We start from the raw sequence: 105,297 nt of genomic DNA, 5'->3' as shown, positions 1-105,297 counted from the left end.
ACATTCATAATTAAAGGAGATGCTAAATTTCTGTTAAAGGTTAGTGAAAATACAGATGTAATTTTGGCTGGGCATGCTGACTCATGCATGTAATCTCAGCACTTTGGGAGGCTGAGGTGGGAGGATCGCTTGAGGCCAGGAGTTTGAGACCAGCCTGGGCAACATGGCAAGATCCTGTCTCTACAAAAAATTTAAAAAATTTGCTAGGTATGGTGGCACACTCCGGTAGTTACAGCTGTGAAGGAGGCTGAGGCGGGTGGACTGCTTGAGCCCAGGAGTTCAAGGATGCAGTGAACTATGATTGTGTCACTGCACTCCAGCCTGGGCAACAGAGGGACACCTGCCTCAAAAATAAATAAATAAGTAATTTTTTTCCCTTCCAAGTTCACAAATTCCCTGAATTCTATGATCTGTAGGCCCAGGTTTAGAAGCTCTGCTTCTCTAAGCCTCAGATTTATCATCAGTCCTTAGTGTTTGACACATTCCTAACTTATTCACTCACACAGGCAACTGTTTCACACTATGTTCACACCTCAACCCCAATCACTCCTCCCTCATCCTTTCTCTCAGTTGCTTCCTACTTCACTGAGAAAAATAGAAGCAACCAGAAAAAAATTTTCAGACTCCCACCACATCTGCCTAACCTCTACACTTGCACCCACCTTCTCTGCTTGTGGCCCGTTACCATAAACGAACTGCCCACACTCCTACCTAAAGCCAATCCTGAATAGATCTCATGACCTCAAACCTATTCAAGGGCACTACTGCAGTAAATCTCCTACACCATCAAAATTTTGGAGATGTTCTAAAAATTATTTCCGTCAACATAGAACATGCTATTTCTTCCATCTTAAAACTTTTTCTTGAATCTATTTCCCCTACCATGACTCCTATCTCTCTGTCCCCATATTGAGCAAAACTCAGGTTTCTTTTTTTTTTTAGATAGAGTATTTCTCCAGCCTAAGTTGGAGTGGAGTGGCGTGATCTCAGCTCACTGCAACATTCGCCTCTGGGGCTCAAGCGATTCTCCTGCCTCAGCCTCCCAAGTAGCTGGGACCACAGGTGTGTGCCACCATACCTGGTTATTTTTTTTGTAGTTTGAGTAGAGACGGGGTTTCACTATGTTGCCCTGGGAGGTCTCGAAGTCCTGAGCTCAGGTGATCCATCTGCCTCAGCCTCCTAAACTGCTGGGATTACAGGCATGAGCCACTGCGCTCAGCCTCTTTTTTTTTTTTTTTGAGATGGAGTCTTGCTCTGTCTCACTCAGGCTGGAGTGCAGAGACATGATCTTGGCTCACTGCAGCTTCTGCCTTCCTGGGTTCAAGTGATTCTCCTGTCTCAGCCTCCCAAGTAGCTGGGACTACAAGCGTGTGCCACCACACCCGGTTAATTTTGTATTTTTAGTACAGACGGGGTTTCACCATGTTGGCCAGGCTGGTCTCAAACTCCTGACCTCAGGTGATCCACCCGCCTCAGCCTCCCAAAGTGCCGGGATTACAGGCACAAGCTAGTGTGCCCGGCCTTTTTTTTCTCTCTTTTTGAGACAGGGTCTCTCTCTGTCGCTCAGGCTGAAGTGCGGTGACAAAAACATGGCCTGAAGGTGGATTCAAGCGATCCTCCTGCTTCAGCCTCCTGAGTAGCTGGGACTACAGGCATGCACTGCTATGCCCAGCTAAGAGACCAGCTTTATCCATTACCACAACTGTTTATCAAATTAGGATATTGTCACAGAGAAACAGAGATAGCACAGATTTTAAAGATCAACTTTATTGAAGTACAATTTACATACAAATTTTATGTGTATTGGCCGGTACGGTGACTCACGCCTCTAATCCCAGCACTTTGGGAGGGCGAGGCGGGCGGATCACGAGGTCAGGAAATCAAGACCATCCTGGCTAACACGGTGAAACCCCGTTTCTACTAAAAATGCAAAAAATTAGCTGGGCGTGGGGCGTGGTGGCGGGTGCCTGTGGTCCCAGCTACTCGGGAGGCTGAGGCAGGAGAATGGCGTGAACCTGGGAGGCGAAACTTGCAGTGAGCCGAGATCGCGCCACTGCCCTCCAGCCTGGGCGACAGAGCGAGACTCCGTCTCAAAAAAAAAAAAAAAAAAAAAAAAAATTATGTGTATTTTTTTGATGAGTTTTTACAAATGTATAGGTAATTTTATTTGTGGTGGAGGACATTAAGGTTCCCTGGGATTGTGCAGGTCCAGGGATTTAACAGAGGGATCCTGGTTAGGAAACAGGACAACATTAAGGCTCTTGGGAAATATAATCAAACAGGAACAAGTGGAAACACCAAGGGCTGGCCAGAGGTTGGTCCTGGGGTCTCACTGCACCAGGATCTGGCCCTCTGGAATGCCTGGCGACTTCATGGCAGCTCCTGGCCCTCCTCAGGGAGCGGTCTCACCACTCTGACGTGTGTTTAGGCCACGAGATGAGACCTAGGACTGGGTTCTGGCTCTCTGCCCTGCAACTTTCCTGCCACTACCTGCGCCCGTATCCCTGCCCACCAATGGGGGGCGCTCCAGTCGGTGACAGCCAACTTTCGCTGCTGCCACCACAACCGCAGTGCCCAATTACCTCTCCAGTCTGTTAGAAACCGGTTTCAGATCCGCGGTGGAACGGCGGGCGGGAAAAAGCCCAAGCGCTGTCTCGGGTGCCCCTTCGGGTCAGCCATCCTCTGGTCTCCGAGGCTCGGGGCTAACTGGGCGCGAACCGCTGAGCCCGCCTACCAATCAGGCCCTTTCTCCCGCCCCTCTGCGGCTGAAACCCTCAAAGGGTTGCAGTTTCAGCTTTCACTTAGAGACAGCAACTCCAAATTCAGGGTCGCTGGGGAAACTGAGGTAGGACTGGGGACTCTGGGTGAGAGGTCAGACAGTGGTCGCGGACTCTTTCTCCCGAGAAATGGGGATAGCTCTTCCGATAGCCCAAAGCGACTCACGCAGATCCTAGAAGAGAGCGCCGAGGTCCGGGGGGTTGGCCCGGGAAAGCGAAGCGCCGCCCACGCGGCTGGGAAACCTCAGGGTGGTGCTGGCCGGAGGTGGGGCCAGGGGCGGGTTCCGGGCGGAGGGTGGGGCAGACGTGGGTTACCGGGTGTGCCAGCCAAACCTTGCACAGAGGAGGTGGCGGTGGTGGCCCTCGCCTGTGGCCCCCGTGCTGCTTGCACTCGAACTCTTCGCCATGGAGGAGCTCCAGGAGCCTCTGAGTGGACAGCGCCGGCTCTGTTTCACGCCAGCTCCCCGGACCAGCCTCTTACTGCTCAGGCTCAACGACGCTGCGCTGCGGGCGCTGCAAGAGTGTCAGCGGCAACAGGTACGGCCGGCCCCCTTCTTCTCTAGTCCCTGCCCCTGGGAACCTTGGGCCTCAGCCGGCGACCCTGGAGAAGGTGCAAGGGAGAGGGAGCGGCATCCGCAAGCTCTGGCCTCCCCACCTCTCCAAGTGAAGCCGGCTAGGCAGGTGATCCCGGGCTCCGGACCCCGGATTCTGGGGATACCGCTTCACCTGCGCTCAATGGTCACATCTTCGCTCTCCCCGCAGGTACGGCCGGTGATTGCTTTCCAAGGCCACCGAGGGGTAAGTGCGAGCTCAGGGTGTGTGAGCGAGGTGAGGGCGAGGGAGCATAAACGTGGGCTGGAGGTGGAAGGTGCGGTCGGGGCCGGAGGCTGCGAGTGGTCACGGTCTGAGGTATTTCCGAGAACTGAACTCCAAATGGGGCGAGGAGGCTGCTGGGGTTGTCCCAGGGGGCTGTGGTTGAGGGGACTGTGCTGTTTCAGCCTCCTGGGGAACTCAGGCCCAGCTGCACCTGGTGTGCTAACAAGCCCTGTGGGACCCGTCTTAGTCTTACTTAGGCTGGCTCCCGGAGGAGTGGCGGCGGCAGGAGGGGGAGGGGCTGACCTCATGGGGCTTACCGTCTCCTTCCACCTCCAGTATCTGAGGCTCCCAGGCCCTGGCTGGTCCTGCCTCTTCTCCTTCATAGTGTCCCAGTGTTGCCAGGAGGGCGCTGGTGGTAGCTTAGACCTTGTGTGCCAACGCTTCGTCAGGTGAGGGGGAACAGGTAGCAGGCAAGAAAGGGTTTGTGGAAAGTGGGGGAGGGAAATGTGGAGAGGTGCTTAAGAGCTCACCCCCCTATTTTTTTCCACCACGCCTTTCCAGGTCTGGGTCTAACCACCTCCACTGCCTGGGCTCACTCAGGGAGCGCCTCATTATTTGGGCAGCCATGGATTCTATCCCAGCCCCATTATCAGTTCAGGGACACAACCTGCCTGCAGATGCCAGACATCCTGAGAGTTGGCAGAACACAGGAAACTATTCTGAAGGAGATGTAGTATCACAGCCACAGATAGCACTAGAGGAGGTGAGGCCAGAAACTGCAGGGAGTTGTGATAAGGTGGGGCAAAGGCTGAAGTCCAAGGTATCCCAGTACTCCAGGGAACCAAGTGCTCCTGCCACTTTCCCCACCAGGTGTCAGTGTCAGATCCACTGGCAAGCAACCAAGGACAGTCACTCCCAGGATCCTCAAGGGAGCACATGGCACAGTGGGAAGTGAGGTACTTGGGACGGGGTGGGACTAACATGGGAAGCTTTGGCATTGTCTTCCTTTCTAATCTCCACTCTTAAATGTTGTAATAAAAGATCCAGTTCCACCTCCTACCCTGGTCTTCATCTGTCCCATTCCCTGAAAATATCCTAGAAACCAGACCCATCTTCCAAACAGAGAACCTGTTCAGGCGCTGCCTTCCTCTGCCAGCCGGAAACGTCTGGACAAGGTAAGTTATAATGGCAAGGGCTTTTCTTTTCTTTTTTTTTTTTTTTTTCTGTAACATTGATATAATGAAACAGTGGCAAAGACTATTTTGAAGAGCACTTTTAGTCAAGCAAAAACTTAGAAATTGGAAGCTCATTATATAGGAGGAATTTTTTTAGAGACAAAGTCTCTCTGTTCCCCGGGCTGGAGACTCCTGGGTTCAAGCCATCCTTTTTTTTTTTTTTTTTTTTAAATTTAGTCTCACTCTTGTCACCCAGGCTAGGGTGTCGTGGTATGATCACAGCTCACCACAGCCTTGAACTCCTGGGCTCAGGTGATTCTCCCTCCTCAGGTGGTGTGTGCCACCACACCAGGCTCATTTTCTGATTTTTTTGCAGAGATAGGGTCTCACTATGTTACCCAGACTAGTCTTGAAATCTTGTGTTCAAGCGATTCCCCCACCTCAGCCTCTGAAATGGTTGGGATTACAGGTATGAGTCACTGTGCCCAGCCTAGGAGGAATTCTTGAGAAAATAACATATTTAGGAAGCTCTTGGCTATTTATGTCACACAGATATTTTCCTCAACAGAAACGTTCAGTGCCTGTGGCCACTGTAGAACTAGAAGAAAAGAGGTTCAGAACTCTGCCTTTAGCGCCAAGCCCCCTACAAGGCCTGACCAATCAGGATTTACAAGAGGGAGAAGATTGGGAGCAAGAAGATAAGGATGAAGACATGGACCCCAGATTAGAATGCAGTTCCTCAGTTCAAGAAGGTGAGTTAATGAAAGGAGGGTAAAAATGCCAGTGGAAAAGACTTACAATCACTTGTGTTTTCTTGATTCCTTCCTAGATTCTGAATCCCCAAGCCCTGAAGATGTACCAGACTACCTCCTGTGAGTTCCCTTGCTTTTTCCAATTTCATGAAGCCTTGTGCATATATTAAGATATACTTCCTGGAAGCTGAGGGCTTTTCAGGGGCAATGAAATTAAAGGTGACAGCTCTCTGCTCCTGGCAGGCAATACAGGGCCATCCGCAGTGCAGAACAGCAACATGCCTATCAGCAGGACTTTGAGACAGATTATGCTGAATACCGCATCCTGCATGCCCGTGTTGGGACTGCAAGCCAAAGGTTCATAGAGCTGGGAGCAGAGATTAAAAGAGTTCAGCGAGGAACTCCGGAATACAAGGTAAGGACAGGACCCAGCCTGGCTTTCCAACTCTACTGGCCATTAACCCCCTGCTAACCACCCATATGCCTGTGTTCATAAAGTGACTAAGCAGTGACAAGGAAACCTGTTTGAAAGGAAAAATTAGTCTGTATCATTGTATCATTCAGTAGAATGAGAAGGGAAGTTACTTCTCTTTTTTGAGACAGTCTAGCTCTGTCTCTCAGGCACAGTCTTGGCTCACTGCAACCTCCACCTCTTAGGCTAAAGCAATTCTCATGCCTCGGCTTTCCGAATAGCTGGGATTATAGGTATGTGCCACCATGCCCAGCTAATTTTTGTATTTTTAGTAGAGACAGGGTTTCACCATGTTGGCCAGGCTGGTCTTGAACTCCTGACCTCAAGTGATCCACCCACCTCAGCCTCCCAAAGTGCTGGGATTACAGGTGTGAGCTACTGCACCTGGCCCCTCTCTTTTTTCTGAGATGGGAGTCACTTCGCCCAGGCTGGAGTGCAGTGGCGCGATCTCGGCACACCGCAAGCTACGCCTTCTGGGTTCACGCCATTCTCCTGCCTCAGCCTCCCAAGTAGCTGGGACTACAGGCGCCTGCCACCACGCCTGGCTAATTTTTTTGTATTTTTTAGTAGAGATGGGTTTCACTGTCTTAGCCAGGATGGTCTCTATCTCCTGACCTCATGATCTGCCCACCTTGGCCACCCAAAGTGCTAGGATTACAGGCGTGAGCCACCGTGCCTGGCCACCCCTCTCTTTATTTCTTAATGTTGAACTCAGTGCTAGTATTTTCTGTTTCAGGTGCTGGAAGACAAGATAGTCCAGGAATATAAAAAGTTCAGGAAGGTAAGACAAAGTCGGGGAATGGAAGCAAGCAAGGTAGAAATGAGAATTTTTACTTTTTGACATGGATGCTTTTTCTCTGCAGCGGTACCCAGGTTACAGAGAAGAAAAGCGTCGCTGTGAGTACCTTCACCAGAAATTGTCCCACATTAAAGGTCTCATCCTGGAGTTTGAGGAAAAGAACAGGGGCAGCTGAAGTTATCAAGGGAATTCTTGAGCCTCTGCTTAGTGAAACACGAAGGAACAAAGCAGCTGTAAACTAAATAGAATGCAACTATCTGCTTTTCTTATGCTGACCACTGGAGTCCGCGGTGGCAAGTAGAGAGTTGCTCTAGCTTCCTGAGGTTTGGTTTTCATTGTTAATTTTTGGGGTGTGGGCACTGTGCAAAGACTCCATAGCTATGCCTAGGAGTTTAGGAAAAGTGACAGAGGCTTGGCTTTTTTACCTTTAGTTCAGCCAAGTCATTTTCAAGTCCTGAGAAATGACATTATCTTCAGGATAAGATGATGAAGACATTAGACAAACCAAACTAAGTGAATTTAGTCTACTAGCCTCCCTAAGGAAACAGTAATAATAACTTTTGGTAAGAGCTAAAATAACTTGTAGCATACCTAGATATAATGGGAAAGGGCCTGGGTGTTACCCATGTACTGAAAATGAACTTTTTTACCAACATGGCTAAAAAATTAAAACTGACTGCTTCTGTATCCTTTGTACAAGTTTATATGTTTTCCTTAAATCTTCCAAGGCAGGTGGTTCTTAACCCTGCCTTCATATCTGAGCCACTTTTGGGGCTCTCTAAACAATTAGATCCCTGGACCCCAGCCCAGATGTTATGAGTTAGAATCTCCAAGATTATGGTTTAGACATCTTTTACTTTTTCCAAGCTCTGTGTGTGACCAAGATACATACTTTGCTGTAAGGCTCTACCAAATTCATCTTAAAATTGACAGCTACATACTGTAATTATATAGTAGGAAGAAAATCCTTTTCTGAACATAGGAATTCCTAGGATCACCTAAAGTAGCGCTCCTACCTCGAATTATCCAGTGACTGAAAACTATAACTGGGCAGGATTTGAATTTACCTACAAAAGGAGATAAATGGTTTAGTTGGACAAAAGATCACTCTTCAGTCCTTTCTGTTCCTCACTGTTACAAAAGAAAGTGGATGCTTTACTCATAACTAGGAATGATACTGCTTTTCCCAGTTCTACTGAAGGGGGAGGTTAAAGGGCCACACCCTAGGCTTTGGGAGATAGAACTGCACCCAGCAGCGTCAGCAATTCCTGAAACAACTTGGATGAAACCTCGTGATGCCACACCCTTGAAAGGGCATTTCTGGGCAGAGAACAGTCCTTGGGAGGTATAAATATGCAGTCAGCTTAGCTGCGTGGCAAGGATAAACAGGAACCCATCCTTAGGGCATGGACAGCCTAACAAGAAAGGCCCTTCACCTGTTGTCATCACCAGGGTAGGCCTGGGCAATAAACATGTAAGGAGAGAAAGAGATAATAAATTTTGAAAGAATTTTGAGGTGATTATGGACCCAGTCAGTCAGTCTACAGCTGCAGTGATCAGTATGGTAGCAACTGTATTGCTATTTAAATTAATGAAGACTAAAAATGTAGTTTCTAGCCATATTTCAGATGCTCCATAGCTACCTGTACTGAACAGTGTAAATTACAGAGCATTTCCATCACTGAGGAAAGCTCTATTGAACAGTGACAGTGTGCAGAGAACACCTGGTTCTCAATCTTGTGGAAAGTAAGACAGTTTAAAGGGGTCTCATTTATTGTCACTGTTCCAAATGTACAAAAAAAATTAGAAAATACCCCCAACTCAACCCCACCCCCAAAACATTCCCCCCAACACAAATAATTTTTCCCAAAACCACAAACATAAACTGGTCCTGGTATTTCCATAAACAGTGCAGCTAAGAAACAGTTTAGAGAAAATTTAACAGGATTCAGATTATATCCATTCTGTCCTCTCAGCCCTGAGAGGTAATAATTCCCATATGGGTCCCAGTCCTCCCTAATGGTTTTCCCATCTCTGGTGGAAGAGTCCTTTTACAAAGTGGCGTTTGGCTACTGCTTTAGAGATCCTCCTGTGCCTTCTTCTTCTTCTTGGGTTTTTCTTCTTGAATTACAGGGGGGTTTGTAGCTTCCCGTTGTAGATAGCTAATAAAATCACTTAATTCACGGCCACCCTGAAAACAGAAAGATTACCTTAAAAATATAACTTTTTAAATAACCCTGATCTGCTCCAAACAGGAAGACTTTTGAGTTTGTAAAAGCACATTAGCAGCCACATATACTGACCATGAGAGTTTAAACAGTTTTTAGTTAAATAAACCCAATTAGCCTGGCGTGGTGGCTCACGCCTGTAATCCCAGTACTTTGGGAGGCCAAGGTGGGCAGATCACCTGAGGTCAGGAGTTCAAGACCAGCCTGACCAACATGGAGAAACCCCATCTCTACTTAAAATACAAATTAGCGGGGGGAGGGATTGCATTGGGAGTTATACCTGATGTAAATGACGAGTTGATGGGTGCAGCACACCAACATGGCACAAGTATACATATGTAACAAACCTGCACATTATGCACATGTACCCTAGAACTTACAGTATAATAAAAAAAAAAAAAAAATACAAATTAGCCAGGGTGGTGGCACATGCCTGTATCCCAGCTACTTGGGAGGCTGAGGCAGGAGAATCGCTTGAACCTGGGAGGTGGAGGTTGCGGTGAGCCGAGATCACGCCATTACACTCCAGCCTGGGCAACAAGAGCGAAACTCCGTCTCAAAAATAAATAAAATTAAATAAGTAAATAAACCAACCCAATTAAAGAACTATGTTTAAGAGTGTGTGTTTATGTCTGTGTATGTATTTGTGGGGATATGGGACAATTCACTTACTTCATATTTCTTTGGATTTAGCTTCTTGTTGGCTGGAGAGAAGTATATGGTAGGAAAACTGGGGAAAGAAACATTTATTAATTTGAAGCAGTTATGTGGGCTCATGTGCAGAACTCTTAAGCCAAGAAGGAATCAGTGGTTCTTCCTTCAACTGGAATATGAAGACTATGTCTAGTAATGATTTCCTGGTGGTTACAAGCTTTATTCCAATCAATTGCCTAGACACTTTTGTTAATTTTTAATCCACTTACCCTCTGACTTCATATGGAGAAGGCACATCATTGGCTGTGGCATCCATCTTGGCTATGACGATATTTGGGTCTTTGCTGAGCTGTTAATAAAACAGGTTAAATGTTTACATTTCAAATTTTCAGTGACAGAGGGACACTTAAGTCATTTCAAGACTTAAAACAATCTCATTCTTCAAATACTAAAAATACAAAAATTAGCTGGGTGTGGTGGTGCGCACCTGTAATTCCAGCAGATAAACTGCTGTTCAGGTGGGAAGAGTGCTTTGCAGATGGTAGTACCTCACTTTCCACAAGCTTCCCTTTTTTCTCTTGTATTAAGACTACATATTGCCACCTTCAAATTTACCTGGTCTAAATAAGACATTACAGGGGATAAGTCAAATGTTTTAAGATGAAGAACCATATGGATTCATGTAAGCCATTACCAAAATTCAGAAGTTCTTAGATATTTTGAACTATTATCTAGATTGAGCCTGAGGAATGGAATGTTAAAAGTGGGTATCTCAGGCACTGCACAGGCTGGAGCACTAGGGGGCAGTCAAGAGAAAGTGAGTAAACGGCAAGTAATTGGGAAAAAAATCTACAAGTACTTAGGAACCAAGCAAATGAGCCAATGCTGAATACATATATAAACTTTGCTCCTGCTCAAATGTTATCCTCAGAATAGGGTTCACACTTACCTTCTCTCCAAGTTCTTTATACTTGGGCTCCAGATTCTTACAGTGACCACACCAAGGAGCATAAAATTCAATCAGTACATCTTTATTTTCATTATTCACTATTTCATCAAAATTCTCTGCTACCACTACCTGGAAAACACAGAAGAATCTCTAGTTGGTAAGGTAACATAAAAAAATAAATTCACAAGCTGTATTTGTTCCTAGACCCAATCCCTCTCTAATTTGATGTGTTACCACAGAAAAAAAGTCATAGAAACCCAAATCACATTTACAGATTAAAGATGTTGTCATTCACTAGATACCAACTCGTTCCTTTGTCTGTCACCTGTCAAACTATGTTCAGGAAGTTACTGAACTTATATAGATATAGAAGTGCTACCCAACTGTTCCTTAAAATAATTTCAAGCCAGGCTTGGTGGCACATGCCTGCAGTCCAAGCTACTCAGAAGGCTGAGGCAACTGAGTAAGACCACATCTCTATAAAAAAATTCAAAGTAACACACTGTTCTTAGGGGTTGCTCTATCCTCAAGAGTAACTTAGCCCAATATAAATTTCATCAGAAAATTCTATGCAGGCTTTATACTCTTGCCCCTACCAAGCATTATGAGCCCTGCTAATGCTTTTTTTTTTTTTTTTTGAGATGGAGTTTCACTCTTGTCACCCAGGCTGGAGTGCAGTGGCATAATCTCGACTCACTGCAACCTCTGCTTCCCGGGTTCAAGCGATTCTCCTGCCTCAGCCTCCCGAGTAGCTGGGAACACAGGTGCCCACCACCACACTTGGCTGATTTTTTTGTATTTTTAGTAGAGATGGGGTTTCACCATGTTGGGCAGGCTGACCTCGAACTCTCAGCCTCATGATCTGCCTGCCTCGGCCTCCCAAAGTGCTGGGATTACAAGCATGAGCCACCACTTGGCCTGCCAATGCTTATTTTATGACTCAGGGAGTAAGGACAAAAAAAAAAAAAAGAGATGGCCAACGAAGTCTTCATTTAGACCCCACAGTTTTGGAACAAAGAAACGAGGAGAGGCAATTGCTCATAGCTTGATGAGGCTGTCAGTACCTCACCTTTACAGGCCCATCATTGCTCTCTGGGATAGGTTCAGACTTCAGGTATCTCTTCAGATTGCCATCAAAGTAATCCTGCAGGAACCTCTCCAGAGCCTTCCCATCACGCCTACAATTGGAAAACAAGGGTAAGGCTTGTTAATCTGTTCCCACCACTGAGAAAATTATAGCAATTGCTTTGAACAGTTACTATGTATTTTAGCTTTTCAAGGCTAAAAAAAAGGGGAACTCTTATCTCTCAATATGCAGAACTACAGACTGAAGAAACAAACCATTCTTTTTATTTCTAGTGTGTTCTTTGTGGATTTCAAAGTTCAGAGAAAGAATCATTGGTCTGCTAGAGATTCATTTTTGTAAAAGAACCAGGTCTTATTGCTCTGGAGGATAGTGTGTGCTTACAGTATTTCATTTTATTGATTGTCTCACAAGGAATATTTTCTCTTGTCTCAATCTCCCAAAATCTCAGAAAGTGAGGGTAAAAATTGTCTCTGGGGTCTTAAGATCTTCCTGATTCTGAGTTTACTTTAGACTCATGTGGTATTTCAAAAAGAAAATACATTCTGTAGGGATGAGGGGGGAATGGTTTGGTTTGAAATTACATTAGTATCAACGAAGCTGTTCAATCTTTTTTTGGATTTTTCAATTTTTTAGAGACGGGGTCTGGCTATGTTGCCCAGGCTGGCCTCAAACTCATGGGCTCAAGTGATCTTCCTGCTTCAGCCTCCCAAAGTGCTGGGATTATAGGTGTGAGCAACCACATCTGGCCCAAAGGAGGTTGTCCAATCTTATCTTTTTTTATTTTTTTGAGACACAGTCTTGCTCTGTCACCCAGGCTGGAAAACAGTGGCGTGATCTCAGCTCACTGCAACCTCTGCCTCCCGGGTTCAAGTGATTCTGGTGCCTCAGCCTCCCTAGTAGCTGGAATTACAGGTGCACACCATCATACCCAGCTAATTTTTGTATTTTTAATAGAGACAGGGTTTCACCATGTGGGCCAGGCTGGTCTCGAACTCCTGACTTCAAGTGATCCACATACCTTGGCCTCCCAAAGTGCTGGGATTACAGGTGTGAGTCACTGTGCTCAGCCTTTATCTGCAATTAATAATGACCAAGTGGAATTATGTAAGAATTCCAACCTGCCATCCTTTCATTAGTTTTCAGAATTCATTAAGGATCATAATCCTTAAAGTATCTATATGTATTTATTTATTTTTATTTATTTTTTTTGAGACAGAGTTTCACTCTTGTTGCCCAGGCTGGAGTGCAATGGCACGATCTTGGCTCACTGAAACCTCCGCCTCCCAGGTTCAAGCGATCCTCCTGCCTCAGCCTCCCAAGTAGCTGGGATTACAGGCATGTACCACTGTGTCTGGCTAATTTTTGTATTTTTAGTAGAGACGGGGTTTCTCTATGTTGGTCAGGCTGGTCTCGAACTCCCGACCTTAGGTGATCTGCCGCCTTGGCCTCCCAAAGTGCTGGGATTACAGGTGTGAGCCACTGTGCCTGGCCTAAAGTATCTATATTTAAATTGAGAAAAACGACAGTCATAGGTCTTGATTAAAAGACCTATCTTCACATTCCAGGGTTACTGTTCTTTAGAAATCCTTTGTAGTATAAAAGGCTTTAATAAATGCCTTGGAGAATCAAAGCCCAACTAGCAACTCACGAGAACTCCTCCTGCATGACAAACTTCTCTCCTTTAGCAGTTCTGATAGCAACAACAGGAATCTCTCCAGCAGTGCTCTCCAAGCCAAAATCAGAAAGTTCATGGCTAAAGGTTTTGCGGCTAGCTACAGCAAAGTTGAGTTTGTGCCCAGCATCCAGAAATTTCTTTGCCACCATCATTACCCTGTGGGAAACAAGAGACATTTGTGCCAAGACTATACAGGGTGGTCAAGCACTTTTGAAACTAAGCAGCAAGTGACTGGAGAGCAAAGACCAAGTTCTATAGTTCTAGCCTTCTGGAATCAGTCTGAACAGTCTGAGCTTCTGGGCCCTGACAGGGTTATGATATACTTCAATGCCTTACTGAACTTCACTGGCAAATTGGTGATGCCCAATCAACTGGTACATTCCTGCTAAATCTTGCTGTAATATACAACTGAAATCTGTTTTAGGCATAATGACTGATCTGAAAAGAAAATTTGTAAAGGTAAAATGCACTGAGACTCTAAATGTGCAAGTAAGCACAATGTTTAAGTGCATTTTATATCAAATTTCCACCTTCTACTTAGAGTCACTGTGTCACAAAGCAAAGAAACACCTATGAAATACATGCCCAACAGATTTTGAAAACAGTTTATGTTATTTGTCCTATGGCTTCAAAGGTAGTTTTTGGAAGCCAAATGTTCCCATTCTTTCCTGCTCTTATACCACACATGGTGACAGGACAGTAATTTTAATTTTTTTTTTACAGCTTCTTAAGGAAACAACAAGATAGTTAGAAGGGACTGTTTATACATTGGGTAAATTTGTCCATGTGGGAAAAACATAATTCTTATTACCTGTTTCTCCAGTAGTTGGAACCTTTAGCATTCTTTTCATAGTCCACATCATAGTAAGCAATAAGTAAGTCCTTGCCCTGTATCAAATCTTTATTGTCTTCTGTCATGTGAGGGCAGATACCGAAACTGAAATGAAATAATCCATTATCAACTGGCTTGGCAAGTTTTTAGCTATATCATAAAGTTGCCACAAAGTAACTGATAGCATTTATGAAGGAAAGAGATTTTCAACATTTAGGACAAGTACTGAGCAATATATACCTTACAGGATGACAACAGGAGTTCTAACACCCATACATTACTGCTTTAATGTAAACTCAAACTATTATTATTACAATCCCCCCGAATAGACCGTTTAAGCCAAAATATAGCTCTGCTTAATAACTGAGGTAAACAAACTAAAATCAAGCAAATAAATCCCAGACAAGATACAAAGAAGTACTCACATGTTTTCCTGGATGAACTTTTTAATTTTGCCACTGGTCATTTTTTGCTCTGTGTATGCCACAGTTTTGTCCTCAAACTTGTTAGTCAGATGTGAAGGACGAAATAAGATGATACCCCTTAAAAAAAAAAAAGTCTCAGTAGGCAGATAGCAGAAGAACTGTCTCCCATCATTTTTTTTTTTTTTTTTTGAGATAGGGTTTCACTCTGTTGCTCAGACTGGAGTGCAGTGGTATGATCATAGCTCACTGTAGCCTTGAACTCCCAGGCTCAAGTGATTCTCCCACCTCAGCTGCCCAAATAGCTGAGAACACAGGTGTGCACCACCATGCATAACTAATTTTTTATTTTTTAAAATTTTTATAGAGATGGGGGTCTCACCATGTTACCAAGGCTGGTCTTGAACTCCTAGGCTCAAGTGATCCTCCCATCTCGGCCTCCAAAAATGCTGGGAGTACAGGTGGAGCCCCCATGTTTCATGTAATGCTCAGACTATCTACTTTTGCTGCCACTTTTAACCAGCAACATCTAAGCACACAAGGACTCTTTCTAGTACCACAGATTCAGCAACATGACATTCTCATTAACACTAAGATGCTAACCACCTTAATCTTAAGTGCAATAATTGGGTATAGGGTTTAATACATTTTGGGTAGGAAAATTAAGAGAACATGATTCTAATCATAGTTCCCCAACTAATTCCAAACACACTGGACCAGGTCTCAATTTAATCCTTCTGGTTTTCAGCTTTTTCATTATCTCAAAAGGGGGTTAAAGTAGATTTTCAAACCTTTAGAAACAATAGCAGGCTGGGTGTGGTGGCTCACGCCTGTAATCCCAACACTTTGGGAGCCTGAGGCAGACAGATCACCAAAGGTCAGGAATTTGAGACCAGCCTGGCCAATATGATGAAACCCTGTCTCTACTAAAAACACAAAAATTAGCCAGGTGTGGTGGTGCACACCTGTAATCCCAGCTACTCAGGAGGCTGAGGCAGGAGAATCACTTGAACCCAGGAGGCAGAGGTTGTAGTGAGCCGAGATCATACCACTGCACTCCAGCCTGGGCAACAAGGGTGAGGCTCCGTCTGAAAAAAATAAAAACAAAAAACTCAAACTTACTCTAAATCTTCTCCTTTTCACACATGGTTAGTGACTATTGTTTACATTTTTTATACTCACTCCTTCCTATCCATTGCCACTAATGCTGTTGACTGAGTTTAGACTCTCACATGTCATCCTCAGTTTAGATCCTCCTTATAATCCTTAGAATTCTCCTTAGAATCCTTTGAATGCCTTTCACCACTCCCCCTTCAAACCATTATCATGTGGTTGCCAGTGACTTCTTCACAAATTTAACCCATTTATGTGGGAGGTTGTAAATTGTTTTTGTAAAAGATCAGACCTTGGCAATGACCTTGAGCAGGAGGCTACCACTCCCACAAGCTTAGTGTTCCAATAATAGAACACTAGGCATTACTCCCCAGCCCAGAGTCTTTCAATGGCTCTCAAATGTCTAAAAGATAAAATCTAAGCTCTTTTGTATGGCACTTAAAATTTATAATTTGGTCTCTGCTTAATACTCCAATCTTATCTTTCATTATCTCAATCACAAACAATACTCCAGCAGTACTACGGGCCCCAACATGCCTAGGCTATCTTACATTTCAAGGCCTTCACTCCTAGTGTTCTATCTGGAATAATTTTTATTTCAAAGGCCATAACCTTCCAGAAAAAACTTCATCCTTCAAAAGTCACCCCCCTATGAATTTTTCTGATATTACCCACCTACCCCAAAAGAAGAAAAACAATCACTCCCTCTTTTGTACTTCCAACCACTCTGTATATAGTTCTATATATACTTATACTTTTATTTTTACATATGTTCATGTATACAATCTCCCTTTACTAGATAGAGGGTTGTTCCTTGAAGGCAGCAATAGTTTCTGGCATGTAGCATAATGCCTCGAAAGTACTCAATAAACCCTTGGGAAAAATTAGGCATAAAAATGACCAATTCAGATGGGTGCGGTGGCTCATGCCTGCAATCTCAGCACTTTGGGAGGCAGAGGAATTTGAGACCAGCCTGGGCAATATGATGAAACCCTGTCTCTACTAAAAATACAAAAATTAGCCAGGTATGGTGGCACATGCCTGTAGTCCCAGCTACTCAGGAGGTTGAGGTGCGAGAATCGTTTGAACCTGGGAGGCGGAGGTTGCAGTGAGCAGAGATCACACCACTGCACTCCAGCCTGGGTGACAGAGTGAAACCCTGTCCCAATCAATCAATCAATCACACCAGTTCACACAATAATACTTCGTCCAGAGATTCAACTCAATCACTTACTCTCCATTATCATCATACTCGTTCACCAGAGACTTAACATTCGTATGTGCAAATCGGTAGTTATCCCTCAAGTTGCTGGCTGCTTTTAGGAACTCAGAGTGAGCTTCACTGAATAAATCATCGAAAAAACCTATACAGAAAATATTAAACACAAGGAAGAAGCAATAAGTGCTAACAGATAGATATTCCAAACCGTAAACGTCTATTTTTCAAGGGTTTCATTCTATTTTGAGGACTGGGTCTGCTCTGTCATGACTACCTCAGACAGGCACAATATTTAGGATGAGAATTTTCCCTCTACCCTTTATGGACACATTTCTTGAGAGAGCCAAGGGAGAAAATTTGTCAGTGTTCAAGTCTTCATTCTACTTCCCCATAATTGAACAAATTCGGCCAAACTGCTTAACTTAAGAGTTTCAGGTATCAGAAGGATACTGTAACTACTGACTGTAAACCACTTCACCCAATTTTTTTCTTTCTCTATATTTGTCTTTAGAACTACTCATTTAGAAAAGTGACTAAAACATAAATGTTTAATGAATACATGCTAACTCCTTGTAAAATAAAAAGAATCAGTAAAATTTAGATGATAAAAAGTGGCTTTTGGCCAAATTTAAACAGTAAACCATATTCTGCTGCCAGAAAGTCAGCATTTTTTGTTTGTTTTTTGTTTTGCGACAGAGTTTTGCTCTTGTTGCCCAGGCTGGAGTGCAATGGCGCGATCTTGGCTCACCCCAACCTCTGCCTCCTGGGTTCAAGCGATTCTCCTGCCTTAGCCTCCCGAGTAGCTGGGATTACAGGCATGTGCCACCATGCCCAACTAAGGTTTCTCCATGTTGGTCAGGCTGGTTTAGAACTCCTGACCTCAGGTGATTTGCCCGCTTCAGCCTCCCAAAGTGCTGGGATTACAGGCGTGAGCTTCCGCGCCCAGCAAAAGTCAGTTTTATTAATTAGGAGACCAAGAGAAGCACAAACATAGCTTTTACGTTTGTATTTATTTTTTAGTCAAATATATCATATATCACATTTAAAAAACGAAACAATGAACATCTAAGATGCAGAAAGTGTTTAACTTGCTCATGTCATTTAAAAATGAGATATTGCAACACATGAGAAAGCAATGAATGCTGCAAAAACAAGACAAATCCTAGCAATCTGATTTTAACTTTTAAGTTCCCTAATTATTGTGAAAATAGCAGAGTTTTACTATTTACTTGTATCTTCCGACCTTAAAACCTTATTTTCAGTCATATATGTACATAACTGTAGTAGATTACAGTAATTGCTAACCCAATTCTGTCAGTTGCCTTTTCAACTGCCCCAAGGTTTCCTTAACTGCTTTAATTCTGTGGCTTTCCCAGACATGGAGGGTTTTGGAAACCAAGTTGATGATTCTGTGGCATGGTTTAGTATTTGCTACTTACCTACTACAGATGCATCTTTATCACTAATGAATTTCTTAAATTCTTCCTCAGTCCTGAGAGGCACTGAAGCTGGTCCTGCCTGCTTCTTCAGGTGGCTGACAATTCCATCTTAGAAGTCAAAATAAAAGTTGTAACAACACAACTTATTTATAATTTTTGAGAAGGCAATTATTCATGATTCAAAATTCAGAAGGCACAAAAGGGTATATGACGAAATTTTCTTGCCACCCTTGTCCCTAGTCACCCAGTTTCCTCCTTATAAGATTTCAGTTACTTTTTTTTTTTTTTTGAGACGGAGTCTTACTCTGTCGCCCAGGCTGGAATGCAGTGGTGCAATCTCAGCTCACTGCAAGCTCTGCCTCCCATGTTCATGCCATTCTCCTGCCTCAGCCTCCCGAGTAGCTGGGACTACAGGCACCCATCACCACGTCCAGCTAATTTTTTTTTTTTTTTGAGACGGAGTCTTGCTCTGTCGCCCAGGCTGGAGGGCAGTGGCCGGATCTCAGCTCACTGCAAGCTCCGCCTCCCGGGTTCACGCCATTCTCCTGTCTCAGCCTCCCGAGTAGCTGGGACTACAGGCGCCCGCCACCTCGCCCGGCTAGTTTTATGTATTTTTTAGTAGAGACAGGGTTTCACCGTGTTAGCTAGGATGGTCTTGATCTCCCGACCTCGTGATCCGCCTGTCTCGGCCTCCCAAAGTGCTGGGATTACAGGCTTGAGCCACCGCGCCCGGCCTTTTTTTTTTTTTTTTTTGAGACGGAGTCTTGCTCTGTCGCCCAGGCTGGGGTGTGGTGGCCGGATCTCAGCTCACTGCAAGCTCCACCTCCTGGGTTTACGCCATTCTCCTGCCTCAGCCTCCCGAGTAGCTGGGACTACAGGCGCCCGCCACCTTGCCTGGCTAGTTTTTTTGTATTTTTTAGTAGAGACGGGGTTTCACCGTGTTAACCAGGATGGTCTCGATCTCCTGACCTCGCGATCTGCCCATCTCGGCCTCCCAAAGTGCTGGGATTACAGGCTTGAGCCACCGCGCCCGGCCTTTTTTGTATTTTTTTTAGAGAGACAGGGTTTCACCGTGTTAGCCAGGATGTTCTCAATCTCCTGACCTCATGATCCACCTGCCTTGGCCTCCCAAAGTGCTGGGTGGGATTACAGGCGTGAGCCACTGCGCCCAGCCAAGATTTCAGTTTCTTGTATATCCTTCCAGACATTTTATGCATAAACAGGCAATTATATATAAAGAGCTACTTCAACCTTTTATTACAGTGGCATAGCATTTTTATTATTGTTTTAAAAAGTTTTTTTTTTTTTTTTTTAACAGAAACATTGTTTACAATGCATAGTGTTTCACTATAAAAGTGTCACGGTTTAACCAGACACAACTGCAAAATTGATGGACATTTGTTTCCAATTTTTTTTTTTTTTCTGAGACAGGATCTCCTTTTGTCACTCAGGCTGGAGTCCAGTGGCATGATCATTGCTCACTGCAGCCTCGACCTCCCAGGAAGGTCAATCAGATCTCTCTCCTCAGTCTCCTGAGTAGCTGGGCCTACAGGCATGCACTATCACACCTGGCTAGCTTTTTGTATTTTTATAGAGACGGGGTCTCACTATGTTGCCCAGGACGGCCTCCAACTACTAGGCTCAAGTGATCCACCTGCCTCAGCTTCCCAAAGTGCTAGGATTCAGGCATAAGCCTTGTTAAACCATTTTTTTTGTTGTTTGATTGTTTGAGACGCAGTTTCACCCTTGTCACCCAGGCTGCAATGCAATGGCGCGACTGCAACATTGGCTCACTGCAACATCCGCCTCCTGGGTTCAAGCGATTCTCCTGCCTCAGCCTCCCGAGTAGCTGGAATTACAGGCGCCTGCCACCACGCCCAGCTGATTTTTTGTATTTTTAGTAGAGACGGGGTTTCACTATGTTGGCTGGCCAGGCTGGTCTTGAACTCCTGACCTCGTGATCTGCCCACCTTGACCTCCCAAAGTCCTGGGATTACACACATGAGCCACCATGCCCGGCCCTAGTTAACCATTTTTTTTTTTTTTTTTTTTTTTTTGAGACGGAGTCTTGCTCTGTCGCCCAGGCTGGAGTGCAGTGGCCCGATCTCAGCTCACTGCAAGCTCCGCCTCCCCGGTTCACGCCATTCTCCTGCCTCAGCCTCCCGAGTAGCTGGGACTACAGGCGCCCGCCACCGCGCCCGGCTAGTTTTTTGTATTTTTTAGTAGAGACGGGGTTTCACCATGTTAGCCAGGATGGTCTCGATCTCCTGACCTCGTGATCCGCCCGTCTCGGCCTCCCAAAGTGCTAGGATTACAGGCTTGAGCCACCGCGCCTGGCCTAGTTAACCATTTTTAAACATACAATTCTGTATACTATTTGTGCTACCTCATGTAAGTGGAATCACATAGCAGCATGTAGTCAGAATTTTCTTCTTTAAGGCTGAATAATCTTCCACTGGATGAATATACCATATTTTGTTTACTATTCATTCACTGATAGACACCTGGGTTTCTTCTAACTTTTGGCTACTATGAATAATGCTGCTGTGGATATAGGTGTACAACTATCTTCTTTTGGGTATACAATAAGTCCTCACTTAACATTATTCTTATGTTCTCAGAAACTGCAACTTCAAGAGAAAGAATGCACAGCAAGTCCTAGAATAACACTGTTTCCTATAACACTGATGAGGAAAAAAAACACCAAGTTTTGTTATAGATTGTTTCACTTAAAAGTTACAGCTTCCAAGAATCTATTGATAACATTAAGTGAGGACTTAATGTATACTCAGAAGTGGGTATACAGAAGCTGGATCATATATATGGTAATTTTATTTTTATTTTTATTTTTTTTGAGACAGGGTCTCACTCTGTCACCCAGGCTGGAGTGCAGTGGTGTGTGATCTCAGCTCACTGCAACCTCCACCTCCCAGGTTCAAGCAGAATTCTCCTGCCTTAGCCTCTCAAGTAGCTAGGACTACACGTGTGCACCACCACACCCAGCTAATTTTTGTATTTTTTGGTGGAGACGGGGTTTCACCATGTTGGCCAGGCTGGTCTTGAACTCCTGACCTCAAGTGATCTACCTACCTTGGCTTCCCAAAGAGCTGGGATTACAGTCATGAGCTACCGCACCTGGCCTTCCATTTTTATTTTTATTTATTTTTATTTTTTTATTTTTGGAGACAGAGTCTTGCTTTGTTCCCCAGGCTGGAGTGCAGTGGCCTGATCTCGACTCACTACAATCTCCGCCTCCCGGGTTCAAGCGATCCTTCTGCCTCAGCCTCCCAAGTAGCTGGAATTACAAGTGTGCGCCATCACACCCAGCTAATTTTTGTATTTTTAGTAGAGTAAGGGTTTCATCATGTTGTCCCGGCTGGTCTCAAACTCCTGACCTCAAATGATCCGCCTGCCTTGGCCTCCCAAAGTCCTGGGATCATAGGCATGAGCCACCATGCCCGGCGCTATTTTTAATTTTTAAAGGAACTACCATACTGTGTTTTCCATAGCGGTTGTCCCAGTTTACATTCCTAATAGTGCACAAAGTTTCCAATTTCTCTACATCCACACCAACACTGGCTATTTTGTTGTTTTTTAGGTGTGTGAGTGAGATGGAGTTTTGCTCTTGTTGCCCAGGCTGGAGTGCAATGGCACAATCTCGGCTCACCACAACCTCCGCCTCTCAGGTTCAAACGATTCTCCTGCCTCAGCCTCCCGAGTAGCTGGGATTACAGGCATGCGCCACCACGCCTGGCTAATTTTGTATTTTTAGTAGAGATAGGGTTTCCCCATGTTGGTTGACTGGTCTCGAACTCACGACCTCAGGTGATCCGCCAGCCTTGGCCTCCCAAAGTGCTGGGATTACAGGTGTGAGCCACCGCGCCCAGCCTATTTTATTATTTTTTTTAATAGTAGCCATCCTAATGGGTATGAGATGGTTATCCATATATATATATGGAGACACATACGCCTTTTTTTTTTTTTTGATGGAGATGGGAGTCTCACTCTGTTGCCCAGGCTGGAGGGCTGTGGCACGATCTCGGCCCACTGCAACCTCCGCCTCCCGGGTTCAAGCGATTCTCCTGCCTCAGCCTCCCGAGTAGCTGGGATTACAGGCGTGTGCCACCATGCCCAGCGCCAATTTTTGTATTTTTAGTAGAAATGGAGTTTCACCATGCTGGCCAGGCCGGTCTCAAATTCCTGACCTTGTGATCTGCCCACCTCAGCCTCCCAAAGTGCTGGGATTACAGGTGTGGGCTGGGCACAGTGGCCTGGCCCACACTTTTTATTAGAGATGGGGACTGACTTATATTGCCCAGGCTGTGCTCAAGAGAGCCTCTCACTTCAGCCTCCTGAATAGCTAAGACTATAGGTACATACGTGCCACTGCACCCAGCTCATCTATATTTTTAAAACTTGTTTGTTGCCTTCTTCCCCTCATCCCCCAGAATGTAAGCTTCACAAGAGTAGGGACCTTGTCTGTTTTATCAATAAATACCAACTACCTAGTATATTTAGAATATCTGGCATATTCTAAATATGCCATTACAAATACTCAATAAATATTTGTAAAATGAAAAAATGTCGAGCTGACCTTATAAATCAAGTTTGTGTATTTTCTATATTACTTATATAATCTGTTCATTTAGAGAGGTCTTTTGTTACCACCAAACTAACTGACCTTTTAGATGAGGAATTTTTAAGACTGAAAGTACACTGTGTAGAAAAACACATTTTTATGTTTCCACTACAAAGAATAAAGTACTTAACATTAGTTTCCAGAATGTAATTCAGGATCCTTACCAGCAGTCCTAGGTCCATCATAAGCACCTGCTTCTTCACCATCTCTAAATATCTTCAGGGTTGGATATCCACTGACTCCGTATTTATTACAGGTGTTAGTGTTGGCAGTGCAATCAACCTAAAGATCAAAATACACAAACTATTTTCTTAGCCAAGTATCTGCTGCAGGTTCCTCCTATATTCTCAAAATAATAGGATTAGTCAAATCCTAAGGGGATCAAGGAATTCTTGACATACATGCCATAGAACATTAGATTTTAAAGGCAGACTGGAGCTTGCCTAACTACATCAGAACTGCCTAAGGAATTCTTTAAAACTGAGATTCCTGGGCCTCACATAATATGCAAAAGTTACTGTTTAAATTCTGCTCTTGGAGTCTCTATTAGCTAAAGCAGTGGTCTTCATCTTTTTTCTGCCTCAGAACACATGAGGGATAAATCACTTAAATTATTAACAGTGGCTTACTTTGATTACGACTATCATCAAGGGGATATATAGATAGAGGTACATATCCTTTAGGTGGAATATAATTTGATTTTGCAAATCACCTAGAGCTAGTATCAAAGGTACCAATACTTGTACATGTTCCCTGAGCTAGTTGGAATCTGGGCTATACCATAACATAACAGATCTAGTGAGACCTATCAGGAAGAAGGAAAATAATTTCCTGGAATGAGTCACTTACTCCAACCCAGGTACGAGTACTTTGCATATATTATCTCATTTAATCTCCACAAGATTCTGAAGTATGATCCTTATGCTCTAAGATGGGTAAACTGAGATCCAGAAAATTAACGTGTCTATAGTCACACAGGTAGGAATTGTGATTGCATCTTTCTTTTTTTTTTTTTTTGAGACAGTTTCACTCATTGCCCAGGCTGGAGTGCAACAGCGCGAATTCGGCTCACTGCAACCTCCACCCCAAGGGTTAAAGCCATTCTCCTGCCTCAGCCTCCCGAGTAGCTGGGATTACAGGCACCCGCCACCACGCCTGGCTAATTTTTGTAAATTTAGTCGAGATGGGGTTTCACAATGTTGGCCAGGCTGGTCTTGAACTCCAGACCTCAGGAGATCCACCCACCTTGGCCTCCCAAAGTGCTGGGATTACAGGCATGAGCCACAACAGTGCCCGGCTGTGATTAATATTTCTTTTCCTATGGCAAGCAGCTTGATAGGATTAAAAGTAGTTTCCAAAAATAGCCTTATATATGAACTATTTGAGGCTGGCAGAGGTATGAACTTTTAGACTAGAACAACTATGGGTTTACTACAGAATGGCAACATTCTGGAAGCATTACTTTAATTGTAAAAACAAATACAAGTTTACAGTTGACCATTTGGTTACATTTTCATCAATATCTTCATATCATTTTCATATTCCCATCATTGTGATTATCATATGGCAGTTTAGGGACTCATTTACTCATAGATTATTTTTTTTTTTTTTTTTTTGAGATGGAGTCTTGCTCTTTTGCCCAGGCTGGAGTGCAGTGGCATGATCTCAGCTCACTGCAACCCCCGCCCTCCTGGGTTCAAGTGATTGTCCTGTCTCAGCTTTCCAAGTAGCTGGGATTACAGGCACCTGCCACCACACATGGCTAATTTTTGTATTTTTTTAGTAGAGACAGGGTTTCACCATGTTGGCCAGGCTGGTCTTGAACTCCTGACCTCAAGTGATCCGCCCTCCTTAGCCTCCCAAAGTGCTGGGATTACAGGCTTGAGCGACCGTGCCCAGCCTCAATGATTATTTTAGCCTTTACAGCTGTACTTCTGCCTTCCATATTTGACCTTTAATTCTTATTTACCATATACTTTACTACTGTTTTTGTTTTTTTTTTTTGAGACAGGGTTTTGCTCTATTGCCTAGGCTAGAGTGCAATGGCTCAATCACAGCTCACTGCAGCCTCAACCTCTCTGCCTTAAGCAATTCTTCCACCTCAGCCTCTGATTAGCTGGTACTATGGGAGCCTGCCTGTATCTTTAGTAGAGATGGAATTCTGCCATGTTGCCCAGGTTGGTCTCAAACTCCCAGGCTCAAGTGATCTGCTTGCCTTGGCCTCCCAAAGTACTGGGATTGTTTTTTTAAGAGACAGGGTCTTACTCTGTCACCTAGGCTGGAGTCCAGTAGTATGGTCATAGTTCACTGCAGCCTCAAGCAATCCTCCTGCTTCAGCCTTCTGAGAAGGTGGGACTACAGGTGAGCTACCACACCCAGCTTTTTAAATTTTTTGTAGAGATGAGGTCTTGCTTTGTTGCCCAAGCAACAAACTCCTGGCTTCAAGTGATCATCCCAAAGTGCTGGAATTACAGCTGTGAGCCACCACACCTGGTCTATTTTATTTTACTTCTTATGCCAGTAATTTCCTTAGTCTCACTACTTTTAATTTTTTTTTTTTTTTTTTTTTGAGACGGAGTCTTGCTCTTTCACCAGGCTGGAGTACAATGGCCCAATCTCAGCTCACTGTAACCTTCATCTCCTGGGTTTAAGCAATTCTCCTGCCTCAGCCTCCTGAGTAGCTCGGACTACAGGCATGTGCCATCACGCCCAGCTAATTTTTGTATTTTTAGTGGAGACAGGGTTTCACCATGTTGGCCAAGATGGTCTCGATCTCTTGACTTCGTGATCCACCCACCTCAGCCTCCCAAAGTGCTGGGATTGCAGGCATAAGCCATTGTGCCCAGCCACTACTTTTAATCCTTTGAAACTAAGTCAGCTGAGTATTTGCCCAGAAACTAGTATTCACTCTTCTTAGCAGAACAAGAGTATAGAAAATGAATGTTAATCTTACAAACTATTTATTACTGTTTTTTTTTCCAAGTAACAAAGCTGAGACAACAAACTACTTTTTAAAATACTTCACATTCGTTAGTGAAGAACCCACCTGTACTTACCTTTGCTAATGGGACTATTCCTTTTAATCTGGTAGCTGCAGCTTCATATTCAGGAGCAAGTCTCTTGCAGTGTCCACACCTATATACATATTAAAAAAGCCAAATTCTCAGTTTAATCCTGCGAATTTGTTAATGTTGTCTCACCAGGAAGAATCTCAAACTATAATATTACCTTTGAGCTAGTAGACACTTCCAAAAGCAAAATCATCACATGAACAACATTCATTATTGTTACAGTAAACCAGAACTCTCAGAAGGTAAAGGTCCTACCTCTAGATTGAGGTTGACTCTATAGTACTGGCTCAACCCAGGGCAGCTTTATTTTCTCAATACAAAGTATAAGTAAGTCATGAAAGCTGTAGTCAAAAGTGTACGCCACGTTATTAAAGAGGGTTAAATGGGTTAATGCCCTTTTGACCAATTAATGAGGCTGAATGAAGGACAAGACAGAAATAATCCCATTTGTGATAGAACTTCCCAGAGGAAAATACAATTCCCTGGAAAACCAGCATTGTGGTTGTTAAAAATTGTGACTTAGGCTCACACGTGTAATCCCAGCACTTTGGGAGGCCAAGGCGAGCAGATCACTTGAGGTCAGGAGTTCAAGACCGGCCTGGCCAACATGGTGAAATCCCATCTCTACTAACAATACAAAAATTAGCCAGGCGTGGTGGTGGGCACCTGTAATCCCAGCTAATCGTGAGGCTGAGGCAGTAGAATCGCTTGAACCTGGGAGGTGGAGGTTGCAGGGAGCTGACATTGCGTCACTGCACTCCATCCTGGGCGACAGAGCAAGACTCTGTCTCAGAGGCGACAAAATTGTGACTGAAACCCTGTAATGTCTCAAGTATGATGTCTTTTAGATGGCAGGCCTGATTTTTACAGCTACACAGCTCACCTGGCCATGAGAACTGATAACAAAACATGTAAACTAGAACACCTTTCCCAGAGGGCCATCAGAAGCACCTGCTCCTCTGCCCAGAAAGTCCTAATCAGTGTATATACAGCCAGCACCAGCTGTACATCACATCTTCAAAAGCCAATGGGTTGCAGAGGGATCACGTTGAGAAGGTGAGTTCTATAACCTCCCCACAGACAGCAAAAATAGAAAGATAATATAATAGAGAAGAAACTTCAGCAGATATATTTCAGTAGTCAATTATGTAATTTTATTAAGTGATGGATGACTTGGAGATATTGTACATCCAAAACTTGTTTAAAATAAAGGACTATAAGAGCTTATTCTCCAAGGTCTTCAAGAGGCCTATTAAAGTATAAAAGAACCAAATGACAAATATCAAATTCAGGATAAAGGAGTGTATAAGATGGTTAAGGGGCGCATAGGGAACTTCAAAGTACTGGCAATGTTTTTCAGACAGAGTGCAAACAAATGGTATTCCTTATGCTGTATTTCACAGATTTATTTTTTTTTCTGAACTTAAGATATGTTTTGCAGTCATGTTATAGTTTCAATGGTAGTATTTCTTTCTCAGTGAGACACAAGATAGTTCCTCTCACAATCAGTGATATAAGATCTTATGTGTGTGAAATAGGGTATTACTCATTATATCCTCTGTATTCCTTTAATATTGCATAGTAAATGTATTTTAAAGGGAGTAACAACTGGATCTGGGTCTTGAAGGATTTAGCGCTTCAGAGAGGAGAGGGCAGGGTATTTAAGATGAGGGAGACAGCAGAGCAAACGTAAAAGAATACCAGTAAGCATGATGCATTCAGAGAACTGTAAAGGGCTCTTTTGAGATAATAAATGTGCGTGCACGTGTACTAACACTACATCAATTAGCAATGTCAAAGACTGACAGAAAGGGAGAAAACAGAGACAAGAATAAAGCCATCTAGAAGATAATATATTTCATATGGCAGACAATAAAAGCTTGTACCAGAGTGGCAGCAATGAGAATAAAGAGACAGAAGAGAGATTTCTGTTGAATATATAGTAGTTGTCAAGGCTGAGGCAACAGATTTATGCGTTAATCGTTTCAACTATCTTCAAACACTTCAAGATAAAAAAATCACATACAATAGTCACAAGGTCAAGCTAGTGGGTGTCAACTCTAGATGCTTATCAAAAATACCCATGGAGCATTAAAACAAAAAAAATAAGCATGGTTTACAGATTGAGAATCTCCAGAAATCTGGGGAGCAACCAGGTGTGTGTGTAAGCTGCAAGGCTGGGACTAAAATCCACTGCCTTAAACTCTGGCAATATCCATAAGCTCATCAAATCCAGAAAAAGAGTTTCAACGAGACGGGAGGAAACTCCCCTCTTCAAATCCACCAGGAATGGAACTCAGGTGGTATTTAAGGGAAATCCAAGTCAGTTAACATAGATCCTTCAAGATTAACCACTACTTCTTTCACCCACCCCTAGAAAATATTAAAACATAATTAATTCTATCTATCCTCAGGGATGGCACCTGGCAGTTGATAATGAATTCCAACATATATTCACCCAATAATCATCACTTCATCATGTGTGCCATGTGTCAAGTGCTTTTTGATAAGTGCCTTATCAAGTGTCTTTGATAAGAAAATTGATCCCAGCCATCCCATTACTGGGTATATACCCAAAGGATTATAAATTATGCTGCTATAAGGACACATGCACACGTATGTTTATTGCAGCACTATTCACAATAGCAAAGACTTGGAATCAACCCAAATGTCCATCAGTGACAGATTGGATTAAGAAAATGTGGCACATATACACCATGGAATACTATGCAGCCATAAAAAAGGATGAGTTTGTGTCCTTTGTAGGGACATGGATGCAGCTGGAAACCATCATTCTTAGCAAACTATCACAAGAACAGAAAACCAAACACCGCATGTTCTCACTCGTAGGTGGGAACTGAACAATGAGATCACTTGGACTTGGGAAGGGGAACATCACACACCGGGGCCTATCATGGGGAGGGGGGAGGGGGGAGGGATTGCATTGGGAGTTATACCTGATGTAAATGACGAGTTGATGGGTGCAGCACACCAACATGGCACAAGTATACATATGTAGCAAACCTGCACGTTGTGCACATGTACCCTACAACTTGAAGTTTAATATTAATAAATTAAAAAAAAATAAAAAAAGAAAAAAAAAGAAAAAAAAAAATGGCTTTCCAAACCAAAAAAAAAAAAAAAAGAAAATTGATATAGTCCTTTCCTTATAGGAACACTAGTCTGGCAGGGGTGACAGAGTATTATTAGATGCCAAAGAGAGGCAGGATCAATCAGTTAGTTGTCCAGGGAAGGGAAAAAAAAAATTTGAGCTAAATGCTGATGTTGAAAAGATCAACTGGGGGTGGGGATTACAAGTAAAGAAATTAGCACATATATATACACTTTTTTGAGACGGAGTCTTGCTCTGTCACCCAGGCTGGAGTCCAGTGGCATAGCTCGGCTCACTGCAACCTGCACCTCCCGGGTTCAAGCAATTCTCCTGCCTCAGCCTCCTGAGTAGCTGGGATTACAGGCTCCTGCCACCATGCCTGGCTAATTTTTGTATTTTTAGTAGAGACAAGGTTTCACCATATTGGCCAGGCTGGCCTCAAACTCCTGAACCTCATGATCTGCCTGCCTCGGCCTCCCAAAGTGCTGGGATTACAGGCGTGAGCCTCCGCACCTGGGCATTATTTATTACTACTGCCCTAGAGGGTAGCATACACATCTATAGCATAAATAGATGTTGAGGACTTAATATTAAATATTAACACTGATCAATAAATTTTCAGATATTTTCAAACATTTAAATAATGTTATTTCCCCACAGAAATTGAGATATTCTTATCCTTAGAAATATATAGAAGATTAACTCCATAACGGAAATATTAGTCTACAAAATCAACTGCAAAGAAAGCTTTCACTACGCCAGGCACAGTGGCTCACGCCTGAAATCCCAGCACTTTGGGAGGCCGACGCAGGTGAATCAGGTGAATCAGGTGAAGTCAGGAGTTCAAGACCAGCCTGGCTAACATGGTGAAACCCCATCTCTACTAAAAAAAAACAAACAAAACACACGCACACACAAAAAACAAAAATTAGCCAGATGTGGTGGTGCATGCCTGTAATCCCAGCTACTAGGGAGGCGGAGGCAGGAGAATCACTTGAACCTTGGAGGCAGAGGTTGCAGAGCCAAGATCGCGCCACTGCACTCTAGCCTGGGCAACAGAGACTCTGTCTCAAAAAAAAAAAAAAAAAAAAAAAGCAAGCAAGCAAGCTTTCACCTTTCACTTTCACTTGAAACATGAAAGTGGAAAAAGAACTTGCTTTAATAGGTCTATTTTGTGATGAGAATAAGATTTTTTTTAAAAAGTCCATTTTACTTTCTTTTTTGAGACAGGGTCTCACACTGTCTTTGAGGCTGGAGAGCAGGGGTGCAATCTCAGCTCCCTGCAACCTCCACCTCCCAGGCTCAAGTGATCCTTTCCTCCCACCTCAGCCTCCTGAGTAGCTGGGACTACAGGTGTGTGCTACCACGCCCGGTTAATTTTTGTCCTTTTTTGGTAGAGATGGGGTCTGGCCATGCTGCCCAGGCTGGTCTCTAATCTCACCAGTGCCTCCTAAATTCAAGCGATTTTCCCGACTCAGCCTCCAAAGTAGCTGGGATTACAGATGTGTGCCACCACGCCCAGCTAATTTTTGTATTTTTAGTAGAGATGGGGTTTCACTATGTTGGCCAGGCTGGTCTTGAACTCCTGATCTCAAGTGATCTGCCTGCCTTGGCCTCCCAAACTGCTGGGATTACAGGTCTGCACAACAGGACCAGACCCCATTTTACTCTTACTAAGGATTCTTTAACTATTTCTTGTAAGATAGTACTCCTGAACTGTACAAAGGAATATAGCAGTCAGAAAACATTTCCAGCTGAAATGTTAATAAATAAAAATACCAAGGCCAGGCTAGGTGGCGCAGGCCTGTAATCCCAGCACTTTGGGAGGCCGAGGAGGGTGGATCACCTGAAGTCAGAAGTTCACCACCAGCCTAACATGGTGAAATCCCATCTCTACTAAAATGCAAAAATTAGCCGGGCTTGGTGGTGCATGCCTGTAATCCCAGCTACTCAGGAGGCTGAGGCAGAAGAATCGCTTGAACACGGGAGGTGGAGGTTGCAGTGAGCCCAGATCATGCCACTGCACTCCAGCCTGGGAAACAGAGCGAGACTCTGTCTCAAAACAAACAAACAAACAAACAAAAACTCTGCACGCAGTGGCTCACGCCTGTAATCCCAGCACCTTGGGAGGTCGAGGTGGGCAGATGACCTGAGGTAAGGAGTTTGAGACCAGCCTGGCCAACATGGTGAAATCGCATCTCTACTAAAAATACAAAAAAATTAGCTGGGCATTGTGGCAGGCACCTGTAATCCCAGCTACTCAGGAGGTTGAGGCAGGAGAATCACTTGAACCCAAGAGGCGGAGGTTGCAGTGAGTCGAGATCGTGCCATTGCACTCTAGCCTGGGCAACAAAGCAAGACTCTATCTCAAAAAAAAAAAAACTGTAATGGTACGTGAAGAAATAAAGACCTCAAGAGGAGACTTCTTTAACTCCGAATTGCTCATTCAGAAAACTCATCTTCCTTGCTGACATCGCGGAGGATGACTTTTTCTTTTAAACCAATTAAAAGCAGACACCACAGCAGAGATCCACCCAATTCTTGGGATAGTCAGTGCCTGATGGGATATGTAGTTCTTAGGGTAGCACGTGCAACAACTTCAAGCAGGAAAGACCCCTTTCAATTCAAACAAAAAATTCTGTGTTTTTTTTTTTGTTTGTTTTTTTGATTTTTTTGAGATGGAGTTTCACTCTTGTTGCCCAGGCTGGAGTGCAATGGCACAATCGTGGCTCACTGCAGCCTCTGCCTCTTGGGTTCAAGCTATTCTCCTCCTCAGTCTCCTGAGTAGCTGGGATTACAGGCATGTGCCACTATGCCCGGCTAATTTTGTATTTCTAGTAGAGACGGGGTTTCTCCACAAAGGTCAGGCTGGTGTCGAACTCCCAACCTCAGGTGATCCGCCCACCTTGGCCTCCCAAAGTGCTGGGATTACAGGCAGGAGCCACTGCGCCCAGACCCAAAATTCCTTTTTTAAATTAATATTCTAGTGGCCCACTATTCTCCAAAAATTCCTACTTTAAATTGTTGCATGACCCCTGTAGTAAAAAGCATCACTCAGATCTGACAAACTCAGTGACACCCCCAGTTTTTACAAATTTAGTGACACCCCCTCAAAGCTAACAGCATGATTATATAATTGGGAAGAGTTGTTCCTAAGAGAGAACATGAGTTCCAGAGATGTATAAGAACTCTCTATATGTGTAATCCGTACTGTCAGCCCCAGAAATGCCCTGGACACAAAATCTGTCCAAGCTGAAAACAAAATTTGCCAACTCTAGCACATCACTTTGATTCAGGTGGTCTTCACTACAGGACTTTTTTTCGTGCAACCGTTAGCTAGCTGATTGAAGCTAAGAAGTAAAGACCTGAGTCTGAAGCAAATAAAAGTTATATACAACTTTTACCGACATTTTTGAACACAGATAGTTTTAAACCAAGGGTCACTGTGCCAGGAGGGGAAAAATTAAGTACTGTAATTATATATATTGAATTATATATAGAAAGCTATCCCAAGGATAAAGGAATCACTGTTTACTCTGGTAATGATCTGGAGGTTTTAAACACACACACACACACACACACACACACCAAAAAAAAAAAACCACTCAAGTTGACTGGGCCAGAAATCTTACTTGCTCTTCCTTCTCCCCAACAGATTTTTATTTCGAATTAGTTCTATCTAAGGAGTTTACACCCTTGTTCATTTAAGTCACCCTAAAGTGGAGTATTTAATCAATATTGGTTACTTTCTCATTGGAGTTCTGACATTTTAAAGAAATTCTAATTAAAACGGACAATATGAACAGATTCTGATGGAATTATTCTTGTTCACCTACTCTTTTCTTTTGGACAGAGGTGTCTGCCGGGACTGAGATGTAAGTGATCAGCTGAAGGGAGAAATTGTACACCATGTGACGGACAAATTACCTGACTCAAGAAAGTAGTTATGACCATTCTGCAGCCACTCAGTGACCTTGGCTAGAAACCAATGGCTGTGCAGTGTGGGGTAAGAGGAAAGTAAATACCCTAGGGATCCAGGACTTGTGCATTTGGTGAAACGTCCGCTTCCACTACAAGGCTTTGGGATGTCTAGTCTGTAGACTGGAGAAACGTTAATACTGACTCACGCAGAAACGATATAGCTACACACTGAACTGGGGGAAGGGGTGGCTAAACCCTCTGCAAATAGGAAGTGCCGCAAGAGCACTAGGATGAGGCCCTGCGTGAGCGCAGCCTTCGGGTTTTCCTTCTACCGATCAGCACCGACTCCCCCGCTCTCCGCGAGGCGCCTCCAGCCCCCGGTAATGAGAAATGTGCCCGCCGCAGCAGGGGCCCACAGGAACGAAGGGCGCCGGCGCTGCGTAGGCCCAACAGTTCCCCCGCGCCCTTGCCCCCGGCCCAGCCCGGCCCTTCTTCCCCCGTCCCGGCAGAATGGACTCACCAGGGGGCGAAGAACTCCACAAGCATGAGGCCCGCAGAGCCCGTGTCGGAGACGCGACTCTCGAAGTTGTCGTCCGTGAGTTCTAGCACATCGGAGGCAGCGGCGAGGCGGGCCGCGGCGAGAAGCAGCGCCACGCCCGGGAATAGCGCAAGGCGGCGAAGGCGCATGGCGGCGAGGTGGGGTGGAGGCGGCCGGAAGGGTCGCGGCTCGACTAGGACTGCGGAGGTCGTGCGCGCGACCACACACCGGCTGCCTGCGCTCGCGCGTCTGGCCCAGGCGGACCTGCAGCCGGAGGTCCCAACCCCCAAGCCCGGCTCGGGCCGCTGTGTGGCAGCCACCGATTGGCTGCGCGGCGCCTGCGTCGGGCGGGCGGGACCAGCTGGTAACCGCCGAGTGGCCGGAGTACGGGGCGGGGCCGAGGCGGCCAGTGGCTGGGAGAGCGTGGCTGGGCCCGGTCTTAGGCAGGGGGCAGGGGCTAGGGCCGGGTCCCGGGGTGAGCCGAAACCTGGGGGTCGGGCGGGGCGGGGAATGGGGCGCAGTGAGGCTGGGAGCCGGTCCTGAGCTCGTCCTGCGTAGGGGTAGCCGGGCCCAGGGGGCGCCTGAGCTGGAGGCGGAAGCGTGAAGTCGGGACTGAGTGGGCGAAGAGAAACTGGGCTGAGGTGAGGCCCAGAAGCGATAATGGAGGAGAGAAGGAGCTAGCCCCCGAAGGAGTGTTGGGATGGACACACCTGGGACGGGACCCATTTTCAAAATGTCAGGCTGTTGCATTTTGTCCAATTTCTTTTCACTTGGTTTCTCTTTCGTGGGCAGGCCAAGTCCTCCCCGAACTCCACCTCGTTGCCCGATTCTCTCAGGCCCAGGTGGGGCCCAGATTCTTTGTCCAGCCCCGGGCCCCTGCCCTTGTGGCTGCTCCTTTGTTTTTTTTTTTTTTGTTTTGTTTTGTTTTTTGTTTTTTTTTTTTGAGATGGAGTCTAGCTCTGTACCCCAGGCTGAAGTGCAGTGGCGCGATCTCGGCTCACTGCAAGCTCCGCCTCCCGGGTTCACGCCATTCTCCTGCCTCAGCCTCCTGTAGTTCAGAGTAACTGGGACTATAGGCGGCTGCCACCACGCCAGGTTATTTTTTTTGTATTTTTAGTAGAGACGGGGTTTCACCGTGTTAACCAGGATGGTCTTGATCTCCTGACCTCGTGATCTGCCCGCCTTGTCCTCTCAAAGTGCTGGGATTACAGGCGTTAGCCACCGCGCCCGGACTTTTTTTTTTTTTTTCCTTAAATAAGCTTTTAATTAGAAATGCCGTCACAAAGTGAAGATGCCAGACCACTTGATCGACAGCGCAATGTCTTTACGCCTCTTAGCCCCTTTTATTTCCAAAAAAAACCCTGAGTACAATGTTTTCTCTTCCCAACTGCTCCTAGTGCCTAAATGTGGGTACATTAAGGAATCTTAAGGGCAAAGAGGGTGGGGTGGAGGGGACAGAAAACCTGTGATCCTTGGTACAACTCCAACAATGAATTGACACTTAATGCTTACATTTTCTTAGCAGACATGGCCACTTACCACCAAGAAGGGCAGATGCAGCTGCCCCGAGCTGATGCCATTCGTTCACGTCTCATCGATACTTTCTCTCTCATCGAGCATTTGCAAGGCTTGAACCAAGCTGTGCCGCGGCACACTATCAGGGAGTTACTCGGTCAGCAGCCTATTTCTTCACTAATTTAAATTTAAGACTCCTATGCACATCCTCTACATTTAAGAGTGGAAAATTCTGGGAGGTCGGTTTAGTTGCTGGTTTACCAAACTTGATAAATCAAGGGCTTATAAATAAAACTGAGGAGATAGAATCCATGTCTTTCACTTTTAGGCCTAGGATAGCCACTAGCCATGGGTGATTCGGAAAAGTTTCTGTCAAAGACACTTAAGACTTTGTGAACCTATTGCTTTTGTGGGCATGGACAGTGTTGATCATAAGAAGTACATTTTCTCTCACTCCAAACAGAATTCTTAGTTGCTGTGAGAAGAGAAGGACCAGCAGTAAGGCATTAGGGAGACCCATTATCTGACCAATATCCCTGCCCCCCAACCCTACCTGCTCTATTTTCTTTGTCTTTATCCACTATCCCTTTTTAATTTTTGTTGTAGATCCTTCCTGCCAAAAGAAACTTACGTTGGGAGATCAACACCAGCTAGTGCACTTCTCTATAAAGCCTCAATATATAGGACGGATTTCACATGCCCAGAGGCTGTTGAGCAGGCTTCATGTGCGCCGCAGTCAGAGGCCACCTCTTTCTTTGTGGGTCGGATGGGTCCTTGAGTGTATCCTTTCACATCACTCATTTTTGTCCTGGCTGTTGATGATCTGCCTAATGACTTATTTTTTGCTCCCCAAACTCCATTTTCTCATTCTCACCGCTTATGTTATTACCCTTATTATTTAAGCTGCATAAATCAGAAAGAACTCCACTCTATACATTTCCTTAAGAGACAACAGGTCCTCTCTTCAAAAATTTCATCATCTTCCTGATCTTTTTGAATACTATCGTATTGATGGTTGAAATAGGTGAGAACTGACATTGTATGAAAGAGGAAGTGAGGCCAGGCACGACAGCTCACACGTGTAATCCTAGCTAGCACTTTGGGAGGCGGAGGCGGGCAGATTGCTGGAGCTCAGGAGTTCAAGACCAGCCTGGGCAACATGGTGAAACCCTGTCTCTACTAAAAAATTACAAAAAATTAGCCGGGTGTGGTGGCACAGCCTGCAGTCCCACCTACTCAAGACTTGTCTGAGTCAGGAGAATCCCTTCAACCCAGGAGGCGGAGGTTTCAGTGAGCAGAGATAATGCCACTGCATTCCAGCCTGGGCGACAGAGTACAACTCTGTCTCAAGAAAAAAAAAAAAAAAAAGGAAAAGGAAGTGGGTAGGAATAATTTTTTTTTCTAAATTGATCATTTTACATTTTTGAATGTCATTTGAATTGTGACATTTATATTAAGGACAATTATATTAAAAGCCTCCTAGAGTAGGATTTATACAACTGCTAAAATCTAGAAATATTGGCTGGGCACAGTAGCTCACACCTGTAATCTCAGCACTTTGTGAGGCCGAGGTGGTTGGATAACTTGAGGTCAGGAATTCAAGACCAGCCTGGTCAACATGACGAAACCCCATCTCTACTAAAAATACAAAAAATTAGCTGGGTGTGGTGGCGGGCAACTGTAATCCCAGCTACTCAGGAGGCTGAGGCAGGAGAACGCTTGATCCTGGGAGGCGGAGGTTGCAGTGAGCTGAAATCACACCACTGCACCCCATCTCAAAAAAAAAAAAAAAAGAAATATTAATATTTGGAGGGCTCTCAAAAGTATACTAGATATGGAGCATCTAGACACATAAAACTAGGTGTAATATGTAGCAATGTAACAAATCCACAAGGAACTGAACTTAGGAAGACCACTTTTATTTCTGTTGTGAGTTTAGCCTGACATTTGTTTGAATTAATGTTTTCTGTTAAAGATACTGGTGCCTATCGGTGAATGATCTAACATTTACATTTCTTTTTTTTTTTTTTTTTTGAGACGGAGTCTTGCTCTGTTGCCCAGGCTGGAGTGCAGTGGTGCGATCTCAGCTCACTGCAAGGTCTGCCTCCTGGGTTCATGCCATTCTTCTGCCTCAGCCTCCCTAGTAGCTGGGACTACAGGCACCCACCACCACACCCAGCTAATTTTTTGTATTTTTTAGTACAGACAGGGTTTCTTTTTTTTTTTTCTTTCTTTCTTTTTTTTTTTTGAGACGGAGTCTGGCTCTGTCTCCCAGGCTGGGGTGCAGCGGCCAGATCTCAACTCACTGCAAGCTCCGCCTCCTGGGTTTACGCCATTCTCCTGCCTCAGCCTCCCAAGTAGCTGGAACTACAGGGCCCGCCACCTCGCCCAGCTAGTTTTTTTTGTATTTTTAGTAGAGACGGGGTTTCACCGTGTTAGCTAGGATGGTCTCGATCTCCTGACCTCGTGATCCGCCATCTCGGCCTCCCAAAGTGCTGGGATTACAGGCTTGAGCCACCGCACCCAGCCAGAGATGGGGTTTCACTGTGTTAGTTAGGATGGTCTCAATCTCCTGACCTCGTCATCCGTCCGCCTCGGCCTCCCAGAGTGCTGGGATTATAGACGTGAGCCACCGCACCCGGCCTAACATTTACATTTTTACAAGTATATTTAGAAGATTATTTAAGTACAAATAAGAAAGCTCACAAAGTATGAAAAGATAGGTACAACTAAGATATTAGCTGAGCCAAAAAAAATTACTTAAAATGATTCTTAAACCAATAATAAATTATATGAAAATTATTCAAAACATAAGGATGTCTGCAAAATCAGTGAGCTCATTTGTTGATAATCTCAAACTGCTCAGAAATGATGAAAGGACAGTAGAACTACTCATTTGTATCATTTTCACTCTTGTGGGGAATTCTCCCACTTTATTTTTTAGAGGCAGAGTCTCATTTTGTTGCTTAGGTTGGAGCGCAGTGGTGTGATCATGGCTCGTTGCAGCCTTGCCCCTCAGGGCTCAATTGATCCTTCCACCTCAGCCTTCTGAGTAGCTTGGAGTACAAGTGCGTGCCACTACACCAGGCTAATTATGTTGATTTTTTTTTTTTTTTTTTTGGTAGAGACAGGATCTCACTATGCTGCATAGGCTGGTCATGAACTCCTGGGCTCAAAAGATCCTCATGCCTCAGCCTCCCAAAGTGCTGGGATTACAGGCATGAGTCACCACGTCCAACCTAGGGGGAATATTTAAGAGAAGGGCATAGTTATGAAGCTCTTGGCTGTTTATGTCACACAGATATTTTCCTCAACAGAAATGTCCAGTGCCTGTAGCCAGTTCAGAACTCTGCCTCTAGGTCCAAGTCCCCTACAAGTTTATCTCTGGGGCCCAGGCATGGTGGTTCATGCCTGTAATCCCAGCACTTTGGGAGGCTGAGGCAGGAGGATCGCTTGAGCTCAGGAGTTTGAGACCAGCCTGGCTAATGTGGAGAAACCTCATCTCTACAAAAAATACAAAAATTAGCTAGGCATGGTGACACATGCCTGTAGTCCCAGCTACTCAGCAGGCTGAGGTGGGAGGATCGCTTGAGCCTGGGAGGCGGAGATTGCAGTGAGCCATCGTGCAGCTGAACTCCAGCCTAGGTGACAAAGTGACACCCTGTCTCAAAAAAATAAGATAGTCCTTTAGTGTAGTGAGGTCCAAGATATTTAAATATACAACGATAATTGATGTCACTGACCCAGTACAGTATACTATATACTTTGAGGTGTTTTATTTCCTCCTCGTAATGTTGAAGATTCTGAACTAAGTCACTTATAATTGCCTTTTATTGTATGATTGCTGCCATGTGTTTGCCTTGTATGGCTAGCATTATAGTCCTAAGCCTTGGAATGAAGTAAATAATAGTAAATATACAGGATTCCCTAGATCAGTGGTCCCCAGCCTTTTTGGCATCAGGGACTGGTTTCTTGGAAGACAGTTTTTCCATGGATGGGGTAGGAGGGATGATTTCAGGATGAAGCTGTTCCCCCTCAGATCATCAGGCATTAGATTCTTCTAAGGGTCACGCACATGCAGTTTACAATAGGGCTTGCACTCCTGTGAGAATTAAATGCTGCAGCTGATCTGACAGGAGATGGAGCTCAGGAGATGGAGCCCAGGCGGTAATGCTCACTCACTCACCACTCGCTTCCTGCTGCATGGCCGAGCTCCTGACAGACCATGGACTGGTACCAGTCAGTAGCCTGGGGCTTGGGACCCCTGCCCTAGATCTAATAGACAAATCAAAATAGAATAGCACTAACCATTCTATTTGGTAAAACAGTTAACTGAGTATGCAACATGATCACTGTGCCAGAGGATAAGTAGATTGCCAGACTGGAAATTACCTGTCAAGCTCATGGAAATTTTATCTTATTAAGCTTATTCTTGTGGTAGAGAGGGAGGAGGGATTTTGCAAAGGGAAATGATTTGTGATTAACAGATTTCTTTGAACAGACTAATTCATATGATAAACATTAAGACTTTTTTAGGCTTAGAATTTTTTTTTCCAGATCGTAAAGTGATCTAAACTGTTAGGGCTTTAAAAAATCTACTTCCACAGCTGGATATTGGTAATTCTGTTTTGTACTTTAAGCATCAATTGGCGTATTTTTAAAATCTCATATTTTGTTTCTAAATAATGAGAAAGAAAAAAAGATTTGACTCATTTGCAAGCCTTTGTCAGAAAATAACACATCGCAAGTGTAGACAATCCTTACTTAAAATTAAAAACTGAGCGTATTGGGAGGCTGAGGTGGAAGGATCACTTGAGCCCAGGAGATTGAGGCTGCAGTGAGCTATGATCTCACCAGTGTACTACAGCCAGGTTGACAGAGCAAGACCCTGTCTCAAAAATAAAATAAAACCTAAGTATAATATCATTACAATTTTTTCCCAAAGGTGGGCATATTCCTGAAGGTGACCATTTTTTCATTGACTTTTAAAGTCCTAGAGATGGCTTGATGTGCTATATAAAGTTTTTGGTCAAATGAATGGAATATATAGAATCTGATGAAGATCATCTTGAGATTACACTTGCAGAATTATCATTCTTTTTTTGTATTTCTGTTTGGTTTTTTTGAGACGGAGTCTTGCTCTCTCTCCCAGGCTGGAGTACAGTGGTGCAATCTCCGCTCATTGCAAGCTGCACCACCCCCGGGTTCACGCCATTCTCCTGCCTCAGCCTCCTGAGTAGCTGGGACTACAGGTGCCTGCCACCATGCCTTGCTAAGTTTTTATATTTTTAGTAGAGACGGGGTTTCACCATGTTAGCCAGGATGGTCTCGATCTCCTGACTTCGTGATCTGCTTGCCTCGGCCTCCCAAAGTGCTGGGATCATAGGCATGAGCCACCGCGCCGGGCCAGAATTATCATTTTTAATGCTCTCCGTGAAATTGTATTTCTGGCTGGGCGTGTGGCTCATGCCTGTAATCCCAACAATTTGGGAGGCCTAGTCCTGCGGATCACTTGAGGTCGGGAGTTCAAGACCAACCTGGCCAACATGGTGAAACCCCATCTCTACTAAAAATACAAGAATCAGTGGGTATCATGATGTGTACCTACGGTCCCAGTTTCTCAGGAGGCTGAGGCAGGAGAATCGCTTGAATCCAGGAGGCGGAGTCTGTAGTGAGCCGAGATAACAGCTGGGCAACAGAGTGAGTGAGAATCCATTTCAAAAGAAAAAAAGAAATTTTGTTTCAACATCAGTGTTCCTTGCTTCATGATAGATATAACTGGCCAAAACATTACTAAAAATATTAAAACTGTGTAAATGTCAAAATCTACATATCAGTTTGTTGTTATAGTGTACTTTTCTCACCTATAATATTGGACTCCTTGAAACCAATGTGAATTTACCTGCTATTCTGTGAGGTGACCTACTGTTGTTTTTCTAGAATAGGGAGTAGAAATAGATGACTGTTCATGGTGAACTTTACCCTGTAAAGCAGAATTATATATTTAGCTGACTTGCTTGATCCAATGGCTACTGTCTATCACCCTGAGAAGAATATTCAAGCATAGATGTTCACTGCTGCTTCACTACACTGGCTAAGATTCCTGGGTAGACTTCACTGGGCTCCTGGTCTCTATTTCCATTAAGACTCCTTTGCCTTGCTATAGCAGCCTGAAAAATTCCAAGAATTTTAGAAAGTTGTTTTTCATCTTCAGAGAGGACACATTACTTGATGTAGAGTGGAGGCAGTCACTTTTGCATATTCTGTGCTGCTGAGGCAATTTCTGCTATTCATTCCTCTGACCTTCCTTGGGTTCGTTTAGTTTCTATGAAAGTATTCCTTTTTCCAGAGGGTAAAAGTGCTACTGCCTCTGTAATTTGGACTTCCCTACTTAAACTATTTTAAGGTACTTAAAACTATCTTCTGCTTCACAAGAGCCTTATTTTACTTCATTTCTTTCTTTGGGTTCCTGTTTTACAAGGGCAAAAACTGAATAAAAATGATAGCATTCTATTTTCCAGCCACAAATGTGGTGCTCAGCTCTTTCTAATTATATAATCCCATGCTCCTGAGAGCTAGAATTTATTAAGTGAAAAAATGTTGTATATTATTGATTCTAAGCTGTCATCAATGGTGAAATTCACTATTTACCACTAAGAAGTAAAACTCATGCCCAATTAAACTGGGACACATCGCTGTGTACAATGCATCCTTACTTTGGGAGGCCAAGGCGGGCAGATCACGAGGTCCAGAGATGGAGACCATTCTGGCCAACGTGGTGAAACCCCGTCTCTACCAAAAATACAAAAATTAGCTGCGCATGGTGGCGCATGCCTGTAGTCCCAGCTACTCAGGAGACTGAGGCAGGAGAATCGCTTGAACTGGGAGGCGGAGGTTGCAGTGAGCTGAGATTGCACCACTGCACTCCAGCCTGGCAACAGAGCGAGACTCCATCTCAAAAAAAAAAAAAAAAAAGAAGCATCCTAATTTCATATATGTTAAAATGTGAAAAATTGTCCATCTTAGAGAAACGTGGGAGAAAGGAAAATTTATGGAAGAATCACAGAGCCTAAATAAGCATAGGAGTGCTGGGTGCAGTGGTTCACGCCTATAACCCCAGCACTTTGAGAGACCAAGGTGGGAGGATCACTGGAGCCCAGGAGTTTGAGGCCAACCTGGGCAGCATAGGGAGACCCCATCTCTACAAGTAATGTAAAGAAAAAATTAGCTAGGCATGGTGACATGTGCCTGTGGTTCCAGTTACCCAGAGGCTCTTGAGCCCAGAAGATTGAGGCTTCAATGAACCGTGATTATGCCACTGCACTCCTCCAGCCTGGGTGACAGAGTGAGACTCTGTCTCAAAATAAGCATAGGAATAAGTATAACATAACTCCATTGGTTTTTAGAAGGGGCCAGCCTCTGTAAAATTCTAGGGGTGATTGAAGTATGACTCTGTTCTTTTTGTCTGGATCCAGTTCAGCATCAGGATGACTTTAAAGCCAGAGCACCACAATGTTGATTTCTATTTAGCTTTTAAGCCTATTTTAATCTCAGTGTTTTTTTTTTTTCTAGAACGTGGCATACATCCATTAATTATATAAAAGAGATGAAGGAGGTTGAAAGAGAAAGGCAATGAATTAAGGAATAGCAATTCGTAAATAATAGGGTTCTAGAGAGGAAGTATGCATTCAATTTGCTTTGCAGAACAAACCAATTTTAGACAGGGAAGAAAGGAAAAGTTTTAAAAGGACGCTAACAGAACCAGGTGATTTATTGTTATAATTCGATATTCCCCAATGATTCTGGCTTGTTTCTGCATTCGTTATAAAGTACTTCAGATCTCATGGCCCTGTATTTTCATTCTGTTCTCAAGACCCATTGTTTTCTTGTGAACTTTGGAACTGAGATAACAGTGCAGTAGATGGGGGTGGAGGGTTGGAGGTAGGGGTAATTAAAGAGAGTATTCTCTTAGTGGCTGTGTGACCCCCACAGTGGATAGGAAGTGACTTGTAGCTGGGCAGACATAACTATATCAACAGATTAGTTGTGGCTATGTTTTATGGTCAATTCTGTCCTTCCCTGTATTTCACAGGTTGAAGCAACAATGTTAAGAAGAGAAACTCAAAAAGAAAAATGGAACAGTAGTGGGCAAAACTGTGGTTTATTAAGTGTGATCATTCTCCATCATTCGGTTTCCAGCTTCCTTAACTTTTATTCCTCCTCTGCTCTATCCTCACAGAATTGCTGGAATCCACAAATACCAAACTATGGCCATTGAAGCTGACCTTGGAGGTGGCAACTTTGTTTATCTTGTTTATTTTCTTCCTGGAGATCCTTCTTAAGTGGCTATCCAACTTTTCCCTTTTCTGGAAGAGTGGCTGGAATGTCTTTGACTTTGTTGTTACCATGTTGGTAAGGATAGAGATCCTGAGGGTTCCTTTAGTGGGATGAAGAATGTACCTAGGTGAATCAAAAGGACAAGAAAAGTTAACATAATAATAGGAAGAAACAAAAATTTACTTCCTTCTTTTGATTTTTGTTCCCTAAAACTAAACATCAGTCATTGCAGGAGTTGTTGGTGTTAGGAGCAAGGTAGACCACAACGTCAATGCCAACAAGAACATCTGCCTGTTACTGAGCACTTATTAAGTGCCAGGCACTATTTTAAGTGTTTTCCTTACATTACCTCATTTATGCTCCACGACAACCCAATTAAATAACCATGAATTTATCCCCCTTTTTATATCTGAACAAGTTGAAGTACAGTGTTTAAGCAACTTAATATAAAAAGGCTGAATAGGAAACAATTCTCAGAGAATGCTATTCAAGGGATAATGCCCAGGGAACAATGAAGAGGATGAGATGAAGAAGGTGCAACTGTGCCTGTGTGCCTTGGGGTGTATTTTACTCATAATCTGTGTGTTTTCCACAGTCCCTGCTTCCCGAGGTTGTTGTATTGGTAGGGGTAACAGGCCAATCGGTGTGGCTTCAGCTTCTGAGGATCTGCCGGGTGCTGAGGTCTCTCAAACTCCTTGCACAATTCCGTCAAATTCGAGTTATTATTTTGGTTCTGGTCAGGGCCCTCAAGGTGATTTGACTGTTGCAAGCTAAAGCAGGGGGCAAGGTAGATAAATATGAGGACTTAACACAGAATATGAAACAAATCGGCCAGGCACGGTGGCTCACGGCTGTAATCCCAGCATTTTGGGAGGCCGAGGGGGACAGATCATGAGGTCAGGAGTTCAAGACCAGCCTGACCAAAGTGGTGAAACCTGGTCTCTACTAAAAATACAAAAAAAAAAAAAAAAAAAAAAAAAATTAGCCAGGTGTGGTGCTGTGTGCCTGTAATCCCAGCTACTCAGGAGGCTGAGGCAGGAGAATTGCTTGACCCTGGGAGGCAGAGGTTGCAGTGAGTCAAGACTGCACCACTGCACTCTAGCCTAGGCGACAGAGTGAGACTCCATCTTAAAAAAAAAAAAAGAATATGAAACAAATCTTGGTGGGTCAAAGAAGGCAATGAAACGTCCTGTGATATGTTATTGGATGAGAAGGGGCTGGGGACAGGTGCCATGGTTCAGAGATGACTGGGTTCAGGAGTGCAAGGGAGGGTTTGGTGGGGGATTGCCAGGTGGCCTTGACTGGGCTGTTGGTGGAGATCAGCCTAGTTTGGCCGACATCTGACTTGAGGTTATGGCCTCTAGAGCATGACCTTCCTCTTGATGTTGCTGCTTATCTTCTTCTACATTTTTGTTGTGACTGGTGTCTACCTCTTCCCAGAGTATACCCCTTCACCTCGTCAGGACCTGGAGTACCATGTGTTCTTCTTGTAAGCAGAGCTGGCGAACAGCTGGGTGAGGGGAAAAAATTTGGCTAAGAGACCAGGAAGCTTGTCCAAAGTATAGTAATATAAAAAGTACAGTCTATTCCAAGAAACTGAAATAGAACACAATAGGGAGAGGGAAAGAGAAAGCAAAAGAATAGTGAGTGGTTTTAGCTCTGATCTTGAGAGTAGGGCAGCTAGTTCCATGTTTATTCTGGGTTTTGCAAATTCAAACCACACTGTCATCAGGCATCTTTTTTGTTTTTTTTTTTTGAAACGGAGTCTCGCTCTGTTGCCCCAGGCTGGAGTGCAGTGGCCGGATCTCAGCTCACTGCAAGCTCTGCCTCCCGGGTTCACGCTATTCTCCTGCCTTAGCCTCCCGAGTAGCTGGGACTACAGGCGCCCGCCACCTCGCCCGGCTAGTTTTTTTTTTTGTATTTTTTAGTAGAGACGGGGTTTCACTGTGTTAGCCAGGATAGTCTTGATCTCCTGACCTTGTGATCCGCCCGTCTTGGCCTCCTAAAGTGCTGGGATTACAGGCTTGAGCCACCGCGCCCAGCCACCCAGCCAGGCATCTTTAAATAGCAGTACAGTCCAGTGGTTAAGCTTGGTTTCTGTGACTCAGTTACCTCTTTTGAAAAATGGGGGCCAGGCGCGGTGTCTCACGCCTGTAATCCCAGCACTTTGAGAAGCCAAGGCCGGTTGTTCACCTGAGGTCAGGAGCTCAAGATCAGCCTGACCAACATGGTGAAACCCTGTCTCTACTAAAAATACAAAAATTAGCCAGGCGTGGTGGTGGGCTCCTGTAATCTCAGCTATTCGGGAGGCTGAGACAGGAGAATTGCTTGAATATGGGAGGCGGAGGTTGCATTGAGCCGAGATTGAGCCAATGCACTCCATCCTGGGCTACAAAGAGTGAAATTCTGTTTCAAAAAAAAATAAAAGGCGGTGGGGGAGAATAATAGCAGTGCTATTTCATAAGAGTGTGGGGGTAAATGTGGTAATGCATTTAAGCCCTTAGCACAGTATATAACACATTATAAGTGATCAATGAATGTTACTGTGATTCCCAAATATGATCGCTGGTTTTATCCCAATCTCTACATATTACACGTGCACGTGCCTATTGCTGGTCTCTGTCTAGAAAACACTAATCAATGCTCACTTTGGCAGCGCATGTACTAAAATTGGAACGATATAGAGAATATTAGCATGGCCCTTGTGCAAGGATGACACACAAATTTATGAAATGTTACATATTTTTTAAATATTAACAAAACCCGACTAATCTGTTTTCTAGAAGAAAATCAACTTGAATTTAGAGTAGATAATCCCGTTTATGAATTAGAATTCAATCTTGTCAACTCTCAGGACTCTGTTAGACTCTAACAGATAGTTTTGTAAGAGTATTGAGTTAGGAAAATCCTAGAATTTATCCTATACAAGCTCTGATGTTTTCAATAAATTGTGTATGGGGGACTAGAAGGAAAGGAAGTAAAATTTAGGTACCTTCCCGGAAACGTTTTACTTTTTTAGCAATTTTTAAATATTATTAATTTTATAATCTGTATATTTCGTTATTTAGGATCACATATATTTATGTAACATGCCCACTTACCTGCATATCATTTCATACCAGCAAACTAATAGGAATAATTTTGTGAATGATCTTCTATTTTGCTAAATTTGCTAAATTTGCTAAATTTTGCTAAATTTGCGAGTGATCTTCTATTAAGTGGAGTCCATAGAGCAGTGGAGAATAAAATTAGAAAAAACGGCCAGGCATGGTGGCTCACACCTGTAATCCCAGCACTTTGGGAGGCCGAGGCAGGCAGACAGATCACTTGAGGTCAGGAGTTCAAGACCAGCCTGGCCAGCGTGGTGAAACCCTGTCTCTACTAAAAATACGAAAATTAGCTGGGCATGGTGGCGCATGCCTGTAATCCTGACTACTTGGGAGGCTGAGGCGAGAGAATCACTTGAGCCTGGGGGTCAGAGGTTGAAGTGAGCTGAGATTGCGCCACTCTAGCCTGGATGATAAAGTAAGACTCTGTCTAAAAAAAAAAAAAAAAAAAAAAAAATAGAAAAAACTATCTAGTTGGTGATTCATTCATCTTTGAAAATTCAGTCAATACCTATTTATTGAGTATTTGTTATACCCCAGGACTAATGGAATAGTGAGAGGTAGTCATAGATTATTCATGATAAAGGAGAATTTAGGCTGGGTGTGGTGGCTCACGCCTATAATCCTAGCATTTTGGGAGGCTGAGACTGGCAGATCACCTTAGGTCAGGAGTTCAAGACCAGCCTGGCCAACATAACAAAACTCCATCTCTACTAAAACTACACAAATTAGCTAGGCATGGTGGTGCTTGCCTGTAATCCCAGCTACTTGGGGGACTGAGACAGGAGAATTTCTTGAACCCAGCAGGTAGAGGTTGCAGTGAGCTGAGATCGCGCCACTGCACTCCAGCCTGGACAACAGAGTGAGACTCCGTCTCAAAATAAATAGATAGGCTGGGCGCGGTGGCTCAAGCCTGTAATCCCAGCACTTTGGGAGGCCGAGACGGGCGGATCACGAGGTCAGGAGATCGAGACCATCCTGGCTAACATGGTGAAACCTCGTCTCTACTAAAAAATACAAAAAACTAGCCGGGCGAGGTGGTGGGCACCTGTAGTCCCAGCTACTTGGGAGGCTGAGGCAGAAGAATGGCATGAACCTGGGAGGTGGAGCTTGCAGTGAGCTGAGATCCGGCCACTGCACTCCAGCCTGGGCGACAGAGCAAGAATCTGTCTCAAAATAAATAAATAAATAAATAAATAAATAAATAAATAAATAAATAAATAAAATAAAACAACTTCAAACCGAAGAGTGATTAGCTAAAAACTGAGTATGGTACAAAAGGAACCAAAATCAGAACAAACTGTAAAGAAATGCCTTATGTTTCTTTAAAAGTAAGAATGGTACCATTTTTGAAAGGTGTAGGTCTCTGTTTCTGTCTATTCACATGCCTTTTTCTTTAGGGACCTCCCGAATTCCCTGGTAACAGTGTTCATTCTCTTCACCTTGGATCATTGGTATGCACTGCTTCAGGATGTCTGGAAGGTGCGTGAACCCAGTCGCATCTTCAGCATCTATTTCATCCTTTGGTTGTTGCTTGGCTCCATTATCTTTCGGAGTATCATAGTAGCCATGATGGGTAAGCATAGAGGAGGTGAAACTTGTTTGGGAAGGGTGGTTGGGAAGAAATTAGTCTGAAAGCGGGGATTGGTGGCTTATGGGTATAAAGAACCTAGTGTAGCAGGAAGGCTTGGGTTCTGGATGGGATATTTCACTTGGATTCTCCCCACCCAAGCCCTCTTCCCAGGTCTAGTCATTACCATCTCCCAACTCCTAATGGCCCTTTGGGGCAGTTACTAACTTTCAGAATATCAGGAAAGAGATGAATGAGGAGATGGCACGTCAGGAAGTTCAGCTGAAAGCTGACATGTTCAAGCGGCAGATCATCCAGAGGTCTGCTTCTCCCTTTTCAACCCCAACTTTCCTTCTCAAGGGTTTCCTGAGCTCATTTCTTGTTTCTGATCCTTGACCCCACTTTTCCCTTTGTGACAGATGATTTGCCCCCAAGGATAAGAATTCTCTAGCTCTAGAACATTGCCTGATTCTTCATCCACTGTGGGAGTCCTCCATTTTTTTTCACCCCTTGACTACAATTTGTTCTCCCCAGTTAGTTTTCTTCACTTTCTGACATGAACTCTTTTTTTCTTACCACACTTTTGCTTGAATATAACTGTCTTCGCTCATTTTTTTTTTTTTTTTAAATTTGCCTTGCAGGAGAAAAAAACGTGTCACAGGAGGCACTGAGGTCAAGCCATAGCAAAATAGATGACAGGTTAGGAGTATGTATGTGAACTGGAATAGAAACACATGAAGGAGGAGAGGGTGGAAAACTAAAGATGAAGATTGGCTTTGAGAGAGAATTCATTCATTTAATAATTGCATATTGTAGTAGGTTGACTAGTGGCACCCAAAATAATATGTCCATGTCCTTACTCCCTGGAACCTGTGAATGTGACCTTATTTGGAAAAAAAGATCCTAAGTTAAGGATAATCCTAAGGATAATCTAGAATGAGATCATCCTAGATTATCCAGGTAGGTCCTAAATCCATTGGCAAGGATACTTATAAGAGATGAAAGAGGAGAAGACACAGAGAATAGGAGGCTATGTGAAGATGGAAATAGAGGTTGGGGCTAATGCTGCCACAAGCCAAGGAAAGCTGAGGAATGCCAGGCAGCTGCCAGAAGGTAGAAGAGGCAAGGAACTTCTCCCGCAAAGCCTCCAGAGGGAGTATGGCCCTGTCAACTTCATTTTAGACTCTGGCCTCTAGAATTGTGAGGGAATATATTTCTGTCATTTTAAGCTACCAAGTTTATAGTAATTTGTTATGGCTGCCACAGGACACTAATACACATACCTTCAATGAAACAGATATGATTCTAGACCCTAAGCGTTTAGCAGTGGACAAAGAGAGCAGAAGCAAAAATGAACCCATTCACTCATTAACAAATAATTACTGGCTAGATGTGGTGGCTTATACTTGTAATCCCAACACTGTGAGAGGCCCAGGCAAAAGGATTGCTTGAAGTTCAAGCCAGAAGTTCAAGGCTGCATTGAGACATGATTGCACCACTGTACTCCAGCCTGGACAACAGACCAAGATCCCATCTCAAAAATTTAGCAGGGTGGGCACAGTGGCTCATGCCTGTAATACCAGCATTTTGGAAAACTGAGGTGGGTAGATCACTTGAGCTCAGGAGTTCAAGACTAACCTAGGCAATGTGGCAAAATTCTGCCTCTGCAAACAAAAATCAGCTGGATGTGGTGGTGTGCTCTTGTGGTCCCAGCTACTTAGGAGGCTGAGGTGGGAGGATCACTTGAGCCTGGGAGGCTGAGGCTGTGGTGAGCCGTGATTTTGCCACTGCTCTGCAGCCTGGGTGACAGAGCAAGACACTGTCTCAAAAAAAACAAACAAAAAACAATAAAGAACAAATAATTATTGAATACTTAGTAGGTGCTTGGGATGTATCAATGAACAAAACAGACAATAATGCCTGCTTCATGAAACTTACATATTAGTAGTGGCAAAGATATAATAAGCAGTGAACATATTAAATAGATTAATATGTTAAAATATGATAAGCATTAAGGGAAAATTAAAAGTAGAATAGGTTAAGGGAGATTGGGAGTAGAAAGTGGGATTGCAGATGTGTTGTAGTGTTTTTGTTTTGTTTTGAGACAGAGTCTTGCTCTGTCGCTAGGCTGGAGTGCAGTGGCATGATCTTGGCTCACTGCAACCTTCACTTCCGAGGTTCAAGCGATTCTTCTGCCTCAGCCTCCCAAATAGCTGGGACTACAGGTGCATGCCACCATGCCAGGCTAATTTTTCTTTTTTTTTTTTTCTTTTTTTTGTATTTTAATAGAGACGAGGTTTCACCATGTTGCTCAGGCTGGTCTTAAACTCCTGAGCTCAGGCACTCCATCCGCCTCAGCCTCCCAAAGTGTTAGGATTACAGGCGTGAGCCCCTGTGCCCAGCCACAGATGGGTTATAGTTTTAAACAGGGTAGTCAGGGTGACCTCATTGAAAAGGTAATATGAGCAAAGACTTGAAGGAGGTAAGGGGATCACCATGTGGGTATCTATAAGAAGAGTGTTAATAGGCAGATGAAACAGCTAGTGCAAAGGTCCTAAGCTGGAAGCATGCTTGGTGTGTTTGAGAAACAGCAAGGAGGCCATTGTGAATGGAGTAGAGTGAGCAGGGGGAAGAGTGCTGGGAAATGAAGTCAGAGAGTTAATGGTGACATGATCCTGTAGGGTTAGGGGTGCCATTGTAGGGACTTTGAAATGGAAAGCAGAACAGAGGAGTGACATGAGGTGACTTACATTTAAGAAGGATTACTCTGGTTACTGTGTTGGTAGAAGAACAAGGGAAGGAGCAGAGAGATCAGTTGGGAGGCTATGCTGCTGCCCAGGCAAGAAATGATGACAGCGTAGGCCAGAGTAGTAGCAGTGAGTTAGTGAGAAAAGATTTATTTCGAAGGTATAGAGTCAGCAGGATTTCTTGATGGACTGGATATGGTAGGGAAGAGAAGAGTTAAGGATGATACATGAATGATTGAGTTTGGAAGTGCCTGAGTTTAGAGTTTGGGAGTAGTTTGGCCCTCATTGTCTTATGCCCCAGCTTTAGGGGGTGGCCAGGGCCAGAACCAGAATAATGAGTGGACTAGTCATGTCTTGTAAATGTTTGTGAAGCCATAAATTTCTCCTTTCACTTCAAGAGGAGCTGGTCAACAAAGGGAAAGTTTGGACTTACCAGAAGTGTCTGAAGTAGAGTCTAATTATGGTGCCACTGAAGAGGATTTAATAACATCTGCATCAAAAACAGAAGAGACCTTGTCAAAAAAGAGAGTACCAATCTTCCTCCTCTGTCTCTTCCACATCCTCTTCCTATTCTTCCTCTTCCGAATCCAGATTTTCTGAATCTATTCCTGAGCCAAAGAACTATAATAATGAGTTTTTTCCATTTGAATTCAGACTCCTTTATAAGACAACTAAGTCTTAACAGGAGCTCTCCTACTGTATCTCCTTTCCAATTTTCTGGTCTTAATTTCTTTTTGCTTCTTCATTTCCCCTGTCCTCCTTCTTCACTTTGGGTAAGTGTGGCTATGGCCCTCTTTGCTCACTGTAAAAAGTGATTTCTTGCTGATGCACCCTTTCCCTCCTTGCTTCCTGTTACTTCTTCCCACCCCACCTTTCCACCCACACCATAGGATTTACCAGCTCTTACCCAACTTTTACAAACCTAGCCATGCTTTTCTGAAGCATTCCTCCCAACAGGTCATTTGGACTGGGAGACTCTTGTGCATGAAAATCTGCCTGGGCTAATGCAAATGGATCAGGATGACCATGTTTGGCCCAGAGACTCACTCTTCTGATATTTTAAGTTGCTAGAAAATCTTCAGTATAACCTAGAGGAGCGTAAGAAGTTACAAGAGTTTGCAGGTATGGAGTTAAGGTAGTCATGGGGACCATGGGAATATATATATAGCGTTTATAACTGTGGAGGAGGAGGAGGGTGTCCGCTATTCTGGCATCTCAGCTTCTAAATTTCTGCCTATACCTAAAATAGGCAAATTCTTGGTTTGGTATGTCACATTCTGGGCATGTGTCCCACTTTTCCCTAACTGAGAGAGAACCTAGAAACTCTGCTTCTGTAGCACGGGACGCCCAAATCCTATGAGGTATGAGAGCTTATTTCCCAAGAAGAGAAAATCTAATCCCAGTTGTTGGGAATTAGGACAAGGTAGGCTCTTGCTTGATTTGGGCAGCCCACCGGTTTCTGCACGTTTGTTCTCTCTGAAGATTGCATTTCAGACTTGAGCAGCAGGGCCTAAGGCTCAATCTGGAGAGCTATGGGGGATCAGACAATGAGCAGGAGGCGCACAAGTGCTCACTGTCCTAACTCCCTAAAGAAGTTTATGAATTCTAAACTTCTGTTTGTATCTGTCCCTTCTAGTGTCAGCCTCTATAAAGACAAATACGTGATTTAAATAGTAGAGTCTGATGTAAACTGAGAACTATTCAGTTATTTTTCCTAAATTTCATTACTCTATGACTAATTTGAATTAATAAAATTTCCCTCTAAAAGTTAAAAAAAAAGGCTGGGCATGGTGGCTCACTCCTGTAATCCCAGCACTTTGGGAGGCGGAGGCAGAAGAATCACGAGATCAGGAGATCAAGATCATCCTGGCCAACATGGTGAGACCCCATCTCTACTAAGATACAAAAAATCAGCCGGGCGTTGTGGCGCATGCCTGTAGTCCCAGCTACTCTGGAGGCTGAGGCAGGAGAATTGCTTGAACCTGGGAGGCAGAGGTTGCAGTGAGCAGAGATCACGCCACTGAACTCCAGCCTGGCAACAGAATGACACTCCATCTCATAACAAAGCTAAAACAGAAGAGTTAGGGGCGGATTTTTATAATTTAATATGTGTTATCTGGGTTTTTCCCCTCATACCTAGTTGAAATCAACTCAGTGTGAAAATAAGAAATTAGAGAGAAGGACTGTGTGTTTGTGTGTGGTGGGCACAGGTGGGCAATGAGGAATTTATAACATTGGAACATGGAATTTAGGGCAAGATGTGAAAGACAGGCTTTGCTTACTTCAAAATGTTGCCTAAATTTAATCCTGTTCCTGCTAGTCCTTAGCCCTGCCTTCCCACTTATTCTCTAGGGAGGACAGGGTGAAAGGAGGAAAATGCAGCAAGGTGATTTCTTTAATCCTGATAAACATGTCTATGGCAAAGAGTACACAGAATCATAAGGCTTAAAGATTAGTAAAAGACTTTTGTGGGAACCTAGAACCCAGAAAAGCAACATCTTCACCAAACATTTATATATGTAGAATATTCTTCGTTCTCCAGCCTGACAATCTGTTTCCTTTGCAGTGCAGGCACTGATGAACTTGGAAGACAAGTAAAGCAATGGATGGCTTCAATATCCTTGAGCCCAGCAAAAGATAATAAAGGGAACTGTTGGAAATAGAGAATTGAAAATATAAACATTCAGATAGAACAATGTCTGTTCATTAAAATTAAAAAGTATAAGTTTCTAGGCCGAGTGGTGGCTCACGCCTGTGATCCCAGCACTTTGGGATGCCGAGGTGGATGGATCACCTGAGGTCAGGAGTTCAAGACCAGCCTGGCCAAAATGGTGAAACACTGTCCCTACTAAAAAATAAAGTTAAAAAAAAATTTTAGCTGGATGTGGTGGCAGATGCTTGTAATCTCAGCTACTCGGGAGCCTGAGGCAGGAGAATCACTTGAAGCTGGGAGGCAGAGGTTGCAGTGAGCCAAGATCACGCCACTGCGCAACACTGCGCAACCCTGGGCAACAGAGTGAGACTCCGTCTCAAAAAAAAAGTTTGTAGGTGTCTAATAGATATTCCTAGTAGCTGCTCAGTAGTCTGTCTGTGAAATAAGGGATACTGAAAGGCATAAGGTCAAGCAAAAGAGTTAGTTCAAGCTAAGTGTGGTGATGTATGCCTCTAGTCCCAGCTATGAACTGAGGCAGGATTGTTTGAGTCTGGGAGTTCGAGGCTGCAGCAAGTTAGGATCATACCACTGCATTCCAGCCTGGGCAACATAGCAAGACCCTGTCTCTAAAAAAGAACAAAACAAGTTAGCTCAGATGCCAGTGGAGACTGTGCTCCTTAGCTTTCTACCCTTTCCACGGCTCCTGAATCCGATTCATTTCTTGACTTTATCATTATAGCTTCCACCCTTCCTGCAACCTCTACTGCCTGATTATGGTCCTAATTTTACCTTCTCCCTCTCTGATGCATAGGTAAAGGCCTGTCTGTGGAGTAAGGAGATCTTCAGAGCTGTTAGTTCAACTAATTGAGAAGTGTTGTTTCCATTGCCTGTTTTACTCATGTTGCTTCTCTTGTGAACCATTAACTTTAATTGGATATTATTTTTACCTGTTACTGGACCATAAGTCTCTATTTCATTTTGCCATTGCTCAGGGCAGTGTTCAAATCAGTAAGTGTTGTACAGGTTTTTAGTGTTAGAAGGGATTTCAGAGTTAATCTGTCTCCCATCAAAGCAGGAACACCTTTTAGAACATCACTGAAAGGAGGATTATCCAGGTAATGCTTAATGTTTCTAGTTATTTGGTATTCATTATGTAGAAGGGATCCCATTCCATTGTTAGAAGACTTAAGTCTTTAGACATGTTTATGATTAAAAATTGTATCACTTATTGAGTGTTTAACATGTATGAGGATATTTATATATTAGTATATATATACTGTATATAGAGTATGCATATTTCATAAATTAATCTTATATGGAAGATAGCCTCCTATTTTTAGAGATCAGAAAACTAAGGCCTAAAGAAATTAAGTAAGTTAAGTAACTTGCCCAAGAGCATATACCAAGTAAGAGGTAGAGCTAAGGTTCTAACTCAGGTTAAAAATTCCGAGTTGAGAAAAAAATCAGTTGAAGCCATTTAAACAACAAAATAGCTTGCTGGAGACTGGGAAGTTCAAAGGTAGTATAGCTTCAGGATTGATTTAATGTAAAAATTCACTGTTGTTAGATCTGTGGTTTTGTTTCTCTGGAATTTTGCTATCTGTGCTCTCCTCCACGTGTTCTTGTTATTCTCAGACTGGCTTCACTTGGGTAGCCAGAAAATTTTCTGAAGCGCCTAGGCTTGCATACCTATTTACCCATATCCAGGGGAAGAGAGCCAGTGACTCCTTTCTCAGTCAGTGAACAAAATGTTTGAGCTTTGGGTCACAATCATGGTTATTCTTGGCATGAACTTACTGATGGGGAGGAAGCATGAAGCCTCTGGAGTGCTGTAGATATGTTCCATATCTTGATCTGCATGGTGGTTACACAGGTATATATAGATGTAAAAATTCAACAATTTTTTTTTTTTTTTTGAGACAGAGTCTCGCTCTCTCGCCCAGGTTGGAGTGCAGTGGCCGGATCTCAGCTCACTGCAAGCTCCGCCTCCCAGGTTCCTGCCATTCTCCTGCCTCAGCCTCCCGAGTAGCTGGGACTACAGGTGCCCGCCACCTCGCTGGCTAGTTTTTTGTATTTTTTAGTAGAGACGGGGTTTCACCATGTTAGCCAGGATGGTCTCGATCTCCTGACCTCGTGATCCACCCGTCTCAGCCTCCCAAAGTGCTGGGATTACAGGCTTGAGCCACCGTGCCCGGCAAAATTCAACAATTTTTGAAAAAAGTCAACAATTGACTTCAACCTCCTACAGACACATCCTGACCACCACTCTGATTGGACCAAGAAGTTAGGTCATATGCTTACATCTGAACGAATTGTTGAGGTAATGTGAATGTGATGGAATCACTAATTAAGGCTTTCTCCTGAACTGGAGGTAAGGTCAGTAACACCCAACCTAAAGTAAGGGCTGCTACCCAAATGGGGAAGAAATAAAAGGGGGCAATAAGGAGGTAATTATAAAGTCCTCACCTAAGAGTGTGTCTGGCAAAAAGGCCAAGATGGGGAGAAGGCAAATGAATTGAATGTCCAGAATAAACAAATCTATGAAGACAAAGTAGATGAGTGGTTTCTTGGGGGTTGAGGAGGGAGGAATTGAGACTGACAGATGATAGGTATAGGGTTTCTTTGGCAGGTGATGGAAATGTTCTGGAATTAGATAGCCTTGCATAGTTCAACAATATAATATGTTTTAAAAAACACTGAATTGGGCCAGGTGCAGTGGCTCACGCTTGTAATCCCAGCAGTTTGGGAGGCCAAGGCAGGCAGATCACCTTAAGTCAGGAGTTCGAGATCAGACTGGCCAATATAGTGAAACCCTGTCTCTACTAAAAATACAAAATTAGCCAGGCGTGGTGGCAGGTGCCTGTAATCCCAGCTACTTGGGTGGCTGAGGCAGGAGAATTGCTTGAACCCGAGAGGTGCAGTTTGTGGTGAGCCAAGAGCGCACCATTGCACTCCAACCTGGGCAACAAGAGTGAAACTCCATCTCAATAAAATAAAAAATAAAAAAAGAGCTATACTGGAGCATCATCCATTGAACTTGGCAATCAGAATACAATAAACATCATAAAACATAATAAAGAAGCATTATTTCATAAATCTTACATATGTTATCCACAAAGGAGATGCTCTTGAGTAGCTTTGCTCGAAGTGTGATCTGAAGAGGAGCAGAATTGGCTTCATCTGGTCATTTGTTAGAAGCGTAGAATCTCTTTCACTATCACAACACTAAAAAATAAATAATTTAAAAAATAAGTGTAGAGGCTGGGCACGGTGGCTTATACCTGTAAACCCAGCACTTTGGGAGGCAGAGGTGGGCGGATCACGAGGTCAGGAGTTCGAGACCAGCCTGACCAAAACGGTGAAACCCCGTCTCTACTAAGAATACAAAAATTAGCAAGGTGTGGTGGCACACACCTGTAATCCCAGCTACTCAGGAGGTTGAGGCAATAGCATCACTTGAACCTGGGAGGCGGAGGTTGCAGTGAGCCGAGATCACGCCACTGCTCTTCAACCTAGGCAACAGAGTGAAACTGTGTCTCAAAAAAAAAAAAAAAAAAAAAAAAAGGATCTGAGGCCCCATCCCCCTGGCCTATTAAATCAGGTAACGTAGCTGCACAGAATGGTTAGGTGTGGTGACTCATGCCTGTAATCCTAGCACTTTGGGAGGCCAAGGCAGGTGAATCATGAGGTCAGGAGTTCAAGACCAGCCTGGCCAACGTGGTGAAACCCTGTCTCTACTAAAACTACAAAAATTAGCCAGGTGTGGTGGCAGGTGCCTGTAATCCCAGCTACTCAGGAGGTTGAGGCAGGAAAATCCCTTGAACCTGGCTGGCAGAGGTTGCAAAAAAAAAAAAAAAAAAGATTCAAAGGCACTGCTTTATAGGTATTTGATGAATATTCCCTCCTTCCCTTTTTCCCCCAACACTACACAGATGTACCCTCCTGACTTTTTTTTTTCTTTTCTTCACTTTTCCTTCTTTTTTTCTTTTCTTCCTTGTTACTTTCCCTCCCTTCCTTCCTGCCTCTGCCTCTGCCTCTGCCTCTGCCTCTCTCCCCTGCCCCTTCTCTCTTTCTTTCTTTTTCCCACACAGAGCTGGCTGTGCAGGAGACTGGAGTTTTATTATTATTACTCAAATTAGTCTTGTCTCCTGACGTTTCGAGATGGAGTATCACTCTGTCGCCCAAGCTGTAGTGCAGTGGCACAGTCTCTGCTCATTACAACCTCCGCCTCCTGGGTTTAAGCGATTCTCGTGCCTCAAGTAACCGCGACTACAGTCACACACCACCACGCCTGGCTAATTTCTGTATTTTTAGTAGAGATGGGTTTTTTGCCATGTTGGCCAGGCTGGTCTTGAACTCCTGGCCTCAAGTAATCCGCCCCCTTGGCCTCCCAAAGTGCTATGATTACAGGCGTAAGCCACCGTGCCCGACCTGAAAGAAGCTTTTCTAGCATACATTTTCTCTATAAAGCACATTACAGCCTTCTTGTTCTAAAACCACCACACAACACTCTGGCATTAAGCTTAAGAGCCATTTTAAACAGTGAAATCACCAACAAATAGCCCCACAACACAAAAGGTGCATCACTAGATAGACCTTAAAAAAGACACTGGCCGGGCACAGTGGCTAACCCCTGTAATCCCAGCACTTTAGGAGGCTGAGGCGGGCGGATCACGAGGTCAGGAGATTGAGACCATCCTGGCCAACATGGTGAAACCCCGACTCTACTGAAAATACAAAAAATAGCTGGGGTGGTGGCACATGTCTGTAATCCCAGCTACTCGGGAGGCTGAGGGAGGAGAATCACTTGAATGAGGGGGTCAGAGGTTGCAGTGAGCTGAGATCGCCACTGCATTCCCGCCTGGTGACACAGCAAGACTCCATCTCAAAAAAAAAAAAAGACACTTACTAATATTTACACCATGAGAGCTGCAACAAGAAGGCAGAGCACTGCCTTGTTCCACCTCAGCTGGGAACATGTGTATCAGGTGACTCAAACTTGTCACCTCTCAATACAAGTCTGTGAATGACCTCAGTAGCACTGTAAGTATTGATTTTGGGTTACAAACACATTTAGTGACTAGGCAAATCCACTAATACAGAACTCACAAGTGTCGAAGACTGACTGTAAATGCTGTGGTAGTTTGGAGCCTTGGGCTATTTTGACCTTGTGACACTGCCATCTCAACATGTAGTTTCTAGGTTGCCTCAACAGCGAAGAGATTGTTGGAGGCTCATTTGCTAGCTCTTAAATTCTTTGGTCAACCACAGTCCATTGAACAGAACTAATCACCTGAGCCCACCTAACTGCAAGAGATCTGGGAAATGTGAGGAACACCTAGATATCTAGTAAGCAATTAATATTTCAGTTACAAAATCCAAAACAAAAAAGAGAGAAAAATAATTGTACTTTACAAAGGGAGGCATCTGGCTGAGTGCGGTGGCTCATGCCTGTAATCCTAGCACTTGGGAGGCCGAGGCAGGCGAATTGCCTGAGCTCGGGAGTTTGAGACCAGCCTGGGCAATGTGGCGAAACCCTGTCTCTACTAAAAATACAAAAAAAACCAGCTGCGCATGGTGGTGCACACCAATAATCCCAGCTACTCAGGAGGCTGAAGCATGAGAATTGCTTGAACCCGGGAGATGGAGGTTGCAGTGAGCTGAGATGACACCACTGCACTGCGGCCTGGGTGACAGAGTTAGACTCAGTTAAAAAAAAAAAAAAAAAAAGGAGGCATATGGGTCTTTTTGTTGTTGTTTTTTGTTTTTTGAGACAGAGTTTCACTCTTGTTTCCCAGGCTGGAGTGCAGTGGTGCGATCTCGGCTCACTGCAACCTCCGCCTACCAGTTTCAAGCGATTCTCCTGCCTCAGCCTCCCAAGTAGCTGGGATTACAGGCACATGCCACCACGCCCAGCTGATTTTTTTGTATTTTTTAGTAGAGACAGGGTTTCACTATGTTGGCCAAGATGGTCTCAATCTCTTGACCTCATGATCCGCCCGCCTTGGCCTCCCAAAGTGCTGGGATTACAAGCTTGAGCCACCGCGACCGGCTAGGGAGGCATCTGTTCTTGTCAGGCAGAGAGTGCCCTGTGGGAGTTTTGGGGAGTGAGGATGTTTCAGAGTTCTCAACTCCTGTGGCTCTTCCCAGGTATATCCATTCTAACTGGCAGATCACAGAGTGTTCTAGTTATCACCAGTCTTATCCATTTCATTTTAGCAGGACATATGGTTAATTTCTTGTTCTGGACCCTTGTAATTTAAATTTGCTGGTTGTTCTCTGTTTCCATTTGGTCATCTGTAGGCTGGAACTTGTCACGCTCTTGTTGAACTTTATCAAATTATAAGCAATAACCAATACACTCAAATAGCCTGGTATATTTGCCATAAACCCTAAGCACTTCGCCCTCAGTTTGCACATAGTCTGAATCCTTAGCAGCAAGAGATTTGCTTAATCAATGGCTTACAACCACAGAACGTGGACTGCCAGGAAATTTTCCATGCTGAGTTGAGGGAATCCTCATTGTTTCTCTCTCTGGTTGACTCAACTAGTTCCATATTTGTTCTGAAGGTCTTTCACTCAAGATACAACTTCCACATAATCATTTATGTCTTCATTAGAACTCCTTTAGTTTCAAGTAGAAAAAATCATCTTGAGCTATTCTAATATAGTAATGGTAACATTGAGTGAATGTTTATTCTGTACCAGTGTCTGGCACGTAATAAGTGCTTAATCTTTGTTGAATGAATGCTAGACATTGCACTAAGCACTTTAAATTCATTATCTAATTTAATCCTCACAAAAACTCTACACTAGGATTTTTTCCTTTTTACAGTAAAAACAACAACAGCAACAACAACCACAACAACAAAAAAACAAAAACAGAGATTTAGAAACTGCCCCAGGACACACAGCTAGTAAATGCTGGAACCAGGGTTTGAACCTAGACCATCTCATTTTTTGCTACCCTATGAGGAAAAAAGGAGAATTTATTATAAGAGGGTTGTTACAGAATGAAGGGCAGAAATTCAGAAGGATTACAGGATGTGCTGGAACCGGAAAGCTGTTGGGAACTCGGGTCACATTCTCCTTTGGATTCATCTGTCTGCTTTTTAGACTAGATGTGGTATCCTTGATGGGCAAAGGGAATGTTGGTAAAATTACACAACAGATCATTTCACACATCTCAACTTTTGATTTGCCTTGGAAAAGCCCATCATTTCTCCCAGCTGTCTTGTGACCCAGGTTAAGTCATTCTATTTCTTTGGGCTTCAATTCCCCTGTCTATAAAATGAGAAGTTCTTACCAGAGGATTCCTCAGGTCTCTTCTGTGATACTGGGAGGCTGAGGCAGGAGGACTGCTTGAGTCCAGGAGTTCGAGGGTGCAGTGAGCTAGGATCATACAGAGTATTCCAGCCTGGGCCACAGACCAACACCCTGTCTCTAAATAAATACATAAAAGTAAAATTCCGTGATCCTAAGTGAATCTTCTAGGTCAGAAGCACATTAATAATGAAGTTCCATGTGCGGATTTGAGGGAGAGAATGGGGAAGGGTTCTAGGGAAAGAAAGACAGAATAAAAGTTTGGGTATAGCTTCAGTGTTGAATTGCTATTTAGAGTTGGTGTAAAGTGAAGGCCTTTGGGAAAATATAAATGGAGAATGGAAAAGACTTCTAACCCTGGCCTGTGGCAGTGGCTTAAGCCTGTAATCTCAGCACTTTGGGAGGCTGAGGTGGACGAATCACTTGAGGTCAGGAGTTCAAGACCTGCCTGGCCAACATGGTGAAACCCCATCTCTACTAAAATACAGAAATTAGCTGGGCATGATGGCGCATGCCTGTAATTCTAGCTACTCAGGAGGCTGAGGCAGGAAAATCGCTTGAACTTGGAAGGCAGAGGTTGCAGTGGTGAGATAGCCCCACTGTACTTTAGCCTGGGCAACAGAGAGAGAGTCCATCTCAAAAAAAACAAAATCAACCCCCCCGCCAAAAAAACACAAAAACAACAAAAAAGACTTTTAAACCTGACCAGACCAGATGATTTTGAATGACATCTCTTTCTCTCTCTGTTCCATGAGCAGTTCTGTGTGTAGGGAGATCAGTCCCTGTGCGTAGTGATTGAATCTGGTTTCTCTCTTCTTGGCTCAGAGTTTTTGAGATGGCTTTCACCTAGACCACAGAAAAAGAACCAAATAATAGGGGATCCCAGAGGGGAAGGGAAGACTCAAACATTTGAATGGCCTAATAAGTAAATCACATTTCTCTGGGTCTGCTTCCTTATCCGTAAGATGAAAAGTTTGGTCTATGTGATCTCTGGGGTGCTGCTCAGCTCTTGACACTCTGTGGTTCTGGGTAGTGAGTTGAAAGCAACTTTCCTCTTCCTAAATTCTCCATCCTTGGACCAGACCTCTGTCTTCATTTCTCATCTCTTTATACCTTGCTGCCCGGTTTCTTGCTCCTGGGCATCCTTTCTTCCTCAATTTCCTCAAATCCTACTTGCTTCTTAGCTCCTTTCTATCCTCTTTGTTTTTTCTATGTTTCTGCAGAACCCCAGATTACACCCTTACACACCTGTTCTCCAGTTCGCCATCTCCATGTCTGCCTATTCCTTTCTGCATCACGGGCTCATAACTCAAGCAATCTCCTTGGGTTCCTCTGAGGGGCCCCTCGGATCCCCTATCATTGGTCCCTCTCACAGAAGCCTACCCTTCTCCAGAGCCAAAGGATCAGATATTCAGTGGCTCAGGTAACAAACCTGCTGTCAGGTTACAGATATTGTTTCCTGAAAGACCACACTACAGTGTCAGTGGAGCCTCAGGCTGCCTGCAGTGCCCTGCCCTCACCTGGCTAACCCACACAGTTGAGAATAACCAGAACTCCCCTCCGGTACCAGTGTTCACCTGGAAACATGGCTCTGAGCCTTTGGCCCCTGCTGCTGCTGCTACTGCTGCTGCTGCTGTCCTTTGCAGGTGAGAACAGTGAACAGAACTGGGGATGAGGAGGAGGGTGGCTGGAAAAAGATTTTAAGAATGTGGAGGAGGCCGGGCGCGGTGTTTCAAGCCTGTAATCCCAGCACTTTGGGAGGCCGAGATGGGCGGATCACGAGGTCAGGAGATCGAGACCAGCCTGGCTAACACGGTGAAACCCCGTCTCTACCAAAAAAATACAAAAAAAAACTAGCCGGACGAGGTGGCAGGTGCCTGTAGTCCCAGCTACTCGGGAGGCTGAGGCAGGAGAATGGCGTAGACCCGGGAGGCGGAGCTTGCAGTGAGCTGAGATCCGGCCACTGCACTCCAGCCTGGGCGACAGAGCAAGACTCCGTCTCAAAAAAAAAAAAAAAAAGAATGTGGAGGTTAACCTGTTAGATAGAAGGACAAAGGAGAGAGGCAGAGACTTATGCAAAAGTAAAAAATGAGGGCTAAGAAAAGCAGGCCAAGACTTACTATGGGCCAATGAAAAGGGTTCAGCTCACCATCCCCTCACCTCATCTTTAGATCCAGGTAGGGAACTGTGCTCATTTGCAGGGTTGAGTTTGGGCTCTATATTCCTCCCCTTTAGTAACCTCTGGTTTCTCTCCTTACAGTGACTCTGGCCCCTATGGGCCTCAGTCCCCGGACCCTGGTCTCTCCTTCCTGAAGTCATTGCTCTCCACTCTGCACCAGGCTTCCCAGGGCTCCCTGAGCCACTCACGGTTCTCTACATTCCTGGCCAAAATTTCTTCTTCCTTTGAGCCTGGGAGAATGGGGGAAGGACCAGTAGGAGAGCCCCCACCTCTCCAGCCACCTGCGTTCCAGCTCCATGATTTTTTAGTGACACTGACAGGCAGCCCCGACTGGGAGCCAATGCTAGGGCTGCTGGGGGATCTGCTGGCACTGCTGGGACAGGAGCAGACTCCCCGAGATTTCCTGGTGCACCAGGCAGGGGTGCTGGGAGCCTTAGTTCCTGGGGGCCCCCCTACCCCAACTCGGCCCCCGTGCACCCGTAATGGGCCCTCTGACTGTGTCATGGCTGCTGACTGGTTACCTTCTCTGCTGTTGTTGTTAGAGGGTACACGCTGGCAAGCTCTGGTGCAGATGCAGCCCAGTGTGGATCCCACCAATGCCACAGGCCTCGATGGGAGGGAGGCAGCTCCTCACTTTTTGTTTTTTTTTTTTTTTTTTTTTTTTTTTTTGAGACGGAGTCTGGCTCTGTGGCCCAGGCTGGAGTGCAGTGGCCGGATCTCAGCTCACTGCAAGCTCCGCCTCCCGGGTTTACGCCATTCTCCTGCCTCAGCCTCCCCAGTAGCTGGGACTACAGGCGCCCGCCATCTCGCCCAGCTAGTTTTTTGTATTTTTTTAGTGGAGACGAGGTTTCACCGGGTTAGCCAGGATGGTCTCGATCTCCTGACCTCGTGATCCGCCCGTCTCGGCCTCCCAAAGTGCTGGGATTACAGGCTTGAGCCACCGCGCCCGGCCAGCTCCTCACTTTTTGCAGGGTCTGTTGGGTTTGCTTACCCCAACAGGGGAGCTAGGCTCCGAGGAGGCGCTTTGGGGCGGTCTGCTACGCACAGTGGGGGCCCCCCTCTATGCTGCCTTTCAGGAGGGGCTGCTCCGTGTCACTCACTCCCTGCAGGATGAGGTCTTTTCCATTCTGGGGCAGCCAGAGCCTGATGCCAATGGGCAGTGCCAGGGAGGTGAGTGTGGCCAGGGCTGGGGCTGGGATGTGGCAGGGCAAGGAAAGTGAAATTGGGGTAGTTCTCTTCCTTACTCTTTCCCTCCTAGGTAACCTTCAACAGCTGCTCTTATGGTAAGTAAGAGGGGACCAGTTCTGAGGGATTGGGCCTGGAAAATCTAGAGGTGGAGAGCTGACGACATCAGCCTCTAGAGAGGAAAACTGATGGGGGGAGTGTGGTTTAGCGGTTTTGGAGTGTGACTGTCTGGGTTGGTGTCCCAGCTCCACGTCTTCCTAGCCATATGACCTTGGGCAGGTTACATAATCTTTCTTTTTTTTTTTTTTTTTTTTTTTTGAGGCGGAGTCTCGCTCTGTCACCCAGGCTGGAGTGCAGTGGCCCGATCTCAGCTCGCTACAAGCTCCGCCTCCCGGGTTTACGCCATTCTCCTGCCTCAGCCTCCCAAGTAGCTGGGACTACAGGCGCTCGCCACCGCGCCCGGCTAGTTTTTTGTATTTTTTAGTAGAGATGGGGTTTCACCAGGTTAGCCAGGATGGTCACGATCTCCTGACCTCGTGATCCACCCGTCTCGGCCTCCCAAAGTGCTGGGATTACAGGCTTGAGCCACCGCGCCTGGCCTAGGTTACATAATCTTTCTATACCTCAGTTTCCCCATTTATAAAATGAGAATGATAATATTAGTTACCACAGAGTTGTTGCGCCCAATTAAATGAGTTGATACTGTGTGTGCAAACAACTTAAAACAGTGCCGGCACATAGTGCTTAATAATGGTAGCTAGTAAAGGTGGGATTTGGAAAATAAGGACACAGCTGGATTCCTCTACCCTCTTCCTACTTCAGTACAACAGTGCCAGAGCATAGTTAGACATATTGAGTTGCTGAGCAGATTTCCTAACAGGAGGCCCGCTGAGGGTTGTGTTTAAGCTATCTAAAAGCATATGAAGAAAGGAGACAGAAGGGAGCAGACAGAAAGGTGGACAGAAAGCATTCCAACTGGGGCTTCTCCTAGGTGATTTTGGAGCTTGGCGGGGCAGCTGTCTCCTTTTTGCCCTGTCGCAGCATTTCAACCAGTAATGCCTAAACTCTCAGGGACCTCGCTTGTAGAAAAGCCTATGCTTGCCATGCCCCTTGAGGGCTCTGGGTCAGGGTCAGAATCTTCAGCCAGAGGAAATGTGAACTGACCAGATCCTGCCTGCTCCTCCCTCTGCACCCAGGGGCGTCCGGCACAACCTTTCCTGGGATGTCCAGGCGCTGGGCTTTCTGTCTGGATCACCACCCCCACCCCCTGCCCTCCTTCACTGCCTGAGCGCAGGTGTGCCTCTGCCCAGAGCTTCTCAGCCCTCAGCCCACATCAGCCCACGCCAACGGCGAGCCATCACTGTGGAGGCCCTCTGTGAGAACCACTCAGGCCCAGCACCACCCTACAGCATTTCTAGCTTCTCCATCCACTTGCTCTGCCAACACACCAAGCCTGTCACTCCACAGCCCCCTCCCAGCACCATTGCCATCTGCCAGACCGCTGTGTGGTATGCAGTCTCATGGGCACCAGGTGCCCAAGGCTGGCTACAGGCCTGTCATGACCAGTTTCCCGATGAGTTTTTGAATGCGATCTGTAGTAACCTCTCCTTTTCAGCCCTGTCTGGCTCCACCCGCCGCCTGGTGAAGTGGCTCTGTGCTGGCCTGCTCCCACCCCCTACCAGCTGCCCTGAAGACCTGCCCCCTGTTCCCCTCACCCCAGACATCTTTTGGGGCTGCTTCTTGGAGAACGAGACTCTGTGGGCTGAGCGACTGTGTGGGGAGGCAAGTCTACAGGCTGTGCCCCCCAGCAACCAGGCTTGGGTCCAGCATGTGTGCCAGGGACCCACCCCAGATGTCACTGCTTCCCCACCCTGCCACATTGGACCCTGTGGGGAACGCTGCCCAGATGGGGGCAGCTTCCTGGTGATGGTCTGTGCCAATGACACCATGTATGAGGCCCTGGTGCCCTTCTGGCCTTGGCTAGCAGGCCAGTGCCGGATAAGTCGTGGGGGCAATGACATGTGCTTCCTAGAAGGGCTGCTGGGCCCCCTTCTGCCCTCTCTACCACCACTGGGACCATCCCCACTCTGTCTGACCCCTGGCCCCTTCCTCCTTGGCATGCTATCCCAGTTGCCACGCTGTCAGTCCTCTGTGCCAGCCCTTGCTCACGCCACACGCCTACACTATCTCCTCCGCCTGCTGACCTTCCTCTTGGGTACAGGGGCTGGGGGCGCTGAGGCCCAGGGGATGCTGGGTCGGGCCCTACTGCTCTCCAGTCTCCCAGACAACTGCTCCTTCTGGGATGCCTTTCGCCCAGAGGGCCGGCGCAGTGTGCTACGGACGATTGGGGAATACCTGGAACAAGAGGAGGAGCAGCCAACCCCACCAGGCTTGGAACCCACTGTCAACCCCAGCTCTGGTATAAGCAAGATGGAGCTGCTGGCCTGCTTTAGTGTGAGTGCTCTGCCAGAGGGAAAGCTCCTAGAACAGGGAGAAGGCCCTTCAGGGGAATTCCTCATGTACTCAGAGGCAGTAGTGTGGGGTAGTAGTTGAAGCACACAGCTCTAGAGTCAGACAGGCTTGGATTTATATCTTGGTTCTGTGACCAGCCTTGAATGAGTTATTTAACTTCTCTGAGCAATATTTTTCTCGACTCATTTATAAACTAGGGATGATACTGGTATATGAGATAATACATGCTGTGGGCTTAGCACAGTGCGTGATACACAAGCGTGCAATAAATATTACCTTGTTATTCTTTTAGGCTTTTTGCTTTCTTCACCAGAAAGAAAAAGGATCAAGTTAGAGGACTCTTGATTTTTTTCTTAGAGATTGAGAATTGGAGGCTGGCAGAATACAGGAAGATAAGGCAGGAATGAGAAAGATTCAGGGACACTACCAATCAGAAAACTTTGGTTCTAGGTTCAACTGTGCCACAAATTACTGTGATCTTAGGCAAGCAATTTCATTTAGTTTTTCTGGGCTTCAGTTTTTACTCTGTAGAATGGAGGGGTGGGAATATGTTAAACACCATAATTCATTCACTGAATGCCTATTATATGCAAGGCATTTTGTTAGGTTCTGTAGGATATATAAAGATTCCTTACTCCATTTTGGGGCTCCATTTTTTTCAAGTCCTGGGCCCAGTAAAATAGAATTAGATAGTCTCATAGTATTTGGTTCAGGTCTGCAAGTATTAATTGATCCAACTATGGACCTGGCATGGGAGAGGGTACAAGAGAAATTGGAGATATGATCCTGGACCTAAAAGAGCTTAATATCTGAAGAATCACAATTGAGATGAAGGACAAGCATCCCAACAAGTGGAGTTGGAAAGCCTGGGGGAGCTGCAGGAGAGACAGAGAAGACAGCTCTGTTTGCATATTGTCTTTCTTCCCACCAGCCTGTGCTGTGGGATCTGCTCCAGAGGGAAAAGAGTGTTTGGGCCCTGCAGATTCTAGTGCAGGTAACAGGTGGAGGACACATGGGTGGGCTGGGTGACAGCCATGGCCAGAGGTCCCTGCCCTGTGAGGCCATACCCACCATGACCTCCTATTCACAGGCATACCTGCATATGCCCCCAGAAAACCTCCAGCAGCTGGTGCTTTCAGCAGAGAGGGAGGCTGCACAGGGCTTCCTGACACTCATGCTGCAGGGGAAGCTGCAGGTGAGCATAGAGAAAGAGGGGAGCAAGGGCACCTGGTGCCTAGTGTTCAGAGGGCTTGCCTTAGTGGGAGGAGGAACTCCAGAGAGGAAATGGCAGGGATACTGAGCATCTCCAGAGGCAGAATCCATTCCTGTGACCCCACAGGTACCACCATCCGAGGAGCAGGCCCTGGGTCGCCTGACAGCCCTGCTGCTCCAGCGATACCCGCGCCTCACCTCCCAGCTCTTCATTGACCTGTCACCACTCATCCCTTTCTTGGCTGTCTCTGACCTGATGCGCTTCCCACCATCCCTGTTAGTCAACGAGAGTGTATAAGGTTCCTGCACCACTCCTCCTGCTCCTGTAAGGGTCAGGCCAACCCCATCCAGCTGGAGCAGCTCCTTCTGGAGGTCCTGTGTTTTTCTTTCATGCCAGATAGGTAATGTGCCAACATCATAACAAGGTTTGAGAGAGGCGCATCTCATACCTGAATGTGAAAACCCAGTCATGATGCTAATGAACTACAAAAGGATCAGAGAGGTCCTCTCTATAAAACCAGGGAGAGGCCGGGCGTGGTGGCTCACACCTGTAATCCCAGCACTTTGGGAGGCCGAGGCAGGCAGATCACTAGTTCAGGAGTTCTCTGGCCAATGTGCTGAAACCTTGTCTCTACTAAAATACAAAAATTAGCCAGGCTTGGTGGTGGGCGCCTGTAGTCCCAGCTACTTGGGAGGCTGAGGCAGGAGGATAACTTGAACCTGGGAGGCAGAGGTTGCAGTGAGCCAAGATCGCGCCACTGCACTCCAGCCTGGGCAACAGAGCGAGACTCCATCTTAACAAAAAAACAAAACAAAAACAGAGAGAGTCTCCTTCCTATCTAGACAGCAGGGCTACAGAGGGTCAGGGGAAAACAGTTTGGAAGAAGACAAAGGGTTAAGACCCATTACTCCTCGCAGCCTGGCTGCCATCCGGGATTACAGCCCAGGAATGAGGCCTGAACAGAAGGAGGCTCTGGCAAAGCGTCTGCTGGCCCCTGAACTGTTTGGGGAAGTGCCTGCCTGGCCCCAGGAGCTGCTGTGGGCAGTGCTGCCCCTCCTCCCCCACCTCCCTCTGGAGAACTTTCTGCAGCTCAGCCCTCACCAGGTATGAGAATCATCATCTTTATTTGACTGGCCCATCTTCTGCTAGTGGGGACGAGAGTCAATGGTGTGTGTCTCAGTGGCCCCTCCCTGCAAGAACCTCACAGTGACCCCAGTGCGAGCTAACCTTCCCCATCTCAGATCCTAGCCCTGGAGGACAGCTGGCCAGCAGCAGGTCTGGGGTCCGGGCATGCCTGCCATATACTGCGCAGCCTGGTAAACCAGAGTGTCCAGGATGGTGAGGAGCAGGTACGCAGGTGAGTTGTGGGATCAGTAACCAAGGCCAGAGTGGAATAGGTAGAGAGAGGAAGATACAGGTGTCATGGTGGGTAGGTGTTCTAGGAAGGAAGGGGCAAGGCAGTAGGCAGTGGCCCCAGGCAGCACAGAGTTCCAGGAGAGGTCTATAGATGGTGCCCCTGTGTAGTGGTGTAGTGGTCAGAGTGCCCAGTGTATGTACCCACACGGTCTGCTGCCAGGCCTGCCTTAGTGCTAGTCTCAGAGACCACACAAAGGTCAGCTTCATGCCCTCCTCAGGCTTGGGCCCCTCGCCTGTTTCCTGAGCCCTGAGGAGCTGCAGAGCCTAGTGCCCCTGGGTGATCTGATGGGGCCGGTAGAACGGGGGCTGCTGGAATGTGCAGCCAACGGGACCCTCAGCCTGGAAGGACGGGTGAGCCCCTCAGCACAAGCCTAGAAGACTCTAGGCTTCCCCTGGGTCTGTGTGGATGGCTTTCCCATTGTGTCAACTTGAGCACAGTGGTGCCAGCCCCCCATCCCGCTTTTGCAACCTCCATTCCTTACTGCATGGCCATTCTTACCTGTTACCACCTTCCTGGTCCATCCTGGTCTTCCTGGCCCTTCCCTATCTGGTCTGTGGCACCCCAAACACACCCTTTGCCATTTTGAACCTAATCTACTCCAGTCCAATCCCTAGTTCCAAACCCTAGCCCAAGCCCTGAGAAATTCAGATGTGGGATTAGAGAGGAAGTTCAAGGTTCATCTGTCTTTTCTCTCCAGTCCTAAACCTTCTTTGGTTACAGGTGGCATATGAACTTCTGGGGGTGTTGCGCTCATCTGGAGGTGCGGTGCTGAGCCCCCGGGAGCTGCAGGTCTGGGCCCCGCTCTTCCCTCAGCTGGGCCTCCGCTTCCTGCAGGAGCTGTCAGAGCCCCAGCTTAGAGCCATGCTTCCTGCCCTCAGGGAGCTAGTGTTACACTTGCTCAGGTTTGCCTCTCTCACTCCCTGGCATGCACCCTCCATCCCTGCTTGAGCCCTGTCAAGAGAATCCCATTCAGGGATAAAACCAGCCCCTCCTTTCCCTGGGTGAACAATAGAGGTAAACTCTGTCCACACGAGGACACCTTCATTCCCTTTCCTCAGATCAAGAAGGGACCTGAGTCACTGAGGATGGTTACTGGGGATGTTTAAGAGGAAATGGGAAGTTTTGGAGGGTTTGCCTTAGGAACCCACTTAGGACCTGGCTGCTGGGTCCTGAGAGCTGTTGTTTTTGGTCCCATCCCAACACAGGCTGTCCTGCTGCTTGGACGGCTCCTTCCTAGGCACGATGTGAGTAACAGCAACCTCAGCCTCTCGCCAGAGGTCTCTATCCCCCTTTTCCCTTGCGTTTGCATCTGTCCCTCCTCTCTCTCCACTCACCTCATACTTATTGCCTTGCTACATTGTGATTGTTGTCTTCCCCACCACCCTTCCCTTCCTCTTCAGGCCTCTTGTTTCTCTTGCTCCTTAGCTATCCCTGGAGGAACTCTGCTCCTTGCATCTTCTGCTGCCCGGCCTCAGCCCCCAGACACTCCAGGTCATCCCTAGGCAAATCCTGGTTGGGGCTTGTTCCTGCCTGGCCCCTGAACTGTCACGCCTCTCAGCCTGCCAGACCGCAGCACTGCTGCAGACCTTTCGGGTATGAGAGTAGCAAAGAGGATGAGACAATCAGGGATACGGGCTCTCTCTGGTTGGGAGGAAGGCGTCTTCCCTGAGGCCAGGGAAGGCCTTTCATACCTCCCCACTTACACACACACACACACACACACACACACACACACACACACACACACACACAATTCTCATACAGGTTAAAGATGGCGTTAAAAATATGGGTACAACAGGTGCTGGTCCAGCTGTGTGTGTCCCTGGTCAGGTAAGTGTGAGATCTCCCAGCTGAGCTCCTCTCCCCATTCTGGGGCAGTTTCGTATGGCTGGTGCTGCCTCCCCCATTACCCTGCAGTGGCCCTGAGAGTTCTGGTTAGCTCTGTACCCATTAGCAGCCCTCCCCAGTTCCAGATGCAGGACAGCATGATCCACCCACATTGTCCTAGACTAATGTCAAAGCCGGGAGGGCCTGGGAAATCTTCCAGGCCACCCACCCTGCTTTCAGCTGAAAAGACCAAGGCTCAGAGAAGCTAAGGGACTTTGTTCGCCTTGTGCCTAACTGGCAGCAACACCTGACCACAGCAGCCTGCAGTGTGAGGCTCTTAGGCGTTTATTGCTACAGTGGCAAATGCCATTCCACTTCTGTCCCAGCTTTGGTCCCTTTCCACCCCCATGGTTTCTTTTCTCTGAGTGCCAAGTCCAGACTCTCACCTATCACTACACTGCTATACCCATTGCTGCCAGCAGCCTGTTCCCACCACCTGGCCAGACTGCCTGCTTCCCCTGCTCCCATTAAAGCTGTTACAACTCCAAAGGAGTCTTCCACTCTCAGGGGAAGTGCTGGAGACCTTAGGCCCTTTGGTTGGATTCTTGGGGATAGAGAGCACACGACAGATCCCCCTCCAGATCCTGCTGTCCCATCTCAGTCAGCTGCAAGGTTTCTGCCTAGGAGAGACATTTGCCACAGAGCTGGGATGGCTGCTATTGCAGGAGTCTGTTCTTGGGTATGGACCTTTGAGAACTTCAGATTCTAACTCATTCTGTACCCAATCCCTCAACCACCATCATCAGTGGCAGCCTGTTCTATATTCTTAAGGTCCCTTGGAGCCCTGTGTCCCAAATCCTAGCATGTCCTCTTTTCCCCTTCCTTTTCCTCACAGTTTCCTCAGCTCCCCAGCCCCTGATTTTCTTCCTGTCCCCAGGAAACCAGAGTTGTGGAGCCAGGATGAAGTAGAGCAAGCTGGACGCCTAGTGTTCACTCTGTCTACTGAGGCAATTTCCTTGATCCCCAGGGTGAGATGAAGGAAGAAGGGAAGGGAGTAAATGCATAGAGGGGACTGGTGAGCTGGTTATGGGGACCCATGGCCAAAGAGGGCAAAGGATATGAAGCCTAGATCTGGGGGAGACTGCAAAACAGAGACTGCTGTTTCTGCTACAGCAGCAGGCCCTGATCTGTCCAGATCTCCCTACTCTCCTTCTACCTTCTCATGCAGGAGGCCTTGGGTCCGGAGACCCTGGAGCGGCTTCTAGAAAAGCAGCAGAGCTGGGAGCAGAGCAGAGTTGGACAGCTGTGTAGGGGGCCACAGCTGGCTGCAAGAAAGCAGCCCTGGTAGGAGGGGTTGTGCGACCAGCTGCTGAGGATCTTCCAGGTGAAACTACCCAAATACTCATATGTCCAGCAGGATGTACAGCGAGTGTCAAACAGTCTGGGTTCTACATGTGCTCTTCTTTGGGACTGGGTTTTCTAATTTATAAAGCAAAGAGGTTAGAGGGATCATCTTCAGATCTCTTCTAGTTCTAGAATTCTATAGCTTTGGGAGTTTGTAAACTATTAAGTTTTCTTTTAGCCTAGAACTTCCATTTTCCTGCTCTCTTGTCTCTTTAAACAGCTGACAAAGCTCTAGCTCGGCTAAGTGTGGAGCTCTCTGCTGGGGAGATCCCTAGCAGCTTTGAAGGAGACATTGTGAGGCTCAAGAACTGGGTTCAAATTCAGCTCTGCCATTAAATCCCTGACCAACATCCTTAGTCTTCCATCTACAAAACAAGGGACTTGGCATCTCCAATCATGTCTTGTTCTATTAACTTCTAAGACCTATTAATCTTACTCTGTAATATTCCCTCGATCCCTACTTGCCACAGTGCTCCATCCTCCAAAGGTTGGAAGAGTCATTCCATCTACAGATACCTCCTGGCCCTGCCTTCCCCCTTCAGAACCTGTGCCAAATTGTGCAGATGTACGAGGGACATTCCCAGCAGCCTGGTCTGCAACCCAGATTGCAGAGATGAAGCTCTCAGACTTTGAGGACTGCCTGACACTATTTGCAGGAGATTCAGGACTTGGGCCCAAGGAATTGTGGGCAGCATGGGGAAAGCAAAACAGGTTAGTGATGGAGAGCCAAGTAAGGTCGGCCATGAGGAAGCTCTTTGAGTGTGATGTAGGAGAAGAAGAGAATGGACAGTTGGATGAGAGGTGGGGGAAACAGGAGATAAAAGAATTAGAAGATTTGGGTCACAAGTAGGAGGTGAGGGGGGATAAATATTGAGGAAACAGAGCTAGTATAATGAATAGAGGGACTACAGCAGTGGTTACCAAATTTTAATGTGTATCACAATCATTAAGAGAACAGATTTTTTTCTTTATTCTTTTTTTTTTTCTTTCTTAAAAAATAATGGCATGCCTCATGAGTTTGTGTGTTATCCTTGCGCAGGCGCCATGCTGATCTCTGTATCATTCCAATTTATTTTGTGTATGTGCTATTGAACCGAGCACGGGAACAATGTCAGTGCCAGATTACCATGCTAGATTGACTTAATAAAAACCTTTGGGGAGGCTGGACGCAGTGGCTCATGCCTGTAATCCCAGCACTTTGGGAGGCTGAGGCAGGTGGATTGCTTGAGCCCAGGAGTTTGAGACCAGACTGGGCAACATGGTGAAACCCTGTCTCTACTAAAAATAGAAAAAAAAATTAGCTGGGTATGGTGGTGCATGCCTGTAATCCTAGCTACTCGGGAGGCTGGGGTAGGAGAATCCCCTGAGCCCAGGAGGTAGAGGATGCAATGAGCCAAGATCACACCACTGCACTCCAGCCTGAGTGTTAGAGCAAGACCCAGTCTCATAAGTAAATAAATAAGCCTCTGGGAGAAAGAGTCCAGACATCTGCATCTGCTTTTTTTTTTTTTTTTTTTTTTTTTTTTTGAGACAGAGTCTCACTCTGTCACCCAGCACCCACACTGGAGTGCAGTGGTGTGATCTTGGCTCACTGTAACCTCTACATCCTGGGCTCAAATGATCCTCCTGCCTCAGCCTCTCAAGTAGCTGGGACTACAGGTGCACACCACCACACCTGGTTAATTTTTGTATTTTTGGTAGAGATGGGGTTTTGCTATGTTGCCCAGGATGGTCTTGAACTCCTGGGCTCAAGCAATCCTCCCACCTCAGCCTCCCAAAGTGCTGGGATTACAGCTGTGAGCCACTGTGCTGGGCCTCAGGCATCTGTGTTTTAATAAGCGTCTCTATGTCTGATGCACATAAAAGTGTAGAACTCATGGACTAGAGTTAGTTTGCTCTTCTTTTCCACTGACTGTAATGTCTTTTGCTTTTTTTTTTTTTTTTTTTTTGTCCTTTTTTTTGTCTTCCTTTTTGTGGAAAACGGGGTCTCGCTATATTGCCCAGGCAGGTCTCAAACTCCTGGGCTCAAGCTATCCTCCCGCCTCTGCCTCCCTGAGAGCTGGGATTACAGGCATGAGCCACTGCACCCGGCCTGCATTGTCTTTCAAAACACGTTAGAGGCACTGTAAGACAACTGTCTCATTTGACAGTGGAGGAAACTAAAGAAAAGGCAGGTGACTTGCCTAGAGTTATACAGCTAAGTAAGGGCAGAGGCAAGACTTAAAACCCAGCATTCTGACTCCCAATCCACTGCTTTTCTACTCACATTGTTCCTCTCTTTCTCCTAGTTGTGGGGTCCCCCCCCGGGGATTTCGTCCTGAGCAGATCCTGCAGCTCGGTCGGCTCTTAATAGGTCTAGGAGATCGGGAACTACAGGAGCTGATCCTAGTGGACTGGGGAGTGCTGAGCACCCTGGGGCAGATAGATGGCTGGAGCTCCACTCAGGTAACACCTTTCCTCCTCCCTACCACTTCCCAAACACCCATCTCACAGACCCAGCCCTGTAGATCATCTAAAGCCCAAAGAATTTTTTCCTGTGACCCTACCTGGTCATTCTTTCTATCTTCTGTTGATACCCCCTACTAGTGACCTTCAGGACTCTGATTTATTCACTCTGAGGCCCTGAACACACAATACAGTCTCCTACCTCTTTTCCTGGAGCCTCCTCTTTTTCTATCCTTTTCTTTTCTGAGTCCTCAGCCTTCCCCGTGACTCTTTAGGTCTTAATAGTAACAGAATGTAACCCAGCAACACCTACCATTTCCCTGTCCAGTCATTCTCCATAACTTTTCTCCTTCCCCTCTGCCCCCAACCCCCACCCCAGATCCGTGTTGTGGTCTCCAGTTTCCTATGGCAGAGTGGTCGGCATGTGAGCCACCTGGACTTCATTCATCTGACAGCGCTGGGTTATACGCTCTGTGGACTGCGGCCAGAGGAGCTCCAGCACATCAGCAGTTGGGAGTTTAGGTCACTTGTGAAGGGGCTGAGGGTGGTGGTGCTGAGGTAAAGGTGGACTTACTGGGGAAAGAAGGATCGTGAATGTCTGGTCCCATGGAGGAAGGGAACTCATCTGAAGCCATCTCTTCCTTTGTCTCATGACCACAGCCCCTTTTGCTGAAGCTGAATTCTTCTTCCTTCCTTCCCACTGTTCTACAGCCAAGCAGCTCTCTTCCTGGGCACCCTACATCTCCAGTGCTCTGAAGAACAACTGGAGGTTCTGGCCCACCTCCTTGTACTGCCTGGTGGCTTTGGCCCAATCAGTAACTGGGGGCCTGAGATCTTCACTGAAATTGGCACCATAGCAGGTGGGGAGCTGGGCTACTGCTGGTGCAAGTTGGTTTGGTTTCTATACCATGGGTGGACTGGATGGAAGACTGTCCTGCAGTTCTTATGGTGGGGACCTGAGAGGGTGTTTAAATAAGGGGCTAGAGACACACTGGGGAAGGTCTACGGTAGGGCACTTTGGGAGTAGTTAGAGAAGGTCTATCTGTTTGAAGAGAAGGAAGGTGAGTCTAAGACAATGTTTGGATGCCACTTGCTTCAACAGCTGGGATCCCAGACCTGGCTCTTTCAGCACTGCTGCGGGGACAGATCCAGGGCCTTACTCCTCTTGCCATTTCTGTCATCCCTCCTCCTAAATTTGCTGTAAGTATTAATGGACTGGGGTGACCACAGGAGAGCCAGGGCCCAACTGGCATGCACTGATTCCTACCCCTGCCCCCAGGTGGTGTTTAGTCCCACCCAACTATCTAGTCTCACCAGTGCTCAGGCTGTGGCTGTCACTCCTGAGCAAATGGCCTGAGTCCTGAGCAGCGACGAGCAGTTGCATGGGCCCAGCATGAGGGGAAGGAGAGCCCAGAACAGCAAGGTGAGTTCCCAGCTGCACAGCTTGAGCCTCCATCATCTCCTGACCCAGAATCAAACCCCTAATCTGGTGCTGTCTGGCTCTTAGAGTGCACCCAGGGAGATCCCTGGAGTGAAGGAGTCTATAGGCAGAGCGCTAATTTCCAAGTATCAATGCTCCTGGAGAGCAGAGTTGTGATATGACTCCCATTCCCTGTCTATTATAGGTCGAAGTACAGCCTGGGGCCTCCAGGACTGGTCACGACCTTCCTGGTCCCTGGTATTGACTATCAGCTTTCTTGGCCACCTGCTCTGAGCCTGTCTCTACAGTAGAAGGAGATTGTGGGGAGAGAAATCTTAAGTCATAATGAATAAAGTGCAAACAGAAGTGCATCCTGATTATTTTCAGAAGCTGATGAGGAATATGGGTAAAATGTTAATGCTTTCCACCCACCTGAGAATCAGTGTTCCCAGGATGCCATATCTGGAGTCTCTTTCCATCATAAATAATCCCACTGCCTCTTTTCATTTCCTGAAGCCTGCTCCCCTCCTCACCCCACCATTAGAAATAACATAGACAGCTGCAGCATAGCAAGGAGTCTTTACTAGGATGGAGGCAGGGGATGCGGGGGCAGGTCCAGAGCAAGTAGAATGGGCCATCATTAGAATGAGCAGAACTCCTGGGAATCTTGAGTCATCAGCTGGTGGTGGGGAGTTAATGCTTGGTGTGGATGACAGGTGTGGGGATGCGGATATCCTGGCCTCTCTCCAGACGCCGTTCACAATCAATCAAATAGTTTACTCCATCGATGACCAGCTGCACAAGCTCCACCTGAAGGACACTAATCTTTGATCTCTGCTTCCTACAATCTGAGCTTTTCTTTAGCACTGACTGACTTGCCTGCTGATTTCCAGTTGCCTCCCTACTCGACCTGAATTTCATTTCAGATTATGTTACATCCCGGAGGCTCACTCACTGCCATATTTCAGCCCCCACAGACCTATAGCTCTCCTCACCCTAATCCCTTAGGATCTCACCTCTGATTTGCCTAGTCGGTCCAAATTAGAAATATCAAAGACACCGCCTGTGGCAGCAGTGTCCACTCCTCCAGTACCACGCTTTTGGAGTCTTAGGTTCTCCAGGATCTTTGGGAAGCGGCTATCCTAGAGAGGAGATAGGGATTGGGAGCACGGTTGATAGAGGCAGAGACTAGTCCTACCTGAAAGAGCCCTGAACCTGCTCAGAGCTCTGTTTCCTGACTTTTTTTTTTTTTTTCCGACAGAATCTCTCTCTGTCACCCAGGCTGGAGTGATCACAGGTCACTGAAGCCTCAATTTCCCAGGCTTAAGTGATCCTCTCACCTCAGCCTCCATTACACCCAGCTAACTTTTGCATTTATAGTAGAGATGGGGTTTCGCCAGGTTGCCCATGCTGGTCTTGAACTCCTGGGCTCAGGTAATCGGCCCACCTTGGCCTCCCGAGTGCTGGGATTACAGGCATGAGCCGCTGTGCCTGGCTTGTCCCCTGACCCTTTAGCTACAACATATTTGGCTCCTTTTCAAAGGGTCCACTCCCTCCCCATCCACAACTCACCCTTCCTTACTCACACCCCTCTGTAACCCCACAACTCCTTTACTTTGCTTAGCAGGGGCAGTTTGATGTGCACTCCTGCCCGAAGTCCAGTGCCCAGGTTAGATGGACAGGTCAAGATGTATCCCAAACGCTCATTCCACATGAACTCCCAGCCACGTTCTTGGATAAGTTGCTCCACCTGAGTCCACAAAAGTTTTGTTAATGAAAAATCAGGGATATTTCATTAACCCTGGACCCTCCCTTAGCTAGACACACAAGAACACTAGAAATATGTCTAGAACAGAAACTTGGCTGTGAATGGATGACACTGGTCTTTTTTTATGAAAATGGCTTGTTATTGTTTTCATGCATGCATGATGCAAAATTATGATGTGCATAATAATGAGATTGTGAAATAATATGTGGAAGAAGAAAACTCGAAGGAGTGGTGTATTAGGGATGATCTAGGGAAATGAACAGAGGTGGTAAACTGAACTGAGAGAGGACTGATTATGCAATGAGTTCTGCATGCATCAATTATCTTTGCTTTGCTAATGAGCCTAGAGCTTGGAAGGGTCCTTTCAGACAGAAGATGAAGGTGTAAGCTTTGCCAGGAAGAGGTAAGATAACGTTCTGTTAGCTGTGAACGGAGCACCTGTGTCAATGCAGAGAAAGATGAAAACAGAGCAGAAAAGCCAGATTCATAGGAATAGGGGCAGGGGGAAGGCGTTTTGCTTCACTTAACCACGTAGTCATGAAGATGACTATTAGATTGAAGAGACAAGGGATCTACCAGAGTGACGGTCACAAAGACCACTACCCAACGTGAGTAACAGGATCCTGTTTATAGTTCAGAAAGAACCATGGCATAGGGCGTATCTTACATGCTGAACATGGGGGAAGCCCTTCCATCTAGAATAATAGTGCAGCTAACACTTTAACACTTATTAAGCACTTACTTTGGACCAAGTACTTTACCTGTATTTCATTTAATCCCCACAACAACCTAAAATGTAGAAAATCTCATTATCCCAATTTTACAGACGAGGAAACTGTGGCATATAATTTAAAGGTACTTCCCGACCCACTCATAGTCAGAATATATTATCTATTACTTGCCTAAAATAGTAGAAACTTCTCAGAATCTAAAAGAGGAGCCCTTTTTCTTTGCAAACCTAAAATAGAACTGTATGTTTGAGAACATACAGTAAGATTGAATTGAGTTTATGGGATTTCTAATGTAGACTTGAATATGGAGACCCAGTCTATGTAGGATTGATGATTCAGTTCAACCTCTCATGTAGAGCCATATTCTAGAACTCGAACCATTCTATCCACCTTCCCCAGTCTCCCTCCCAACTCTCAACTTAAAGCCTCGACCTGATACTTTAACAAGAATGATATAACCCAGTCAAGGCCTACCTTGGCTCAGAACTGGGTGGTTATATTGGAGTCATGAACACAGCAACCTCTCCCTGCCAACATCAATCTAAGCTCAAATGTTTTCCTTTTCTGCATACCTCACCATTCCACTGCACACATCCCAGGCACTGACCTGACGTCTCAGTTATTCCTTTCTTGCATTATCCGGCAACTGCCTTATTCACTTCCTAAGGTTCCTGACACTCTTTCTTTTCCTAATCTTAGGGTGACCACATGTCCTGGTTTTCCCAGTATGGTCCCAGCTGGTTTATACCTTTATTCCTAGAGTGAGTCCTAGATAGTCCTTTTTACTATTAGACATGTCCTGGGTGGGTTGATAAATTACATGATCTATTTATGCTACGCTTTGGTTTTCCTTATGTCCTCCCACCTAGTTCCCCTACACAATCTTTTCCAACCTCTTTGAGGCCTCGGCAGAATCTTTCAAACACTCTCTTCATGTTGCCACCCTTCTCCATGGAGATGACCCGTGTATGATCCTCCTCATTCACCCAGATCAGGAAGCTCTTCTCGTTGTTGTGCCTGAGGGCAGGAGAGGGACAGTGTTCAAGAGGCAAGGCAAGAATTGGGAGAGATAGAGGGGAAAAAAAGCATTTATGAAGGCATGAAGACAAAAGAGGTAAGGAGCAGCCTCATACCAAATTCCACGAGCATCTGGCCAGTCTCGAGCCATTCCTGCTGCAGTCAGCAATGGGGACACAGGCTTATCAAACAGAAAGTGGTCCTGGGAAGAGTAATGGGACTTGGGTTAAGAATCTTCATGGTGGCCCCTGGGCCTCTCAGAGCCCATGTCTCATCTGGTGCAGCCTTCCCTCTGGCTCTTTTTTCCATCTGCTCCCACCAACCAGCGCCCTCTTAAGACCCTCACATCAATCAGCTGCTGCTGTTCAGCCTCTGTCATCTCACTGAGCCTATAGTAACGTCCAGCCAGGTCACCCTTCAGGCCACTCAGTGCATCCACCACAACACGTTCCACCTCCCGTCGCTCTGCTCGAGTGCAAGCTGGAGGCAGACTGAGTCCTCGGATGCTTCGGCCAGTTCTGACTCTAGAGGACAATACATACCTCTCATCAAAGTAGCCAGAACGGATCTGGGAGATAAGGGAAATGAATATAAGTCACAGAAACACGGTGGGAACTGAGGGCCCCTGGGAAAGGAGAGATCTTCCTTAGGCATTAGAGGACTCTTTGTGCATTCTACTTGCGTGCATTGGAAGAAGAGGCCGGTTGGGAAAGCACTCCAATTGAAGGGGGCATTGCAGACCCTTCCCCAAACCGCCCACCTCGGGCCATAGTCATTCTTATCTATCCTTTCATCTCCATATATGCTGCCCCTTAAGATATGATTCTTTCCTTACATTAAGATTAAAAGCTCAGCAGTGTAATGACCATGAGTCAGGAAATAAGCTGAAGGGATGGGAGATACAGTGTTGTACACAAGCAATGCAGATCAGAAGTGGGATATTTGAACTCACTTTACTGGCATCCAGATCCGTGGTGTGCTTCATTGTCCGGGGGTCATATCCATTGTGTCGCTCTTGGATCACAGGATCAAACAGGTCAGCAAATACCTAAGGGGAGTTAAGAGGGAGAGATGGTTAAGGAGAGGGAATCCCTCCCCAGACTTCAACTGTGCATTGATTTCACTGGGTCAGAACACTTAAGAATGGGGGGGTTCAGAGTCTTGGGGGAAAGTGAGAGGTCTTTAGGGGGAAGGAGCTGGGATGACTGGGAAGATGAGTTGGATCATCAGGGAGACTCTGGGGACCCCCTACCTCATAGGTCTCCTCATCTCCAGCCACCATGCCCACAGTCTTGATGAAGGGGTGGCCAGGGTTGTCCACGCCAGTCTGGATACACTGATCTAACGTCCAACCAGTGGGTGTGGTCTTGTCGCAGAGCCGTGCATAGACTGCTGGGGTCAGGTGACTGGCCATGCAGTTGTTGTGCTTTCGGAGGTCTGGGTACTCAGCGCTGGGGAGGGGGTACCCAATGACCATGGAGGGAGGGCACAGACCCTAGACCTAATGCAGTTACCTGGGAGCTGTCCAGTTGGCCATGTCTGGCTTTGCTCCGTGGGAGGAGGGGAAATTAGAAAGAGGCTAAACCTTGGTAATCTCTTTAGGGACTTTCAGAGTCTATGCTTTTCTAGTAGTTCTAGTTGCCTCTGGCTGGCCAACTCAGTTTCTCCAGAACTGCTCAGTTCTTTCCTCCCATGACACAACACTAGGGATGGAGGAGGGGAAAAGCCTCAAGGACAGGAATTGAGGAAACGAGGGAAGGAGATGGAGGGGAGTGAAAAGGATAGTTCCCGGCTTTATAATTAGGGATTCGGGCAGCGAGTGCAGCTAGAACTCGTAGGGCCAGAGGTGGTCTTGGCAGGTCCCCAGGAATGTTCTTGCTTCATGGTTTTGGCCCCTACCCCCACCCCACTGAGGTCTGCAGACTGTACAGCCCTCCAGCTCCAGGGCCTTCGTGATTATAGCCCTTTTCTGTTGCCCGGATTCTCATTTCTACCCGCACCTTCAATCACCACCTGCCCCCGCCTCCTCCCGCGCCTCAGGCACTGTTACCTCGGGGGATACAGCCTCCTTCGTTCACTGGCTGCTCGTACAGGTTCCGGTCGGAGCAGAAACCCAGCGGCTAGAGACCCCGCTCCGGCCAAAGCCAGGAGCCTGATTCCCGGGCGGGTGGACAGCAGACGGGAGAAGGGACCAGCCATGGCTTGAGGTCTGGCTACGGGATCCTGGAGTAGGCGCTGGCGCAAGATAGGATCCGGAACAGGGAGGGAGGATGCAACCCAATAGACTGAGGGCCGGAGCTAGGTCCGAGGCTGCAGCCGAAATGGGGGTCGGATTGGAGGCTGGAGCCGGAATGTGAGCCGGTGCCAACCAGACTGCAGGAGAGGCCAATGAGCTAGTGGCAGGCGGGCGGAGGACGGGGAGGCCCCAGCCGCAGTCTCCAGGGGTGGGGCTCCCCGAGGCCCCGCCTTCCCCCCTGCCACCGCGCTAGGTGCGCGGGGGCAGGGGTGGGCAGCACCCGCCAGGTAATTAGCGGGACCTGAGACTCGCGCGTCTAAAGCCGGGGATGTAGCCCCGACCCGCCCCCGGGATGTGGCGGCCCACATTTCAGCACCAAGTGGAGGACAGCACCCGTGTGGACTAGCTAAACCCCAACACCCTTCCCCCAAACCCCTCGGTTTAAACCGAAACCCGATCCATCTACCCTGTGGGTGTGGAAGGGTGACATTGCCCAACGTATTCTCTGCTATCGGCCTGCCCCAGCCACCTCTCCCTTCTCCCGGGGGCAGCCGCGGGGAAACCGCGGAATAAACACAGATACCAGAGGAGGATATGGAGAAAGCACAGGGTTAGAGGCAGGCACTGGGAAAGACACCCATTGGCTCAAGGTCACCTTTTCCTTAGAACCAGGAAGAGGAGCAAGGTGCTTCCTTGCCACCTTTGTGCACTCCTTACAAGGCTGAGAAAGGAGTCCCTGGCGGGAACCAGGGAAATATTAATTCTTATGCCATCTGTGCTGTGTCCTCCACCTCCACTCTGCACCCAAGTCTGAAGCCCTGTTATTTCCTGCCTCTACTTCTCATGATCCCCCACTTTTTGTTTTCCTTTTGTGTCTCCCACTCTCCTCCCCGCCCCTACCTCGCCTTTGATCTTTTACTTCTCTGCGTCTTTTCCAGGCTCAGACGTGTTTGCTGCTCACAGGATGCCCTCTGCGTTTCCTCGGAAGCTTGCTCACCTGTTGGTGGTGCTGGGTGTGGGGCTGGGGTTGGGCAGGGAATGGTTAGTTTCCTCTTCCTCCTCTCCCTTGGCTTCTCTCTCCGTAGTTCCTAGTTCCTGGACTGGGGGAGAACGTAAAGTGAGGTGGTGAAGGGTGTGGTGAGATGACTGGGTGTGGGACTGGGACAGGCAGGCACAGGTCTCCAGACACCACATGTGTTTCCTTTCTTGGCTCCCTAATGCTGTTTAATCCAGAGAGTAAAGGCAAGTGGTGTACCAGGGCATGAGGTCGTCAGGGCATTTCTGCCTTCCTCCTGGTTCCCTCTTCTACTGTTTCTCCTCATAAAATGCATATTCAGACTTGAGAGGGCTTTGTTTCCTAGCTCCAGGTATGACTTGACCTTTGTCCTGGTAGCAAGGAGAATGAATGCTAGAGTTGAAATAGAGATGAGGGGCTTCAGCGTAGAGGGTCAGTTAAGGTGGAGTAGCACTGTGGCATTAGTCCCTTACCTCTGCTATCCTGTTGTACCCGCAAGACAGTAAGATACTCAGAAATCTTAAGAGAGAGTATTTGGGAAAGAGAATTCCCTTTCCATCAAGAACTCCCCCATACTACTCTCATTTCCTTCATTCCCCTTAGGTCTTCCTTGTGTTCTTTTTTTCCACCTTCTTCATTTGTGGGTATTCTTAGAAGTGTCCACCTCTCCTTTGGGTCCATTCCTTCTTCTCCTGGTAAGACATCAATTGTTAGAGAACAGAGTTATGCAGCTGTAGTGTGGAAGATGTTACCTGTGTTGTGGGGTCTCTTTACCTAGGTTAAAAAATAGCCATGAGTAAATAAATATAACTTCTTAGAATAGCGTGTATTTATCCAGATTAATAGGGAGATGATCTTCCAGAGCCATAGGATAGCTATTTGATTGAGAGGGTGGTTACTAAGATTAAGGAATAGGGAATGGGAAGAGATAATTACAGAAGGAGAAATAAGACAACCAGAGGAGTAGAGAAATTACCCAAGTTTAGAGAGTAGCTTCCCAAATGTGAACAATAATTCCACTGAGAAAACACATGTACTTGTGCACTTTTCTTTTCTTTTCTTTTCTTTTTTTTTTTTTTTGAGACGGTATCCTGCTCTGTCACCCAGGATGGAGTGCAGTGGTGTGATGTCTGCTCACTGCAATCTCCACCTCCCAGGTTCATACCATTCTCCTGCCTCAGCCTCCTGAGTAGCTGGGACTACAGTCACCTGCCACCACATCCGGCTAATTTTTTTTGTGTGTGTGTGTGGGTGTTTTTAGTAGACACAGGGTTTCACCATGTTGGCTAGGATGGTCTCAATCTCTTGACCTCATGATCCGCCTGCCTCAGCCTCCCAAAGTGCAGGGATTACAGGCGTAAGCCACCACGCCCAGCCACTTGTGCACTTTTCTTATCCATCATGTGCCTTTGACAGGCACATAATATATTAATGCTCATTTAAAAAGTTATTTTACAGCATATGGAAGTAATCAATATGTGGTATTGATACATGGTATTTTATTTATTTAATAAGAATTATTATTGTAAATAGTTTTTAATATTTTTAAAGCACTTTACAATTACAAGGAACTTTTATATGTATTATTTCATTGAGTTGAATTGGATTGTTCCAATGATTACTAGGGACAGAGTCTACATTTTCAGGGGGATAGTAAGGGAAGTTAACTACCTGGAAGATACTGTAATAGCTAGTTTGAAGGCTAGAGTGGTGGAGGGGGTATGAGCCTGAGCATGAACTAGTGAGGCATCTATTCCTCTTAGAATAATCTATTCCGCCCTTAGAATCATTTCTGTGTCCATTCAGGAGGCCTTGTGGGGTCAGTACAATGTGGCACGACTGGAAAAGTGGCAAGACCTCTAATGTTGCAGAGAAGAAAGAGGGAACAACTGTCTTGACCAGGGAAACCCAAGTGAAGATGCAAAGATAATAAGAACAATAACATATACAATACAAAATGCTTCCATATTATCAGTACCCTTTAAGTGAGGTGTTTTGTTGTTGTTGTTTTTTGAGACAGGGTCTCGCTCTGTTACCCAGGTTGGAATGTAGTGAGGTGATCTTTGCTCACTGCAAACTCCATCTCCCAGGCTCAAGTGATCCTCCCACCTCAGCCTCATAAGTAGTTGTGACCACAGGCATAGGCCACAACGCCTGGCTAGCTTTTGTATTTCTTGTAGAGACAGGGTTTCATCATGTTGCCCAGGCTGGTCTTGAACTCCTTGCACTCCAGCAATCTGCCGCCTCGGCCTTCCAACGTGCTGGCATTATAGGCATGAGTCACCGCAACAGGCCTTAATTCGTTTTTTTTGTTTTGTTTTTGTTGTTGTTGTTGTTGTTGTTTTTTGAGATGGAGTCTGGCTTTCTCGCCAGGCTGAGGTGCACTGGCGCTATTTCGGCTCACTGCAATCTCCACCTTCGGGGTTTAAATAATTCTCCTACCTCAGCCTCCCGAGTAGCTGGGATTACAGGTGCGCACCACTACATCCAGCTAATTTCTGCATTTTTAGTAGAGACGGGGTTTCACCATGTTGGCCAGGATGGTCTCGCCCTTCTGACCTCGTGATTCGCATGACTCTGCCTCCTAAAGTGCTGGGAATACAGGCGTGAGCCGCCGAGCCTGGCCATAGGTTTTTAATCCCAGTTTTATGGATGAGAAAAATAAAGGCTCAGAGAAGTTAAGTGAGTCGCTCAAGGCTGCACAGATATTAAAGGTAAGGCCAGGATTCAAATCCAGCTTTGTCTGGAGCGTAGAGAAAAAGCAGGCTGTGGAGATAGGAATCAATTTGTCTAGAATTCCAGGTCCATCCATTTTCTTGCCTCTTCTGTAAATATCTCTCTGTTCCTTCTCTTAACTTTCTTGTCTGCTTCTCTCCTTGTCTCTTTTTTGTCTCCAGTCTCCCTGTCACTCCTCTTTACATCTGTTAATATTTTCAACCTTTATTTATTGGATCTGTACATATATGAAACCCTGTTTTGTCTCATAAGACAAACGGAAGACCCGGTTTCTTTGTTTGTTTGTTTGTTTGTTTTGAGACGGAGTGTCGCTCTGTCGCCCAGGCTGCAGTGCAGTGACGCGATCTCGGCTCACTGCAAGCTCCGCCTGCCGGGTTCACCTCATTCTCCTGCCTCAGACTCCCGAGTAGCTGGGACTACAGGCGCCCGCCACTACGCCCGGCCAATTTTTTGTATTTTTTTTTTTTTTTTTTTTTTTTTGAGACGGAGTCTCGGTCTGTCGCCCAGGCTGGAGTGCAGTGGCGCCATCCCGGCTCACTGCAAGCTCCGCCTCCCAGGTTCACGCCATTCTCCTGCCTCAGCCTCCCGAGTAGCTGGGACTACAGGCGCCCGCCACCTCGCCCGGCTAGTTTTTTTGTATTTTTCAGTAGAGACGGGGTTTCACCGTGTTAGCCAGGATGGTCTCGATCTCCTGACCTCGTGATCCGCCCGTCTCGGCCTCCCAAAGTGCTGGGATTACGGGCTTGAGCCACCGCGCCCGGCCAATTTTTTGTATTTTTAGTAGAGACAGGGTTTCACCGAGTTAGCCAGGATGGTACCCATGTCCTGACCTCTTGATCCGCCCGCCTCGGCCTCCCAAAGTGCTGGGATTACAGGCGTGAGCCACCGCGACCGGCCTTTGGAAGACCTGGTTTTGCTCTGAAGGAGCAGCAATGGCACAGACTCTGCCTCTTCCACTTTCTCAGCATCAGGCTTCCCACCCACCCCGTCGTCTCATGGAACGTCTCTGTCTAGACCGTGCATCTGGACTTTGGCGACGCACTAAGAAATCAAAGGAAGGGAGCATCAAGTTGCATTCCCTCCCGGAGCCACCAGGGGACACGCTCCTCCGCGCTCCTCCTGACTCTGTTGCCGGTGCGCGCCCTTCGCTGATTGGTGGCACCGCAAAGAAGTCGCGCTTTGATTGGGCCGCTGTCAGGTGTCGCTGCCGGCAGGTTCGGCTGCGCGAGCGAAGGGAGGCGGGTGAGTGAGGGCCGGGGCGGTGGGGGAGTGGCTGGGCTGGTGGCGGTATCGGAGGGGGTGGGCGCGGTAGAGTGGGCTTGGTGGATTCCCGGAGCAGTGGTTCGTTCTGGGTGGGCTCCGCTTTGGGAGGAGGCCCAGCGGAGGGGCCTTAGTGTCAGCGTAGGGAGAGTGGGGCGGCCAAGGCGGGGGCGGGCAAAGGCTAGTGGAGTCGGGATGGGAGGGCGGTATTCGTGACCCGGAGCTGTGCGGGGAGAGTACCGAGGAGAGGGTCGGCGGGAGAGGAGGTAGATGGGTATGTGGGGGTCTGCGTGAGGAAGAGGGGGTCCTGCTGGAGGATAGAGGAGCGGAGTCGTACAGGGCAGAGGATCAAGGTGGAAGGGATCTGCGCCAGGAGGGGTGGGGCTGGAGTCCAGGGGGAAGGGGGTAGCTTGAGGAATGGGTTGCGGCGGAGAGAAGACAGCCTCGAGAGAGGGGTGGTGTGAGGAAAGAATGGATGGCAGGCCGTCTTTGTGGGGGGTCACTGGGGGTCAATATAAAGATGTTACCCAGTATGGTGACTCGTGCGAGGGGGTGAAGGAGTTTAATACTGGGGAATCAGTCAGTGAGAGGATTAGTTGGATTAATGGAATTAGTTGACCAATGATGCGGGACGGGATGGGGAGGCTGCAGTCATTATTGGGGCAAGAGTGGTAGCAAGTTGGGGAAAGAAGACGGAACGAAGCAGCTGATACTGAGAACAGGGAGAGGAGCACAGTTGATCGGAGTCGGAAGGAGGAGTGTGTCTGAAGAATTAAAAATTAAAAATTGCATTAAGAAGGAAGTGAGGTGTCCACTGTTCAAGGTGGGCAGAAAATAGTGTTGGTGGCCTGAGGAGTTTTTCTGTGTTGGAAGTATTGCTGCCTGGAATTTGTATTGATATTTCCTCTTCGCTACCAATGGAGTCCACCATCAAGTGCATAGTGATTTTGGAAATGTATGCAAGCAGCCCTAAAGTCAAAGGGATAAAGAAGTTACACCGTGTACCCTCCCTTCTACCCTTTCTCCAGATCTGATTTAACATAGATGTTCCTGAGATTGCCTGCCTGCCCCTCCCTCCTTACCTTACTCACCTATCTCCTTGCTTCTTTCCTTCCATTCACATTGATTCCTATCGGCCTAAGACTGCCCTTTAGCCCAGTGTGGAGTGTGAAGTTTTCTTTTCTTTCGCAACACAGTTTGGGAGAGAGGCGGATGGGGAGAAGAGCATGGAAAACAGGGAAGCGGCCCTGGGAACACCACATTAAAGTCTAGCTTCTCCTAGAGGTGCATCTAAATAAATCCTGGCTTATTTCATAGCTATTTCTGTCAGGTTTCTATTTTTGCTTTGTTAACTGGGAATTTAGACCTTTCGTCTCTCTTCAGACACTTATTTTTAAACAGGCTCTTCCCTGTTCTATTACTTACCATGCCTCGTTATGTAGTTGCAATAGAATTTCAAGACCATGACTGTACAGTCAGTAGAAAACGAGGAAGGACTCAATGGAAGAAAGGGCAAAGGGTTAGGAATCTTAGGCTTGAGAGAAAGTCTCTGCTTCAGAGCGAGGATGAGGAATGTAACAAAATTCTAATTGCTCAAACTATACAGGGACCTTGGGAATGTCCCAAGTCAGGGAAATTGGGTCAGGTCACTGAAAAGGAATTTAAAAAATAGCCTTTTTATTAGGGAGAAGAGTGTGTGTATGAGACATACAGTGCACAACTAGAAATATTACGTCTAAGGAGAATGTTGCACCCCCATGGCAACTGAGAAGTATAGACAGCAGATGATGAAGACTGGAAAGATCGAGAGTTCGAGGTCTGTATAAAGGTCCACTAGAACTTTTTTGTTGTTGTTCGTTTGAGACAGGATTTTAACGCTTGTCACCCAGGCTGGAGTGCAGTGGCATGATCTCAGCTCACTGCAACCGCCGCCTCCTGGGTTCAAAGGACTCTCCAGCCTCAGCCTCCTGAGTTGTTGGGATTACAGGCACGCGCCACCCCACCAGGCTAATTTTTTGTATTTTTAGTAGAGACAGGGTTTCACCACGATGGCTATACTGTTCTTGAACTCCTGACCTCAAGTGATCTGCCTGCCTTGGCCTCCTAAAGTGCTGAGATTACGGGCATGAGCCACCGTGCCCGGCAGTCAGCTAGAACTTTCTAGTCAAAATTGCAAGCCCCAGTTGTAATGAAAGAGTTTAAAATGAAGATAGAGCAAATAATTCAAGATTATTTTCAAAATCTATGAGACTAATTACATATATAAGATATCATTTCTGTAAGACAAGTTCATTTAGTTAAGGAGTTTGTGGCTTTTACTAGAGTCACTGGTCAGTGTTTCTGAGAGCTTTTGGAGACCATGGAAAATTGCTGATGTGTGACTCAATTTTTATTTTTGGAAAATAATAACAGATATTCATATCCTTACAATTCATATGAACAAATGTTAACCTTTTGTGTATTTGCTTCAGATCTTTTTTTACAATTGAAATAAACATTGTAGATAAGGTTATGAAGTACCATTTGAATCCTCAGTTCCATTCTCCCTTCTCCTCAAAGGTAACCACTATCATGAATTCGATGTCTTTCTTTCCAGTCCCTGTTTTTATACTTCTGCTAATTATATATGCAGTCATAAACCATATGTAACATTTGTGTTTATACAAATAGAATTGTACTGCAGGTATATTTCTGCAGTTTGTATTTGGAAACTGTCCATTTATTACATATAGCTTTTATTTTTACATTGTGATTAGTCTGTCATTTCTGTATAAGACATTATATTTATTGATTCTACTTGTAACCTCTGAACTATTTTCAGTTTTTCTCATTACCAACAGAGAGATGACGAAGGTTAAGAACTTCCTCACAAAAGTCTTCTTATGTAGGAGAATTTCTCTACAGCAGGGTTTCTCCACCTCAGCACTACTGAGATTTAAGGCTGGATAATTCTTGGTTGTGAGGAGATATCTTATCTTACGCATTTTAGAATGTTCAGCGGTATCCCTGGCATCTACTCACTAGACACCAATAGTACCTTTCCAATTGTGACAACCAAAAATGTCTCCTGCCAAACGTCCCCTGTGCAGCAAAATCACAGCTGGTTGAGAACCACTACGTTACTTGTGTGTACACAGAAGTGGAACTGCTGGTTCAAGTTCAAGTTAAAGTCTCTCTTTTTTTTTTTTTTTTTTTTTTTGAGACAGAATCTTGCTCTGTTGACCAGGCTGGAGTGCAGTGGCGGATCTCGGCTCACTGCTTGCTCTGCCTCCCAGATTCATGCCATTCTCCTGCCTCAGCCTCCCGAGTAGCTGGGACTATGGGTGCCCACCACCACGTCCGGCCAATTTTTTTTTTTTGTATTTTTTTTTTTTTTTTTTTTTTTTTTCAGACAGAGTCTCGCGCTGTCGCCCAGGCTGGAGTACAGTGGCCGGATCTCAGCTCACTGCAAGCTCCGCCTCCCGGGTTTACGTCATTCTCCTGCCTCAGCCTCCCGAGTCGCAGGGACTACAGGCGCCCGCCACTTCGCCCGGCTATTTTTTTGTATTTTTTAGTAGAGACGGGGTTTCACCATGTTAGCCAGGATGGTCTCGATGTCCTGACCTCGTGATCCGCCCGTCTCGGCCTCCCAAAGTGCAGGGATTACCCGCTTGAGCCACCGCGCCCGGCCTTTTTTTGTATTTTTAGTAGAGACAGGGTTTTGCTGTGTTAGCCAGGATGGTCTCGATCTCCTGACCTCGTGATCCACCCGCCTTGGCCTCCCAAAGTGCTGGGATTACAGGCATGGGCCACCGCACCCGGCCCTCAAGTTAAAGTCTTAAGATATTCTTGTGGAGTTTTAGGCGGGATTTTTTTTTTTTTTTCACTGTTGCTCCTAGTATGAGGGACCTTGGCCTAGACTAACACTGGTTCTATAGTACCAGGGGACACTAGAGAGAACATTGAGATTTCAGTTTGAGAATGGGTTGGAGACTACTGTATGGATGCCTGTATCCTCAACCTCCCAACCACACTAGACCTCTTTGCCTGAATAGATTTTCTGAATTTGGGCATCTGTCTTTTATTATTATTATTGTTATTATTATTATTTGAGGCAGGGTCTTACTCTGTCATCCAGGCTGGAGTGCAGTGGCACGATCACGGCTCACTACATCCTTGACCTTTTGGGCTTAAACAATCCTTCGACCTCAGCCTATTGAGTAGCTGGGACCACTGGCAAGTACCACTCACTATGCCTGGCTAATTTTTAAAAACTTTTTGGCCGGGTATGGTGGTTCATGCCTGTAATCCCAGCACTTTGGGAGGCCAAAGCGGGCAGTTCACGAGGTCTGGGGTTCGAGACCAGCCTGGTCAGCGTGGTGAAACCCTGTCTCTACTAAAAAATAATGCAAAATATTGGCCGGGCATGGTAGGGTGTGCCTGTGATCCCAGCTGCTCGGCAGGCTAAGGCAGGAGAATTGCTTGAACCCATGAGGCGGAGGTTGCAGTGAGCTGAGGTAGCGCCACTGCACTCCAGCCTGGGTGACAGAACGAGACTCCATCTCAAGGAAAAAAAAACTAATATATATTTTTTTCTGTCTTCTGTCACCCAGGCTGGAGTGCAGTGGTACAGTCACGGCTCACTGTAGTCCTGATCTCTTGGGCTTAAACAATCCTCCCAGGTTAGGCGCCCAAGTAGCTGGGACCACAGGAATGTGCTACCATCTCTGGCTAATTTAAGAAAAAGCTTTTGTTGGCTAGGTGCGGTGGCTCATGCCTGTAATCCCAGCACTTTGGGAGGCCGAGGCGGGCAGATCATGAGGTCAGGAGATCGAGACCATCCTAGCTAGCACGGTGAAACCCCGTCTCTACTAAAAATACAAAGAAAAAAAAAAATTAGCCGGGCATGGTGGCGGGCGCCTGTAGTCCCAGCCACTCAGGAGGCTGAGGCAGGAGAATGGCGTGAACCCAGGAGTCGGAGCTTGCAGTGAACCGAGATGGCGCTACTGCACTCCAGCCTGGGCGACAGAGCGAGACTCTGTCTCAATAAAAAAAAAAAAAGAAGAAAAAGCTTTTGTAAAGGCACGATCTCCCTGTATTGCCCAGGCTGGTCTCGAACTCTTAGGCTCAAGCATGCATCCTGTTTCAGCCTCCCAAAGTGCTGGGATTACAGGCATGAGCCCCTGTGCGCAGCCTCACATTTCTTTTTGTAGAGATGGGGTCTTGCTATGTTGCTCTGGCTGGTCTCAAACTCCTGAGCTCAAGTGATCCTCATACCTCAGCCTCCCAAAATACTGGAATTATAGGGATAAACCATGGCATCTGACTGGGCATCTGTCTTTTAAGGTGGAGTAGATGAAGGAGAGAGAGAGCATGGGGGTTTTATTATGTTTTTTATTTTTGGTTTGAGAGAGGGTCTCACCCTGTCACCCAGGCTGGAGTGCAATGGCGTGATCTCAGCTCACTGCAATGTCCACATCCCGGGCTCCAATGATCCTCTTGCCTCAGCCTCCCAAGTAGCTGGGACTACAGGCATGCACCACCATGCCTGCCTAATTTTTGTATTTTTTTGTAGAAACTGGGTTTTGACATGTTGCCCAGGCTGGTCTCGAACTCCTGTACTCAAGTGATCCATCCTCCTCAGCCTCCCAAAACGCTGGAATTATAGGTGTAAGCCAGTGTGCCTGGCCTTAATGTTCTGATATAATACTTAGAATGTAGGGTGCCCTCAATAAATATTACTGAAGACCCACGGGACTCCTTCAGCCAGGCTACTGGTTACTTCCTGACCCCACACTATCTGACTAACGGAGCCTGGGCCTCTTATACACAGTCTTCTTAACTCCACTTATATTCCCCACCCTTTTTTTGTTTTGAGACAGAGTCTCGCTGTGTTGCCCAGGCTGGAGTGCAGTGGCATGATCTCGGCCCACAGCAACCTCCACCTCCTGGTTTCAGGTGAGCACATCTGGCTAATTTTTGTGTTTTTAGTAGAGACAGGGTTTCACCATGTGACCAGGCTGATCCTGAACTCCTGAGCTCAAGTGATCCACCCACCTCGGCCTTCCAGTGTGCTGGGATTACAGGCATGAGCCCCTATGCCCAGCCTCCATTTATATTCCTAATCACAGTTTCCTATTCTTTTTCTTTTTTCTTTTTTTTTTGTGACAGGGTCTGGCTCTGTCTCCCAGGCTGGAGTGCAGTGGTGCACGCATGGTTCACTGCAGCCTCTACCTCCTGGGCTCAAGTGATCCTCCCACCTCAGCCTCCCAAATAGCTGGGACCACAGGTGTGTGCCACCATGCCTGGATCATTTTTTTTCTTTTAACTTTTTTATAGACAGGCTGACCCTATGTTGCTTATGCTCACCGTATGTTTCTGCTGGGCCTAAGTGATCCTCCCACCTCAGCCTCCCAAAGTGCTGAGATGACAGGCATGAGCCCTGCTCAGCCCCTCTATTTTTTGACATGTCAAGTAATGTAATGACAGGAGGTGGGATGGGGGTGTGGGAGAGGCTCTGATAACATTTATGATCTTAGGATGGAACTTCGTCGTGTCATTGCAATTATTCGTCATGGGGATCGTACTCCCAAGCAGAAGATGAAGATGGAAGTGAAACACCCAAGGTAGGAAGAGTGTCCTAATTTACACAAATAGGTTTTTGTGAGGAAGACTGCATGGGGTGCAACTCCTACAGGCTTTGACTGTCTCATCCCACACTGAAGCTTCTCATTATTTCTTCAGGTTTTTTGCTCTGTTTGAAAAACATGGTGGCTACAAGACAGGGAAATTAAAACTCAAGCGACCTGAGCAGCTCCAGGTAAGGTAGTGAATCTGGCCAGGAGGAGCAGTGCTATGAGAGAGAGAGAGAGAGAGGATATGGCATTGGGAGTCTCGATAAAAGACTAGGATCAAAAGGTAACTGTCTAGGACTTGGCCTTCTGCATGGATACCTTATTATTTCCTCTAGGAGGTGCTGGATATCACAAGGCTGTTGTTGGCTGAACTGGAGAAAGAACCAGGTGGTGAAATCGAGGAGAAGACTGGAAAACTAGAACAGCTGAAGTCTGTATTGGAGATGTGAGAAAAGGGATAGCAAAAGGGAGCCAATAACAGTGAGAGTTGGGGTGCTGGAACAGAAAATAAACTGTGACTTTATCCTGCAGGTATGGTCACTTCTCAGGTATAAACCGGAAGGTACAATTGACTTACTACCCTCATGGAATAAAAGCTTCTAATGAGGGGCAAGGTAAGATGTAGTCCACCTTACTATTACCTCTCAGATCTTGTGTTCTTTTTATTTTTTTTTTGTCTATCTTCTCTCCCCACCAGATCTCTTTTACTTGAGCCTGTAGATGACCTATACCCCAAATTACCTCTCTGGCCTCTTCAGAAGACCTAACATTTAGATGTTCCCACTACTTTTCTTAGATCTAGACCATTCACTGCCCCTTATTCCCTCAGATCCACAGAGGGAGGCTCTGGCCCCATCCCTGTTGCTGGTGCTGAAGTGGAATGGAGAACTGACTCTAGCTGGCCCTGTTCAGACTGAGAAGCTGGGGCAAGCTTTTCGCTGCATGTACCCTGGAGGACAGAGTGAGTGTTTTGGGGAGTAAACACAACAGGGCTGGGATAAAAATGATTAGAGAGTAAGTTGGGGAAAATGAAGTGACAGAGACAATGGGGAAATGAATATTTTTTCTTCCACGAGTATTTATAGCAGTCCATTCCTGGTCCCCCGCTTTGTCCCCAGGTGACTATGCTGGCTTCCCTGGTTGTGGACTGCTTCGTCTCCATAGCACTTTCCACCACGACCTCAAGATCTATGCCTCTGATGAGGGTCGTGTTCAGATGACTGCTGCTGCCTTCGCAAAGGTGCATACTATAGTTCTATAGTCCCAGTTTCCTTTAGGTAGAGAAGCAGAGAGTTTAGAGAACCAGTTGGAGCATTTCAGGGTGCTTGTAGGCCAACTCAGAAGTTTCTGCATGTATTGGACCCATTTTGTACTACTGAGAATGAGCTGAGAATCAGTGATTGTAGGCCCCATCTCTTCAACCAGGTCCCATTCGATCCCTGGGACCATCTAGGCCTAGGGATACTAACCTGCTAACCTGCAAGGGAAACAAATAGACCTTGTGCTTTCTCTTTAGGGCCTTCTGGCTCTAGAAGGGGAGCTGACACCCATTTTAGTGTAAATGGTGAAGAGTGCCAACATGAATGGGCTACTGGACAGCGATGGGGAGTCTTTGAGCAGCTGCCAGCACCGGGTGAAGGCTCGGCTGCACCATATTTTACAGCAGGATGCGCCCTTTGGCCCTGAGGACTACGACCAGGTCAGGCTCTAAAATAACCTGGGGCCGGGCGCGGTGGCTCAAGCCTGTAATCCCAGCACTTTGGGAGGCTGAGACGGGCGGATCACGAGGTCAGAAGATCGAGACCATCCTGGCTAACACGGTGAAACCCCATCTCTACTAAAACTACAAAAAAACTAGCCGGGCAAGGTGGCGGGCACCTGTAGTCCCAGCTACTCGGGAGGCTGAGGCAGGAGAATGGCATGAACCCAGGAGGCGGAGCTTGCAGTGAGCTGAGATCCGGCCACTGCACTCCAGCCTGGGCGACAGAGCGAGACTCCGTCTCAAAAAAAATAAATAAAAAAAAAAATAAATAAATAAATAAAGTAACCTGGATCCCCAATTCCTAGAATTCTAAATAGTAGGGATCAATAATAACGGTATTTACTGCATGCTAGGCACTGTTTTAGTTGTTTTACACATATTGTTTAATCCTTACAGCAACCCTTTCAGATAAGTACAGGTCTACAATCTCTTGTCCATAATTTTGAAAATTAAAAAGATTTTTTTCTTGACACTAAGATTCATTTGGCAGCCAAACCTGACACGAACTGTCGTAAGACTTTTATAATCCTTAGTTTTCCCACTTTATAGTCATGCATTTTGTGGCAGAAATATTAATGTGTTTGGTTATGCCATAGGCCCTGTTGGAGGTATTATATACATATGGCATATATACTGTATTCACTTTTAAAGTCCCACACATTCTCAATTCCAAAGCACAGCTCAGATCCCAAGGACCCTGAACAAAAGAATGTTTCAGTTATCCATTGTTGCATAATAAACTACCCCAAAACATAGTAACCTAAAACAACAACCATTTTATTATCTGTCACAGTTCCGGGCTCATCTGATCTTGCTTGGAGTCTCTCCTGAAATTGCAGTCAGATATTGACTGGAGCTGGAACCATCTGGAATTCAGCTGGGATTGTGGGATGGCTGGCGCTCTCCCTCTGCATGCTCTCCCAGTAATCTCAGTGCCTCTCCTCTCCACTTAGTTCTTCATATGGTTTCCATAGCATGATAGCTGGATGTATTAAATGGTAGCAGTAGGGATATTCAAAAGCAGAAGTTTAAAAACTTTCTTAAAGTGTAGGCTCAGAATTAGCACAACATAACTTTGTTCCTTTTTATTGGTTAAGCAGTCACCGGGCCAGCCAGATTTAAGGAAAGGGAAGGAAGACAAAAAATTGATGGTCATCTTTAAAGCACTACGAGGACTGCAGACCACAAGGACTTTCTTCCCATTTCACAGATGAGGAAACCTAGGCTCAGAAGAATCTAAGCAATTTTTCCCATGTCATCCAGCTAATACAAACCCAAGGAGTCTAACTCCAAAGCCCAGGCTGTTACAATGCTTTATAGTGTTAATTCCACTATATGCCATTACCCAATATGGTCATTCTTTTTCCTGCATATCTAGGCCACAATTGACTAGGCAGTGGTTTTCTCCTCTTCCCACTCCTCACTTCTGATATGTTATTTTTTAAAAAAGTTTAAAAATGTAAAATTGTGGTACCACTTTAACCATTTTTAACTGTACAGTTCAGTAGCATTATATGAATTTACATTGTTGTGTAACATTTCTGATTGGTTCTTAAATGAGCTAAGTAAGCACATTGCTATGATTCCATGGCATTTTCTGTGTTCTCTGAGTAGGACTTGATAAGGAAGAGGATGTTGCTCCTTTATTTCCCAATCCATTGCTCACTGTCAAACTCAAAAAAGCTAAGGCAGCTTTCCTTTTCTGCCTTGTCTTCTTTTGAAAGCAAGAATGAAACTTGTGAGGACCTAAATAGAATTGTGCATTTTCAGCCACAATCTTGATTCTCCCTCTGCATTTCTCATTGACAGTTACTGTCCTAAAAGCCTGAGTCGGAACCCAGTTCTGAGGCAGCATTTCTACTCTAGGCTCAGGCTGGCATCTTGTTTAGAGGAAGAAGATGATGTTATCTCTGATCTCTACTCATGAAAACATTCTGTGGAGATTTTGAGGGATTTTGGTTTAATCCTTATTCTCCAGTATTTTCCATGTGTATTCTAGAGCCTTCAAGAAAATAACTTAGGTCTGTTTTATTTTCTCTGGACTCTAAGACTCTTAAAATCAATCTCTCTTAGATGACTATATGCTAGAGCAGTGCCCTTACCTGAAGGCCTAGAGCTGCTACTATGCCCAGTAACCTAAGAATGCTCACTGGAGTGAACCGGCATACAGATCTGTATTGTGGGTAGTCTCTGTGTAATAAGCTCACAGGAATCTGGGCAATTAGTGCTGAGCTTATCTTGCTTTTCTTCTCTCAATTCTTCATAGCTGGCTCCCACCAGAAGTATTTCCCTGCTCAACTCCATGACTATCATCCAGAATCCTGTGAAGGTCTGTGATCAGGTATTTGACCTGATCGAAAACCTCACCCACCACATCCGGGAACGGATGCAGGACCCCAGGTCTGTAGGTGGGTATGAATACTACTATCTTCCCTTCAAGGTCTCAGGTATGGATGGGTTTCTCAGGCATTCTTGTGTCATCTGCTAAATGTCAGAGACCAGGCCTCCTCCTCCCTGTGGTTCTACTTCAGAGTCATCAGGGTTTTTGGTTGGAGGTAAAATCCTTGATTCTTATCTGATTTCTGCCTTTCTTCCAGACCTGCAGCTCTACCACAGTGAGACACTAGAGCTAATGCTACAGCGTTGGAGCAAGCTAGAGCGTGACTTTCGACAGAAGAGTGGGCGCTATGATATCAGTAAGATCCCTGACATCTATGACTGTGTCAAGTATGATGTGCAGCACAATGGGAGTCTTGGACTTCAAGGCACAGCCGAGTTGCTCCGTTTCTCTAAGGCAATGGCTGATGTGGTCATTCCCCAGGTGTGTCTTGTATAAGGGACCTAGCCTGGGGACGAGGGTGTTGGGAAGGAAAGAGAGAAAAGGTGGAAAGGAAGGGTGATTTGGGACTAGAGGAAAGCCACTTAGAGAAGGAATAAGTTGAGTTTCTACATTTCTCAGGGTCCAGTCTGGCTCTTGGTAAGTACAAGAGGCTAATTCAGGAGACACCTGGAAGAGGGGGAGTGTAGTGGATATGAAAGAAGCCCTAGACGTGAGGTGAAGACAGGCATGATCTTGGTCCTGGGAATATGAGGCATGAGAAAACAAGATTTATTGAGGTATTTATTCCTGGCCTGTGGCCCCTAGGAGTACAGGATCAGCCGGGAGGAGAAACTGGAAATTGCTGTGGGCTTCTGTCTTCCACTGTTGCGGAAGATACTGCTTGACCTGCAGAGAACCCACGAGGATGAGTCTGTCAACAAGCGGCATCCCCTGTGAGGGAGGGCTGGGAGGGGTGTTGGATGGAGGGAGGGGCATGTCAGGGAGTCTTGGGGGAATCAAGGCTGGAACAGCCTGGGGAAGCAAGAATAGACAAGATTTTGGGATGGAAAGGAGAGAAGTCTTTGAGGTGGGAGAAAAGAGTGTGCAGAAGGGTGGGAGGAGGATTAACTGACTGTGTGAGTGATTTAGCTGTTATCTCAGGTACTCCCGAGGCATGCCCTCCCCAGGTCGCCATGTTCGAACACGTCTCTGTTTCACCAGTGAGAGCCACGTCCGCTCCCTACTCAGTGTCTTCCATTATGGAGGACTTCTTGATGTAAGGATCCTCCTCCTTCTTTAGCCTGTGAACAGATTTTTTCCCAGCATTCTTTCACTCTTCTCCTCATGCTTTTTAAATGAAAGCTTTCTCCCTTCTCATTAGCTCCCTGCTCATTCCCTGACTCCATTTTCCTTAAGCAATGGCTTACCTCTTTTTGCATTTGGTAGGAGACCCAGGATGCACAATGGCAGCGAGCTTTGGATTATCTTAGTGCCATCTCAGAGCTTAAATACATGGCCCAGATTGTCATCGTGCTTTATGAGGACAACACACAGGTGAGGAGCCAGCAGGTGGGGCGGATGAGAGGAAGGCCCCTTCTTTTGACTTCTATTAAAAAAAAAACCTCGCTTATCCTTACGATTTTTAGAATCCAGCTAGGTGTGGCACTTAGGCACAGCATGACACAGAGCATCCAGGAGGTTCTTACTGGAACAGAAAATATGTGCTGGGATGTTGCTGAGCCAGAGAGATCACCTAGAACACAGCTCTGGCATTAGGAAGAGTATGGAATTTGGGACAATGTTATAAGTCTTATTTCCTTAAACATGGTTATACGTATACCTTCTGCATATGGCTCCACAATGATACCTTTTTTTTTTTTTTTTTTTTTTGAGACAAGGTCTCACTCTGTCACCCAGGCTGGAGTGCGGGGCTGCAATCTGAGCTCACTGCAGCCTTGCAACCTCTGCCTCCTGGGCCCAAGTGATCCTCTCACATCAACCTCCCGAGTAACTGGGATGACAGACATGTGCCACCATGCCTGGCTAATTTTTTGTATTTTTTGTGGAGATAGGGTCTCAACATGTTGCCCAGTCTGGTCTCGAACTCCTGGACTCAAGTAATCTGCCTGCTCCAGTCTCCCAAAGTGCTAGGATTACAGGTGTGAGCTACTGCTCCTGGCCCAAAAGATACCTTTAAATGTTGTGCTATATGCACCATAGCCAAAATGAGTTATTGTGGAAGGTGATGGAAAGGGTTGTAAAGCTGGAAATTCAAAAGTCACGTGCAATGGTGAAATCACAAATAGTAGAGATGAGGGAAGAGGATCCTGTAAGAGACAATATATAGTTGAAAGGAAGCTATAACAGGTCAGCCCCGGAGTGGAACAAGACCCTGAATTCCTGGGAGGATGAATCACAACACTTTGGGAGGCCTAAGAGGGATAATCATTTGAGGTCAGGAGTTCAAAATCAGCCTGGGCAACAGGGCAAGATCCTGTCTCTACAAAAAAAATTTTTGAAAAATAAAAAATTTAAAAAAAAACAAGGCACAGGCAAAGGAAAGCTCTCAGTATATCATCTCTCAGACTTGATAAGATTGACTTCTTTCTTTCAGGCCTATAGGAAGCTTCCTATTGTAATCACATTCCTTCTTTTCAATTACTAGTGCTGCGTAGACCCTGGCTTATCCAGGGTGATGGTTGTCCAGGATATTTTCCTCAGCTTTGCTAGAAAATCATCTCTCTGCTCCTTGGTCACAAAGTCTTATAATACTAATATTAATATTTATCTTCCTTGCTCTATAAATATAGGCATACAACTTGTCCTTCCCTCCATCCCTTCTTCTCCTCTTGTCATCTCATACTTTTTAACTATTTTAGATTATAAAACTTATGACCTTCATAGCAGCTATGCCCTAGCTGGTCATCCTCTCTAGCCCTGTAACTAGCTCTGCCCTATGGGCACTGGGACTTTTGGGATCCTGGGATTTAAAGGAGCCATGACTGGCTTTCCACCTGGTCTGATTGCAGGTCATGAACATGCAGTGCACGGGGAACCTGGACCTCATCCCCTTGTGGGGACGGCGCTACAGGAGGTCGGGAGACCTCCCCCGGCCTTCCCCAGCCATCGGCCTACAGCCCCGGGCTGTGTCCACCACTCACCTGGCATCCTGCACACAGGTGTCCCTCCCTACCTCACCTTCCTGTTTTACCTTCTGTCTTTGCCTTTTGGGATCTAGGGACTCAGACACTATCTAGGTGGGATGTGTGTGTATTGGGGGTTGTGTGATTGGGCCCTTGTGGGCATTGTAAGAATTCTGTTTCATGTTTCTAGGGGTGAGATAGTTGGAGGGGAGGGCTGCTTGGTTCGAACAAGAAATGTAGTATGGTTGCAGTAGCCATAGCTGTCCCATGGAAAGAAGAGAGGGTGGCCAGACTTTCTTATCTGTGGCTGAGCAATTGTGATCGGCTTTCTGAGTCTTGTGGGGGGATGGATACGATTAGGAAACCGCTCTGCTGAGAACTAGGAATGGGTTGAATAATGATTTCTCAAACTCAGATTGGGAATGGGAGGGCTCTGGGGAAAGGCATCTTGAAAATTGAAGTGGCTTCTAGTATAGAAAGATGCCCCAGACAGTTCCCTCCATAAAGTGCATTTTCTGTTCCCTTTTCATCCCTCTTCTCCTATAAATCCTTTGGTTCTTGCAAACTTTCTAATATTGCTTAGCTTTGTAGGGACAGGAATCCAGGATAAGTATAAAACTTTAGGGTTGAGGTGGCAAAGTGATTAATTATAGAGTCCTTTTTCTGCAGGTACTTTCTGAGACTTCATCCTCAAGGCCTGGTGGCTACCGGCTCTTTTCATCTTCACGGCCACCCACAGAAATGAAGCAGAGTGGCTTAGGTATGGTTTCGCCAGCATTTCTCACCTATTGTTGGAAAAGTTGTCTGTCTTCCTTCTTCAGAGTTTTATTGTGGGAAACTTTTGTCATGGGGTTTGGAACCATCCAGTCAGTGGAATATCATCAGGTGGGGGTAGGGAGGATGAAGTGGGAGAAGCCATAGTTAGATGTGAACTTGGATCTCAGATGATTGTTCCATCCCAGGAAGGTGTTTATCTCTTGGTTTTCTATACCAATCACATTTCCCTGGCCAAAGGGCATTTTTCTGGCTTTCCCTCTCATTCCTTATCTGTCCCTCCAGTCTAGCCCAGACCTTAAGGGGCCATGGAGACTCTGAACCTTCAGAGTTATCAGAGACAGAGCTATAAATAGAGGTACTTGCAACCCTCGTAAATGTATTGCTCATTTGAAGAATTGTGCCATGTCTTCCTCTGAAATCTGTGTTTTTCACATCCCCGCTGTTACCCTTCCTACCACCATGCCCTTTCCTCCATCATCACCTAATCCTGTAACTTTTTCCCCTTCCTTCTGGAAAATTGACAAGTCTGAGACTGGTGTAGTGGCAGAGGCATCTCTCAGGACTTTGAGGAAATGTCTCTTGATTTTTGGATCCCTGGAAAGGGGTAGAGAACATCATTCAACTTTTTCTGAGAGCACACACGGCAGGAAGGACCAAGCCTCAGAGGGTATTGTATTCTTTGGGTGGGGGGCGGTCCTTGGGAGTAACTATCTCTGAGCACAGTGCCTTGTGAGCCAGTAACTAGAACTGGAGGTCAGACATGATTGTGTGGGGTCTGGACTTGGTCCCCTTGCTCTTTCTATCTTGTCCTATCATTCTATTTAGCGCCTCTAATTTTTCTGTTGCTTTTGTCCTTGGCACCCATTTTCTTGGCCCCAAAATGGTCAGCTTTTGGACTAGCAAGAGGGAGAAAGGTTTTGGTAACTTTCCAGGCTAATTTTATGAGAATAAGTTGCCTTCTACATTCCTGAAATGAGAAAGATGGTTTGGGGCATGAGAAATAAATGATAAGTATGTAGATCTGGCCAGGCACAGTGGCTCGTGCCTATAATTCCAGCACTTTGGGAGGCCGAGGAAGGCAGATCACTTGAGGTCAGGAGTTCCAAGACTGGCCTGGCCAACATAGTGAAACCCCATCTCTATTTAAAATACAAAAATTAGCTGAGCATGGTGACGCATGCCTGTAATCCCAGCTACTGGGAGGTTGAGACACGAGAACTTCTTGAACCCAGAAGATGGAAGTTGCAGTGAGCTGAGATTGTGCCAGTGTACTCTAGCCTGGGTGCCAGAGTGACACTCCGTCTCAAAAAAAACAAAAAAGAAAAAGAAAAAACCAAAAACCAAAAAACAAAACAACAATAGTGTAGATCTATGACATGGGCCTCTCTTCCCAGAAGTCCCAGTAAAGAATAGGTTCCAGACAGACTAGAAAAGAGGATAGGTGTGTCTAGCCCAGTTAAGTGGGCCATGGGAATGCTTTAAAGAACAAGGCAGAAGTATGGACATGGAACTGGTTGGCAGATGGTGGTGATAAGGTAGAGACCACCCTCTGAGATGATCTGAGGACTGGGCAGAACAGAGTTGGCATGACTGCACCAGAAAAGTATTCAGTGGAGGAAATGTTTGTAGGACAAAACTTAGGGTGGTCTGGGATAGAGCCAGCTAGTTTTAGCTTCGCTGAAGAAAAGCAGTCATATTTAGCAACTGTGATTACTCTCTGGAATCTCATTCCAGAGCCTGTTTGAACATGAAAGGTGGAGGAAGTTGCTGTATAGAGGAGAGGTCCTGAATTCCTGGGTTGGAATCATCAGCCATCTGAACTTCCTGATTGCTCTGGTGACCCTGAAATCCTGGGACCCCTGAAACCATGGTCCCTTCTTGGTGGCCTCAAGGGAATTGAACTCCTTTCCACTCCAGCCATAGGGAAACCCTATGAATGTTAAGTCACAAGCCAAATCCAGGGTCTTGGCTAAGATGGATTTGGAAATAGGGAGGCAAATCCTGAGAACTTGGGTGTCAGTCTTGTTTCTTCTTGACCACTCTGTCTTTATAGGCTATAGTAGGAGAAGGAACCATCGAATCCTAACCCTACTCTAGATCAGCTGTTGGAGACAATGACTGGTCTGATTTATTACATACTTCAGAGAATATTCAAATTTTATTTAATCCTCTCATTGGCAATGGAGTTCTCTTTGCTTTCTTTGAATTTATATGTGTGGGCAACTGGCTTTGAGCATAGGCTTATGAGATAATACACTTTTGAGAGCAGAAAAAACATATCTTTTTGTTGTTATTTCCTGTATTCCTTCTTATTAGGGTGCTCATCACATAATAGGCATGCTTTACATATAATCAACTGATTCTTCACATGCCCTTCAATTTCTGTCCATGTTAATTTCAGAAACTATGCTGGTTCCTGAAAAATAGTTATTTATTTTCTAACAATACAGTTGGTCCTCAGAGTCAGGAGACCTGGATTCTAGTCCAGTTTAGCTGCTAAAGAACTGTGTGACTTTGAGCAAAGGATGTCCCTTTTGGATCTCTGTTTCTTCATCTCTAAAATAAGAAAGTTGGCCGGGCGCGGTGGCTCAAGCCTGTAATCCCAGCACTTTGGGAGGCCGAGACGGGCGGATCATGAGGTCAGGAGATCGAGACCATCCTGGCTAACACGGTGAAACCCCGTCTCTACTAAAAATACAAAAAACTAGCCGGGCGTGATGGCGGGCGCCTGCAGTCCCAGCTACTTGGGAGGCTGAGGCAGGAGAATGGTGTGAACCCGGGAAGCGGAGCTTGCAGTGAGCTGAGATCTGGCCACTGCACTCCAGCCTGGGCGACAGAGCGAGACTCCGTCTCAAAAAATAAATAAATAAATAAATAAAAATAAAATAAAATAAAATCCAGCAAATTGGGTTTGGGGAAGGGAATGTTGCTCAGCTAAGGCAGAAAAGATAATATGGAAAGAGACTGGGGGAAGGGATAATATTTCTATGAAGATTTTATTTCCAAATGACCAGAAAGAGGACACAGTGGTAAAATTAGGGTTGTTTGTAGGGGTGTATTGTGGTAGAGATGACACATAGATTCCTAAGAGATTTACCAAAGGAAAAGAAATTGACATGTGTTAGTTAGAAATCCAAGAGATGGGGAGGGGAGCAGGTCAGATAACTAACTTTAAAGAATATCTGGCCAGGCGCGGTGGCTTATGCCTGTAATCCCAGCACTTTGGTAGGCCGAGGTGGGTGGATCACGAGGTCAGGAGATCGAGACCATTCTGGCTGTCACGGTGAAACCCCGTCTCTACTAAAAATACAAAAAATTAGCTGAGCGTGGTGGCGGGCGCCTGTAGTCCCAGCTACTCGGGAGGCTTAGGCAGGAGAATGGCATGAACCTGGGAGGTGAGCTTGCAGTGAGCGG

General features: G+C 46.0%; 5 protein-coding genes, 1 long non-coding RNA gene and 4 other non-coding genes across 15 annotated transcripts; 5 read left to right on the top strand and 5 right to left on the bottom strand.

Moving 5' to 3' along the window:
* Positions 1 to 1,549: 1,549 nt before the first annotated feature.
* Positions 1,550 to 3,220, bottom strand: LOC140710454 (uncharacterized). The gene is made up of 2 exons (XR_012091476.1): positions 3,111 to 3,220; positions 1,550 to 2,950 (listed from the first exon to the last, which is right to left on the bottom strand). It is a non-coding gene; the product is annotated as an uncharacterized lncRNA (long non-coding RNA).
* ELL3 (elongation factor for RNA polymerase II 3) lies at positions 3,083 to 7,478 on the top strand. Of its 2 annotated transcripts, XM_008016816.3 has the most exons (11): positions 3,083 to 3,314; positions 3,540 to 3,575; positions 3,930 to 4,042; positions 4,155 to 4,356; positions 4,464 to 4,549; positions 4,693 to 4,768; positions 5,337 to 5,520; positions 5,598 to 5,640; positions 5,764 to 5,935; positions 6,729 to 6,773; positions 6,856 to 7,478. In XM_008016816.3, the coding sequence occupies exons 1-11, from the start codon at positions 3,183 to 3,185 to the stop codon at positions 6,964 to 6,966; spliced, it is 1,200 nt and encodes a 399-aa protein (XP_008015007.2). In that variant the 5' UTR covers positions 3,083 to 3,182; the 3' UTR covers positions 6,967 to 7,478. The 2 variants fall into 2 exon arrangements, with proteins under 2 accessions (XP_008015007.2, XP_072868224.1); XM_073012123.1 differs by lacking the exons at positions 3,083 to 3,314; positions 3,540 to 3,575 and having other exon boundaries at positions 3,584 to 4,042.
* Positions 7,479 to 7,626: 148 nt separating this feature from the next.
* Positions 7,627 to 33,971, bottom strand: PDIA3 (protein disulfide isomerase family A member 3). The gene is made up of 13 exons (XM_073012122.1): positions 33,673 to 33,971; positions 26,105 to 26,183; positions 23,213 to 23,330; positions 18,410 to 18,517; positions 16,986 to 17,115; positions 14,642 to 14,758; positions 14,196 to 14,321; positions 13,358 to 13,540; positions 11,692 to 11,800; positions 10,623 to 10,751; positions 9,943 to 10,022; positions 9,692 to 9,749; positions 7,627 to 8,982 (listed from the first exon to the last, which is right to left on the bottom strand). The coding sequence occupies exons 1-13, from the start codon at positions 33,837 to 33,839 to the stop codon at positions 8,869 to 8,871; spliced, it is 1,518 nt and encodes a 505-aa protein (XP_072868223.1). The 5' UTR covers positions 33,840 to 33,971; the 3' UTR covers positions 7,627 to 8,868.
* An 83-nt stretch (positions 33,972 to 34,054) lies between these two features.
* LOC103245733 (uncharacterized) lies at positions 34,055 to 58,280 on the top strand. 3 transcript variants are annotated; one of them, XR_012091473.1, is made up of 6 exons: positions 34,055 to 34,331; positions 35,216 to 35,362; positions 35,812 to 35,985; positions 43,445 to 52,088; positions 52,735 to 52,844; positions 53,533 to 58,280. It is a non-coding gene; the product is annotated as an uncharacterized protein (transcript). The 3 variants fall into 3 exon arrangements; XR_012091474.1 differs by having other exon boundaries at positions 35,213 to 35,362; XR_012091475.1 differs by lacking the exon at positions 35,812 to 35,985.
* LOC119628270 (U6 spliceosomal RNA) lies at positions 46,185 to 46,289 on the top strand. Its single transcript, XR_005244559.1, has one exon. It is a non-coding gene; the product is annotated as a U6 spliceosomal RNA (small nuclear RNA).
* Positions 58,281 to 60,292: 2,012 nt separating the features above from the next.
* On the top strand, positions 60,293 to 76,950 carry LOC119622937 (stereocilin-like). The gene is given in 30 exon segments (XM_073011960.1): positions 60,293 to 60,337; positions 62,257 to 62,588; positions 63,203 to 63,742; positions 64,071 to 64,291; positions 64,380 to 64,404; positions 65,503 to 66,760; positions 67,710 to 67,772; positions 67,869 to 67,973; positions 68,118 to 68,284; positions 68,909 to 69,095; positions 69,233 to 69,348; positions 69,626 to 69,758; positions 70,129 to 70,279; positions 70,282 to 70,310; positions 70,614 to 70,652; positions 70,834 to 71,001; positions 71,173 to 71,238; positions 71,537 to 71,561; positions 71,662 to 71,974; positions 72,173 to 72,263; positions 72,464 to 72,560; positions 72,563 to 72,619; positions 73,182 to 73,350; positions 74,928 to 75,084; positions 75,464 to 75,606; positions 75,796 to 75,944; positions 76,187 to 76,284; positions 76,364 to 76,433; positions 76,436 to 76,507; positions 76,710 to 76,950. Coding segments are annotated over 30 exon segments (5,175 nt in total). The 3' UTR covers positions 76,799 to 76,950.
* Positions 68,382 to 68,485, bottom strand: LOC119622939 (small nucleolar RNA U13). Its single transcript, XR_005239472.2, has one exon. It is a non-coding gene; the product is annotated as a small nucleolar RNA U13 (small nucleolar RNA).
* On the bottom strand, positions 73,634 to 73,740 carry LOC140710512 (U6 spliceosomal RNA). The gene has a single exon (XR_012091591.1). It is a non-coding gene; the product is annotated as a U6 spliceosomal RNA (small nuclear RNA).
* Positions 76,951 to 77,066: 116 nt separating the features above from the next.
* On the bottom strand, positions 77,067 to 83,367 carry LOC103246095 (creatine kinase U-type, mitochondrial). 3 transcript variants are annotated; one of them, XM_073012110.1, is made up of 10 exons: positions 83,254 to 83,367; positions 82,071 to 82,330; positions 81,273 to 81,471; positions 80,973 to 81,068; positions 80,367 to 80,588; positions 80,137 to 80,222; positions 79,897 to 80,020; positions 78,120 to 78,254; positions 77,521 to 77,646; positions 77,067 to 77,314 (listed from the first exon to the last, which is right to left on the bottom strand). In XM_073012110.1, exons 2-10 carry the CDS (start codon positions 82,217 to 82,219, stop codon positions 77,198 to 77,200), a joined length of 1,254 nt encoding a protein of 417 aa, XP_072868211.1. In that variant the 5' UTR covers positions 82,220 to 82,330; positions 83,254 to 83,367; the 3' UTR covers positions 77,067 to 77,197. The 3 variants fall into 3 exon arrangements, with proteins under 3 accessions (XP_072868211.1, XP_037851549.2, XP_037851550.2); XM_037995621.2 differs by lacking the exon at positions 83,254 to 83,367 and having other exon boundaries at positions 82,071 to 82,547; XM_037995622.2 differs by lacking the exons at positions 81,273 to 81,471; positions 82,071 to 82,330; positions 83,254 to 83,367 and having other exon boundaries at positions 80,367 to 80,544.
* Positions 83,368 to 87,338: 3,971 nt separating this feature from the next.
* On the top strand, positions 87,339 to 98,920 carry LOC103245737 (inositol hexakisphosphate and diphosphoinositol-pentakisphosphate kinase 1-like). Its single transcript, XM_037995608.2, is given in 11 exon segments — positions 87,339 to 89,083; positions 93,786 to 93,872; positions 93,991 to 94,066; positions 94,217 to 94,326; positions 94,413 to 94,495; positions 94,711 to 94,842; positions 95,000 to 95,121; positions 95,398 to 95,580; positions 97,910 to 98,051; positions 98,241 to 98,464; positions 98,789 to 98,920. Coding segments are annotated over 11 exon segments (1,350 nt in total). The 5' UTR covers positions 87,339 to 89,024.
* Positions 98,921 to 105,297: the final 6,377 nt, after the last annotated feature.

This window comes from Chlorocebus sabaeus, chromosome 26 (assembly GCF_047675955.1).
Source record: "Chlorocebus sabaeus isolate Y175 chromosome 26, mChlSab1.0.hap1, whole genome shotgun sequence".
Lineage (NCBI taxonomy): Eukaryota > Metazoa > Chordata > Mammalia > Primates > Cercopithecidae > Chlorocebus > Chlorocebus sabaeus.
The sequence above is the reverse complement of the archived record's forward strand: the minus strand, read 5'-3'. Positions and strand labels throughout refer to the sequence as shown.

What these genes read in the sequence shown, in the direction of transcription:
- ELL3 (XM_073012123.1), top strand. Translation starts at nt 3,711, where the DNA reads ATGGGGCGAGGAGGCTGCTGGGGTTGTCCCAGGGGGCTGTGGTTGAGG. An exon ending in CAGTTCCTCAGTTCAAGAAG is followed by an intron (nt 5,521 to 5,597) that starts GTGAGTTAATGA and finishes ATTCCTTCCTAG; the next exon opens with ATTCTGAATCCCCAAGCCCT. An exon ending in GATGTACCAGACTACCTCCT is followed by an intron (nt 5,641 to 5,763) that starts GTGAGTTCCCTT and finishes TGCTCCTGGCAG; the next exon opens with GCAATACAGGGCCATCCGCA.
- PDIA3 (XM_073012122.1), bottom strand. Translation starts at nt 33,839, where the DNA reads ATGCGCCTTCGCCGCCTTGCGCTATTCCCGGGCGTGGCGCTGCTTCTC. An exon ending in AAGTTCATCCAGGAAAACAT is followed by an intron (nt 14,322 to 14,641) that starts GTGAGTACTTCT and finishes ATTTCATTTCAG; the next exon opens with TTTCGGTATCTGCCCTCACA. An exon ending in TCTCCATATGAAGTCAGAGG is followed by an intron (nt 9,750 to 9,942) that starts GTAAGTGGATTA and finishes TTCTTTCCCCAG; the next exon opens with TTTTCCTACCATATACTTCT.
- LOC103246095 (XM_073012110.1), bottom strand. Translation starts at nt 82,219, where the DNA reads ATGGCTGGTCCCTTCTCCCGTCTGCTGTCCACCCGCCCGGGAATCAGG. An exon ending in AACAGCAGCAGCTGATTGAT is followed by an intron (nt 80,223 to 80,366) that starts GTGAGGGTCTTA and finishes TACTCTTCCCAG; the next exon opens with GACCACTTTCTGTTTGATAA. An exon ending in CCAGATGCTCGTGGAATTTG is followed by an intron (nt 80,021 to 80,136) that starts GTATGAGGCTGC and finishes TCCTGCCCTCAG; the next exon opens with GCACAACAACGAGAAGAGCT.